The sequence below is a fragment of the Onychostruthus taczanowskii genome, unplaced genomic scaffold (genome assembly GCF_017590055.1).
Source record: "Onychostruthus taczanowskii isolate IOZ18803 unplaced genomic scaffold, ASM1759005v1 scaffold3, whole genome shotgun sequence".
Lineage (NCBI taxonomy): Eukaryota > Metazoa > Chordata > Aves > Passeriformes > Passeridae > Onychostruthus > Onychostruthus taczanowskii.
Window position 1 is genome coordinate 322,580 of NW_024500349.1, and position 121,896 is coordinate 444,475.

Sequence of the window (121,896 nt, forward strand, 5' to 3'; positions counted from 1 at the left end):
TCTGAAACTGCCACAGAGACAGAAAAAAGATACATTTGAAAAGCAAGGTTAAGAAAGCAGTAAAGGCAGAAAGGTTAATTCTTGGAACTCTTTGGAATAGCTGAAATCTATGCAAGAAGGAAAAAAAAACAAAATTAGAACCAACTCACTGATTAATAGAAACAAAGAGAAGTTTTAAATTTTATTTTTAAATAAATAAAAGTCAAGGAAAGCCAACACCTATAAAAAGGTATACACTCTTTCCCACTCAGTAGTGTTATACCTCTATTTCTATCCAAGCAAATGGCATATGCCTTCACCAAGTCCATACCTCTGCCAAGGCTCTGGGGCTTATCCCTTTGTGTGGTATCTGAATTCCATGCTGTTGGAAGGGAGGCTCTCTCCCCTCTGTTCCTCAGAGGACTCATAAATTCTCATTAGAAAGGCTTATATGCACGACAGCACCTGGAAATAGAGCTGCCTCACCACCATGATGAAAATCCAAGGTGATTCAAACACCCAGAGCACATGTCATTTCCCAGTCCTTTTACAGGCAGCAGATACCCCTGTTCATGACATGAGACCCAGCTCCAGAGCTGACAGCTGAGAACAAACACTGTCTGGTTTCCTGAGAAAGTACCTTGAGATGGGCTGGACACTGGAGAATTCAAAGCTTTGGGATGCTCTTGACAAACACAGCCTGAAAGCACCGTGCTCTCAAGGACTAAGAGAGAGTCTGCTCTTTGTTCACAGCCATAGCCAGGGAAATGAAAAACAAGGATTCCTTCTTAGCAAGGAGTCACAGGGAAATGTTTGGCATTAGATAACAGCTTCCTCCTTCTTGGACTAAATACCCCGGGGAAAGACTTCTGCTTTTGAATCTTTGTTTACTTCAGATATTCCCTCCTTCTGATGCAAGATACTGGTGGATAAATCAAGCAGGGCCCTTTCATCACAGCAGCAGGGTGGGATCATATAACATTGTGTGACAGAGCAGGTCAGTGAGCTATTAACAGTCTGAAGAAACCTTCCTAGAGGTTCGAGTCCCAGGAACTGCTGTTGTGCAGAAGGGTGTCAGAGGAACCTGCTGTGTGCTCTTGTCAGGGCTGAGGACTGGAGCCACTGTGCTGCCATATTTTCTGAAAAATCCTTTTGCCAGGATTTTCTCCTGAGAAGCTGAGGAGCCTCAGGAAAGAAATGTAAACAATTACTATCTGCTGCTGTGGAATGCAACAGGTGCATCTTCCATTGGTCCATGTGGATTGTTTTCACTTGATGACCAATCACAGCCACCTGTGTCAAGGCTGTGAGCAGTCACAAGATTTTATTATTCATTCCTTGTTTTTTCTTTTCCAGCCTTCTGATGGATCCTTTTCTCTGTATTCTTTTTTGTATAGTTTTAGTATAGTATTTTAATATAATATATATAAATGAGCCTTCTGAAACAGGGAGTCAAGATTCTCATCTCTTCCCTCATCCTGGGACCCTCAAACACAACCATACCATTGCCCACTTATGATTGCATGACATAACAGCTTGGACAGTCCCCACCAGAAAAAGCTGCAATTGACTCAGGCCCAAGCAGTGGTCTACTTCAAACTGGCTGCAAAGGAGACATAATATAACCTTCTACTACAGGCACAGTGACTATGCCAATAGGAGGAGAAGCGTTGGAAGAATTAATGTGAAAGGTATTTGACTTTAAAAAAAAGTGAACTCCCTAAAAAAGAGAAAGCTGAGAAAGAGACAAAAGGGCAAAGATTTTTGCATGGTGTGGAAATTGTTTTAAGATGTCCTGTTAGATGTTGATTCTAAGTAAGCCATCCACTACTATCACAAAAGTTTAAAAGGAACAAAATCACAAGTCACTTAGAGTTAACAAAAGGGTGAAGAAAGATTTCAAAAGTAAAAAAGAAAAAAAAAAAAGCAGTTTCATCCAAGTGAGGAAAAGAGATCATAAAAGTGGAAATTTTACAGAAAACCACAAGGAAGCCCAAAATATTTTTAGGAGCAATTTGCTGAAGGCATAAAAATGTTTCATTAAAAAAAAAAAACCCTCATTTTAAACACATCAGAAGTAGGACAGCTGCCAGCTAGTTAGTCAGGCAGATGTATGATCAAGATGTAAAAGGAATGCTCATGGAAGATAAGGTTGAAAATGTTTAATGAATTTTTCCACTACTGTTCATGGTGGAGGATCTGAGGGAGGCTCAGGCAACAGAGCACTTTATATGGGCTAAGAATATTATGATCTGTCTCAAACTGAAATGTAGGAGAAAATAGTACAGAAAAAAAAATACAAAAAAAGTTGTAACAAATCATGTTGCAGAATTAAAAAATGTTCACTTGGGACACCTAGAAGAATTCATGTATGAAATTGCTGAAGAACCAACTCCATTTCATATCTTCAGACACACACCAATATTGGTACCAGAGATGTTAAGTTGGGTGCCAACTTTTTTTAATAGTTGTTGACATGAACTAGTAAATCTGTTTTTCATCTTGCGTAAATTTGTAGAAACTATATTAAAGAACAGAAGACATAGACCCAGAAATAAATATGATATGTTGGAGAAGAGTCAGTATGACTTTCATGTGAAAAGTCATGCTTCATAAATCTATTGCATTTCTTTGAAGTGTCAATTAATATGTAAACAAGGATACTGCAGTGTAGTAGGAATATGAGAGTTTAGTTAAAAGTTTGGTTATATTCTCTCCATAAGGGCTTTAAAAACACTCTGCTTGCCTGAAGGAAGATGGAGGTCTTGTTATGAATTAAAATTTTTCACAACAAGGAGACCGAGCCAGGGGGCTCAGAGGGATCCATGTAGGCATTTCTGGTGCTCAACAGATTGAAAGTCTGAAAGGAACATTGTACTGATTGTGCCAAAATTATTCAGAAGTGGAAAAAAATTAGGATGGTAGTGAAAAGTTGCAAAGGGACCTAATTTACTAGTGGCTTCCATGTAGAGTGGCAACAAAATGTAAAGTGAAGCTCAATGTCAGTAAATGAAAATTTTAACATGTGCTCTAAATAATTTTCTTCCTCTCAGGAAAGAGGTGTGTGGAAAGTAGAAAGTTTAGCTTAACAGTCTGTGGGAATCATTAAAAAAAACCAGATCTTAATTATTTAATTAAAAAAAAAAAAAACCAAAGTCAAAAAACAGTAGTACAAGAAGTATGTTGCTCACAAATGGTTACTACATCCCCATCGCTGACTGTGCATAGGTCTACTCCTCTATCAGCAAATGGCTTTAACAGAAGTAGAAAAGCTGCAGAGAAAGATAAGATCACCACTGTGTTATACCTTCCACATAAGGAAAGCCTCTACAAACCACTTTTCTGCTAATAAAACCAATGGCAAAGGAATAAAATTATGTGAAGAAGGAAAAAATCCCCTTCAAATGCATCAACTTGTTTGTTCTTGTACTCCAAGAAATACCCCAAGATGCCTGAGAGCCACTGTTAAAATTCTGATGCTACTTTTTCCTTTCTCTGTTGCAATTTTTGTTTAGGTGCATCTGAGTGACTAGGGCAAGAAAGATGCCAATTTTTGTAAAAGGAAATGGAAGTGCTGTTATTCAACTCTGTTATAAGATCACTAAATCTTAAAGCTTGTCTCACAGTGCAGGAGCAGTGAAGCAGGAAATTGCTAATGCAAAGTGTATAAGAGAAGATCCACTACAGCAGGATTCAAACTTCACCCCAAAAGTCACTCTTGCAAAGAGGAAAAAGAAGAAATATGTGAGCAGAGGAGAGCACTATGAAAATTAAACAGCTTTCCAAAACAAACAAAAAAAAAAGAACCCAAACTAATCCTTTTACTACTACACTCAAAGTTTAATTGTGTTATTAATTTGTGTGTAGTATTTAGTCTTCAGTAATGCAGACAGCTGAAAAATAACTCAGCTTCACAGAACTTAAACTGTATCAGTCCATTTAATGGAGAGCTGAAAAAGTTATATGATTTATTTTAAATTTAGTGATAATTTATCTGGGGAGACAGTTTGATAGTAGCACTTTGGTTTTAATGATTTCTAGCTAAAAGTAGCTCACTGTCCCTGTGGTGTTTTTGTGACCCTGCATGCAATGGTAGTGGGCACTCCTGGTTTGCAGACTCACTCAGGACATGCAATTCTCTAGAGCAATTCTGTGTGAAGAGGTATTTTAGATCCTGTGTAATCTATGACCTTTAGGCACCTTCTTTAATTCTGCATTAATTAAGCAATAACACGCATCAATGGTACTACTAGCACTATTTACATCTAAACGTTTGCAGAGCTATTGCTTGTATACCTGCAGACATGTGACCAGCTGTGTCTGGCAGGTAGGGTCGTGTACAAGTATGTAATGATGCCATTTGGGTTTTGCCTTTTCTTTTTATGTTTTCTATATTCTTCTCACACATATTTGTAACTCTGTCACCTGTTGTTTTCCCAGTACTTTTCCATGGCCTTTCCCTAAGCAGAAAGACAAAACAAATTCCAGAACTCCAAGCCCCAGTGGGTACAAGGCCCTGTCCTATCTTGGCTGTTCCTGTGTTAGCACTGAAGGGGAGGCTCCAGAGAAGGACCTTGCATCACTAATTGTCTTCCTAAATGGTACTTTTAATCAATTATGCTGATTTCCTAAAACCTATAAAAATGTACCCCCTGGAGTGGGTGGGCTTCTGTGGACATCTTTCCATAACTGCTCCTGAAGGCCTTCAAATAAAGAACCTCTTTTATATTACCTCCTTACTAAAATTATCTCAACTTTCATTTCCAGGCTGGAAAAAAGGCAAGAGTTAGAGGACTGGCAAATGAAATCATGTGTTTGCAGAAGTCTTCAGTACAAAAAGTCCATCTGCAGATAAATTACATCTTCTTTTCCTGCGGTGGTATAAAACATAAGATTCCAAATCAAAATTGATTTCCCACTGTTTTCTCTACCTAGCTGATGTAGTGTCTGTGGTAAATGTCTTTATCTCTTCATGACATTGCACAGACCATTCTGTAAGCCCAAGGGAATCTCTCACATCTCAGACTGTTTCTGGTGTCTTCTCACCAAAGGAGGCTGGGCATCCTAGAGCCCCACTGACTGGAGAAATGTGCTATGAACAAAATCCTATCAACATTTTGGATTAAATACAGCATTATCTGGGGTTTTCTTATGTTTTTTTAAATTTATTTACCTATTTATGGAAACAATTAAATCCTCTGCAGAAATAATGTGTAAAAAAACATAGCCATCAGCATGTAGCTGCAGACACAACAGAGAGTTTTCAGTGTATTTGTATCTATTATAAGACAGTACCTTAAAAAACCTGAAATAGACACCCATATAATGCTTCATTCTGACTGTGTGATGTGTTCATATGTTTCAATACTTATCATGCATAGAGGTTAAAAATATTAAACAATTCATTCTCACAACAATAACTGAAGCAGTTTGGCTATGTAAGAGAACTGCAAGTTGGAAAATTTAAGGGCTTAAACATATTCTAATCTCAATAGAAAAAAAACTCTGTAGTTTATTCAAACTAAAGCTATACTTGGTTCCAGTCTTAAGGTTAAACTCTGGTTTGTACTTGTTTTAATCTGGTGCATCATTATGCCAAGAGATGCTGCTATGGGCGAAATTTCCAATTTGTTGAGCTCGTGATACAAAGCAAAATGCTTCATATTCTTTTCATCCTTCTGAGCAGAAACCAGGAGCATCTACTCCCAGAAGGACTGTTCAGTTGATCCCTCACTCTTACACAGTGTTAGCAGGACAGAGGGCCAAACACACTATACACATGTAGTTTGGGCAGTATTTTCATAGTCACCATTTCTGATAGGGATTCAACACCTTAAGCACAACCACCTGCACACTTAGATAGCTAAGTTTCACTGTCAAAAGACCAAGGCAGGAAACTCCAGAGGGCAATTCATCTCACACAACTCAGTCATGAAGCTTTAGAGCACTTAGACATTTGATTCATCATTTTGAAACTAATTAGACACCTGCTTTAGTTAGAGTACATTTTGTTTTCAAGAGGCCATATTTCTTCATTGGCTGAGGAAGGGGGCATAAAACAGACTAGACCCTGGCTTTCAGACAAGTAAAGCTAGAGAGAATGAAGCCCACTTCCTGCGTCTTCTAACTTGCTGTAATCATTAGTTGTGAATTTTAATCTACGGTATGTAGGCAACCCCTTGCCTGACTGCTTCCAGACCCATCATCCAGACACTAAAATCCTAACCCTAAAGTCCAAGTTACTTAATGGTCAAAATCAGAAGCTGTCATGTAAAAAAAAATCGTGATACCAATTTGAAATTACTTCAAAGGTCACGCTACAAAGCCTTTATTTTTCTCCAATACAAATGTTGAGCAGTCATCAGTTAAGGAAAAATGTAAAGCTCTTGTTCAGACCCAGGGATCAACGCAGGCATCACCACATATAGATACAAACTAGCCAGGAACACTGACTGTCAGGGACAAGCAGCTATTTTCAAACACAGCCAAGGTGTTTTCAGCAGGGAAATTACTCCCATGCTGCTTTATGCAAACAAAGAGCTTTTTTATAAACTCCCTAGTTATCTATTCTGCTGAGAAGTCCACCTCCACAGCCCAGTCAAAAATAAATGAATAATATAATGCACAAAGGCTTCTGGGGTACCTTTGCCATCCTAATTACAGGCAAAACAATTTCCCATTCAGTGTGTAACACAATAGACTTAAGTGGATGAAGAGTCTAGTTCTATATCTACTCTAGATGCCACCTTGGACTGTGCCACAAACCAGCACCTGGAAGCCCCCAAATTTGGGATTTCTGTCTTGGGTCTTTCATCTCTCTCTTAGACTGAGATGCCCTAATAGACATGAAAATAGATAGATGTTGTGACAAGCAATCTGAATATGGGCAAAAATCAGCGTGGTGGAGCAGCAACTCAAATTTATGTAGCATTTGGCCTCTTCCAGAAGATAAATAGATCAAAACACTAATAGATTAATATTCTCTATGTAGATCTCCCGTCAATCTTTCTTACAAATCAACATCCTTACCTGAGGAAGAGAAGGGACAGGTACTGATTTCTTCACTCTCATAAATCATGACAGGACTTGAGGATACAGCATGAGGCTGAGTCAGGGGAGGTTTAGGCTGGATAGCAGAAAAAGGTTTTTCATCCAGATAGACGCTGGGCACTGGAACAGGCTCCCCAGGGAGGGAGCACTGACAGAGCTCAAGTGTTTGGACAACACTCACAGGCACATGGTGTGACTCTTGGGGATGGTCCTGTGCAGGGCTAAGAATTGGACTCAGTGATCCTTTTGGGTCCTTTCTGACTCAGGATATTCTTTGATTTTATTATTTTACTGCTGCCAATGAGCAAGCTGTGTGACCTGTGGCCTGTGTACCATTTGGCTGAGTTATATGCTGCCTGCTTCACTCATCCATTGTACTCATTAGCAAAGGCCTGAAGAAAAATGACTTCATTTGTATCTATTTCTTATCCAGAATTCCCGCTGGATGCTCAGCTGTCAGAACATCTCTGTGTTTGAAGGTATTCGAGCATTTCTGAACTAAGATTTGAGTTTTCTCCTGTATTAATTACAGGAACATGCTGAGCTGCTCTTCAATCAGAAATCTCATTTTTGCCACACAAGAATGTATGACATACAGCTTACAACAAAGGAAAAGAAGTGACAGCTGTATTTAACACTTAAATTAAATTGAACTTGATGTTTCAGAAACCATTGCAAAATAATTTGGAAGAATCTCACAGGATCAAACAACATAATTATAATCTGTAGCAGTAGCATGATGTTGGCTGAGGTTCTCTTGTCCTAACTTTGTGCTTTCTTCCACACGGAGAAATGTCAAAATTCTGAATTTCCCGGTTAGTAAATCTGCCAACGACACAAAGCATTTTGCTGTGTATCAGAAGCTCAACAAATTGGTTGACATGTTGGAGGGAAGGGATGACAGGCTTGGGAGGTGGGTCTGTGAAAACCTCATGAAGTTCAACAAAGTCAAGTGCAAGGTCCTGCAGCTGGGTTGGGGCAATCCCCAACATGAATACAAACTGAGCAGAGAATGGAGTGAGAGCTGCTCTGCTGAGAAGGACGTGGGGGTGCTGGTGGATGACCCAGCAATGTGCACTTACAGCCCAGAAAGCCAAACGTGTCCTGGGCTGCATCTACAGCAGCGTGGCCAGCAGGGCCAGGGAGGGGATTCTGCCCTCTGCTCTGTTCTGCTCTGCTCAAACCCCATCCACAGTGCTGCATCCAGCTCTGGGGTCCCTAACACGAGAAGTACCTGGATTTGTTGTAGTCCAGGGAAGGCTACAAAGATGATCACAGTGCTGGAGTACCTATCTAGGGTTAGAAAGCTGGTGTTGTTCAGCCTGGAAATGAGAAAGATCTGAGAAGACACTAGAGCACCTTCCAGAACCTAGAGGGGACTACAAAAGACAGAGAGGGACTTTTAACAAGGACACATTGTGACAGGACAAGGGGTCATGGCTGCAAACTAAAAGAAAGGAGGTTTAGATATAAGGATCTATATATTAGATATAAGGAAGAAATTCTTCTATTGTGAGGATGGTGAGGCACTGGAACAGGTTGCCCAGAGATGCTGTGGCTGCCCCATCCATGGAATTGTTCAAGGCCAGGCTGGATCAAGCTCTGAGCAACCTGATGTAGAGGAAAGCATCCTTGCTCATGCCAGGGGAGTTGGAACTGAATGAACTTTAAGGTTCCTTGTAACTCAAACCATTCTATGATTCTGTATTTCTATAATCCTACCCTAGGTACCTCTGTGAAGGAGTGAAAGGAAAAGAAAAAAGAGACATAAGCTCAGGTCTAAATAAAGAGATAACACAGCAGTGAGATGTGATGTGACACTGTCCTTGCAAGGGAAGAGAACAGAGATGGACAAGGCAAGTGAGATGAAAGCAAGAAGTGGTTTATGTTTGTAAACAGGCTCATTGTAAAGGGAAGTGAAAAGGTCACTGGACTGGAATCAGTGACTGACAAAGATGAAAGAGAATATTGTGTGATGAAAGGATTCCTATTATTTACAGAAACAGGTTCTTGAAAATGGAAATAGTGTGTGACTGTGTATCTGCTGATGCTAGATGAGCTGCTAGTGACTGCATTAAAGTAACACTACTCAAGGAGGAAAAAGGAAAAAAGAGTGAATTAAAATATTAGAAAACTTATGGCATTTCTGCTAAACTGCTTAAAGAGCTAGTGAATGGTAGGAAAATGTTTTGACTGTATGTCCTTATAAAATTGTTACATTTGTTCATCAGAGGCCACTGCAAAAGCAGCCATCAAGAAAGTGCTGCAGGAAATCAAGAACTGCCAAAAACAAATGGCAAATATTTGTACAATGTTCCTACCACTACTAATAGGCCAGCCTGTGAGGTGTTTGTGACTTAACAAAAGATGTGGCTGAGTGTGCAGTATGTCCCCAGAGATGGAGGTAGTGAGAAGAGAGGTTGGTTTGGGGTCAGTCATTCTGCAAAACCACAGCAAGAAGGTAATCCAGGCTACTGAAGAAAGACTAATGGAACTTACAGGTAATTTCACGGGTGTAGATGTAATCCAAAATATTTTTACAGGGGTTTCTACTCAAGTGTCTACCCGAATTTCTCTTCAATTCTAAACAAAGAGAAGAGAAAGAGTAGTGAGCAACAGGAGTGTAAGAGTAAGACAGTAAGAAATAATAGAAAAGAGTAGTGCCTAGTAAGAGAAAAAAGATAGTAAATATCTTCAGAATAAGCAGAGCTGTGCAAATGGCACAGTACTGTGTATTGTCTCCTAAATAGCTCAGTGGTAAAAACATGAAGCACTGGTAGCAAAACTCTACAAGCAGAAGTATGAGTAGGTGAGTGAGAAAGGAACACAGGAGAGAAACTGCCAGCCAGCAAAATGCTGACTGTGAGAGAGAACACCCAGAGTGTCTAGGGAAGTCTGCAGATTGCCTTTTGCCTCCCCTTACTTATACAACAAACCTGTACTGTCTGAATGCAACAGCCCCCTCTCCTTTTTCCACAGGAGGGGCTGCTAGAACAGCAAGAGTTTCAACATGCACAGGTCCTGTTGGTCCCCTCACTTAGTCTGGTAGTTCTTCCTGAGTATGAGTTTGCCTGCTCACTTAAAACAGGGGAGTCAGACTTCAGTGACAGTCTTCTGTCTTTGCTAAGCTACAGGAAGAAGAGATGTGTGCTAAAATAATGCCTGAAGGTACAGTGAGATTAGTTCATAATGCTGAGCCTCAGCTGGACTCTCTGGAAGCTGCAGCTGCTGGGTAGTGTGGCTCTGAATAATAAATAATAGGAAGAAAACACAGAAGTGTCACTAGTGTTTTCACCTTATAAAAAATGTATTAATTGTGTCATCCAGCTACTTCTGTGCTGTACTGAAAGGGTGGTGAGATGGGCTCTTAGCTTACCATGGTGTTTCTCATCCAGATATTATCTGAAATACCCTTGGTTATCTTTGCACAAAGGTAATATGTTCTGTCCTGAAAACACTGACTGTGCCTCTGCTGAGTGATTTCCCTTTGGGCACAAGCTACCACATCACAGCATCTCCCCATGGTATGCCTTCTGATAATGGCATCTGTTTGGCTTCCCTGAGTAGCTGTGTGATTGCCTAGAAGAACTAAGTTGTGACCCATAAAACTCCTAAATAAGCTAATATTTGGTCAATATTCTTCCAAAGACCTGTTTTAGAAGAAAGTCCTAGTTATCTCAAGTAGATGACACCCATTTGAAATGACATCTCAGGTCATCTATAGTCCTATTTTAACTTTATTAATTTTTTATTGATCCTAAACAGAAATTTATTTTGTATTTGCAGTACTCTTTTTTTCATTCTTCACTGAGCACATAACAAAATATGCATGGCTATAAACTCTTCATTGTTAAGTACCATAATGATTTCAGGATGATTGGTTGTGACAAATTCAATATTCTCTTTGCTAAAACTACCTTGAGAGGGCTGTGAGCATTAGCTGGCATTCCCTGAGTGTATTTCTCATTACATCCCATCATTTTACTGTCTTTCAACAATGATGTCCCCTGTCTTCATTCCAATGCTGCCTTGGGATATAGTAATGAGTCCTCCGACCATTTTAGTCTCTCTCTAAAGGGAAAGCAAACAAAGTGCCAGACAGAGAAGATAAAAAAGCTCACATAGTAGGAAAGCAGGGAAGGAGATGGGACCATACATCAAAGAAATCATCAGTAGATTTGATTCACACTGGGTCCAGGCATCACTTGACTGATCTGTAAGAGACACCAGCTTGGTCTCTTCTGCAAAACTCCATTGAAATAATTTTAGCTTTCTAATGCTATCTGATCCCTTTGTCTCAGCTGCTCGATTTTAAGTGTTCCCCCTGAGTATTTGAACATGGATGCAAAACAAGTATTAGAGAGTTGTGTGATAGAGCTTGACATTTATGAAATAAAAGGAAAGACAGTCAAGTTTTGTTGTTTGGGTTTTTTTACTCTGCCAATTGCTGGAGACCTTTCCATGGCTATGGTATCATCATTAGTTTTCAGTATATAACACTGAAATTCAATTATGGATAACACATAATCTTCCACATCTTTAGCTTTCAGCTATTTGCAGTCCTGAGAAAACTGTATGTCTTGACAGTCCACAATTTTAAACACGGTAATATCTCTGCTTCAAGGACACATCTCTGTTCCTTCCCTTCAGAGAATCATAGAATATGCTGAGTAGGAAGGGACTCATCAGAGTCATCAAGTCCAACTCCTGGTCCTGCACAGGACATCCCTAAGAGTCACACCACGTGCCTGAAAGTGTTGTTGAAATGCTTCTTGAACTGTCAGGCTTGGTGCTGTGAACACTTCCCTGGGGAATTGTTCCAGTGCCCCACCACCCTCTGCATGAAGAACCTTTGCTTGATATTTACCCTAAACACACACCCCCTCTACACCCCCACCGCCACCCTAGTTCAGCCTCATGCCATTTCCTGGAGTCTTGTCGCTGTCACCACAGAGAAAAGATCACTGCCTGCTCCTCCTCTTCCCCTCATGAGGAAGTTGTAACTGCAATGAGGTCTTCCCTCAGTCTCCTCTTCTCCAGGCTGAACAGACCAAGTGGCTTCAGCCCCTCCTGATATGGCTTCTCTCAAGGCCCTTTACCATCTTTGTTGCTCTTCTTTGGACACCCTTTAATAGTTTAATATCTTTTTTTTTTTTTATTTTGGGCCCTAAAACTGCCCCCCAGGACTCAGGATGAGGCTACCCCAGCTCAGAGCAGAACGGGACAATCCCCTCCCTTGCCTGGTTGGTGATGCTGTGCCTGATGCCCCCCAGGACACAGGTGGTCCTCTTGGCTGCCAGGGCACTGCTGACTCATGTCCAACCTGGCATCAACCCGGACCCCCAGGTTCTTTCTGCAGCTCCAGCCTCTCATTCCCCAGTTTATATTCACAAACAGGCCTGGCCTGCCCCAGGTGCAGAATCTTTGCAGAAATTACCGGAACCATTATTTTTCTTCCCCTCCTGGCACATCTCCTTGTGCTTCTCCCTTTGTAGGTAAGGAGAAGGCCTTCACTGTTGACCACTGAAAGGCAAGTTGGCCATTGCTTCTCCCAGTTCCACTGCTTTGCTGCAATGAGGTTGGATCTAGCCCTCCCCAGTTTCTGCTGCTGCAGGACTGACCGTGGGTTAGGGCAATGCACAGCTCAGCTGTGGCTGCTGCTGCTGTAGCTTCCAGCTGAATGAACGTTTCTCCACAGCACAGAGACTGACTTGGTCAACACCTTTGTGCCTGGATCCCAGTGGTTTTCACCAGCCAATGGATATCTCAGTTCCCACTCTTTTTGACCAAGAAATTAATAATACTGGCTCTTTACATAACTGAGAAACCAGCACCTATTTGAAATCCCTGCAGTTGTCAGTGCTGTTGTCCTCTTTAAACTAAAGAACATTTGACAGCTTTATGCCCTAGCAACACAAAACAAGGCGGATACTATGCTGTTCAAAATAATTTATTCTTGCTGGGAATGTGTAGAAACCACTTGATGTAACACATGCTTTCTCATCATAGTTCTCTGCAGCCCCACAGACTTCCTAACCTATGACAAACATCCTAGGGAGGTTTGTATATGGCTTGGGAGCTATAACCTGGTATGGGAAGCATGAAAATCACCTGTAAAAGGCACAGCACATTGCTCAGATTTACCAGGGAAGTCAGAAATAAATGCATGATTTATGGAAGAAGTGTGCAGAAGAGGTTGTTCAAGCTCTAAACATGGCTGTTGTGGTTCCTGATGAATCTTTTACAGAAAAAGACACTTGATTTCCTTTCAAATGTAAAGAAAAGGTACAAAAGAGACTTTCCACAATTGGTTTTCCTCCTTCATTTTATGCATTCAAAACATTGCTATAACCACTTACTGAAGGACTATACTATCCAAAGCTATAGAAGGCACTCACAAATCCAGTGGAAGAAAAGGACACAGATATACAAATCAGAATAAAATACACTAGCTCCTCCTTTCCCCTTCACAAAAATACATCCAAAACACAAACCTGATTTTCTTGCAATCAAACACATATGGCAGTTAGAGGGGCAGGGTTACTTTGGGTCACTCCCCATTGCCACCAGTCTGACCCTCCTCATCAAAAAGACTGCTTATGGCTGCAGCTATTTCTCCCTTTGACCACACCAAGTATGGTGGCTCAGTGGCCACAGCCTCACAGGGGCTCTCAAAAAGACAAGCACAGCACAAATACAGCAAATGTTTTGTCCCTTCCTTCCTTCCTTCCTTCCTTCCTTCCTTCCTTCCATGTCAGTCACATCTATGCATTTTTGTCCCCACTGATGGTGCTTTTCCTCAAGGCACTTCAGAGCTGTAAAGTGCAATTCCCTTCCTTCCTTCCTTCCTTCCTTCCTTCCTTCCATGTCAGTCACATCTATGCATTTTTGTCCCCACTGATGGTGCTTTTCCTCAAGGCACTTCAGAGCTGTAAAGTGCAATTCTCATTTCTTCATTCTCAGCTGGGACCTCAATTACAAAAGCTCATTCCCAGAGAGAGAAAATTATCCAAATGATCCTAAGACATCTAAACATTTCCAGTCACTACAGAACTATGGATAAGCAAGCAGATACAGGTTGAGGTACTCTAGGGAACAGGAATAAACATTTTTGGAAGATAACCTTTCCTCTGGTGTTTTGTCTGCACTGGCACTTTCAAACATCTGCTGCTTCCTTCCACCCTTTACTGCAATTCTGTCATAACTTATCAGTGATGGCCAGGCGGTATTTGCATGGCAAAAGTCAAAGGAATATCTAGATTCCTCGGGAAGGTAAAATCTTATTTTACCCTCTAACATGAATTTTCAGATTGTTATTGCAGGACAATGTAAAGAGCACTGACCTGCAGAGGATTTTGTCTTCTACATAAGACATAAAGTGAGAGTCTGCTATGGCAGTCACTAAAGACACTGTGACACTTTTGTTTAAGGTGTATTATTTCCTCTACTCTGGTGAAATCCCAGCTGTGAACTTTACATTCCTTCTATCTCCTTTCTCCTTAAAATTAAATTGGATAGGATGGTTTTCATTTCCTGTCCCCTCACTTCTTGTGTTGTGAGGCTACAGGCAGTTAAAAAACCACAGTGTTTCACCCTGGAGGTGCCTGTATCTCAGTAAAAGCTGAAATAATCCTTTGTGAAAAGATTTACCTGTCTCACAGGAATGTTTTGAAGTTTAAGCCTTTTCTTTTCTCTTCTTTTCTTTTTTTTAACAGGATTGAGATAAAAAACACCACGACTATACAGATGACCTGCATATTTACAAGGAATTGACAAATTTTGAATGCAATTAGGAATCATAATTTTCTGAGATTTCAGTATCCTTCATCATTTTTTGAGAAGGGAAATCAAAATAAAAGCAATTGAAAGGTAATCCAGACAGGAAAGGAAAACCAACCACAGTGCTTTTCTTTAAAGGAAGTAGCTCTCTCTGCCAAGCATGATCTCTACAGGATGTATAAAAACTATTGTGAAGGATGGCTGTCATATTAATGCATTTTTGGGTCTTTTCCTGCAGCCACTTTGAAGACATGTGACTCAGCTCTATTTTCTTTCTATTCAGCAAAGCTAGTGCTTGCTTTGAATACCAAAGGGTTAGGGAAAAAGGGACACAGAGAAATCTCTGTCAGCAGTCACACAGTCAGTACAATTTCTGATTAAAATGATGGCAGATGCCTAGGTTACATTGGTACCTTGCACTTTCATCCCTATTTCACTGAGTTTTACAGATCTGGAGGCTTGACATCCAAGAAACATAACCTCTTGAAGTAAAACAAGGAAATGTGATTAAAATCGTTGTTAAAATTGTTTTCAACAAATTTGGCAAAGATGGGGCATGGTTGGATGTTATTCCATCCAGTCCTGGCAGAGGGAGACATCAGAAACATCTCTAGTTATTACACTGGAGGATCATCTGCCTTGGAGGTGTAACAGCTACTATTAATCCTGGTTTTCAGCAGCATCCAGCATGACTGAGAGACTTTCAGGTACCAACAAAGATCAGTCCTTAACCTTATAGTCTGAAACTAAATTCAGTGTCAGAGGTAAAGGGGAAATAGTAAAATGTACAGAGTGCTCCTTTGGATGGTCTGAACTAGACACTGTAAATCAACCAGGCATTCTTATAAGTAGGGATGACCTTGAGAATCCTCCAGTCTATTTTAGTCATACAGTGCTTGTAGAAACTGACTGCTTCATTCTTGATGAGTTTTGTCAAGTACCTTCTGTGAAAGTAGGCACACACACCGTAGGAAGAAAATTAAGTGCAGTCTATTCTCATTTATTTTCAGGAGAATTTCCCAACTTGCAGTTCAGTGAGACTTCACAGAACAACCCCAAATTCTTCCTGTTAAAACCCTCCTTTTAAAGTCTTAACTTCTTTCCTTTTTTATTTTTTTCCTACAGCAAATACACTAACTACATGTTGGCTTCAAACTCTACAAATGTTTTATCTTAACCAGGTGTTTATTTTGTTTGCATTATCTCACCCGCTTCTTCCATGGATATTTGAGGATTAGCATATGTTGTGGACAAGATCAAAGCAATCAACTTACAGTTTGTGAGCTTTATAAGGGAATTATTTGATTTTTGCAAACACAACACAGCTGTTGTGCATGAAAAAATCTACTTAATGTTATGTAAAGAAAAGATTTCCATGAACACTTTTGTTTGACAGAATTCACTTCTCCATCTCATACAAAAATCAATTAAGATGAAAATGCAACTGGACTGTGTTTGTGTAATTTTTTTTTTTTAATCAGGAGAGCTCCATGTCACCAGATTCTATTGAAGTAGGTTTTCAAAGCCCTTTTGTTCTCACCTGCCTATGAAAAATCATTTGCAGCATCCTGGATCTCAGCTCACAGTGACTGCCTGAATCCAAAAGGTAAAGCAGCCCATCCCCATGGAGGATGCCAGCTGTCTCATTGATTCCGCATGGCTCTTGGCTGGCGCTGAAGCAGCACTGGCATAATTTCCAGAGAGAGGTGTATAATGAGGTAGCACCATGTTAACTATTAGCAGGGAGAAGTCAAACATCTGGTCTGGAGGAAAAGAGGAGTCCAGAGCTGAACTATCAACATCAAAGCATGCATTTGTCGGGAGGTGTATGCCAGGATTCAACACCTAGAAGAAAAAGCTTTGGGGATGAAAAGGAATGCAAAAACAATAGTAAAAATAATAGGAAGAAAACTCCTTGTTCAATATATTTATTTTCTAGGAACTATATTCTTGATTATTTAAAACCAGCACTACTACAATTCTTCTACTGTGGTGAAAGACAGGATATTCAGAATAATCTTCATTTTGTACACATGCACAGTTATTTCCTCAACATGATTTTTTAAATCTGTTTGTCTCTGTCTTTCACAGACCAAGCTGCCAGTTTGATGCAATTCCACTAAAACCCCAGCCCAGTGCAGCATCTTCTATCCTTTCTGGGTTGCAATTCTACAGTAGGAGTTTACAAATGCCAAGAAGCCCCGTCTGTGAGTTGGGAGCAATTGTCTCATGGACTTCTCCTACAGTCTGCAGGGATGAGGACATAAATAGTGAAAACTATTTAGCAACACTTGGTGGAGATGAAGGGGAGTGTTTTAAAAACCGAGGCAAAGGGTGAGAAAAGGACAGAAGTCATCCTAGGCAGCCCTTGCTGGCAGGTGCATTCACACCAGGTGCTGGCTCTGCGCTCCACTGATTGTGGCAGCAGGACACTGGCAGTTTTTGCAGTGCTATAGAAATATTTGGGTATATTTCAGCTTTATTTTTGTTGGGTTGACACTTTTAAAAAATTTTGGTTTCTACCAATACAACAAAAGGAGAGAAGAAGTGACTTCCTGTGATGTGTAAGGGATAAAGCAATCTCTGCATCAGTTTCCAGAGTGCAGCATTCTCTTTGGCTGCAGTGTCACATACCCAAGTGAGAGCATGGCACATTCACAGTTCTCTCATCATCATTCTGGACATGCTTCTTGCTGAGCAAAGTTGCCTCCTATAGAACTGATCCTAAGGACTCTGGTCAAATACTTGTGATGCCAAGTCCTGGTGGCAGGCATTTCACAATGAAATTCACCGTTCTTTCTTACAGTCATGGGGGAAGGTGACTCTGACCTGCAATCTGCTGTTTGCTTTGGCAGGGTTAGGATTCCCAGTACTGCCAGGTCTCATGACTGATTTAGAATTTACTGTCTGATTAACACATATTGTTAGCTGTGTACCAAGATTTTGATCTTTTTTTCTGTTCAGCCAAGCAACTGAGCTGTGATCTTTGCAAAGTGTTATGAAATTGATTGCTATTTTCTTACAATGCTAAATATGGAATAGTTAAATCTGCCAAGGACTTTTTAAACAGTGCCTCTACCCACTTTCCTGCATTCCCATCTGGATGTTCATAGTATGGATTTGCTATGACATGCTATTTGCTATGCTTTAGCTGATACAGCAAAGAAAAGCATTTTTGGAACATAAGACTCCCACAACCTCTCTCAGTCCCAATTAGGACTCCCCAAAGTCCCTTATTTCACACTGCAAGGAGTCAGATGCACAACAGTAAGCTATCAGCTCCTAAACCAGAACACTAATCTGTCATCCTCACCCATTTCCTCCTCTTCTACTCACAAACTGCTCCAGGTGGTTTTTTACCCTGAGCTGCCCATTGCTCTCTCTCTACTCCCCCACATGCCTGCTCAGAGCAATACATCATCTCCTTTCCTAATCATCTTTCCTTACCCTAGTTTTTAATGTCAAAATATTCTGTGCCTTTGGGGATTTACTAGTACATCTTTTTTTTTTCCTGCTCACTGACTCTTTCTGGTCCTCCCTTTTTTGTAAATACCAGAAACACTGAGGGTCATAGCATATATACTATACATGTATTAGTGCTACGAGTCTATATTTGCATTTTTGGGGATGTGAAGCCTGTGAAACATCTTCTCATTCCCTGGCTGTTCAGACTGGCAGACCTCTTGGTGTAAACTGTGTTTCTTCTTTCAGTCAGCACATGTGAATATACTTTTTGGCATAAAGGAAGGGAGGTCATGCTCCTCAGTTTTATCTCAGGAAGAAGGTGGAACATTGCTGGTGTGTGCCTCCATAGCAAGAAGCTGTAAAATCCCAAATCCCAAGGTACAGATGAAGCCAGGGGAAAAAAAAAAATTAAAAAAAATAATAAAAAAAAAAGCCCCACTGCATTTAGAACAGGCCATATAAAAACGTTCTTTACAGATCCATCTGTATAAATGTAAGTGGTTGATGCATTTATCTATAACAATTCTGGTGTCAGTCACGTGACAAGTTACTGGGGGGTCAGAAATAACATGCCATCAAAATAAGCTCCTTGAGTATTTCCATTTTGGTGTGCAGAACATCTGATAAAAAGAGGCACTTGTCATCACTTCCTTAAACATAGTCTTCTGCCTCTTTTGTTCAAACCACTAAAAGCTAGATAGCATATGCACAGGGACTAAATTCTTCACAGGCAGGCATCTGGATCAGTATATTGAAATTGAGTCTATTTTTAGGCCACTGATGCTAGCTTCCCCATGAAACTGCATATTCGTAGTTTTCAGGCTTTCTGAAGTGGATTCTTGCCATAAATTGATTGTAAATCATTTTGAGTGCATGGGAGGAAGGGCCTGCTCCAAAGTCTATTGAAAATACATTAGAGTCTTTCTATTGATTTGAAAAGCTAAAGATCCAGCCAGCAAGAATTCATTCTGTCCATGTAAAATATGTGCAATTTGCATTAGAAATGCAACATAAATGTATTTCTTATGCAAAACTCAACTGAACAACACACTTCACTGCATATCTAGCAAATTCCACAGCTGGAAATACTGTTCTCTCTTTTATACCCTTATTCTTCTTATCCAAGTAGCTAAACAGGTATTTGGGGTTTTCTCAATTGTTTTGTTAGGGGGATAAATTAATGAGAGAGCCTGTGTTTGCTCTGGTACAACCCATTTTCTTTATGAGGAACACGCATAAATCCCAGATACAGCAGGAAGAACAATAGAAAGTCATTTTTTTGTCTTTAAGCATTTTAAATCTGTCTTTTTAACAACCATTCTGCCCCAAAAGCTATTTTTATCCCCTTTGGCTTTCTTTCCATCATGCCACACATAATTCTCTGTTACCTGTTTTTCTGGTCCTTTCTGTGGTTTTTTCATGGCTGCTGATTCTCTGCTCTACGTATTAGATCCTTAGGCTCTGAGACTGTTTGGCAGAAATTTGCAGCTCCTGGGATCTGCTGTCAGTGCTCATAGTAGCAATTCCACCGTGTCAGCTGCTGCTTAACACCTACTATAACTTCACTGTCCTCATTTATCTTAAAAGAGAGTGATTGTCATGCCCAGGAACTTCAGTGATATCCCTGATTGTTTCCAAATCAAAAAGCTGAGATCTACAACCAAGTTACAACATATAAGCAGTTACCTCACTCTAGATGATCCACAATAAGTGCTCAAATATCCATCCTTTCAGACCATATCAAATACATAGGAGATTCATTTCGCTAAGTCCCCAAAGAGAGTCATCCAAATCAAAATACGTTTCGTATTAGCTCCCGTGATGTTCTCAGACCACGGAGGCTCAGAGAAGGCTTTATATAAATCAATAGGTTCATATGGGGTCAAATGAGAGGAGCATGTGGCTTTCAATCTCTTCAGGAAAAATTTGAGGTACCAATCAAGTATTCTGTGAACTTGTATTACCTTGACTGATCACAAACTATGAAGCAGTGGATATTTATTAAGTTATTACCTTTTGGGGACAGTGTAGCTTGTCTAAGCAACACACTGCTAGGATAAGAGAAATTCAGTTGCAATAAATGCAATTCTGTTACATTATTTTTCCTCTCAAGATCAAATATTTTTATTTAAAGTTTAATCTTGAAGTTTTGAAAAATAAAATTTTAAAGTTTTGAAACACATGCAAAGTCAAGATGTATCCACAGAACATATGTTCTATGGATACAAGTGTATGTGGTATTTGGCCAGGAAGGGAATAGCACTTCCTAGTGTTTATTCAGTCTCCAAATTACACAGAGTTTTGAAACATCTTCATATTTTAATTTTTGAACTCATGATGGCCTGGACAATATTTTTAAGTAGACTTATGAATTCTCATTAATTTATGGACCCTGTTTTTGACTTATTTTCAACATAGAATAAATATGCAGAAAAGGAGACCCTGCCTGTGAGACAGAAATCAGTCTCAGGGCCATGTATAGCTTCTCCTCAGGAAAACAGTGCAAGTCACGGCCTCAGACATTAACTCTTAACTATTTTTAGCCTCAAATAAAAGAAAGTATGGAGAATAGAAACAACACAGAGGAAAGGTAGAAGGGCGAGATATTTAAAGTGGACTTTACAAGCAATATTCTAATAAACGTGGCAAAAAAAAAAAAAATCCAAATCCTAAAACAGGAAAGAAGGTATGGCAGAAAAAAAACCCAAAAGTCCTAAGAAACCTTAACCACGATATTAATGATCCTTTAGAAAATCCTAAAGGGTGGTTTTTATTGTTTTTACATCTACAGTTCTTTGTTTTCCATTTCTTCCATTATTGGTATGCTCAAAGTCTTTTACAAAGGCTGAATGTGTTTAGCTTCAGCTGTCACAGAGCTCTGCAGAGTTAAATAGCCTGTCAGAGTTACCTCAGGAGGGCCTTGATGAAACCAAAACTATTTCAGCTGAGTGTATGTGAGCACAGCAACATTCTAATGTTTCTGGAGTCATATTAGTATAAAAAGTATTGCTTTTGTGTCTAGGTTTTGTATGCCTCCCTCTTACTGCTGAATAAAACAACCTATTTACACCACAAGTAATAAATTGTGACATTGCATTCATTGAAAAAACTACTGAAATTAATGACAAAAAAGCTACAGCAGGTTCAGTCTTCCATATGAATTTCACTTTCTGAGTTACTTTGTGTCTTTGCTCTTCTTTACCAAGACAAAAATGTATAAATACCTCTATAATCTGTTTACCCAGGTCTTCTGCTCTCTAATGGAACACTTTCGTCTCCTAGCCACTATGTAAGAGATAGGCACCATTGTTTTCCCTACCCTTTCTCTGTACCTTCAAAGAAGAAAAGGATGAAATTTTCTGTTCTCATGAGTTGACATGGAGGCATAAAGAAAAAGGAATCCCTTTCTCAGGGTCTTAAATTTTCCCATACATTAGGCATCTAAGTCAGATTTGTCAACTCCATTCCCAGAGCCAATTGAGCTTTAGAACTGAACCCAGCCACTCGTGCAAAGCTAGGTATATTTCACCAAGGTCACGTTGAAATTTGGGATGGAGTGAGGGATTGAAATTCTTTCCTTCAAACAGCTTGTTCCCTTCTAATGCACCTGGAACAGCACTGAAGACAAAAGCACTAGCTATTCATGTAATGAATAACCCTTCCATTAAAAACTGCTCCAGGCACACTTGGCAGCCCCAACAAGGGTAAGTGGGAGGACCAAGGTAGATGATAACACTTGGTAAACTATTAACCAGCCCACACATGGGCTTGAAAGGTTTGTACATGTATATATTAATCTTTTGTGTAAACACACAGAGGACAATTATGGACACAGTGGCTTAAACTGCAAGTGTTAAAGAGACTGCTGACCCAGCACAATTACTGCTGCACAACTCCCTCAGATACCTGTCCTTTATGCTGAGAAGGACATCCTAGTTGGGAGTGCTTCTGTGTATACATATGTATAAAATGGCACTTGGTTCGCATGGGGAGACATAAAAAAAGCCACAGAAAAGCTCTTCATGACACCTAATAGAGATCATCTTGACGAGTGTGTGACTTGTCCTTACTTGAATCCAGTAACTCCAGCAAGGAGAATGCAGAGAGGCTGCAGTTTGTTGGCAATGGCTGCAACAGGAGATTTACAGCCCTGCTCAATGGCCCTAGGTTAAAAAGCAGGTTTGTCCTCCACAAACCATTCATATTCCCTCCTCCTAAAGCCCAAATACTGAGATTATAAAAGAAGAGCAGCTCTCAGTGAGGGTGTATAAGTATGAAAACCCCCTGAATACAGACAAGTATTGATGTCTCTGTATTTGAGTACATGTCCTGTCTGTTCTGGAAGCCCCAGGATAGCAGGAAAACTACTACACCCTGCTCCAGTTTCTCTGGGTATTCTGTTGTAATGGTTGTGCGATATCGCTGGTTGCTTTGAGAAAGGTCTCTGTTTCACCTCAGAAATACATACGTACAAACTCTGAAAAAAATAATTCCACTTCACATCATAACATCTGGCTTCCCTTTGCAATAAAAGGTGCCATATAAGGCAAGATATGACAATCTGAGCAATAAAATTAGAAATTCTAATCTCTCCATGCTGGGCACAGAAAGAAGTTCATTGAGGCGTTGGTTTACTGTAGTATGTTATCGAATTGTGATAATGCAGATAAAAAGGGAATGGAAATGGCAAAGTTATTAAACTAACTGTATCTGCAAGGATATTAATTTGATTTATCTCACTTATTATTATTGCCATCAAGCTCAAATGCAAATCCTAAAGTTTGAGTTAAATCGATGACTGAATTTAGTTAAGGGGAAGGAAAAGAAAGGATTAACAGTTATAAATGCTACTCCCTTACATGAATTAGGGAAAAAAATATTTCTGGTAAGTTATTTTTTATCTCCTTGTTTTCTAATCTTCTTGTTAGTAATTTTTAAAGCTCTCATTTTAAAGCAATGGATAAAGACATCTAGTGTGTACAATTTTGCTTTTCTGGACATTAATATGTTTGCCTGATACTAAACTAATTCTCTGTTGTTTCAGTAGATGCTTAGAGGCTGATCAGAAGCATATGGAAATCAGAAGACCTAGTGCCCTCAGAAACAGAACTGGTATTCTCTGCCTACAAATAAACAATATGCTCTAATAAGTTTTAAAGTCTGTATTATGTCATTGCAGTGCTAGCACATGCAGAAAATTATTTAAATGTGAAATATATGGTTTCTAGTTTATGCTTCCACTTCAGTGTATGGTATTCTTTACTTACATATCACCTTTCCTTAAGGAAGGAGTTAGGGTTCTGTTAGGCTTCTTATCCACATCCAGGGCCTGGCACAATAAACCAGTGTATTCTGATACACTAAAAGTAAAATTTGGTCTTATTTGGAAGAAATGTCAAAAGTCCAAAGTGACACCTAAGGTATATATTAAGGTATATACCTAAGGTATAAATACTGGAGTCAGACAGATAATCCTCATCCAGACTGAGAATATATCTATAATGTTTACAACAATTTAAACTCACTTGCTGAAGGTAATTTAATATTAGAAAGACCATTTTATTAGAATGATCGTGATGCTTTTGGTACCCAAGTAGGCCTCCTCAAAGCCTCCTCTTTGTTCTTCAAAGACATTGAGGTTTTATAACAATACACAATGCTTTGATATAGGATACACACCCAATAATTGTGTCAGGATTAAATCATTCATTCTTAAGGTAACATATTTGAGATGGAATACATGCTTAAAAGACTTGTTAAATTGCAGTCATACTCTGTGATGAAAGTTAGGATTCAGATCTTATGAATTTAAAATAGAAGTTAAGCCAAGGGTAGCAAAGGTTCATTATTATACCTGCGTGCAGTATGGTAATCAAACCTGTGGAAGTGTCTGCAGCTGCACCCACAACATCCCTTCTGAAATGGTTCTGTCACTAAGCTGAGATCTTGAACTAAGTGGATTGTTGCCTACCATTCAGTGTACACAGGAAAAAAAAAAAAAAAAAAAAAAAAACATGGATAGAAAGAAAATATAATTTTGGTCACCATCTCCCTAAGTTAATAATCTTCGTAGAAGCACGTGTTGAGTTTTGGTATAAAAACAAAGAGCTTCATATTACAGATTATGGGGAGACTCATGTGAAAAAAGTGACAGATAGAGACAATCAAAGTGTCTATTGAGGCATGGAGCTGCAATACAAAAGCAATCAGTGCAGAAAGCAAGGCAGAGACTATACAATGTTAAATCCATTTGACAGGCAAACTGTATCAGTTGAAGCTTCTTAGGCTGAATGAATATAAAACTCATTATCAGTATTGCAGCATGCCCCATGACACCACTTTATTTATTTGGATGAAGATTGGAGTGTGAGTAAATACAGCAACCCTGCTCTCTACAATTTCTTTGCAGGTAAATCCTTTGCCTATATTTGCTCTTTGTGCACTTTCCACGAGTCTGTTATCCAAGCTCCCTGCTCACCACAGGAAAACAACCCTTATAGAAAGTACAGAGCATGAGAAGGAAGTGTATTTACCATTTAAAATGGTCAGTGAACACACCCACAAGTCTTAATGATACTGAAAGTACTGAATCCTTAATCTTGACTTTTATCATTTAATGATCTTTCTTGACTATCTCAGATGTCTGTGAAGCATTACAGACTGCTCAGTCATGTCTTTAAATGGTGAGAGTTGTTTGACTGGCAGAGTCCATTCAGTCAAACTGTGTGGTAAGTTCTGGAAACAAATATTTGGGGTTTTATAAATACTTTCCACATAGCAATTTTCCCACACAAACTGTAGATCCCAAGCAGTGTGCAGCCCATTTCACTCCATATCACCAGCCAGCACCTTGAATCCTAGCGTGGGGGATCTATTATTCTCCTCTCGTTTGAATACAAAGAAGTCTTTTAAATAAACATTCCCAAAATATTTCAAATGCACATGATCAACCACATTTGTACATTTTTCAAGATGACAAAACTTTTAAGGAGCCCATTGTCAGTGTTTACCAATGGTTTAGACAGGTATTTTTTAACCGAAATCCAGCACTAACCCTGATTTGACAGTGTTTGAACCTGAATAGTCTCATATGTAGGGATCCATGCTTTTCAGTGAATTTTGAATCAGACTCACATAAAATAATTATTATTTTCCCTGCTTTGTGGTGGAAAACTAGTTCAGTTTCAGACTTCCTTTTCTTTTATTTCTCAATCTTTTTATAATATCTTTAATTGTTACAATAACTATCTACCTTGCCCTTTTCTTTGGCGAGTAATTTGATTTGAAAGCAACTCCTAGTCTCAATTTCAGCAACCTTAGGGAAGAGGTGAAAGAGAGGTCGTTCAAAACACAGAAATTATCAAAAAGGTTTAAATAACAAAATCATTAAGATTCCATAATGCCTTTGCATGAAAAAGATGATAATGAAAAGGGGAAATAGCATACTATGCAATGTATTCATTGGGAAAATAACTCTAATGAAACTTAAGCCTGGAAAATAATGCAAATGTAGCCTGTTTTCATTATATTCTAAAGATAGACAACAGTGTATCCCTTTCTTCCCATCATTGTTACTCTTTTAAAAATCAGATCATACTTTCATCTTAAAAGTCACATTTTTCTCAACATACAATACAAACATATCACAGAAAATTGTAAGACCAGCCAAGTGGTCAGAGTATTTCTTTGCAGTTCATACAAATTGGGAAAAAAATGTTATGCTTGAATCTACAGGCAATATTTTTCAGTCATTACAAATATATTAAGATTTATGGGATAGAAGAGCCCTTGGAAATATCAAAAGGAGATCTCTAAGTGCAATCCTGGACCAGTCATCACCTGGTGAGATACGAAGTGAAATCACAAGTTTTCCTTAGGAGACTTTGTGCAGATTATTACTCCAGGAATTCACAATATTCATGGACTTACTTGACAGCTGCAATGCAAAATGAGTAAGATGTTGTGAGTACTTCCACTCTCCTTGGTGGCTTTGATCTCAACTCTTTCAATCTACTATGGCCACAAATACAGAAGGGAGACTGGTGTAGTGGGGTCCAGTACTCCTTACCTCATAAAATCTGGTATTAACTCAATGCAGTGAGGCACACTGTGTAAATTTTACATAATCTTCATTTAAAAATCTATTAAATGAACAACCGGCATGTGTTATCAAAGGATTTCTTGTGCAGAGGCACTAGTATACTGGAAGAAGATGCTACTTTTATTCTTTAGACTCACCTGTGGTGATGATGTGACACTTGACAGGTGTGGATTTTTTTTCTCTTCCCATCTGTCTTGCTTTCTTTGAGCAGAATTCCAGCACTCAGTGCCTGGTGCCCCCTGCATCAATAAACACCCCTAGGTTTCTAGTGTTACATTTTCACCTGACATAAAAACAAATGAAAACTGTTCTTCTCTATATCCAGTTCTGTTTCACATAGCTTTGGCAACTGCCAGCTGGAATAGGAAGAGACACTCTGATTTCAATAGTTGACAGAAATGATACGCAGAGCAAGCCAGCCAGTGACAACTGAAAAGGAACAGGACATTACAGAAAACCTGTATGTTAATACCAGAGTCCAAGGCCAAAGAGAGCAGATTCAAACCTCACCCCTTCCTTGCCCCAGCTGTCACTAGGCATCAGACCTAAACAATTCTCAAGCTCATGGTTTTCATAGTGACTCAGTCTAAGTGCCTCTATACATAGGTAGTGCAGCTGCTGTCAAGCACAGATCACATTGAATACATTGTAGAAAGAGAGGGGCAGAATGACTACAACTCTGCACCCATGTACTTTCTGGAGACCAAACTATATGCAAACTTGGGAACAACTCCACAGCAGTCTGGGGTACCTAATGTACCACGCAATGGGGACTTGGAATCCTGCATATAGCCAAAGCTCCCAGCCAGCCCACACACATCAGCTTTGTCAAGCACTGCTCTACTCCAAACAAGAACCTGTTAGAAGAAGACAGGAGTGTGAACCAAGTGAAAAGACCAGATATTCTTCATGGCTTCAGCTGTTCTTTCCATCTATCCCAGTGATGACATCTGCTCCCAGTGAAGAAGGGTGAGAAAAGAGAGGGGCATAAAACAAAAAAAGTTTGAGAGCTGCTAATAGAAAATATAGTGAGCATACTATATATTATTTTTCTAATGTAAAGCCTCTTCTTATATTAGAATAGTGCTTTTTTCTCAAGACCACCACTGCATGTGTGCATCTGTCCTTAAAATGTGCAGACATCCCCTTGTGGGTACATCTAAAGAGTTGGAGAGCCAAGGAAAGAGCAGAGAATTTGTCAGGAACATTTTTCCTACCACAGTCAAACATTTTGATCTGAGTAACAAAAAAAGGCTCTGTGACTATGGTAAAATAGAGATTTTGCTGTAGATCTCACTTCTATTAATTCCTCATTCCCTAAAATTTCAATATAGCAAACTCCAAGGCAAGCTTGTCCAGAGACTTCTAATATGTTCAGAAACTTCTTTCCAACACTTCATATGATATTTCCAGGCACGTGATAAACTCTGGATGGAGCATTTATGACACCTGACATCTAGAGCATTCACATGCCTTTTCAATGACAGCTGCTGAGAAGAAATAGAATCCTCCAGCTGCACAACTTTTTTTCCTTCCTTGACTTGTGAATTGAGATGTTTGGCTTTAAAGTGGCTCTCTGTACTGTACTCTTAAAACTGCAATTGTCACTTGATGAAAGGAAGCCAAATGTACCATCAACATCATCTCACAGCAAATAAAAATCTCTTTCCTAAGGGCATAATGGGCAGGATGCAGCCATATCATCCGTTCTTCTTATTAAATCACACTACTTGGGATTAGCTATCAGGCATTAGACACATGGGCTCCACAAAAATATACAAAGCAGAAGCAGGGTACAAAAGGCAAGCACATGCTCCTCCTCAAAACTCAGCACTATGACATTCCATGAATAAATTAATGTGATTACTCCTCCAAAGAATTACCAAGGAAAATGTCTGGCACTAATGCAAGGCCAAGTACTCTATCACCTTAAGCCTGGCCTTCACAGTGGGATAACACCATGGGGCAAGAAAGAAACATCAGTTTCTCACTATCTGCAGTTTCTCACTTGCAGGATAAATTTTAAACAACACAAGCATATGCACAATAATTGCCAGATAGTTAAACAAGGCTGAAAAACATGATCAGATGAAACAAAACTTTGAGTTTGCTCATTCTTTCCTCTCACATCTGCTGTCCAGCCGCAGTCTCCTTCTCAAGTCTAATTAGCAGCCCAAATTAAGCCTTCATTTTACTCTGCTCAATAGATTTTGTAACTGTCATACATTTGCACTGATGTGCTGGGGTAGAGATTTTCTTAAGTGATTCTCTGCCAATATTTAGATGTCGAGGAATGTGATTTCAGCAAGGGCTGAGTGTCTTGACACACAGACAAATTCTCTGTATAAGGACCAAAATGTCAAAGACAATCCAGAGTGAATCAACTAGCCGTAGTTCTAGAGGCAGTAGATCCACTGTGGTTCCCATATGAGACCCAGCAAGAACAGACACCCGACAGCATCTTCAGTGATACATCAGTAGTAAAGAACCTTAAATGTGCCTCACAAGCCAAACAAGGAGATTCTTGGCTTTTATGTGTGCTGTATCCAGACACAATGACCCTAAAGTATTTGTCACACTTCTTCAGCCTAATATACAAAAAATAACACTGCTAATAAAAATCACATTAAATATTGGTAATAGTTTTTTAGTATTTTCTTTATTTAGATGAATGATTTTATTTGCAGGTTACAGTTCAGTTCCAAAGGGACCACATAGGACTAGCAAAAAGATGCCCTCTTGACCACAAACAACTAACTGCGAGGCCAAGGACAGACCTCCCTTCTGCTACCACTGGGCAGAAGAGAAGCAGCTTAATAGGGAGATCCCCACTGTACAAAGAATCTTAATCACATACTCTCCACGTCCCTGTTACATCCACCCCAGAGAAAAGCTTACCATATCTCCTCTTCACCACAAGCAAGAAATCACAGGGGTCAGAAGAATCCTTTTGCTTTTGTCTATCCTCGTTTAGAAGCATAGGAGGAAAGGGTTCTCACTGTGAAACCTCCCTCCTTTTATTTCATGATACGGCTTGAATCACTGACACACAACATTTCTGTTTCTCTCTTGCACAAGGGAAAGCCAAATTCTGTCTTGCATGGGATACACGAAGAGTTGGTTTGGGCTTTCCAAAGCTAGATATCTGGTGCAGACCTCAGCTGAGAAGTGTCTTGCATAAGAAGGACTTACATGCAGAGCGAGAAAGGAGAGGGTGCACATCAAGGCACTCTGACTGCACAGCAAGCCCAGACCCTGGTGCTCCAGTCAAAAGCACCATGCAAATTACCTTAACTGACCCCAGTTTATTCACAGAGCATTTCATTCTAAAACATGCATCCTGTGAATCCCCTTGGCAACTAGCTAACAGCCAGCAAAATATTCCCTGCCAAATGCCCATTAAACTTCACATAACGTTCCTACACCAAAGAGGCTTTATCTCTAGTTTGTGGTCTCATTTTTTTAAACATCCTGCATTACCAGATAAGCTTTTAAAAAAGGTATTCATTATTTGATGTTTCTTTTGTTCAGATAAAAATGACAACAAATAAATTCAGAAAAAAAAACCCCAAAAACAGCCACCACTTTCATATTTTCGGTGGCGCTATTCACATGACAAAGATATATTTTAAGACTCCTGCCTAGAATATTAAAGTATTGCATTTTGCCTGAGAGAGAATTTGGGTATAGAGAGCTTCATTATCAAAGGTCTCAGCACTTCTTCTTGTCTGTATCTTCCCCAACAGCATCTTGGATGTTGCAATCATTTTCTGGGAAAGCAATTTTGATCTTCCACAGAAAGCTATTAAAAGTAACCTGGATCTTAGAGATACAGCGCTTTAACCTGAGAACTTTAAATAAGCAATAGGCCTTCTAAATTATTTAATAGAGATTTAGCATCAGGTATTAGCTCCTGGACAGAGCTGTATGTCAAGTATATGTTGTATAATTTGTTACTGAAGGATGAACATTAATGTCTGTTGCCACCTTAGAAGACAGGCTCGACCTGGGCAATACTTTACTAATAGTTTGGAGGGTGGGAGGATTTTGAATTTCCATCATTTTTAATGATTCATTTGTGTTTTAATGGGGAGCCGGGTTCACTTCACATCCTTGGGCCATTAAAGACATTTTAGCCCCCTTAGTTAATTCGGTGTTCATTCCCCAAAATGAATATTCATACCATTCAAATGCAATTTTTAATTAACAGCACCAGCAGCATTATCATTATTACACCTGAAAGATTCAAGCCAGATCAGAGAAATGTTGCCACAATAGAATTCACTAAATTCTGCTCACATTCCCTTCTAAGGCTGATCACCTTAAAAGTAACAAGAATAAACTGGGATAATGTAAGACAGATCTAATTAAGATAATGAACTGGAGATTATGAACATTGCTACTCCATGTCTGAAGAATTTTAATATATTAGTCTAACAGAAGGTTAAGGATTTACAAAAGAAATGATAGTGAAATATACAATGTGGGCTTTTAGGACAAAGCTTGAGATTCAGCACCTAAAATGTATAAATAAGTGGGATAAAAGAAATCAAGGAGGATATTTCAGGAAACACACATCATAATTTCTTTTAATTAATTTACCTAATACTTCCATAGAAGATACAATGAGAGAATTCTCCCTACAAAGCAAAACCAGGCAGGGAAACATTATGAGAAGCTGAGAGGCACTTATAAGGCTATACTGTGGAGAGTTTTATCCTAGCTTCCATCTGATATGGCTATTATGGCCTTGGATGAATTTTTCTTGAGGGAGCAGCCTAATTATCTTGCCAGCAGCAGCATGGAAAGGAAAGGGAGGGAGGCAGGCAGAGGGGAAAGAGGTAAATGAGCTGTTAGGTAAAATAGAGTTGATATCAATAAGACCTACTGTTCAGTTTCTGAGAAGCTTCATCTTCCAAAACAAGGCAGCAGAGAGACAAAGGTTTGAGAATGAAACTAGAACAAAACAATTTTCTGTAATCAATAGCAGATTGTCAGAAATCTTCCTTCTCACATTTGCAGAGGTACATTCTTCAAAGCAAGTGCCTGGGAACCGCTGCCTTGGAATCTTACCCCCAGATAATTCACTGTAATTATTCTGCTACAGATAAAGTTTCACTCCAGAAAGAATCATTATTATCCTTCTAGAATAGAAACATCAGGTTACAAGAATATTTGTTGAGGAATAAGTAAAATTAGGTCAGGCTGTGTTGATTCAGTGCTGCACAACAGGCCTTCTCTGGAAAGGGGGGGACACTGGAAAAACACAAGTCTTAGGGGTAAGTCAACACAGAGTCACGACTGCAGCTCAGGTAGGCATAACCTGCCCATCACTGTAACAACAGGAGCATGTCTGCAGCAGCACAGCTTCCACCAGACTGCACTGTCTTGCCTAAAACTGTAGGTAAGTGCTGAGCTGTGACGCCTCAGCTGTGGCAGGGGGATTGCTGCTCCTGCCCACACTGCAACACCCGGCCCCTGGGAGCCAGGACCCTCCATGTGTGAGGGTGACACCGCTCCTGGACATGATTTGCTCTGTGTTGCACTCTGCTGCTGTAGGCTAACAGATCCTTGATGTGCCCCAGTAGCTGTGGAAGTATAAACATGTCAAAATGTCCACAGTGCTATTCTGACTCATCACAGACTCCTGCACAGAAGTGAGCTAGCTTTGCTGGAGGGAACAGGAGGCACCAGACCTGCACTCAGGGCAGTGCACAGCCCTTAACGGGGGCTGGTCACTGGACACAATGGGGGAAGCAGTGTTATGATAGCCAGCTCAGAATCAGCCATTTCAGGTTGTGTTGCCATAGCAATACAATATAAGGAAAATAGAATAAAATTTTCCCTTATTAAAGGTTTAGCTTCGAAAATATCCTTTGACAGAAAGAAGTATCTGAGAATAAAATGAAAGTAATGTCATTCTGGTTCACTTCTATTGCTCCAAACAGGATGCCACAGACAATTCACAATGGCTCCAACATTCATTTCCAAAAGGATAATTCTCACTGGTGCCACCTGTCAAATTTTCATCTTGTTCCAGACACAGAGGTTGTACTATAGATAAGCCTAATTGTCATTGTCTTCACTGTGATAGCAGTGCTATTTCGCTGTATTTAGGAGCACCCACTTTCCTCAGAAAAACAGACATCTATGAATCTGGAGACAGAGAAATTAAATTTTTTTGAGCTTTCCTTCATATTATTCTAGTAAAAAAAAAAAAAAAAAAAAAACACCCACACAACAGCTTTTTCTCCTTAAAGCAACAGAAAGAGAATATCCATAACACAATCTCTACAGAGTAAAGCTTGTCTGTGAAGCAGACAGGTTCTGGAAGCTTGCTCAGTGCTTGGGCTAAGCAAGGAAATAAGGATATAAGAAGACTCACTATTTATACACTGAATAACAAGCACATTTCTTTTACCCTCGATTCTCTCTTATTAGCACAGTATTTAAAGTAACTCCAAAGGAAAATATTCAGCTGGGCACACTCATCCCCCTGAGGAGAGGGTGAGAGCATAAACATACACCAGCTGTTCCTCATGCTGCTCCGTGCTCTTTTGCATGTCACTCTGGTGCTTTGGTCACGAGCTCAATACAAAACCCCAAAAGAATAAACTGGAAATGAAGACTGTCCTAGTATCTCTGAAAAAAGCCTGAAAAAATCAGAATGAGAGCACTGAAGCAATTCCTTACAGGTCTGCCAGCTGTCTGCTATACACCAGCTCACTGGGAGAGGACAAATTAAATGAGGAGTCATCTTCATTCCTTGAATTTTAAAACAGATTCTTAGGGTATGACTAAAAAAGAAAAAAAAAAATCAGTAGACTGTAGAGACTGTAGAGGCAAAGCCTCTTTAGATCTAAAATATCTAAAAATCTTTTAGAAAAACCTGGTTTATCTGAATGACTTGTGTTGATCAAATTGACAATGTACTGCAATAAACTGTTAAAACTGCCCTGGTTTGTACACATTTAATTTGGCTTTTGACACAAGACACTTCCACTGTGATGGGAAGGAGTATTGCAACAATATGCAACCATGAGCAAGGCAGACAGTCAGTGAGAGGACAAGGCACCTCTTTGTAAACACTTGGGTGACAGGAGGAGGCTCTCTAGCCATAGGCAGACTCCCTCAGACTGCCAGTCAGCCCACACACTTTCCTCCATGAGAAAGGAGATAAAGCAAGGAAAGGACAAGGCAGCTAGAAATATGTAGGGATGTTTAGGCAGATATTGGCTGGTGGGGTTGAAGGCTGGCCTGCCTGCTTTTAGGAAAACAAAGCATTACTTTGGGGATACTAAGTGACTTGTTTTAAAACCTTTTTCTCTAACTGCTAGATTAGCTTGGATTAGAAGTGATCTAGCTACTAAATTCAGGCTAGTCACTGTCCAGTGGATACAAGGACTTTGTCAAAGTGCAGAAGGGTCACTTGATTTCCCACCAAAAGTTACAGCTACAAAAGCCAAAACAGGAGATTTGATAAAGGAGAAATAACATGAATAAAGCTTACCTTCCAAATCATTACAGTCTAGTGAAAATTTTTTGTGGGGAAAGATGCAAAATAATTTTATTCTCCTGTATGATAATTATAATAATTTTTCAGACACATAACTGCAGCTTGATAATAAGTGTACCTTATAATCATCATGGAGAAATGAGACAGCACTGGTCATCTCTGATTTGCAGAGCTGAAATATTTCTCCTGTATTTACCGATTCTCTCCTTCTGACCAGGATTTTTCAGGCTTAAAAAGAAAAATTAAAACCAAAATTGTCATAGTACTAAAGAACTCTTGATTTTTCTCTTTTCTTATGGAAAAACAGATAATTCATTCAAAGATGGAGAACCAACACCTAACTGCAACGTCACTTAAGTTATTGCTTCTGATTTTACTGGAAATTAATTAATTTTTTTCTTGCAAGATCACAAGCTGAACTCTCAAACTGATGTACTACCTATTATTTCTCTTTTGCCATCAATGTTTATTGGTTTTTTTGACAACATTTGATTTCCCTAATACTTTCATTTATAAATATTTTCCTTCCATAATATTCAAATCACTGGTTTCAAAAATTATTTTGCTTTCCATTATCTTTCCCATTTTTGTTGGCCTCAAGACCATATATTCATCCCATGCATATGCACAGAGATTAAAAGCTCAAGAGACACAAGCTCACTTAAATCTCATCATCTGTCTTATATCCAATGTACTGTACATTAATGGAGCATAAAAGTTTTTGAATTAAATAAAGGCACAAAATTCAGTTATGACAATAAAGGCAGCTATCATCCAGCAATCACCATCTTAACTTCTGCATGAATACATAAGTAGGACATACCATTTGAATAACAATGAGAATATTGACAAATATTGAGTAGCTGTGTGAAAGTGTAACATTTAGTGTGGCAGATGTATCACTGTCAAAAAGTGAAGGGGAACAGACATGTCCCCAGGTCAAGGACAAAGCTCAATTTTCACACTACCTGTATACTGAACTTTAATTAGTTCTCTTACAAGCAAACTCTGGTACTATAGTATATCACTTTATAAAAGTCTCAAAGACCTTTGATACTGGGCTGTTCTGTTTAAAATAAGTCAACTTAAGGACTAGTCAGTTGGTAAAAAGACCAAAAAGTCTCCCGAGAGGAAGATACCTCTTACCACTCTAACTCAGCAGCTGCCAAGATGACCTGCATCAAAATTACCAGGTCAATGAGATGCATCTCTAGCTTGATATGAGGAGTATGAGGAAGGAAGCATTACCACCCTGTCAAGATTCCTAAAGAGAACGTTCCAAAAGTCTGGACTTGCATTGCCATTGTGGCAACCTTCTGGAAGGTGTCCTCACAAGAAGGTGTCCTCATCCTAGTAAACAGGAGTCATCTGCTGGCCCACTGACCTTTCCATTCCCAAGAAGTAAAATGACCAATTGCAGAGTCATGTACTGTGGTTTTGACTTGTCCTAAACTAATTACTCTCCAGCACTGCAGGAAACCAGAGGGAAAAAATGGCACCCTTTCTGCTAGGCCAAAAGCATGGAATAAAGTCCAAACCCAACCCAAAATCCAACCCCGACACAAAGAGATTACGATTTAGGGACAAGTATCAGGCATCTTATACCCAAGACCTAGAGAGATTAAACAGAAAATCCTCATCATCACTGTTTTCCATGCAAAAACAATGTGGAGGTCTAAAGGGGCCCTAAAAGCCCTTCACACTGAGTAAGGTTTCTTTAGATGAGGCACTATGAAAAAATGCAATAAGATTTGTTCCTAACATCCTTTCTCAAGGTCTGGTGAAAGGAGCTTGGAGTGGGGACAAAAGAAACAGTATTATGGATATTCCAGCCATGACATTTCTATTTCATGCAATCCTATTTCACATTCCCATAGGACACTGAAGAAGAACCACAGTTTGAACTGAACAGATCACTCTAGAGCATTCACCAGACCCCAGGAAAATTCAAGGTTAAAGGAGTTCAGAAGTATCTTGAAGCTACTTTCCCCTCTCCTCCTACTGGGTCATGATTTCTTTGTTTCTAGTCTAGGGACATGACACAGAATTTCATTGTGATTTGCTCAAAGTTGTCAGTTCCAGAACTATTTCAGATGTCATGAGTTCTCAGTCTGCCTTCTTTACGCTGTTCTTTAGCATGGGGGCTGCCTAGCCTAGAGAAGAGACAGCTCACTGGGACGTTATCACTGTGCATAAACACCTGATAAGAATGAGTAAAGAACACTCTTCTCTGTAGTATCCAGTGACAGGGTAAGAGCAAAAATTCACAAACTGAAATACAAGAGATTGCACTTTTAACACAAGAAAAGCATTTTTTTAATGGTAAGAACTGTTGAACATTGGAATAGAGAGGCTGTGAAGTGTCCATCTTTGGAGATACTCAAAACCCAACTGAACACAGCCTTAGCAACCTGCTCCAGCTGACCATGCTGTCAGCAGTGACTTGGACAAAACAGAGTTCAGACTCAGACACTCTGAGGTCAGAAACCTTTCTAGACAATAACTTGATGGCTATTTCCCTGTGAGTAACTGAAAGTTATCAGCATCTGTGATGCCTGCCTCAAAATATTTTCCTTCTCTGAAGGAAGGCAGAATGTGTGAACATGGATGTACAAATGCAGAATACAGTGCTGGATGAATTTCTTGCAAGTTAGTATTACTGCATGTTCTATGCATGGTTTGCAAGGGTCCCTGAGTGAAAGAAATGCGCAGAAACTTGGAACTAGAGAACTTCCATATGCTCCTCTGTCCTTAGTGATGCCCCAGTTTTATGCTTAGTTACGCACAGAATTTCTCAGGAAATTGGCCTCAAGAGACACTTTTCACTGAGGCGTGGGTGGGGTGGGAATGACTTGGGAGTGAGGCTTTTAAAGGCATCTGAGGGATTTAGGAAAGTTACACTAGAAAGTGAGAACTGGGACATCCTTTTCTTTGGCTGGTGATGGACATGCTTCCCCCCATATTTATTCCTTGCTGTGTACTATTACTTGCAATGAGAAATCCAACACCAGTGATGTGACACCACATTAGCCTCACAGGCTGCACAGTTCTGTAAAAACAATAACCTGCTGTGGTTCTTGCCACTCCAGATGCTTTAGAGATGTTCTCCATTTCAGGAGACAGACATAGAGGATCACAGCATGTATCAGGTAGCAAAGAGAAATTCTTTGCCAGGAAATAATAATAAGGTTTTCAGGTTTCCTAAAATGATATGGTTCTGCAATGTCAGATGGTTAACCTATTGGGATTTTACAAGCACTAAAAGAGCTGACTTTCTCCTTACCTTTTTTCACAGTACCTATAGCATCAATCACTACCACTACCATTCCCTCAACTTTGCAAGCTGTCACAGAAAAGTACACAAATTAGGAACTATATGAAGTGTCACATATTTTGCATCTAGAAATATATTCAAATATTCAAACTGGTTTGCCTGAATCCTAACCAAAAAAAGAAAAAAAAACCACAACAAAAACCAAAAACCACCAAAAAAAAAAAAAATCACCTTTCACTTTCATCTCAGAATCCCTGACAGAAAAATAGGAATTACCTGTAGTAGCCACATCATGGACTTCTGAGCCCTAGAAGAGCAAGACTTATGAGACCACTTACTAAGTACCACACTATCCTGACACTGGGATCTAAAAACCTCAAATAGAAGATGAAGCAGGAATAAAAACAGAAAAAAACAATGTCTGTCAGGTCTGCCTGTCACAGATAGGAGCTTCTTTGACTCTGCTGTAGAGCTAACAAACAGAAGAGACATTCATGGCATGCACGCCCTTAGCCTCCCCCCTCCCTCTTTGCCTCTCTTTGAAAAGCCAGAGCTCTTTGCATCTCTACTGCATCTCTAGTTTCAATGATGCTCAGTTTCTTTGCTTCCACATTGATATTTCACAGGTTCTTAATGGCTCCTTATTAAACCAAGAAGTACGTTTTCATACATGCTAATGAGAAGAGCATAATGTCAGCTCAGGGAGTGGGAAGTACAGCTCCACAATGAAGCACTTTGCCAAAATACCTCAGTATTCACATGGGCAGGTGAAAAATACACTTGAGGACAGAGTAATAACAAAGTCATATTCACACGCAAGGACATCAGAGCACACATGGCATATAATGAATTTGTGTTTAAACATCTGAATGTAGTGCCTCTGCATAAAATGCTGTGAAGGGATTAAGCCAAAAGAGTCATGTGGCAGTGACTCAATAAGAAAGATAAAGCACAGTCATTTAGGCCCCAGTTTCCCCCAAACCTTAGCGTCAGCTGCTCAGGCTTCATTAACATTACCACATCTTGTGCTTCAGCTATTAACAGCATACTACATTGTGACTGGCCTTTTGTGGGGACACAAAAAGAATGAGTGGTCACAAGGAAACCTTTGTGCCTCTTCCACAGTTGCATAGGAGAGCCAGTCCTCGCAGCCCACAGCTGTATAGGGAGTTTCAGAGTTAATAATGCCAGCAGCAGAACACTTTTCAAAGGAAAGTGGAGCAGAAGGGAGGGCAGTTAAAGCTCTGCTCTCTTTCTCTCACATTAGCTACCAAACTAAACAGAGGGAGTTTATGCTATACCCCCACAAAGGAGACGTACAAACTGCTTGTCATTGAAGAAATCCTTCCCATGACACTGAGACTTTCTGCCTGCCCTTGAGAGCTGACAGGCGCAACACTTTCAGGAATTACCAGTGCTGCAGTGCACCTGCAGTTCCCCCATGATTTTGCTGTGCCCTTGGTAGTGTCAGGAGAATAGACATCATACAGTATTTATGCATGTCCTATTGCTGGATTTATTCATGGATTTTTAAGCACTGGCCATATGCACGGTGCTTAGTAAGACACTAGCTCTGTCTGGAGGAGAATATTTGTTACATATTTTTTCATTCTCTGCCTCAAAAAATCACAAAGAGTATTTTAGAAGTTATATAAAATGCCTTATTCACTCTTAAAACACCAATTCCATCAGCATGCCTAACTAGCCAATTAGCACCACTGAATTTGTCTTAAATGTCAAACTTTATGAATAAGCAATCTGGGTAGTAGGAATTGAAAGCTTGTTTTTACTAAGGACATGCTTAAAGTCTGTAATATGAGCTGCAAGCTCTATATAAAAATTGTTCACAACCTTCAGAAAGAAAAGGATAAGATAAAAAATAGGTGATGACACCAGAAAAACAAAATTCTCCTAATGCAGAAGGAATTAGGCTATTTTAAGGCTATTTTAAATAACCCTGGACGTGTCTCGAATGCAGAAAATCCATTTGTGTCTGAGCAAAAGAAGCCAGCAGGTGTCAGCCTTGCTTTATCCAACCAGCCTCTTCCTGGCTCGGTAGCAAATTCTTGCAAATTTATTTGGTCTGATTTTTGACCATAATTTTCTTCTCAGGAGTAATAGTTATACATGTTAACTGTGTTATCATATAATTCTATATTGAGCAATATTTATATAGGTTAAAATGTTGAAACAGCTACTACCATAGCAACTGCTGCATCAGATGGATTATCGCCAGGTGAACAAGGAGACTGGAACAACTTCCTGATGAGAAATTCAATTAATATGTCCGTGTTTGTACGTAGAAGCCAAACAGCAATTTGTCTGAGTTGGCAAGCACATTTCACATGTGATTTTTTTTTTCCAAGGCAAAAAGGGAAATAATGACCATAATACCGTTATGCTTCCCTCACATTTCTATGTATGCCTGTTTTCAAGGACTGAAACACACTTATTTCCTTTATACAACATTCTAACTCCTGAAATGATGTGCGGGCTCTCGCTCAATACACACATCACACAGGGAGTGTTTTGTAATGCCAGTGATCACTCTGCTGTGTAACAACAGGCAAACAAAATAGTGTTTCCTTTATTAAAAATGCATATCATATCACTTTTAATCTAAAATTTTATAAAGACAAAGTGCTGTAGGCTAAGAGAAAAAAAAGCCCAGTCCTTGTGCAATTCAGATTTTGAAAGGCTTCTTATCTCTTACTACACTGCAATTTCCAGCAATCTGAAATCCCAGGGATGCTGTCAGTCACATTGATGGGTGCAGCACCCAACACTGTTTATTTCTGATGATCTTTTAAACTCACTCCCCCAACTCCAGTACAGTGTAACCCGCAGGAAGCATCTCTAACGAACAGTGCAAAAATGTGTCTGTGGAAGATTCCTGACCCTTCATTTTCCTATCTGCTTAAAGTTGTGCCATAATTTGATGTAGGGACTTGTAGTCATTTCTTCTGAGATCCCTAAATCATTTCTTTGGTGTATAGGAAAGTGCCCTCTGATTCTCATATTTTAAAACACTTTAATCTGTTTCAATCACAAAAACTTTCAAATGTTAGCAGATACCAAAGCCAACTTATTTCCATTTAAAAAAGAAATGTAAAACATTACTTTGATTATTTCCAAATTTTCATACTTTTAAATTTAAAAACTTATACACAGAACATGCACAAATTTCTCAGAAGCCAACACAACGGTTTTCCCATTCATAAATTTCAAGTCTGGATTTCCACCTGATCATATGCTCAAAATAAGATTCCCTCTCTCTCACAGGACTTCCACACAGGACTACATTTACAGTTCCCCTTGTTCTCTAGTTATTTTTACTTTCCAATTCCTATTTATCTTTAGGCAGACACCAAACTGATGCATCAGTCCCTGAATTTGTGGTCAATTTTGAGGCAAGTCCTTTCAGCTGCCCAGAAAAAAATCTACTTGGGTCTTGTCCAGCCCAACATTAGCTTTTACTGCTATGTTTATTATTAGAATGAGGGAAATTCCACAGCTTCCTCATTTAGAAGCAGAGATAATGTAGTAATACATACCAAACAATACGTCTGAGGTCAGCCAAACAGCATCACCATCAAGCAAAGCAAAACCCTGTGCCACACAGGATATGGTCAAAGTGGAAGTTCATTGTAAGCTTATACTCAACATGAAGTTTGATACTTTAATGAGTAAATCAGTGTCAGCATATGACTTCTGAAAAATGTGGTTTTCTTTGAGGCTTCATATCAGTGCCTCCTCATTACCTCAGTTCTGTGAATATGGAAGGCCTTCTGTGCAACCAATAGTATGGCAAATAGCCTTTAAAACTGATCTGAGAAATTTCACTTGGTGGCTACTGCAGTTAGGTGAGATCCAAAGGTATGTGAGAGACAGATCAGACTAACAAGCAAGTCACTGGATGGAGACTTAGATACCTAAGGCTCAGAAGAGTTGCCTTCGGTTTACACCCTTTTTACTTACATATGATGGAACCACAGATAAGGCACTTCCTCTCACTAACTTTTTTTCTGCTGTCCTTTTTCTGTATTCTCTGCAAGGATTATTTAGAGACAAAGATTTATTTCCATTTTATTTACAAAGCAGAGATTACAGTGATTACAGTGATTACATAGCAGAGACCACATATTGTCAGGATGCCAGAGTGCTCAAGGAATGCAGTTATCCTGCATTAAACAACATTATTAATAAATCATAGATGCCATGGCAAATGTCAACTCATTGAAAATAGCTTTACAATTCTGGTCACATAAGCAAGGCCACCCATCATATGCTTTATTGATATTTTAATTTTTTTCTTACAATGTTACATTAAACATTTCCTGAAATCAGACTTTTGTCCAAATGTCCTTTTCAGTTCCATTTGTGTACTGAAAGAATCTGGTATAGAATGCATTTAATTTGTAAAGAAATATTTTAAAATCTAATCCTAAGGGGATTTCATGCAGGTAATTCCTATTTGTATATTAGAATGCAATAAAGGAGTTAATTAATTGTCTTATTTAAACATCAGTGCAGTTTCACCACGTCTAAATTTCTGGACACTAGAAGGGAAAGATTTTGATTACAATGACAATAAAACATTTATGCATTTTTTATTATGTCAGTTATTACAGACATATTTAACTTGATTTGGATTTGTACATAAGATCAGAATTAAAGGAAGTTAAATCAAATAAGCAATTTTGGTGAAGATAAAGCATTTTTTTGTCACGTTGGCATCCATACTAACAAATAAGATAAATGCACAAATTCTAATTGCTCTTTGGGCATATTTTCACCTATAGTCTGAAGACACTAAACACAAAGGCAGCAGCATAGCTAAATTCAAGGGAAACAGTATCAAGATGCTGCCTCTGTCTTGTCTTCTGTTATTAGCTTGGAAGCAAGGCCATGCCTACAGCATGACAGCACAGTCAGACAGCAACAAATATCTCTCAGCTTGGTGCATTATACAGACATTGCACAGAAGTACAGGCCAGCACAAAACTGGCCATTTGTAGTAAGCTACATTCTCTTTGCTAGACACATTCAAAGAAAATGGTTTTGCTGAGATGATGCCATTATCAGCTTAACCAATACAAACTGACAATTACTAGCACTTCCTACTGTTAATCAAAAGCAAAATCAAAGCTGCCACCTAGTACTTGTTGGTTCTTATCAGCTGAAAATGTTCAACATAAGTGAACACAGAAGGTTTGGTGAAATTCAGGCACTTGCTGATAGGCCTCTTTAAGCAGCTCCTCACAGATTTCTGCTACATCATTTCAGGCCAAAGATCTTTTATAATCTGCTGCCATTTCCTATCTGTAATTGTGAATCATATATCTCAACACAATCTAGTGTTCCAGATCTCTTATCACTCTTTTTTTTTAATTATTAATTTGAGTTTTTCTGAGATTTAGTTTGCAGAAATATGCCAGTATCTATGGACCATGTTTTTCAGCTTGTGTAAGATTACATAGGTATACAGCTTTTTTAGTGGCTTAGTTGGAGAAAGCCTTAGATCTGTCCTGTGAGCTGGTTACCTAACTGTCCTTTGTGCCTCTGAAAATATCCTGTGGGGCCCCATATTTACTTTTCTAATTATTTAAAACAGTTTGGATCTGAGCCAATAAGGTTCATTAAGAGGCACTCAACCAGGTTCTTCATGTAAATTTCTAACATCTTTACAAACACGTGGCCAGCAAAGCAAAGAGTGTTAAGAAACCATGTTTCCTCTGTATCAGTCACAATCTCCTCTGAATCAAAAAAAAAATCCAACCAGAAATGGAAAAAGGATAATTAATTTTATAACCTTAATGTGCATCTCTTCTCTGAAAAACCAGAAAAATCAGCAGGTGGTGTGAGGAAAGGGCTAGGGGAAATCAGCAAACATCAGGAGGCTGTTATACAAGCCACTGAAACAGCCCTCCCTGCACTGGGTGTGCATCTGCTCACACCCAGCCTCTCAAGGAGTCCACTCTAGAATTACAGGGGATTCAGAGAAGAATGGAAGCAAAAAAAAAGGAGAAGGAGTTTTATCCCCTTTTTTTAAAGGGAGACTTAAAATATTGATGTTGCTTTTTTTAGAAAAGAAATGAGATATAGCAAAGGCACTTCTTATCTTTTAGTAATCCTTACCATGTCTATATACTAGTGATATCAGGGTTGTAATGGTCAATATGAGTGACAAACAGGAAGAAGTAAGAAAACTTTATGGTTATTATCTTAAATTCAGGGATTATATGAGATTTATATGTGACCTGCAACTAGCTCCTGTACAGGTCTTTACACTGTCCCCTAGGGCTGCCTGTGGTTCAACACAGGACAGCACACAGGTCTCACAGCAGTGGAATTTATTTGCTCCTTTAGCCAATGAACGCAGTCCATGAAAACATGAAAATGGGCATAGTCCTGAGGCTATTAACTGGAGTCATTAAAATAAAGAAATTGCAGTTGCAACACTTCTCAACTAACTTTCTAACCTCCATTCATGAAAAAACCAGAACTTAAAAATCATTCATAATGCATCCTGCTTCCCTGTTCAGTGCAGTCATTCCTTCCAGCTCTTTATCTCCAAAATGCCTTGGATAAAACCTGCAGGAACTAAAAATAACAGCATTAGCTCATCATCACACTCTGGTCAATGAGTTGAGTAATGCAGACCTTATGAAAATGTACGTTTAGAGCCCTTGCAGATGAGCTGTATAACACAAGCCATTAAACACAATACTATTGATCTAATTTCATTATTTTCAGCAGACTGGAGTTTAGAAATTATGAGTTGCACTAATGAATACCAATCCCAGGGAAAAAATTGCTCTAATTGATTAAATTTTAGTTGAAAACACCTAAGATGAGATGTTTGTCATTATAGATAAAGATTTACTACAATGTAAGCCTACATTCTTGCAAAATACTTAAAGCTTAGTTTTGTTCAAAAAGACAATATGCAGAAAATTGAATCATTCTTTCACACTGATATATTTCTGCTTTCTAGGGATAGGGCTAGAGAATGGTATCTTTATGGAAAAATACACAAGATAAGTTAAAAATGTGATAACAGTAAGCTCATACTTCTATGCTGAAATGGAAAAGAGCACTTTTATAAGTTGCAATGTAAGCCATTTCTTTTTTTTCAGAGAGGTGAAGAAAACTACACATACAAAATTATTTCCTCACCACAAAAAGTTCTTCTTGGTAACAAGGCCCTTCCTCAGTCACAGAATCTAATTTCAAAAAAATTAAAATTTAAGTTACAAGGGTATGCTGGTTGTAACTGCCACAACAGAGTGCCTAATCTTGCCTCCCATCCATGCCAAATATCAGGACTTCTTTCAATCAATTCCTACTGAACTTGAGTATAAGCTTTATAAAAGAAAGACCCACTGCTCTTACTGTGATTCTCCATAAAACAGTCACACTTGCTTGATAAAGATCAATGAATGTTTTTCAATTATTTTGGTGTTTGATTTTTCTAGCTTCATAAGTCAAATTCTGACTTCAGTTAGAAACAGATACCTGAAACAATTAAGTCCATTCATTTCACATTTGTAGCAATGTAACAGAAGAATTTCACACTGATGTGATGAAAGAGGGAGCAAGTAGCAGTGTTTACACACTTGTACAACACTGAAATATACACAATTATATGCTAAAGCTTGTTCTGTGCTTTTCCATTTTAGAACACATTATGTGGTAGGTGTTCTGCTTCGTATCTGAGTGCCAAACAGGGCATACTGTTGTTCAGATATTTGAACAATGACAATCATTTTTCATGTCACTGATTAATAGTTTTATTAAACAGGAATAATGTTCCAATACTTAAAGTACTTCATCATACAGAAGAGATAATAAACCTTTCCTGTAAAATATCTGTCCTGTGGCAAGCCTAGGTGTGTCTTAAGACACACATATAAAGCAGCATATCAACCTCCCTGTCCACTTTTTCAAGATACCCCTATGCAGCAGCTTTGCCCTCAAATGTATCAGCTGTTTTCTCCAATTTAGTGGCAGCCATGAACTTTCTGAGAGTGTTCTATCCCATCATCCAGGTTATAAATGAAGACATTAAGCAAGTTAGCCCATGATCAACTGCAGAAGCGCTACATAGTGCCTACCTGAACTTCAAACCAGTGACTCTTTGAGCCTAGCAATTAAGCCAGTTTTCCAGTCACCTTGTAATCCATCCATATCTAATTTGGCTTATAAGGATGCTATGGCAGAATTTAACATAAGCCTATTAAAGTAAAAGCATACAACATCCCTTGTTCTATCTCAGTTACTAACAGCTATTTAATCATAGAGAACTATCAAGTTGCTCAGGGATGACTTATCCCTGGCAAATCCATACTGGTTGTTCCTAATTGTGTTATTTGCCTTTCAGAGCATGGAAATGGCCTCCAGAAAGATTTTCTTCACAATGATCCTAGAGACTGAGGCCAGGCAGAGCAGACTGCACCTCCATGGTCACCTTTATGGATGGCCCTTCATAAACACAGGCTTAATGTTTGCCTTTTCCCAGAGATCAGAAATATCCCCTAGTCATCACAGCCTCTCCAGGACAACAGATAGCACCCTCTCCATGACACCAGCCAGCATCCCAGCCTGTCCAGTGAACTGGGGAATGTTCAGCATGCCCAAAAATGGTCCTTAACCAAGCTCCTCTCTAGCATGGATTGCACATCCTTCACTGGGATCCTGCCACAAAGAACTTGGGAGGCCTGCAAACAGATCTTGCCAACAATTACCAAGAGATAATTTTACACATTCTTCTGTAGCTCACAAAAAAAGCTTTATAAAGGTAAATATAAAATCAATAGGAAAGAAAAGGATTTTCAATTGCTTCTTTGTTTTTTGGTGCTTTTTTTTTCAATTGGCCATGTTTTGTAGTGCATGTTTGCTATGGCTGAATAGTTTGTTTTGTGGTGCATGTTTGCTATGGCTGAATAGTTCAATGTCTTCAGCTTTACTCAGATTAAATATTTGATTATGCATTGTTTTTACTGGCTTGAAAGAGACACGTAAATCTGGGAGATGATGCTACAGACATCATAAATGCATCTTGATTTGGTCAAAGTTAGAATATTACCATTAATTTTAGACAGTTTGTATTGCATTTATTTCAGTTTTAAGAAGCTCATGAAAAAAAAACGTTGCTCAAGAACAGAATAGAGCTCAATGGACCTGAAATTCTAAGACACATAAACAGAAGGAGTACAAGAGCTTGAACCAGCAGTCATTGAAGTCATCAAGATTTTAGATTGAACTTGTAGTTTAAGAGACTCAAATGCTAATTTTTTTCTTAGCCACAATGAATACATACAGTGAAATTTTGCACTGTTATTACTTGTTCATCCCTATAACACATATCATCAAATATAAAAAGATAGCTAGCTAGGAAAAAAAATTAAATTGCATTTTCTAAAAGGAAAGATAACATTGTGTGCCTCTAATAGAGCAGCTAGGTGTGTAAAGGTCTGCCTTTGTACTAAGGAACAAGTTACTTAAATCTTGTATTCTAGTACACAGAAGTAGCAAACACAATACTTTTCATTGCACAGGTTCATTGGGAAGAGGAATACATTGAGTTTTTTCTTCTTTACACTGCTTAGGAACCAACTCTTATAAAGGAAGTTAAAATGAGCTGGTGTAGACCAGCAGGAAGACTGTACTACATCAGAGGAGAGCACAAAGGCACAATGTCTTCAAGCTGCACAGATTGCACACCATTCATGGATCAAGGCGGTGCTGAAAGGAACAGTCTAGCCCTGAATATTTTATTTTCCAGAATTCAGTCTAATGAATTCTTGTGCTGTAGAGGCAACAGATAAGAAGTAGAGCTGCGAGAAAACAACATATTTTGCATTTCCAAATGCTAACACAATGAAAACTACCAATAATACATATTATAAGCCAAATTTTATCCTGGTGAGAATTGAAATGAATGAATTAGGATCCTCTCAAAAAAAAAAAGATGTGATAATGGAAATGCTGACAGATCTTTCACTAAAGCAGCTCAGGACAGAAATCTACTGTGGTACAAATCACTGCCTTTAACAGCAAATTTTAAAAACCAGCAAATTTTAAAACTTGCTTTAACAGCAAATTTCAGCAAGCTTTATCTCTAAAAGTATTAAGATGATCCATGTTGTCAGTTACTCAAAATGACAAATAATCTATATACTGTGCTTTCACGATAAACAAAATATGATTTCTCAAAAATCACAGAACATTTTAAGTACTCACACTAACTGTATGTGGACTTTGAGAGCCTTTTTCAAACTCTGCCTTAGAAAGAAGCTGAACCTCAAGACTTTAATTTTAGTGTATATTCCAAGTAAATATTTATCTCTCTCCAGCAGGAATGAGCTGAGCACATCAACCTAGTGAGCAAACTGGTTTATTGCCCACAACATTTTCATCTTTGTTAAATGTTCAGTAGATATCAGAACACCTTGTAGAACCAGAATGAAAACAATCTCATGGCAACATGCAGGAAGTATACACATCTTTTTAGTTCTGTGGAATATACATATATAGGATGGGGAAAAAACAATAGCAGAAACAGAAAACATTGAATCTCAGTGAGGGTATAGCTTATCTCCTGGGACAAATGATATATGCTGTTCACAAAAGCGGAAGGGAAAAAGTCATTGCTGAATGAGAGATGCAACAATACTTTGATGAATACTTTTTCTATTTAAAACAATACTTCTATATTTTTTTTCTCTGTTCAGATCAGTAATTTAATTTATGATGAGGTGAAGTGTTTTTTCAACAGCATAGTATGGAAAGGGTTGGAAAAATCAAGTTTTCAGTAATAATTTATATTTTCCATCTCTTAAAAAAGTGCACCTTAGAAGATTAAGTGGCTTGTTTTTCAAATGCAAATATGTACTGAAGTTGGACTAAGCCATATTTTCAGAATACTAGCCTTCATAATTCCTGTTGGCACAACTGAAAAAAAAATAGATTGGTAAAGGTATTTTTTTGTCAGATAAGAAATCTCTGCATATTAGAAGATGAAACTCCACCAACGCTCTGTTTCTCAAGCAATGCCACAATTTTTTCTATAAAATGGCAAAAATAACATAAAGTCATAAGGAACTGAAAAGTATCTTCTATCTCAAAACAGTTATCTTGGGACAGCCAGTTCATACTGCCTTGAAGGGCAAAGAGATTATACAGCACTGGAACATCTGATTCAAGCTGTTGAAATCTCAGAGATTATTTAAATCACAATGCTCAATTTTAGGACCATCTTATCACTAAGAACTCTGGCATATGTTACAAAGTTTTATTGAGCACAATGGCTTCTTTATAGTTTCTTCTCAAACAAATATCAAAAAATTTTACAAACCCAAATATTAACATGTTTTGAGGAAAAAAACCTAAAGTATTTAAAATTATCTGCAGATGGATTGTTCAGAATTTCAGTATCTCAAAATCAATATTCAAATTTGTACCAAGCCATAGTATTGCTTGCTAAGTATTAAAAGTCATATCTTCAGAAAATTCCATAACTACACATTTTATGATAAAAGTGTTTACATGATACATGAGGGGTTGAAAGTAAATCAAACTCTGTAGTTGCTTGCAATAGTTATTGTGCTGTAAATTTATTTTCTGATGAAGTGGAATTCTTCTCAGACATTTGAGAATTAGCAACATCTACAGTACACAGGACAACACCTGGCAGATTCTTTTTTAGTAGACTTACACTCCTAAGATATGAAACATCTCCAGGAGAGCTTTAAAAATTAGGTGACATATTCTTAATGGGCCAGAATATTTTAATGACTGTTTCAAAATATTAGTCTTTATATGGAACAGCTCTCATGAATGCATCAAAGAGAACATGGTAACATCTGGGAGCCTCAACCTGTATTTACTATATTATTGTCTTCTAAAGAAATTAACTTAATAGAAAATGCATTCATATTGCCACTATGAAAATCTAGTCAATGAAGAATTATTTTACTGATATACCATCCTTCAGAGAAGCTGTATTTATTAAACATGGCTTCTGTCAGTACCCTGCTCCTTTCTCATTCCCAACCCTGTGGAAAAAGCAAGCCCATCTTATGAATCTCTAGCATTTGAAACCACTGGAAAATGGGATAGCTAAAGGCAGTGGTAAATCAGTGTAAGAACCCTTGGGCAGTTCTGCCATCAGTTTTTGCTGACAAATCATTTAATCTGTGTCTCAATTTCTCATTTACAAAGCAAAAACAGTGATTTTTGCTGTCTCTCTCCCATTTTGCACTTTTTTTCAGCCTGTAAGTCTCTTTGGGAAAAAAGTTTGGGGATTATTCAATAATACTGTTGGAGACTATAATAAAATAAATTCATCGCTTACTGCAGGGATCAGATTGCTTATCCAAGTCTACAGTAGATAATCTCAGTTCAAGTACATATGCATTTCAGAATACAACCCATGACTGTAGTTTGTGTGTGTCCAAATTAATATTTCCAAGTAAATATTTAAGAAGAAGATTTTTTTAAATTATTATTGTTCTCAGATGAAAAATCTGTTCAAATTGCCACTGTGCCCATTCTCCTCTCCCTACTGTCTACTTGTCTTATTAAGGATAAACCTGGCTCTTGAATGCCTTGCTAATTCTCTGGTGAATTCTGCAAATACCAGCTCCATCTAAACAACAGATTAACTAACACAGTTCTTTTGATTCAAAATGTCAGGTATGAAAAACAGATAGTCACTCCACATGCTCCATCCCTGTCATTCAAATGAAAAGTATTTGACAGGAAAGAATATCCTGTGTGCTGTTTCCAAGAGCATCCAGGGAGCTGGATAATGACAATAAAGGAGACAAATAATGGAGGATAGTGGAAGAATGAACAAAAATGTTCCGTGCAAACAAGACAAGAGGAAAGAAGAGTACTGCACAGCTCACTGATCAGGAATTGCCAAAAAAGAGTATATGAACCAGCACTTGGACAGCAATATTAAACTTGGACTTCAGACAGTATCTAAAAGTGAACACAAACCTTCATGAAGAAAAATCCAGGCAAGCCCTTCCACTCAGGACTATTTTAATTTTAAGTCTTAAGAACCACAGGAAAGTAATGATGACTGGACATCATGAAAGCCACAATTACAGGCTGAGTCCTATTTGGCAGTTTTGGTCCTACCTTGATGGTCAGAGATGTTGGCACTTCAACCTGTAGCCCTCTAATTCTACACTTGGCTGTCATTTCAGGGCCTCCACTATCACAGAAGATCTCAGGGGCAATAGGCACAAACTGAAACACAGGAAGTTCCATAAGAATATGAGGAGAAACGTCACTTTGAGAGTGACTGAACATCAGAACAGGCTGCATGGAGAGGTTCTGGAGTCTCCTTCTCTGGACATACTGAAAATCCATCTGCACACAATCCTGTGCAACATGCTCTAGGAGAGTCTGCTTTAGCAGGGTGGGGCTGGACCAGATTATCCCAGAGATCTCTTCCAATCCTAACCCAAATTATCCTGAGATTCTGTATTTTTCAGCTCATGAAAGGAGAAATAAATGACTAATTAAGTAAATCTCTGAAGCTGACAATAGGCTAAAGGTTTTCAGCAGATCACTAAGCTGGAATAGTCACACAAACAATACAAGCTACATGCCTTACAGAGGTAAATTATAGGAACTATAAAAATAAATGCAAAACAGCAGAACACAAACATCTTTAAACTTGACAGATTTTTGCTAAGAAATTTAAAAACAAACAGCAGTGTGGCAGGAAAATTAAAAGAACAGCAGTTAGACAAGAGAGGACCAAAAAAGACCGAAAATATTTGTATGAGGGACTTGAGGAAGTTTAAGGGAAGCATCACTTCCCTCATCTTGATTTCTAAATTTTGAGCAGAAACTCAAGCAGACAGTGACTGTGTCCATAGAACAAAACGTTAAATGATTGTACTTCCTTATGTGGAAAAGAAACAGAGGTCAAAGGACATGAGAGGATTAAAAACTATCATAATATGTGAAAGTTTAAATAATAACAATAACAACAATAACAATAATAATAACAATAAACAATAATGATGTTACTGTCCAGGGAAGATGAGAAACCTTCAGTGCTGTTTCTAGGACACCTAATGGTATTCAAGTTTCTGAAGTTACTAATTCCCAGATACATATAAATGGGGAGGGGACAGAATAACAGCATATTAAGAAACCTTAAGAAAATAATATATACAAATGGGGAAATGTAATTTCTATTGCTTTAACTGAAAACCAGGGTACTACTACTGGGCTTCTAAAATCCTTGAATTTCTAGTTCTCTCTCTCTTGCCTGTGATGGTTTCCATTTTCTTATTTGAAATTCAATCTTATTACTTAAGGAATATAATAAGCTGAAAACCACCACACACATTTTTAGGATCATTTTATATAGACAGCACAGAACACCTGAGAATGTATCAATTTAAGTGACAAGGAGAGCATATCCCATAGTATGCTATAGTAGCCATGTGGTACAGTAAACACAACTGGATGGTGAGTCTCACTGAGTCAACATGGGATTCCAATCTTTATTTATCTTTTAAAAATTAAATGCAGCTGGAGCAAAGTGCAACACAAAGCTCAGATGCAAAAAGGAGCCTACAAGATGAGTGCTAAGACTAATTGCTGGCTCAGTATTTCAAAAGCTCTAGGTTTGTGTGGCTGGGGGCTTGGAAAGTCATTTCTCTACCATAAAAAGTCGTGTTTTCAACTGTACATGATCAGTAGTTCCACCTCAGAGGGCTGTACTTGATCTTTACTTGCATCTTATGGCAATTTTAATGATGTCATCCAAAGAGTCTCAGTTTGCAAGAGGATGGGCTGTTCTATGGAACAGCAGAAATGAAGTTTTTTAAGGTCAGGGAACCAACTGCTTAGTTAATTTAAGTAATTTAAGAGTACTTTGATGCTCAAATGGGGAAAAATTGTTAGTAGCAGAAAGCATTAAGCACCATGCTTCAAGGTGCTTCATGCATCCAGTCAGCTTTATCAAAGAACTAAGCTTGTGAAAAGTAGAAAGTACACCTTATTTCAAATATCACTTACAATAACTGTTTTAGTTACATTTCTGTATTTCTGCTGCCCTAAAAATATCTTCATGGGAGATAAGAGAGGTGCTAGAACAACCAGATGGCACTTGCTTATAATTATAACATTTACATCTGGTGATAAACTACATGAAACATGAGAAAAGATTAAGAAATTCCTTCACTTCAGCGAGGAATAAAGCTTTAAAACTAATTTTTTGAGATTATATAGTAATCTCAGCTAATGGTTTGAGACATTAAGATGGACAATGCAAAAAGTTGTCTGTAATTGGTAGGATGCAGTCCTAAAGTACACGAGAAATGAGCTAGTCTAAGTCCTGATTGTTGGTATATTCACATACACACATAAATATTGGCATAAAAATAGTTCCATGATGACAAAAGTACAGTGTTTTGCAGAATCAAGGTTTATTCAGGATTATTTTCCCTCTTCCTTACTGTGGAACAACTAAGAAAAATAATACTTGCAAATTTACCCCAAAAAAATCTTTTTGTCTTGGTTCTGCTCCTGCTATAGCTAAAGTAATTCCTTACATCCTGTGAGATTTTCTTTTTACACCTTCCTCTAGAAGATTTGCATACGTACATACTACTAAAAGACAAAACAGATTTTTCATGTTCACAGAGAAACTAAAAGCTACCAAAAATCCAATGCCAGAAGTGGCTGAAGAGATCCCAGATCCTCATCCACTGCAGAGAAACCTTTTGTCACTTATTAGCACCACTTCCCTTTGGCAAGGTAAGAACTCCACAAAGATTTTTTTTCTCTCAAAACCAGTAACACCTGGAATTTATTTGACTAATGGAGCAATATGTCTAATGCAAGTATTTACATTTCAGCCTGGTACTCTTTCAGTCATGAGAACCTCTGTCCAGAGAATGATTAATCTCACTGGAAACTAAAATAACCCAGATAACCATACCCTAAAATGCATCTTTTTATATTTGCTCTAAAGAGAGCTCTAGAATAACAAGGCAGCTGAAGGGTGTATAACATCCAAAAGTAAATGAGATATTTTACACCAGCTTTCCTGTATTCCAAGCTTTTGGCCGTGTCATGCCTTTTTTTTGCAAGATGGAGGACCTTATTAAGAGATTTGTCTCACATAAAAATATTTTCTTGCTGTTACTTTGCTTTAACACAAAACCTATCCTATTAGGGTTTCTGTAGTTCTGGGAAACAATCCTGTATTTCTTGCCATAAAACTATTCTTGTTAGTCAACACACTGTCTGTGCTATGCACACCACGCTTGAGGCTATGACCTGCTGTTAGCGGTCACACTAATGCCAAACAGGGAAACTAAACAAGCTCCCAAATGATACCTGAAATTCCTCACATTATATAGTGTTAAATTAACCCAGCTGATTTCTTCAGAGCTCAGGAGTGCATGCCTAGCTCTTTATCCATTAGGATAAAGTCTTTTTCACAGTCACTGTCTCACAGCACAGTTCCTGTTGCTGAAAACATCTTGCACTTTCACTCTTAGATCTGTGACTTCCAGCGAAGTAGCACAGCTCTGCCTCACAGAAACATGGAGACGCTGACATGAATGCTTGGGACCTCTGTAAGGAGCAGAAAATGATGCCTCACTACTACTCTTCTCTATTCATTTTCCACAGCTTCCTCCTGTCCACTCTTCTTCAACCCTTTTCTGGGGCCCCATCAACCCAGCCTCTTCTCCATCCCTGCTTTCATGCCCTGCGTTGTGCTTACATCTCTGCTCTCCCACACCGGGAAGTTAACACTGCCCCATTTAAGTGGGATCATTTTTCACACGATCTTGCTTGCTCTCCGTTTCTCCTTTCACTTCATTTTCAAATACCACCTGTGAACTCTTCTCCTCATTTCAAGCTCTGAAATCAGCTTCAAATACACCTCCTTTACTCAAAAAGCTCTCACACAACCCCAATGACCCAATTCCAACATTATCTCAAAACCAACGCACTCCTGACCTCCTCCCCCCGACACTGCCACCTGCCTGCGACGTTAAAGGGCCTTTTCCTCCAAGTTTCCACTACCTCGATGGCAACTATTTATAACAACCAAAACATTTTCGTATTTCCTTGCTGCTCCTCGCGGGACACCTGCGGTCCCCAGCAGGCTAGGGGCGGAGGCTCGGGGCTTAGGGCTTTGTCGGGGCGGTGATCAGGGCCTCAGTCCGGGTGACTCTCCTGCCGCTTCCCGCACAGCGCTGCAGGGAAAGCAGGTGGAAACGCGTCTGTACCCCTGCCACGACCTGGCAGTGACCGGCCCGAGCTCCACGGACCTGGCGGCCGCGCCCTCCCGGCTCAGGGGCCGGGCTGGGCCGGGCCGGGCGGCGGCTACGCCCCGCTGCGGGGGCGCCCGCGCCGGCACAGGCGGCTCCGCTCGCCGCGCTGACGCCGGCGGCGCTGGAACACCTGGAGGGGCGGCGGTGCCTGCGGTTCGGCCCTTCCCTCCGCAAGGTGAGAGAGGGAAGGGGGGGCTTGCTGGTCTCCGTGCTGGGGCCGGGCGGGGAGAGCCGGTGCCGCGGGTACCAGCCCCGGGTGGGCGCTGCCTCCCCCGCGGGCAGCCCGCTCGGGGCGAGGGAGGCGGCGCGGCCGCCGGGCCTGCGGAGCTGGTGCCCGTCAGCGCTGTATCCACGGCCGGACCTGTTCAGAGCGAAATTTCCGAGGCACAAGATGGCATCTGTTCCTCCTTTTGCCTTGTGTTCCCCCTCCCGCCGTGCGGTTGTCTCGCCATGATTATTGCATTTATCCGTTTGTGCCTCCCGTACATCCTCCCTGGCGCTCTGCCCGCTGGAAGCGGCGAGGGAAACGGCCGGTTCTCCTCGGCGGTTTCCGGCTTGGCTGCCGGGCTGAGGCGCAGGTTGCCCGGCTGCGCTCCGAACCCTCCTGGGATCAGCCGGGTGGAGAGGGGTGGCAGGGCATCCTCTGGTCAGGTAATGTCAGACCTCGAACCAGCACCGAGGCAGTAAGAGCTGGTGAAATGGCAATTCAAGAACCCCACATTTACGGTTTGAAGCTTATAATTTGTGAAATGTTCGTCTTGGTAATCAGGTTTATTTTACATCCACCCACGTTACCCATGGAAGCTGCTATAGTCTTTTAGAAGAAAATAGAAAAATCGGATATTACTTGAAACATCAGGTCAGTTTTTAGTAGCAGAAAGGGGTGAAGGGCACTGTGTTATTTGTCAATATCATTATGTATTTGTTCAGTGCCATGTGTAAATAAGTCTTCTGTTTCACACTGTTTTGCGTAAAGCTGATAGCCTCAAGGATCTGCGTGACCCCTCTTAAAGCAGTCATTCAGGCTTGCCTTAGTTCAGAGGTGTAAACGTGAAATTGACTCTGGTAATCTCACGGTTACATCCTTTAACCCCCTACCACCAAGTTTCATTGTAGTAGTATTTTGGAAGCTCGGCATTGGAGTTGTTCTTCTGTTTGGTTGTTTGTGATGTTTTCTCCCTGCCTACAAGCCTTGCTTTAAACCAAGATGACCTTTTATTTCCATTAAACACCTGTTTGTTTGCTTTTGTTCTCCCTATGTTTAATTGTGTTATCCTTTTTCTTTCATTTTCTGGATAGATTTTATTTAGTTTGGGTCTCAGAAAGCAGCTGTGGTCCTTGTTTCAGGGTAGAATTCTTGTAAATAAATTGTTCTTGTGTTCTGCTCTAGCAAGACTCTTGTAAGGACAAAACTGTTTGATCACTTTTCCAAACTGTTGGACGGAGAAAACGGTGGGCTAGATTTTGGCATCTGCAGTGCAGGTGGCATTTCGTTATGGTCTTTTATCTGATTTTTTGATAATCCACTCTTTCCACTTTGTCTATCCAGCATTCTGAAAGAGGAAGAACGCCTTGACAGTGCTGTCCAGCACAGATCTAGAAGTTGCAGTTCTTGGTGATACTTAGCATGATGACCAGCAATACCTCATTTAAACATTAGCAAGTTTTTTGCTTTTTTTTTTAACTGCTGTTTTAACAGCCTATTGGTTTAAACGTAGTAATTTAATAATTTAATATTAATAATACCACTGAAGGAGGAATTTAGTGTCAAGCCACAGAGATCTTTTGAGTAGTGAACTGCCATAACTGGTATAACCAGTCACATTTTGCACATGACACACTCTACTGGAAGATAATGTGGTGGTTAAATAGTGCCAAACCTCAGTCTAAAGGAGTTTTTAAAGTTTCTTCACTGCCAGAATGTCATGCGTGAAACATTGTTGTTTCCAGAAAGGTTCCAGCTCTTTACTCAAGAATCTAGATGCTGGTCAGTGGAATTTGCTTCCTTTTCACTTGAGGAAAAAAAAAAAAAAAAAGTATTTTAGATTATGGTGCTTTCTTCTGTTGTGTTTGTTGGAGTTGAGATTCAAATATAAACTGCAGATCTACAGATTCAGGAAGACCAGTTATGGAAGGGGGAGGTTTCTTTAACATTTTTCTTTCAGAAATTTATATTAGTGGGAAGTATAGGGGATCACATAGTGCAAAGTAAAATTCCTGTTGAACCCTACTACAGAGTTAGGGGGTTTTGTCCTGGCTTATAGAGTTTCAAGCCCAACCATCTTGCCAATTCATCTCTGTTATCCATATATCCTCACAGTTATTAAATTGTTCAGATGATTTCTCACATCATCTTTTCTTGAAGAAATTAATAATAACAGCTCTTTTCAGTCTTCAAGTAGTGTTGAAAGCTGTTGGTACAAGTTGGCAGAAAAAAAATGTGCTAAAATAAACAAGAAGACAAAAAATGTTCTTGAAGACTTTATAATACTTCTCTTTTCAAAATCACCTCCAAGAGTATTGCTCTGTAGTTTATTCTTCAAGATGTTTTGCTGCTTCTCAACCATAAAATCATTCTGGAGACAAAATTACGCCACATGATGGAGAAACATTAAAAATACAAAAGCCCAGAGAGTGAAGTTTGTTAGAGAAAGAACCAAACAGTCAAGAACAGTAGAAATATTTGACCTTTTAAGTGTTGCTAGTAATAGCAGTCTCACAGTACTTTTTCCTGTGCTTATTGTTAGCCACAGCAAACTGAGGGGCATTTTGACCCGTTATGCAATTGCCTGCGTCAACCTTGAGAACTGTCTGTACCAAGTCACTGAAACAGTGCTTGGGTCCACCTTGCAAGTGGCTTCATAGGGATCACCACTGCTCTGGGAGCAGTCAGCTGGTGTGCCAGGATATTACTGAGAGCAGTAATACACGAGCTGAGGGGACTATGTGTCTGCTGAGAATATTTAGCCTGCACTGATGGTGTTTACTCAAAGGGCGGTGCAAGGAGATCTCCTGTATTGTTGTTGCTGTGCATGCTGAGGCTGTTTTGTTAATCGAATCTCTTATCTGCAGATGTGAAACAATCTCTAAGGGAATCTGGAGAAAATTATTTTCTCGTGTTCCCTCCTCCAGCATTGTTTCCCCTTGGGTATAAATGGCATTGCCTTCTGGCTTCTGAATGGATGAAAAGGCAGGAGGGAGGCAGAAATGTGAGAAGGTTGACTGTGCCAGCAAATAAGGTGCCTAAATAAGAGAGCCATTAGTTTGGAGTTCTAAAGCCTTATATGTTTGTATGTAATGTACTGTACATGCAAGAGTTTCTTTTTTTTTTTTTGTCCATTCACTACTTTTCCCATAGTTTCGCAAGAGGAAAGTTTCCCAATATTAAGACTCTACACTGACTACAAGTAGAGTGCATCAGAAAAACAATCTTGTCTCTTATAATCTATGTACAGTGTATGTTCCATATGATATTTTGTTTAATAGTATTCAGCTATTAAGTTTACAAATAGTGGCTCTTAAGAGAACAAATGTGCGTTACAAAACAATTTGATAGTCATTTTGAAGAAACAAAGCAAGTCTGCATTTAGAAAAAGATTAAATACTGCATAGTAAATATCCCCAGTTTTGCTCATTTGCAGTGAGCTTAGACCTACCATTCAATGACTTATACTCAAATTATTCTTCCATAAAATGCATGTAGTACTTGCAATGCTTACCTGGTTGTCTCACTGTTCTCCACAAATATAAGTGGAACACTTTACTAGTGAAGTAAAAGATGTTATCTGAGGGGAAAGTGATACTATGTACTGTCCCTACATTATTCCACAGTAAGCAGATGAAAAATCAGTATAATCTGAAAAAGGAATTTAAATTTTTGTATTATTAAATATCTCTGTGCAAATGATAAAGTTCTGTGTGCAAATGAGCTTATCTAGAAAGTGCGGTTGTTTGCTTGTCAATCTTGCAGTCTACCAGCATTTATTTGAAATAATTTGTTCTGAGACTACATGTACTGTACGTGTTGTGACTTCATGTGCCATTCTTATCGGTGTTTTTGAGAATCCACTGGGTTTAGGAATTTTTTGTTCTCAACTGTAAAAAACAACCAAGAAAACCCCCAACCCAGTTCCAAGTATCATTTCAATGCATTTATGCTCTAGAAAAAAGATCACTTATGCCTGTAAATTTGCCCTGATATTTTTTGAAATAATATGACAGATATAGAGTACCAAATAGACACAAATTTTTTTTTTTTTTTTGAGAGGAATGCTAACTGTTGAGTTGGTCCTTGCATTTTGTGGGTGCAAAAATAAGTTTTAAAACACATGTTGACAGTGCCAAATTTCTGCTTTTTGAGGTTGGCTAAAAATTACTTGTAACCATACAAGTATTGAAAACCAGAGTGAGTGGTTCAGGTGGATTGATACTCTTTAGTTCTTGGAATAAGGGAGCAATTAACAAACTGTAAATTTGTAGTTTGTCGGCCAAGTGTATACACCAGAGTTGAGAATAGAAAAGTAAAGACTAAATCACAGCATAAGAAACATGGCCCCAGATATAATCCTTTCTGTAGACTACACCAGGAACTTAAGTAGAATAATTTCCCACATTGTGTGTTCTGAAATTAGAAGTACGACAATTGTGTTTTGGAAGAAAGTAACGCTTGAAGTACTCTCTGCAATAGATGTGACCCATACATGCCCTACACAGAGTAATAAATAGAGTCAGTGTAAAATTGAGTGAAAGTCAGGTGTCAATAATACTGCTGCTCATTTAGATGTACTGTGTGCAGACAGGTGCCTAGGTAGTGCTACAAAATGACAGAAAGAAGACCCAAACCATTCAGATTTCTTCATGCCTTGTACATGGTTTTTTACAGTGCAAGTCTCTAATCACACAATCTTTAGTCCTTTGAGATACCTGCTGGTATTACTGTGGTTTGTTCTCCACACAGTTTAGTAGCTTGAAAAACAAAGGTGTGTTGTATTGGGTCAAACTACCTCCTTGGAGAACAGTCTCCAACTTCTCTGATACTTCTGTTGTTTTGAGCATGTGCTTGGGATTTTTCTGCACGTCAGATTTGGCAGGGGTAGTGGTCATGGTAGAATAGGTTAATTCTTTGGGGTTTTTTTAATTCTTTGCAGGATCAAGACAAATGAATAAATGAAATTGAATAAATGAGTAATTTCCTGGGATGTCTCATAGGCCTTGGTAGAGAGGAGAAGGAAATGGCAGTAACTGTGGCAGAAGTGTTAGTTCCAGAAGTGTTGGTAGTGAAAGAGAGAATTGATTCCAAGGAACTTAACAGGATGTGGCCATGTCCCAAGGATGGTGTTACTCAGTATGCTTCTGACTTTTTTTTTTTTTTTAACACTAATTCAGCAGACCACCGTGAAATGCTAGATCTAAAAGAAGGGGAATAGAGCAATGCTCTCACAGCAGGATTTATCTTTGTAGTTAGGTGCCTAATGCAAAAGCATAATTTCTGTGTGCACAGAGCACGGTGGTGGGGCTTTGATTGAGGTGCTCAGCATTGCCCTTTGGAGGTTGTATTCAGTATCTGTACAGGGACTTAGTCTTGAGAGGCTTGTATGGTAATTTAGGCACTAAAGTTAGATAATTGCAGCCAAACAGGATGATTTTTTTTCCCCTTTCAGTACCTCCCAGGTGTATGAATCTAGCAGGAGCCTTCGCTATGTAACAGATGCCATTTATCCTGTGCTTCTTTTAAGGATGTTTGAAATTCTTTCTAGGTGTCACTGTCTGAAATAGATTGAAAGAGTAATTCTGTTGATACTGCAATCTTGTATTTCTTCTCCTGAGAATTTGTGTGTAATCTCCAAGATAGACACTTTCCAGGATAAGTAAAGCTGTGGATCAGTCTGACACAAAGGATTAAACAAAAAGTTGTAATGGGTGGAAAGAACTACTAATGCAGCACTTACAGACCAATTTGCAAACTTTTTGAATAAATAAACAAGTGCATCAGTGAGTAGTCTAACAGAACAAAAAGAATCCTGGATTTAAAGCTGAGCATGGATGATTCTGCAGGATTAGAACATCAATATTGAGAATTAAGAGCTTTAGAGGAAAAATTAAATCTTGTAGTTTGTTATAGCTTGAACTCTATATTCATTTTAGCTGAATTAGAGTGGTAGCTATTCTTGTATTTAAGAGTAGGAATGTTTCTAAGTCTGTGTGTAATCTTGATGCTGAAAGACCCAGACTTCAGCTTTCACTCTTTTCTTGCATTGACAACATGGATAATTTGGATCTACAGGCTGTTATAGTCTCTTTTGCTTGGGAAAGGCAAAGTGAAACACCATTTGAAGCTCCTGGTCTGTGTTTGAGAAGATAAAACTGTACCCTGTCTAGTCTTCATCTTGCAGGGAGACTGCATCTTGTTTTGCAGATCCATTTACTTGGTTCAGTTTGATCACAGCTTCCAGGGAGCAGAGTGGAGGAGATAGGTTGTCAGCCAAGAGCTGTTGGAGGCACAGATGGCGTTGATTCCCTCACCTAGGCACATTTTCTTCCCTTCAAAGTATTTTACATAAACGAAACTATCAGTCTTACCTTTTATATATAGAATTCCTTAATTTTTAAATTTTTTTCTTGTTACTTAGCAGCGCTGTACTATTACTGTATTAAAAGTTTCTTGGAAGATTATTCATTTTAATAAAACTGTTGATGTAAGTAAGTCAACTACAATGCATGATTCTGCCATATTTGAAAGTCATAAGTTGCAAGGATTTTAGGACGCGGAGAATCTGTTGGGATTTGAGGAGCCCTTAGAACATACTCTCCGCTTTGAAAGAGCGGTAGACTCAGAGGATAGTTTTGTCTGTGAAAGTGCAGACTCTTCTGTATGTTTTGATGAACATATTGCCTTCATGTAAGAGTTGCTGAATTTTGCTATGCTGTTAGTTCAGTTCCCTTTCCTTGTTTCTGGATGTATCTCAAAAGAATGTGTTGTTCAATCTACTGCCTTCCTACATAACTGCTAGCTCATCTTTGGATGTTAGATTTGCTCTGTACATCAGCATTTATAACGTTTTTTGCAAGGATTTCAGCTCATCTCTTTGTTCTGAGAAGCTGTTACTAGATCAACAATTTGTTTTACATACAGTCTTCAGAGTTGGAGAGATTCCTGTTTGATGCCTCTGCATGCTGATATTTTTCTATGTGATCTTTTGTCTGTGCTAACACAGTAACAGCTAGGTAACAGTGCTCAGAGAAGAAGAGATACTTGACTTAGGGATATAGCTTTTCTTTGTTGGGTTGGGTTTTAAACTGATTTCCTCATAACCTAGGCAAGTATTAAGATCTGAACTTTACCATGCCATGTGACGCTTCTTATATTTAGGCTCACTGAAAAACAGTAGTAATGTGAGTGACACAGACTTGTTTATTATCAATGCAGCTGTTGGAGAGAAGGACCTTGTACCATCTTTTTCTTATACTACTAGGATCTGAAGATAATTCATAAAGCTGTTTAGCTCTTGGGAAACCAGACAACTTATGCTGCAGCAAAATGTACTAAAGCTAAAAAAGAGAAAGCAAGCTTGTACAAATGTGGTACAGAGCATGAGCTGGAGGGTAATCCTAGTGCCTGTCTTTTCTGGCATCAGTCTGCAATGAGGAAGTTTTGTGGAAAGTGCTGCTGAGGCTTCTTGGTGCCTCAAAAACATGTGCTAAGGATTTTCAAGGTTTTGGCAGGGCTTGTGACCCCAGCTAACAGTTCTGTAGGGGAATGAGTCCTTCAGCACTCTGGTTCCTTGTGTTCCAAGCGGACTTGTCATGAATAGAGCCAGCTCAGGTTTAATGCTTAAACTGAGGTAGCATTAATCTCTCTCAAAACACTGAGAAGCACTTGCAAAATTACTGGAGCCATGAGTGGACTTCTTCAGGAAGCCTCAGATCCATCACTGTGCAGTGTTAAACATGGGTTTGTGTACAGTTGCCTGTAATGTGGCACTGCCTTTTCTGGTGTGAATAAATAAGGCATGCTTGCTTCTGGCACCCACCTCCTCATCTAGAGTACCCCTCCCTTTTGTTTGTCAAGGTAAAGTCTGTTGTGGAGATCACAAGTGTTGTATAAGTCTTTATTGTCAAATACCATGGAAACTTCCCAATGCAAATGCTTTCCTGTAAAGAGGTGACTTTTTTTTTCTTCTGTTAATCATTGTCAGTATAATACTATTTATTGTAACTTTTATCTTTTTTTGTCTGTTTGTTTTAATACACTGAGGAGAAAAACAAGCAAAAAAAAAAGTCCCTTACATTAACTCCTTTTAGCAAGTAAAGCTTACTTTTGTATCTAAAACTGTACTATAACATGGGTTAATTTTAAATTTGGCTGCAATTTTTGGAGAGAGTATTGGTAGTTTCAAGTTAGGGTCACGTGCTTCTGTTGTAGTCAATTTTGGCAAAGACCAATGGGCTTGTTACTTCTTTTCAGGATATTTGTCTTGTTCTTCGAAAGCATAAGAGATTCAAAACTTGAAGTAATGAGAGGTTATGTGCTCATTCTTGGTCTCTCTCTGCAGCCTCAGGGCCAGCATTTTGTGACTGTAAGGATTCTTCTTTACATGGCTGTTAAATGTTCCTTTTAATTCTTGGATACTTCCCTGGGCTGTTTCCAGTCCTCTCTTATTAGTATCTCTTACTTTTTGAGACTAGACTTAGATTTTGGTATTTCTTTTTAAAAAATCTCACTGCTTTCAGCTCTGCTTTTAATAGTGTCCTTTGTTAGAGCTGAACCAGTATCTTAACCTTTTTTAGTTTCTGGACTTGGAACAGACAGTAACAAGACATGAAGTAAGAGATTATATAAATAAATTAGGCCCCTGTTAAATTACTGAAGGTACAGTTTATGCACTTTTTTTTTAGCAACTACATTTCTGTTTTTTCATTGCTAGTACTTACTAAGCTGTCTTTGCAAACTGAATTCTCATTTAGGACCAAAAGTCAGCTCCATATTGGAAGTAAAATGGGCACAGGGATTGAGTTTGTGTCCTGGGCTGCTGCTTGTTGCTACTGCTTAATTACAGTAATCTCCCTGGCATGCTTTTTATCTATACTGTCTAGAACTCTCTGGGCCCTTTTTCCCTCCTGGCCTGTTCTGGATGATATCACATGCCAGGAGCCTTTTCCAGCAGGCAGTGTAGGTAAGGCTCCATTTCTGTTTCCTTCCACCCTGATTGGCCAAAGGACATCATCCCAGCAGGTCTTGTAGCCTCAAACACCTCAAATGCCTTCTCATCACACAGCAGAACAGAGAATACATGCCCTTATTTTCATACCATGAAAATATTGTCCACTTTGAATGTAAAAACTCCCAAAAAGAGTATCTTCAGGGTGTAAGGGTGCTATGTAGGACCTGGAAGAGTATACTTAGGAAGATTTCAGAGTCAAAAGGTGAGGTCAGATGTTTAGGAAGAAAGAACATGAGCTGTACTTGCAAATGACAGCTGTTTCACCATGACCCTCTTTATTTTTTGTAGGGACAGTGGTTTCCAGAAGGAGCAAGTGGACATGTACAGTGAATAAGGTCAGTGCCTTACACCTTTTCCATATACTGGTTGCTTATACTTTGTTCCAAGTAATGCACATGTTAGTCCACCTAGATGGGCTGTTCTTTGCTTCCTGTCAAACCAAGTATGCTGCTGAATAACTGAGTCATGGACAGCTTGTGTATACAAGCTAAATCCTCTGGTCTTATCTCACTTACACACCCCCACAGTTGACTTAAGGAGGACCAGTGTGAAAACAGTGAAGTCAAGAATATAAAGGTATTAGAAAATAAGTTAGTAGTGTCTGTGCCTATGGCTCTAGAAAGAGCAGCAAAGCAGTTCGTTCGTATCTTGTCTGACTCAATGGTTCTGTAACAAGAACAACAATCTGAAAAGATTCTTTCTTCCTCTTTTTTATTTATCCTTTACATTTGAACTCTGGTCTGAAGACAATTACTAATTTTCTTGTGGTCTCTCCTGCAGTGCTTTAGAACATTTCACCAAAATTCCAATTCAGGCAAAATTCCTGCTCTGACATAATCTTGCATTATCTCCTGGATCTTTGCCAGCAAGTTTCACAGGTACTGACTGACAGCAGAGAGGTTAGACTCAGAAATCTGAGATTTGGCTCCATTCAGCTCCAAATGGAAGTGCATGTGCTTTGTGCTTGCAGGAAGCATCCAGGTTGTTTGCATTGCCTTGTTTGGGTTCCAGCAGTCTCTTCCAGTCCCTTTGCCTCTCCAGTGCTAACCATGCTGTCTGTATGCATTACTGTGCTAGATAAGTTTCCAACATGATGACTCCCCTTTGTAGCCCCTTTTCTTTCTTACTTGGATTAGTGCCAAAGTTCAGTTTCAGCACTGTTACTGCCCTAGCTCACTTTTCCATTACTGTTTTCTCAGTCAGTCAGCTTCATACCTTAGTGGAACTTGTTGGTGTGTTCATTCTGTGCCTCTACTTGCTGAAGTCTCTTCCCTATCAGCACCACCCATCTCACTAGCTTCATTTTGGTCTCATCCAGATCCTGCTGCAGTGCCTCTATTCCCATGTTAACCATGTGCCAGTCCTCTCTGAAAGCAGCAGAGGAAAAGCCGGGTGCTTGTTGTTTATGAGTATCTGGCTTGGCTATTAAATTTGGCCTGGAAGGAGCGTGCTCAGGTACTGGTGGGAAATTATGTGCATGCCACCTGGCCAGCTCAAAGTATAGTGGGAAACTTGAGTATCCAAGCTGGAGATAGTAACTTAAAAATTCGAAAGTTCTAATGTCTACAAATCATATTCCATCCTCAGGAACTGCGGTGTTCCTCATAGAAAAACCATCTGGTCATTAAATTTCACATCTCTGACTCAAGACATGATGTAACTAGTGTTTTAGAAAAATAGGTCAGTGGGATATAGGCAAAAAAAAAAAAAAGAGGTAAAAAGTAATTGAATTTTGTTGTGGCTAAAACTTGTAGGAAAAAAGCTTGACTGAGGGTAATGCCTAACATGGACAATTTTCGCATGTCTCATCAAAAGTCACTGAATTTATGCCTGGTAAATTTGCTTTTGCTTGAAAAACTTGCTAACGTAGAAGGATTGGCAGCACTTAAATCCATTTGTAATGGGTTTTCGCGAGAATTGTGGTACACAAGGAAGGCATTTAGCTCACAGAGTGAGAATTTTCTTTTTTAATATGGTAAACAAGATGCTGCAGTATAGTAATTTTCTGAGGGAAAAGATACAGGATTTCTAGTGTTTTATCTAAACATTACAGATACTTTATTAACTGATCATTTCTTATTTAGGTGCCTGAAGAAAACAGGAATCATGGAAGGTCATAAATAGTAAGCATCTTGATAATTTTTTTTATTCTAAAAAGCTAATTGTGTTTGTATGTTGATTTGTTCACTTTGTTTATCAGTCTGATAATCCAGGAATCTGTATTAATCCCAGCAGTTTTTCTAATCTTTTTGTGACCTTATATTAGTACCTGGTTAACATCAGATGAGTTATGGTGTTTTCTTCACTTGACTACTGAAATGAGATTTCAGTTATTTTCACTGCTGTAGCAGAAGTCAAAGCACACAATTAGCTAGGCAGCTACGGCCTTTATAATAGCTTGTGAGAAGTTTGAAGGGTATTTTTAATTATTATTAAAGGTAATGCTGTTTTTATTCAACTCTCATATTATGTTTTCTTGTAATACAGGAGGATTTTTTTATTCGTTAAAGGCAGTAAATTTTGTATTTTAAGGATGCAGCATATATCAGGTCAATATAATCTTCACCCAACTTGATAGGCTGTCTCTTGTCAGTATGTGTAATGGCTTGTTTGTACAGAGTTCCAAATAAAATGTGGAATGTTTTGTACATGTTTTTTATTTTTTGCTGTAGCACCAAAAGACCTTTATTTTCATTTTAATTAATAAATTAAACTCTTAGAACTAATATTTGTATAGAATTAAATGGGTAAATATCTTTGCTTTTCAAGTTTGGTGAAGAAGCCTTGAAGTGCTCTGTATAAGTACTTTTTAAAATTATGTCTCTGCTCACTTCCAGTTTAATTTCTTACCATCTCTTTGGTACTTAAGGCGCTGTCACCTAACTCGCTGATTAAAAGTAACTAAAGCAAGTATTATAACCCTGTGAAAAAAATTTCCTTTTCAGGTTAAACTCTGTCACTAGTGACCATGTAGGGTGCACTCCCCTTTTGGGGAGTGTGTACCAATGGCTTGATTTTTCAGAATGGCTGTATTGCTTCACAGCAAATATATAGATATAGATACATATAATCAGAGGGTCATAGGATGATTGAATGACCTGGCTTGGCAGGGACCTCACAGATGATCTGGTTCTAACCCCTCTGCCATTGGCAAGGACACGTGACTGGATGTGTGTGTTGGGTCTGAAGACCTCTTGGGGTAGCATCTCTGAGAATCTGTGTGTTGTGAACAGAACTAGACGTCAGTATCTCACTAATGAGCCCCAGTTTGTCACTCCAGGTGTAAGGTGTCTTCTCAAAATAAACTCAACCTATTTAAGTTCTGTGAAGTATCCAATATAGCAGTTTAGCAACCATGTACTTCTAAAAGCTGAAAGAGTACCACAGCTTTTTATATATGCGCATAGGGGAAAATGCGTGTACTTTTGCACAAATTAATAATGGAATAACACTTCCTGAAAGACATCAAGATTTCATGGTAAGGCTATATTTTCTATTAAGCTATCTGAATATGGCTTAAATATGGAATATGTGGAATATGGAATATATATATTGCACTTTTTATTAGGTCTGCTACAGGAATGCAGAATTATTTGTCAGTGAAAACTAATCCTTGAAAGAAAAGGTTACCTGTTATACACCCACAATTGTCATGTAGTCAGTTGTATAGGGACATGAGATATCAGTCTTCCACATAGCATGCTCAAAAGAGATGAGTGTTCTTCTAATTCTTTTTTTTTATTCAATTACAAAAAAGGAGGGTAAGAAGTAGTCTAATGCCATTCATAAAATGAGCTGTGTCAAATCCCAACAGTGCTGAAACAGCATGAAAATTGCTACCTGCTTAAGCAACTCTGATAGTTCACTTGAAACTCTCCTATTAATGATACAAAATAAAAAGTTAATTCCATGGGCTATAAATAATTTCCTAATTCATTGGGAAGAATTCTTTGAAGCTGTTTACTAGGCAGTACTGCATGGTTAAGATATTTAAGTTGAAACTAGTGTATTATTTTTCAGAGTAGGATGGGAAATACAGTAATTTAGTTGCTTTGTTATTAATGCATAATGAAGAACTGCATGTTACAATATACGTGTTGGCATGCAAATGCAATATTCTTAATGGAAATGTATTAATTGAGTGCATTAGACTTATTTTTAAAGCATCCAATTGAAGTTTTAAATTTTGTTGTTAATATTCTAGCAACTATCCACGAGAATTTTATGATCAATATGCTCAAAGCCAAGAAAAATCTGTGGTCAATAAAATGCAACAGAAATACTGGAAAACAAAACAAACCCTAATAAAAGTTACAGGAAAAAAGGAAGATGAGCATGTTGTTGCTTCAGATGCAGATCTGGATGCAAAACTAGAGGTTTGTAATGTTTACATAATGTCTGTTCTCTGTTTGTTAATTTTTAAGTGTTTTCATTTCCACCAAGCCTTTAATATGTGTGCACATAGGATATAATAACACATATATATTTGTATAATTTTCATGTAATATCTCTTCCAAATTCTGACAAAACTATCCATGTAAATTCAGAGAATATAGGGGAATTCTGTAACACGAAACTCTACATCCCTCTAACTTTTTTTGAAACTTAACATATCTCAGATTTATTTTCATGTTTTAGGGACAGATATTCTCCTTTTGTTAGCAGGAGAGTCAGAAGATTTTCCTTATCCTTTGCCTATGTCAATTTAAGGTGATTTGTTTGGATTTTTTTCCTAAAAGTATTTAATTGAGCGTACAAATAACATTTTTTTATACAAATATAAAATACCACATATTCCAGAAAAACATGCAATATGCCCGGGAGCAAGGTGCACAGTGCATTCTACTCCAAAGGTTTTGAGCAGATTAGTGGGTTGTGACATGTCAAAAGAAGCTTCTGAAAGTCTTTAAAATAAAACCAAGAGAAGGAATCCTGCTGTGTGACAAATACAGTCCTACTGTCAGTATCCTCAACCCCACTGAAGAAAAAAAAATAGGTTAAAGTTCTACAAAAATTGAGAGTGTACTATGGAAGTGTAATAACCCAGTTAATGTCCATGTAAGTTTTGGTTGTGTTGTTTTCTTACGTGATGGTAAATGTTTTGCTTTACTGGCTTTCTTGTAGTTTCTTAAAAAAATATTTACTTAGGATTCTCAGTTTATTTAGGTTTTAGCTGAAATACAGGAGGCTGTAGTACAACAAACACAAGAAAAGCAATAACTTATTGCCCAGTGGTTCTACTTACAGAGTTTTCACAATGGGTTATAAATCGGGAGTTTGATGTAAAACAAGCTTGAAGTATAGTACAATATTTTTTAAATACATACCTGAGTTTTTACCATGTCTACTGTGTGGGGTTGGAAATAGGGAAACTTGTGTTCACACAAGTGGAATAATCATGTTTTAAACAAATTCTCACTTGCAAGTCATGCTCCCAATTTAACAGACCAGACCTGTGTAAATTTGTAGTCAAGCAGCCTTCAAGGAAAGCATTAACTGTGCCAGTTGTCTGTTTTACTTCTAGCTGTGTAATGCTTCGTATGCTAGAGTTTAGATTTAAGTTGCAGGCTGGAGGTTTTAGATGGACAGACAGAAAGAGTAGTAATTTTTCTATTTCCTAGGAATAATCTCCAAATATAGTCATGGCTGATTTTTTTTTTTTTTTTTTTTTTTTTTTTTTTTAACACCTCTACTTCCTTTGGAAGCCGCTCCTTTAGAAATTTGTCTATGCCAATAAAACTTTCCATTTAAATAAACAGCTTTCTGTGTTGGCCATACCTATGCAGGTTTGTTCCACTAACTGCACAGTGTCTGTGAAAAATTCAGTATGCATATTCCCACATGTGAGAATGATTGATTGATAAATATTTTGATAACTCTGTTCTACCATGAGGTTTTTAGAAACAGATTTGTACATCTTCATGTCTGTACAAAGATATCACCTAAAAAAACCCATCCAGCACAAGTCGTTTGGTTAACTACCAACTGTTTGTTGTAGACCTGTTTCCAAAGTTATTTTTTCTTTATTTTCCTTCTGTAAAGTTATGATTGGTCAGTCTTTTGGTTCAGTAAAAAACTTAATTGAAAGAAGAGCACAATTGGGAAGGGAAATACCAGAAATACTGCTCATTGTTGAAGAAGAAAAGAATGTTCCCTAATAATTTCTACAAAAAATTAAAATTAAGGTCTTTCTTGTATTTTATACCTCAGTGTTTCTTGCCTACACTTGACAAATTTTTGTGTATTTTGTTTCAATATCAGCTGTTCCATTCTATTCAGAGAACATGTATGGAGTTGCTGAAAGCAATTGAACTGTATCAAAAAAGGATTTGTTGTAAGTATGATCAAACACAGTAGTTAAAATGATAAGAAGGTCTGCATTATGGAATGATTGAACAAGTGAGAAGGTAGAAATGAAAGCGGGGAAGTACTAGTTTCATCCTATTCAAAAGTAAAGCTAATGTTCCTTGCGGACACCTGAATGCAGAATTGGTTATTTGTTTGAAGATTTCCCAGTTCTGAAGTTTTATATATTGATATAATGCAGTGATAGCAATAATGACTGGAGAAAGCTTTCTTGATTTTCTTTTTCCCTATGACTTGCTTGACTTGCTTAAATTCAGAAGTATCTTGTCTAGGAATCATATCTCCTTTCTAAACAGTTTTAGTAGTTTGTTTTGCTTTTTTAAATCAGGATTGCTGATGAAGAATTTTTGTCTTAGTACTAGTTTTATAATTAAGAATCTATGCTATTATAATGAATTTGATAATGCTGGCTTGGTTGTAAAAACCATGCAGTAATTAGTAACAGTCATTAGTGAGAGATAGGGGATTTGGGAAGTTTCAAACAGCAAGTTGTATTAAATGTCCTCTAAAGGTTCTCTGCAGTCCATATTGTTTGATTTCTCGCCTGAAGAAGAGACTTCAGCTATGAAATCATTTTCCATTTTACTGTCTTTTGTTGAATGTTGTGCATTTTTTTCAGCCTTTAATTTTTCTTTATCCTAAGAAAGTCAGAGATAATGTTTCAGAATCAGGAGGTAAAATTGAAATACAGAATAGTAGTGTATTGAGTTAAAGAATTGGCAGGTGACATGTGATGGAAAGATTTGCATCAGATGCAGATGTGCATCTTCTACCAAAGAGTGCTGAGTCTGCACTGGAGTTGACTGTTGCCATTTTGGAAAATGGCAAGAGGACTTAAGGAGATCTTTTCTTGTTTTAGGCCATTCCCTTGATAGTTGACTGACATTGGTGCTATAGGAGATAGCCACTTTAAAAGACAAGGAGATGAGCACATCATTAACTGTTTTTGTAAGGTTCTCTGAGGTCCATGGTGCCAGTTTAGAAGCAGTCAACAATTCAGTGTAAAACCACTTCATCTTCCTGTTTAAAAAATGATCATTACTTTACATACTAGATATGTTTCAGGTAGTTGAAATACAGTGTTTGAATTATAGAATGTTCGAGTTGTCAAGTAATTTTGCCAAGTAATTTGAAAGTAAATGTTCTGTAAAATGAGGTACTAGATTTGTTGTGTGAAATTTTATGTAGTCAAGCATGAAAAACGGTGAGTAAGAGAAAAGCAAGTGAATGAGTTTTGGTTAGTACAACTTGGAATTAATTAGCTTCAATTAAAGTATGCTATCAGCTGAGGCAGTCCAAGTGGTAAAAAAGAACTAAAAACCAACCTAGCAAACCAGACCGAACCCAAAAAACCCAACACTAAAGTTAACTTCAATCAAGATATAATAAAACCCTTTTGTAATATAAGCAACCCAACTTTTTAAGAAAGAAATAGCACATTTTTCCTGTTGTCTTTTGGTGCTCATGGAATTTTGTGATTCTTGTTAAGTATATCAGCAAATGTCTCAAATGAATCAAGTCTTCTGTTTACTAAATGCAGGAATTCTGTGAAATTATTTATTTTTGCTTTGCTGCTTGAACCTAAAGTGACTTAAAGTGTTTGATGTTAGGCTGGTTTTAAAGCTGTTAGGAACCAATTAAATAACATATTTGACAACTCATTTATTTTTTGTTAGTTCTGTCTCAGGAAGAAAATGAATTGGGGAAATTTCTTCGATCACAGGGTTCTCAGGATAAAACAAGAGCAGGAAAAATGATGCAAGCAACAGGAAAGGCCCTCTGCTTTTCTTCTCAGCAAAGGTATATGGGTCAACATTTCTGTCTGATTTGCATAACACTTGTGATAATGGTGGTTGATTCACCGATGTCATAATTCATTTAGCCGTTTGAAATGTTTGAGGAACCAATTGATAGGAAAATTATTGACAAAATCTGCTGTCGTATTGGCAATATTAGTGCCTTCTTGAATTTTGCCTGATGCTGCTTTTTGTCCGTAGACCTGCTATGTCTGTCTTCAGATCCCCTGCCTGTGCCTGTTCAGCTCAGTAGTTCTAAGGCTGTACTGGAGCATCTCCAGCAGTAGGGTTGTAAAGGAGCTGATGTCAGATCCCTCGCCTGTTGGTGGCAGTTCTCACTCTGCAGAGAAATGCTGCAGCAAGCTCACTGTGGAGGTGTCTGGTTCCTGCAAGAGAGGGAATGAGTAAGGGAATACTTTTTTCTGGGCCATCAAGTCTCATACCTCAGCTAGATAGAGGAGAAAGGAGGAGTCTGAATGCCATCTTCTGCTTGAACTTTAGTGTAAAGTTCCCCTGAGAGAAGATCCTAGATCCCTACAGAGCTCATGTAGGTTGTGCAGGGGCGAGTAAAAGGTAAGGAGTCCAGATGGACATACATGCACACTAACACCTGCTGTTAACCAGAATCCTTAATGTGTCACTGACCCAGTGTTTGCTCTAGAAGTTTAAAAGTAACATTACCTGGTGGCATTTTAAGTATTGCAATGCTCTTTTCACAGCATTGGGACTATGAAAGTATGAAATTCACCATCACTCACAAAGGAAAATTCTATTATGTTTTACAGGATTTTGGAGGGCTTTTAACTTTCTGGCTTTATCTTAACAGTGCAGTTGTTTGGCTTAAAATAAAGCATAGCATACAGAGTACTGAGAGTTTCTTACGTTTATTATCTTGGGTAGAGTTTGGTCATTAGCACCTCCAGTAACAGTCATGACTGGGATCTTTAAGGCACATTTGAGCAAAAGTGCTGATGACTTGCTTCTTTATGAAGCTTAACTGTTAATAGAAATCTGAATGCATATCTGCATAAACTAAACTTTCTTTTGGATATCTTGGTAGGAATTTGTGGAATGAGAAAAAACATAGTGGAAATAAACAAGTCACATTAAATTCACATATTATTATAGCTCTTGCTCAGTACATTTTTAAGACATCTTTTCAAATAAATTCACATAAAAATAAAAATATTTGTATTTCTTCTTTTCATCTATCCTCAAACTCTTGTTTAAGTTTGGACTGCTTTTATTTATGTTTCGTGCTTGTAGCTAGCTCAGTAGCTGGAGATCAAGATAACATATCTTGGGGTACTGGAGCCTAAATTAGAAATTCTCTTATGCCAAGGGACTTCCTAGCACATTAAACTGTCTCTCTGCTGGTGTGGAGCTGATTGAACCCATTCCAGTGAGGTGCTGCTGGAAACTTAAGAGGGAAGCAGAAGCAGCAGGAGGAAGCAAAGCAAAAGGAGTAATCCTGTCTAGTGCCGAGATCCCATGAAGCAATGGCATAGGGAGGACAACAGTGTCCCCTACTGCCTTTCCAAAGTGTGGTTGTCAGAAGAAACATTTAGATAAATGTCTAAATCTTCCAAAAGGTAATGTCCTTCAAAGAAATTATCTGCCTGACAGATTACTTATTTATTTACATTTACATTTGAAAACTAAAAGGCTAATGGAAGTGCTTTTTGTGATGTTAAGCATGACATTCCTGATACATGTGTGATACTTTTCCAGTAATAAATTACCTTGGGTATATTTTTATAGTTGCTAAATGTAACTTGTGAAGAGGAATGGTAATAACATACAAGTGGTCAAACTAAAATACATAGGCACAGTAGAAGAGGTTTCTTTTCCACTCACGTGTGTAATTGAAATGTTGCTATTTGAACAGAAGAGTTGCAAACACAATGTTCATTCAAAATTATTCTCTTTCATGTGTACCTCCAACCACATGGTAGAATCATCTGAACGTACACTGACACTTAAGTGAACTGTGTTGGCTGTGTATGGTTTTTTTGAGTGCTAGTAAATTGTCAGGAGTTGTATTAATCCTTTGTGGAACAACATGTTTAACGTGTTCCTCTCCTTCCTCTCTTTCCTTCATGCCTTCCCCCAGGTTAGCACTCCGTGCTCCTCTCAGTAGATTGTATCAAGAAGTGGAGACTTTCAGGTACAGGGCCATCTCAGACACGTGGCTGACAGTGAACAGAATGGAGCAGTATCGGACTGAATACAGAGGAGCTCTGCTCTGGATGAAAGATGTGTCTCAGGAGCTGGATCCAGATCTTTATAAGCAGATGGAAAAGTTCAGGAAGGTATGAAGTGTCCTAGAAGGGATTGCCTAATGAATGACAATGAAGCATGGTTTTGATTCTTCTAAGGAGGACGTAATTAAGAAGCAGTAAGGATGCAATTTATCCTAACCTCTTCTTTGTGGGTTGTAAGGAAAGGCATTTCTTTAGTATAGTATATTCAGCTTCAGCATACATCTTTATAATGTAAATAACATATCTTTTTGAAGAAGGTTGTCTAATTTTGATTACTTAGTGGTGATGCCTGAATGACTAATAGAGGAAGACACATCTGCTGTCAGAGGGGGAAGGGAATACTAATTTTTGCAACTAAAAAACAATAAGAGAAGTGTTCTACCTAATTTATCTGCTGCTGAATTTTGAGGGCAGTTAAAGACCAACATTTTCAAAATTCACTATTGTTGGATTTTGGGGATGAATTGCAAATCTGGAATTTATTTTTAGGTTCCTGATGCAGTTCAGCATGATCTTTGGCAACTGCTAAATACTAAAACTGCTAAGGAGGCATTCTCCATAAATAGCCTTCATTCAGTGTCAGTCAAGTTTGCTAAACTCCTCCCCTCCAAAAAGACTTGCAAAATCACACGTCCTAGGTGGTAGGCTGCAATTTTGCTACCAGGTCAGAGTATAGAATTTATTTCGGCCGATCCTGTCACAGTTCAGGAATGCACATGAGACTTCACGTTTTCTAGTGAGGCCCTAGAGCCAAGTTTGTTAAAAGTCTGTAATGTTCACAGTTGGCTGTTTATAGATGCTGCCTATCAGGAAGACTTAGAATCTTAGGTGTAGGCAAATGGCTCATGTTTGAATAAAGGCAGTAAAATAATTTACAGAAATTGTGTCATAATGGAAAGCAGAGGGCGAATAACAGAAACTGTATTAAAGTTAGTACATGTATATATGTATGTGGCTTAGAGACAGGTAATGTATAAAAGAGAAAACCCTGTTAATTGATAGCTTAAGCAGTCTGTAACTGAAAGTGTTTGAAGATGAAATGTATATAATTGTGGTTTTTAAAAGCTTGACTAAACAATCCTAACAGGAAAGGACTGGGATGCATCTAACTATGCCATTTTTTGTAAACTAAAGTGGGTGACAATAGCAATTAAGAAAGGGATGGAACAAATAGTACCCCAGTTAGTCATCTAATCTTTATTTAATGCTTCAGTACAGGGTATTCCTGTAAGTCTTGTGGCACCAGACGTATATTTTATTATGCCCTATGGGAAATGTTTGTAATGGCAAGTTCTTGCAGGTAAAATAATTGGTATGGCCTTGGCCTCAGCTGATTGCTTATGTACATTGTTTGATTTATTAGGAAAACACTTAAAAATGGAATGTTAGAATGAATAAAGCAATACTGGTAATAGTCATAGAAAACTGATTTATAGCTTTCTTGCTAAACAAGTGCTGTGGAAAGCATAAATTATATAAATGGCAAAGTAGTTAAAATAGCATATGGCTTGTGCAGTGAGCTGCTGTAGATAAAAACCTAGATGTGAAATTTTGGACATCTTGAGTTGCTGTGCTTCAAGGTCAGCCAAAAAAAAATTTTTTTTTAAAGTTCTTACAAAATTTAGTAGCAAAAATGTCAAAATACTAAGTATTTTTCAATATTTGTAGATCTGAAATAAATTGCATTCTGAGATAAAAAAATAAGAGTAGATTCTAAAATTCTGTATCATGACCTCAAATAGTTGAAAAAAATACCAAACTTGAAAGTCTTCTGAACATTTCTCTTGTCCAGCTGGTTGTTGACTGAAAACCTTTCAGTTCACATTGTAATGCAAGGAACAAAAAGCTCTACATTTTGTAACCAACAAAGTAAAGAAATGCCTCTGGTATCCACTTTCCCACATATCCCATCTGTGCAACAAGCATATCAACTAGTCTTTGAAGATTTAATGCTTGCAGAAAGTAAACTTTTTGGCTTTTAATCGGGGGGAAAAAAACTGAAATAAAATCCACAAGCATAATGTTCCTAGGTAGCTGCTGCTGAGCAAGAACTAAGTTTCTTTCTAGTGCTTTACAAAAATTAGTCATGGATTCTGTAGTTCTAAATAATTAGAAGAGTTTTTATTGTCTTTTTTTCTATTTTTACTTGCAGAACTTAATTATGCCATAGTGTGGCAGTGTAATGCTGAGGTTTTAGGGCTTATTTTGGATGTATAGCAATTTAAGAAGCCACACTAGTTTTGTGTTGAGAAAGATGTTATATTATATATATAATTACTCACGTAAGATTTTTGGTTCTTAAATATACCATTGCCAGAGAGAAGCATTTTGAGCTGGAGCTGCATATTGAGTGATACACCACCAAGTAGTTAGTGAAGCTGCTCCTGTCAGAGCACTTGAAAGAAAGTTTTCTTCAGACTTCTGATTGTAACAATCCAAAGTATTACTTAAGTAAACGTTTTTTGGTTTTTTGTTTTTGTTTTTTTTTTATTTCTAGTAAACAGTGCTGGTTTAATGATCTTTAATGCACCTAGTACATCAGCAGTATTTATATCATTTAGTTAAAGGACTTCTTTTTCAAGTATGTAGCCTTTTATAATGTAATCCTTAATGCATCATTATGTATACAGATATGGTACTTGTTCTTGGAGACCAAAGCTAAATCAATCCAGATGGGGTTTTCATACCTTCCCTCAGAATAGCTCAGGCTAAAAGATCAATAGTTGAGTATAGTTGAGTCAGTATTTTCAGAGCTGATAAAATCTGAGTTAAAACACTGACATTTTTGTAGCTCTCTTTCAAAACAATGAGGTACTTGAAAGAATTTTCTAATGCTGTTCTTAAGGCGTCAGTCTAAGTATGCAAGACCCAGCAACACTACCCCTTTTAGTCTCAGAGCACTGCAGAGCAGCCTTTTTACATTGTTGTTTGAAGATAACTATGTAATCGTAGCTACTTGAGTCAAACTAAGGAAATAGGTATTTACTTTTCCCTGCAGAGTTCTATAAATGCTGTGTAACTTCTTTTTTTTTTTCCTATTAGCAGTTTTTATGAACAGTCCAGTGCTGTTCTGGCTCTAGAGGTCTTCCATCCCAAGTTCAGAGTTTCAAGTGTACCTTGAGAGCATCTAAACAGTGCTGTGATATATAGAAGAATGTTAATGAGCTAATATCCTTTTACCAACTTCTCCACACTGATCAGGTTTTTAAAGTTCTTAAATCTGATCTCTTTTATCTGTCTGGAGACTGTATACTATAACATGAACTGTGATGTGATATTGTAAAAATATGGACCAAATGGCCCAAGCGCTGGTGTCCTTCTTCCAGCTCTGAAAAGGTTAAGCTTTTTCATGCATTTTCAGAGCAGGAATGCAACAGTGTGTAGGGATAAACTGAGACCAGGCAACAGTCTTCCATGTGCAGCCTACAGGACACAGGATGATGTGCTGTTCAGTTTTACTTGGCTGTGCTATCTCATGTACAGTTCAATATGGACTTTCTCCTCAAATCTGTACATTTCAGTGCCATCCCTAACAAATAAAAAGTGAGAGCTGAAAAAAATTGTCATGCTGGCCTTAAAGCTAGGTATGAGAAAATTACATCTGTGGCAATATAGGTTATTTATCATGCATTGATAAAGCAGATTAATCCTTTCTATATTTGTTTTTTGCTTCCATTGTTCTCGTACTCCTCTGCTTCCCCTTCATTCTGAGGCTTGAAGCAAAGCTGGAGCATCTTTGTAAATACCCAGTGGCTATGCTGGGCTCCCTGAGACAGGCTGCACTGCACCTTACCACACAGCTCTTGGCTTGCATGCAGATGTTGAGAACTTGCAAGCTAGAAGCTGAATTGTTTTAATACATTTTTATCTCCAGTTCTTTATAGTTATAGTCCTTTTTGTACTTGAAACAAAATGAATGCACTTAAATGGAATTTCAAAGATAAATCTGTCAAGAGAAAAGGAAAGTGGGAAGAAGGAAAGTTCAACAAGAACAGCTCAAAATGACATAACAATAACTTAAACTGTTGTTGTTATAAATGTACCACTATAGGGAGTGGCTGACCCTGTGCAAGCTTTCCTTGAATATCTTTTATTTCTTGAAAGTTAAAACTTCTGTGGATAGATGGGAAATAATGAAGGTATAAATAAATCCATTGATTAAAGGTCATAAGGGAAACACTGACTTTATGTATTCATTGTAAAGATCTCAGCAAGTATGGCTCAGATAGATCTGCTGCAGCCTGTCAGGAAGGCTCAGGACCTACAGCTGTATTCCCTTGCTGTCCCCCTGCCTGTTATCACTGCTGGGCGTGAGGGCATTCTGGCTTGTGTGATGATAAAGGTGCTGTACCACATTACAGCCTCATCTGCTGCTCCCCTGTCCATTAACATCAGCTGCTAACAGCCCAGCAAACCTAAAGGCACTGTGGAAATGTGCTGGAGTATTGTTTTAATTTTCTTTAATTCTCTGTTACTTTTGAAAACTCTTGGAAAGTTCAGAAAATGCAAAAAGCCTAGGGAAGGAGAAAAACCAAATATGAAGCTGATCTTTGAAATAAGAACAGACTTGGCAGTTGCCATCTTGAGGAACTAAATTTCAGTTTCTGGTAAAAATAAAGTGAAAAGGAAATCTGTAAGCAATTAGAAGCTAGCAAACCGAAGAACAAGTAAAAACACAGGTTTATAAATAACATTACATGTTGGTGTTTTTTATATTTTTGCATTTTTAGTAAAATTGTTCTTTTAATGGAAAACAAATTGCAAATCTGTATTGTTGCAGTTCCTTTTGAGTGATTACTGGAAAAGTGAATTTAACTTTACTAAAAAAATAAGAGCTCTCAGGAGCTGAGAGCTGAGAATATTGACCAAGGAACACTAAATAAAGTTTCAGAGGATCATAGAATTTAAAGATGGAAAACAACTTAAAGATCAACCAAACTGTCTTCCTGCCAGGACAAAATCTGTACATCTGTAATATATTTTCCAAGTATTTTTCTATATCTAATGAAACATTTCATTTGAGGGTGACCCTCTTAGAAATTTTGTGGTGCTGTTTGTTGGTCATGTTCTAGTTCAATTATTAAAAGCCAACCAAGAGGAAATATGCTAATGCTATTTGCATCTGCAGATGATATTAAGCTGGAAAGTCTTTCAGTTTTCCAACAGCAAAGTACACCAGCATCTTAAAGAAAAATATTTTTGGCCATGGCAGTCACAATGGTGTAAATAAAAGACTCTAAGTTGTCATAGTTACTAATAGGAGTATAACTGCTGGATGTTTGGAGCCAGCCATGGTAGTCACTGTTGACCAACCCTGGGTTTTAGAAATTAACAAAAACAATTCTAAAAAAAAAGTTTTAAACAGTAGTTGTCTCTTTAATTTTAGGTGATACTTTCCCATTAAATTCCAACTTCATCTGAAAGACTTTAAGCACTTTTATCTTGAGGTGACAATAATACAGGCCCCTGCATGTGAGAGAGTACATGTTGGTGTTTGTGCTCTGGAGGTGTCAGAAAGATCTGAGTTGCTTCAATAGACTGTATACTGGATATATGTGGCACTGCAATGTGAAAAAAGAATGGTGGCTTTCTTAATACCTGCTAGGAATCTGGGATAGTAAAGCCTCTCGCATTAATAGATGTGATTTTTATCAGCCTTAGTTCAAAATCTTCCTTAAAACCAAAACAACCCCCCACCCCCTATTCTCTTCAGTGATTTGGATTGCTGCTGCTGCTTACTAGAAGAATAGGTGGACTTCCAGCAGATGCAATAATACTCTCTGCAAGGTAGCTGTGTCTCCGCTAAAATTAGTAAGATGGTGTCAAAGTGCACTCTGAGATCCACATCTTAGTGTAGCAATGTGATAGCAGAGATGGAGATAACAGCCCACGATTACGATATGATGATAAGCAACACCTACACATATCTCTTCTTGGGACGTGCCTGTGCCATCAAGAGTAGGTTTGGTTTCGTTCTGGTAGGGAATGGCAGGCAGAGTAGGGGTTTTCAAGTCAGGTTTTTAAATATGAAAATATATGGCGTTGGAAATGCAAAATTTAGGGATTTACCGAGAAATCAGGGTAGTGAAAAACAAAGCACATAAAAAAGGGCTCTTCAATCACAATTGTAGTTGTTGCTTTGTGATTATTGCATCTCCTTGTAAAAGCAGATGGCGTTCCAGTGCTGAGCATGTTTTCTTTGAGGAGTTTCTGCTATAATGCTCTTTCTGGCTTCTCCAATATCATATTTAGTAACATTCAAGGAGAGAAACCAAAACATTACAAGATATCTCACATACGAAATGCCCAAGCATTTTAAGGCAAAGATGTACCTCTTTTGAAAATGTAACCTTTAGGAGAAATGTTCTTCACAGTAAAAGCATTTCATAGTCTTACAACTTTAAATTACCATTTCAAGTACAATTTGTAAGACTCAGAGTACATAATGATACAAAATCAATTTTTTTCTGAAGCCATTTCATGTATATTAAATATCACTGATGATTGTTACTGAGTTAAAAGCAAAGTAACAGTGTGTGATGGAGATGCCCTTTTAAAAGCGTAATAAGAGTATGCCACTTAAAAATAGAAACTGACTTCTTGGAACAGATTACATCATCTTTAGAGGTATTGCTTGTAGAATATGGTTGCTTCCAGAGACTGATGCTTACCCTTGAGAAATGGTTCATCATCTGTTCAGTTATTTTTACAAAAGAAGAGTTTGAGGTGAGACTCTGAAAAATGGCATTAAAGTAAAATAAAAGTCTGGTAATTGGTCTTCTAGACTACAGCTACAATATAGTTTTTTAACAACTTTGTTTCATATAACCCTGCTGAAATAAAAAAAGGTAGATTTGGGTTACTTGTACATTTTCAGACTTGTATTTATGTTGAGAAAAGGTAGGCAGACACATCAGTCACATCCTAAAAATTTCTGTTCACCTAAATAACAGAATAAAACATTGTTTCAACAGAGTACAACAAATCTTCTAAAAAATTCATTTAAATCAATGGTTTTAACTTATATGTAATAATTTGTTTTGGTACCAGTATTAAAAAGACACTCTCAAACATGATGTGATAAAAATTAAACTCCAGGAATTTTCTCATGTCTAATAATTATAGGAATGTGTAAATATTAAATATAATATTGGATTTTTTTAAAAATACAGGAACTAAACACTATTTTCTGATATACTATTCTCAAAATGAGAAAGAAAAAATGATTGCCTAGACAGTCTCTATTGCTCACATCAAAACTCAAACCCTGCAAGCTGGTCTATGTGGGCAAAGCTTGTTACCCATGTGGATCATTTTGTGAATTCAGAACCTAAATGAAGTGTAAAAAATATGACCAGGGTAGGCTGTAAAAAGAGAAATGAGATTTGGAAAACTCCCTCAGCCTTAATAATCTGAAAAGGCTAGGAGGATAGCTAAAGAAATATTTTTTAAAAATAAATGAAATACAGATGTGACTGAACGGAGAGAATTCTGCAGAAGTGAAGAATAAACAGGAAGGGGAATACAGCTGTTGGGGAAAACATTGTTTACACAAGAGAACCATGTTTTTCTATAGTCACCACTGCCCAGGAATTCTTCTTATACTTTCCTAAAATGGTTGGGCACATGCATAATGTAGTCCATCTGCTTTGACTTCATAAGGCCTTAGCCATTCAGCTGTAAGTTGCATAGGCTCTGAATGATTAAAAAGATGCTGTGTTTGATTTTTCTCCTTCACATAATGAAACCAGATTAGATAGGATTAAAAAAATCCCAACAAACAAAAAGGTACTGTTCTAACAAAAAAAATGGCAAATATACCACCATCTCTGATTCAGAGTTCTGCCTGAACCCTGCTTAGATTTCAAATGTTGTTTCATCTGTAATAGCACGCTGTGAAGTCTGAAGAGCACCAGAAAAAGATTTGTGTCTTTTTTATAAATTTGTACTCTTTCAGAGTTTGTGTCTTGACAAAATATAATTAAATTGTTTTGATGGATACAAGCCATGCTTATTGATATATTAAATGCCAACCAGGAATAGCAATGACGATGCATGGGATTATTTACAACAGACTTTGTGTTACTAATGAATTGTGATTATTTGTGGGTGCCATTTTATTTTCTGTGCTGAAAGGTTAAATAGAAAATGAAGCACAAAACCTTGACTTACAGGACTTCTGCATTAGCACTGTAAACAGAGTGGCTTTGCACTCGGGACAGTGAGAACATCTGGGGACTGAATATTAAAGGAACTTGGTAATCATGTTGATTTTGTTAAAGGTATTTTTCTTAAAATGTTGGTGGCACATCTAGCTAGGATTTGCAACATGTGTCAGTGCCATTCCCTGGCAGTTTGTACATCTGTTCATCCCACTGCCCTTTGCAGTGGCTAAGGAGATCATACAGGCCAGCTCACTGTTTTACAGTGAGCTTTCAATGGGGATATTGTTCCTGCACCTGAATTGGAGCTTTTCAAGTCCCTTTACCTAATTCCAGCGTATTCACTCCTCCCATCTGCCTGCTCAGAGGAGACCCAGATTCAAGTAACAGTCTTGCTCAAGCCTTGAAGAATTTAATTTGGATTCAAAGAAATTAAAAATATGAATTATATTTTTTCCCCTATGAGGACACTGTACATGAAGGAGTCAAGAAAACCTCCAAATTATCTGCATTATTTGAGACAAACTGAACTGTATAATTGCTAGATGAATGCAGTCGTGGGCATAGTGGACATGTTAGTTTTATGCTATATTACGATATTCTTTACATGACCTCTGGTCTTCAGTGTTCAAAAGCAGTCATTTTCTGTCTCAGTTTCCTGCAGGGCCTGACTCTTTAATTGCTCTCCACTTGCCAGCATTCCCCCCTGTACCATGTGTGGCAACCATCCTTTGCTCTCAGGTTGTCTAATGTGATTAACACAAGTGAGTTATGGTAAGCACAGCAATTCTCAGTCCTTTTAACACTCAGTCCAGGTTATGCTGCTTTAGAGCTGTATGTGATCTTTCAAACCTGAAAGACCATATTATTTCTTCATTTTTGCAATTTATCTTGGTTGGCCTGCTTCTTGCTACAAATCTATGCAATAATTTTTTAGCAACTCATAGACTTGGATCGTACCAATAAAACATGAGTCTTTGTTTTCAGACTATACATGGCTATTTGCATCTATGCAAAGAACTGTTGGCTTTTTATCAAGTCCCTTAGAGTCATTTCAGAAGAGGAGAGTTCAGTAGTTTCAGGACCATATTCTTCCCTAAAGAGGATATGTGTCCATGCATGAAAATATGCACCTGTTTGTAAATTAGGGGGGTGTGTCCGAGCACACTGTGGTGGTAATGACTCATGTCTGCAGACTGACAGATGTATGTTCCCTACTGGAACTGCATTTGGGGCTCATAATGTAAAGTCTACCCCCAACTCTGAAATAATGCTGTTTAGATGAAAGTCATTCTGTATTCAATTTAAGAGTCTGCTGATTATGAGTATTTTCTTTGTATGTCCTTACTTCAAGGTCCCTGTCAGTGTCAACAAGTAGTTTTTGGTCTTTTTTTCCTTTCAGCCTAGTAAACTACACATTCTGGGTTTGACCAGTACTGAAACTTGTTACCAACAGAAAGCTGAAGCATGTATTTAAGAGGCTTTTTAAAGTAGAAGAAAAGCAGATGTTTTAACACTGCTAGAAGTTCATATTTATTGCCTTCCTTTCATTTAAGTTGTCATTTCATGTTTGTTCCCTTTTTAAAATAATTTGCACATTGATTTAGGCTGTAAAAATGAATACAATGGCTGTGAAGAAGCCATCCATATTAAAAGTTTCAGGAGCATGACATGTTCTCTGCTCACTGATAATCTGAGCGTAGCCAGGAGGTACAAGCTCTGAGAGGTGGGGCTGCTTTCATACAGTTTATGCCTGTAATAACCCTGTGTGAATGAGTTGGGTGCACTCCAGCTCTCAGCTGTCACATATCTCACTGCATTAAAATTCCCTCATTTGATACAGTTTGAAGTTAAACATATTGACCATAAGTAGTTTGTCTTTATACTGGATAAAATAGGAGGAGAGGCCTCATGCAGCCAGCAGTAATGTCAGCTGGGATGCTGCTGCTAGCTGTATCCTTTATTTCCCCATGAACCTTTTGTGGGAACACAAGCTACAGCCTTTTGGAACAAAGCTGCTGAGGCCAGGTTCTATCCTGCATGGAGTGTGGACACATTCATTTGCAGTTGATCTATTTCTGCACAGGCAGAAGATAGAGAAGTTGCTTGGCAACATGTAAGGAGTATGGGACTATATATTTGAATAGTAGGGGAAGATTTTTTGAAAGGCAAAGACAGCAGTATGTATGACCTGTTTTCTGGGGAAAATGTATGGCTGTGCAGAGATGCTGTTTTTCTGAAAGGTGATGCCTAGATGAGGCTGACCTGGTGCAGAACTGTGTAAACACACACTGCATTTGTTTTGAACATAGCATCTATCTATCTATTTAGCTTAAAAATACATTTTCCCAAACTTAAATTCAAGTCAACTACTCCTAATTTGAAATAAATCTTGTGTAAACACACTTAGCATCTGTTCAATTCAAAATTTTTGTTAAAATAGCTTAGCTAACCTGCAGAAAAGTAGTATGTCTCCATTTCTTGGGCTGTGAGCTCAAAAGCTCTTGAATGTTTTAAAATAGGGTAACTCAGGAATGGGTTTTTGCTTTGCCTGAATTTTTATGTTGTGATGTGATCATAATTTCTATAATGACTCTGAGTGTGATTCTGGAAAACTGATGACTGTTGTTACTTTCATCTTCTTAACTTTAACAGACTTTCCTTCATTTTACAGTAAGTAGTGGTTGGAATTACAGAAGCAGTCCACGTCATGTATTTGAGAGTCAGCTGCATGCTGTATTTGATAGAATTTTTTTTAAGCTGATGTATTTTTAGTGAATATTTCTTTATATATTTTGTTGTAATTGTTTTATTTTAAGCAATTGGATTCACATTCTGGGTCTGCACTGTGTGTTCTGTTTGTGAAAACTGTTGTGAGTCTTTAAGCTAAAGACTCTGGTTTTTGGCTGGATGAACTTGCTGGACTGTGGACGTAATTTTGATCAGGGCTGTGTCCAGCTGCTGGATAAGTGGAAAGGATTCTGTAGAGGCATTGCTCTCCCCAAATGACACACTGTGTCTGCCTCTACTCTGCCATGCTAGAGGGGCGAAAATCAAGAGGAAGGAGGAGTTTTCCTTAGAGGAAAACTTCAGAGGTTTTCTGTTGCTGCTGTGCTGTTCAACCTGTGGTGTTGGTTTGTTTTTTTTTTTTCCTATGAACAGACTATATTACTTTTTAATAATGAAGGAGGAAGTATATGTCTGTTGCTTTAGGGCAGCTGTTCAGAATGTTATTATTTAGTACAGAGCACTATATTGCTTACCACAAATAGTTTTCATGTCTCAGAGAAATTTAATTTGGGCATAACAAAACTTTGCTGCTGCTAAGAAGTGTTTGGATCCATGTCTTTGCAGTACTATAATAGTGAGAGTAGGGAATAAAATATGCCAATTTTGCATCAAAAAAGGTTAAAACAGGCAAGGAAAAAACATATTTTCTTGAGACATCTAAAATTAGAATATCTTGTTGGTTGAATAGCAGAGCAACTTTTTTCATATAAATTTAGAGAATATGTAGTTGATGGGCCTGTTCTGTTGAAATGCCTAATCCAAAAGCAGGGCTGTTTCAACAAGATTTATTTTTAGCAATCTACCCTCTAAAAATAGAGGGAAAAAATTAGTTAGATATGCATTTCCCACAGGTTTCATGTAGACAGTAGCACTGTTTAGTATTTCAGCCCCCACCTAAATACCATGAGTAACCATTTCACTTGGAAGGTAACCTGCTGGAAAGAAGAGTGGAGGTTTGTGGTGGATGCTGAAAGATGAGCTAGGCCTGTCCAGGTAAATCCTGTAGGTTTTGGCAATTGATTTCCAAACTTCAAACCTCAAGTCTTAATGTATGTGTAGAGTGTTTGCAAGGGAGTACAAAATTTTTTTAAAGTTCTGATCTCCTCTCCATACTGCAGTTGTAATTGTAGAAATGTTGGAGCACCTCAAAATTGTCCCCACCCCTTCTCCTGGTGAATCTGTGTGAATGTAAAGCTTACATTCTGTTATACAGTTATAATATGTGAAGCATTTCCGTGTGATTTCTGTTTGGGAATAGGGAGTGCTGGAATGCACTCTGGCACCTCTAACAGTTACAAAATTCTGTAACTCATGATTTTGAATTTTTGTAGTACAAAAATCTGAAGTTACACAGGTGTTATGTTGGAAAAGCTAATTTGAAGTATCTGTGCTACCTTAGACCACAGAACAGAGAGTTCTTCTGGTAAAAGAAGGTGCTGTGCTGGTCTGAATCCAGCAGAGCAAACTCTCAAACTCCCCTTAACCAGCAAATGTGCCTCAGGGTTACTTTATTCTTCAGACAAAAATCTGCTGTCTGTGCATCATCTTTCTTCACTGGTGTCCAATGGTAGCAGCTAGGGAGCTGCATAGAGCAAATACACAACGGTGCTTTCTTTTAGTACTGTGACCAGTGGAGACATCACAGGACAGAGGGTTTGTTCTCCCGTAGAATTGTCCAGTTGCCTTTGGAACCAAGATGAATTCTGGCCATCCCCAATGCCTGGCTGTGATCAAAGACCTGCCCTGCGGACACAGATGTTGTGTAAAGATCACCTCACCTCATTTTGTGTTCAGATGGCTTGTTCAGTATAATGCCCTCTGGTTCCTGTGTTGGCTGAAGTCTCGTCTTCTACAAGTTTTGTATCTGTGGTATGATGGCCTTCCATCATACTCTTCCTTACTCATTTTTTTTTCCTGGCCTGACCAACCTCATCTATTGTTCTTTTTACATAAACTAATTTACATATTTGGTCAGATATTTTGTTGTTGCCTGCGTTTTTTTCCCCACTGCTAAGCCTGAACTGATCTGTGTTTGCAGATCCAGCTTGACTTTCAGTTGAAGAAAAATGCAGTGTGAAAAGTCATGTCTCTGTATAATATTATGGAATCACATGCATAAAGTGTGAGGAGGTTCTCATTTTTCTCCATCCTTAAAGAGACACAAGAGACTTGAAAAAGGTACATTATAAAACAGCAGGAATAAACACAAGGTTGGGGAGGAAGTGAGGCAGTAGGAAAGAAAGAGAGAAAGGAGTAAGATAAATGTCTATGTTTTGCATAAAGGAGAGAGGGAGAGCTATTCAATTTCTGTGATAGCCATCACTGAATATATCAGAAGATGGTACAACCAACCTTTGTTTTTTGGAGAGGAAAAAAAGAAAGAATATTCAAGCCAGCCATAACCTTATATCCTCACAGGGTTCAGAGAATTGCTCACATCTGCTTGCAGTGGTTGTGAAGTAAGCAGTTCTGGCCATGGTTTACTCATTACTGCCAGGCTGGAGTTGCATGGTGTGTGAGCCAACAGGCTGAAGGCAGTAAAATTTTTACAGGCCAAATACTAAAAAACTGAAGAGGGAAATGTGGCATAAATGTGACACAAAGACCAAATTTCATATACTCCTGGGAAAAAAAAAATCCACAGAGATCCTGTTGTATATCCATGGTCTGGTGCCATGGTAGATACATGTATGTCTTTTAGAAAAAATTCTTTCTTGGGATTTAAAAATAATAGTAGTTAATTCAGTGTACCTAACAACATATTTTCCTACCTTAGGTTTTTCTATTGCTGTTAAAGTAGAAATTGCAGCAAAGCTCATTAAGCACATTGCTCCTTAATATGGCATTCTCCTTGACCGGGACCATAGACATGAATTTCAAACAGGAAGAAAAACACATGCTTCTGACCCAAAGTAATGAGAGGATAATAACAGAGCTAAAAATTAGGGCAGAGTTACATCGGCAGGAGAAAATAAAAGCATGACGCTCTATGGTCAAAGAAGAGAACAGAGAATGGTAGTTGTACTTCCTCTGTGATATATTTGTATCCCGACTACAATGGCCTCATCTTCAGTAATTGGAGATACAAACAACAAAACATTGTATGTTTGAAGTGCTAGATTAAAGAGTTCTTTTGTGCATTTAATCACAATTTCATCTCTTTTGTATATTTAATTCTTTTCTCCCAGCAGCAAACTGCTAATTGCAGCTCTACAACTACAGTTGAAAGCTTTTTGCAAGAGGTTTTTGTGAAGATCTTATGTAAAGATGTAGCTTAGCTGTAAGCCAGTGGTGTCTCTTGTTGCAGTTTGAGCAAGCACAGATCACAGTCCACATCTCTGGATTGAAAACCTGGAGAGCAGATTATCAAAAGTATAAGATGTAATACAGAGGCTAGGGGAAGCTGCTTAAGGTGAGGTGTCTCTAAGTCAATCTGTCTCATTTAACAAAGACAAGATGAAAATTGGTTAGACCACGATACATAAGCTGTTGAGACTCCTCAGTCTTTTCATTTGGAGTTTTTCAAGAATCATGGCTTGGAAGCTTATACTGGATGAATTAAAAGGGTAAATAAGGCACGCATTCATTTGAATGGTGCCTTATTATTTCCTTTATTGCTAATAATAACAACCATGGTTGTTATTATTAGCAATAAAGGAAATTAAATAAGGCACGCATTCAAATACTTACGGTTGTTATTATTAGCAATAAAGGAAATAATTTTCTGGACGTCATTTAGATTAGGATTTATCAAACATGACTTCAGACACATGCTCTGTAGATGTCTACACCTAAATTGATCAATGAGAGTTCCCTTTATACTCCAGTAGAGAGAAACTGGGTAATATGAAGTGAATTCTAGTGTCAGTTGTTTGTGTTTTCAAGATCTCCATCCACTGGCACAGGCACAAGGTAATAAGGTGGATGTCAAGGCCTGAGCTGGGCACACCTAGCATACTTTTGTGGGTGGAAGGCGTGCCTGAAGGTAAGTGCAAGAGTAGTATTCTTGTGATGTTCATCTGCTGATTTGTACTGCCTTTAACCTCTCTGGTGAAATACACAGCAACTCTCCAGCAAGGCTTTTCTAGAAGACCCGTGGAGCTTCCCAAAACTGGCTTGGGTATGAGTGACCAAGGTGATAGGTGTGTGCACAGGGACAAATTCTGGTAAAAACTGAGCCAGAATAGTGATGACAATTTAGATGAGTTGTAATGGCTCTCCACAAGAACTGCCATGTCCTAATAGGACATTTGAAAATCACAAAATTGGAGAAAATATGTAACCTTTAGGCATGAGTTGTAATGGCTCTCCACAAGAGCTGCCATAGACCAGGTCCTAATAGGACATTTGAAAATCACAAAATTGGAGAAAATATGTAACCTTTAGGTGCTTGTTGGAGTTTAAAAATTTGCCAACCACAGATATGAAATTTTTCTAATAAAATGTTTTTAACATACCGGAAAAAAGTAAATTAAATAAATTGTAGCAGCTTTGAATTACAGAGTTTGCATGAAAGCTGCTGGATTTGGAGGAATAACATTTTGGTTATAATGTGATTTTTTTACTATTTTTTTTTTCTCTAGGCTTCTTCATTGTAGCATAAGGAGAGCAGAATACATGTTTAAGTCGTGGAGATTTTATGGTTCTGACTAGAATCAAAAATGTCAGCATTAAATGAAAAACTTTTAATCAGCTTATACTGACTTTATGGTCATTCTGTTTGTAGGCAGTTGATGTTTCATATTGAGTTTTCTGGCAGAGAAACATGATCTGGTCCCAGTTAATACAGGGAAATGCTGCTACTGTAGTACTAATCCATGTTAAGATGTGTTTGTCTATATTCTCTTATGCAGCAATATAGCATTGCTTCTGCCTTTTTTATTTTTTGTCTTCATTTTCTTTTGTCTACTTTAACACTCTTCTTCTGTTCCTTACACTGAGTTCCAGGACTGTCATGAACAATTAAACCTAAAAGCTCTGAGTAATTATGGCAGGTAATATTCTAGTAGGTATTTGCAGTTATTTCAGTTGGCATTGATTTAATTGGATTATGTTGGCTATTACTGTGTTTTAGTGCAAGCTTTTAATTTTTTCTCATCATGAATGTTTCAGCCATTAGAAGAATGGTCTTTGTTGGCTTAAAAAATTTTGTGTTGACTTTTTTCTTGGGATAGACTTGCCTTGTTCAAGTCTGTACATAATGGGAGATTTCTACCCCTTCAGGACATCAGAAAGTTGTGTCAACTTCTTTTCCAGAATCTTTCTCTTGCAGTGCAACTGACCTAATAAATCTTTAATTCAGCTTTCACTTGCTGGCTGTCTCTCCACATGAATTTGCCAATATATTTAAGGTACCTCAAAACACAAACATAAGTGCTTTTTCAAAGCTGACATGCCACTTGTTCTTTTGTGGAAGAAAGGCAGACAATACTTTTTGTAGAATCATAGAGTGGTTTGGTTGGGAGGGCCCTTAAAGATCATCTAGTTCCAACTCCTCTGTCGTTGGCAGGGACCCCTTCCATAGAAGATCTTTGGTTGGTTTCCAGAGTGAGATGGGTAATTGCAGTGGTAATCAGGTCCTTTATGTGAGTTGCAACTGCAAATTTGCTTAGTCAGGCTTAATAGAGTGAGGTGCATCGGGCTTTTGCACAAGGACAGACAATCATCATTAAGTCCAAAATGGCAAATTTAAGAAATGTATTATTGGAACTTGGTCTGCACTAAAATTATCTTAATTCAAATGTCAACAATAGTTTTGTTTTTTGAACAAATGTGATGTACATCTGCTCAGCTTCAGACTTAAAGATATCAAGTAGTTTTTCCTTTTAGCTAGACGTGGCTCACTTTAAAAATTTCATCTCCTAAAATTAATTTCTACCAGTGTTTCTCATCAGACCATCAATGAAGATTTTAATAACGAGGGTTGAAGCAGATGAACAGAAGTATGCCCACTCTTCTTTAACCAGTGTTTTTAAGTGTTATTCTTTAAAAATGATGGAGCAGAGATTAATAAATGCAATAAATACTTTTCCCACTCAAGGGAACTGTTGAATGAAAGTGTAGCCTGCAAAATGTAGAATATACCAAAGTACATGGAAATCAGATTTCATACTGTGCAAGGCATTGGAAGTCTGTACCTTGCCTGTGGAAAAGTTTAGTTACAGGCATTATTTTGTATAAAACGTTACGTTTTCTGCTCTCTGACTGCACATCATCAATCTTGAATTAAAAAGGAGGGGAAAAATAAACCAGTAAGTACTTAGTGAAAAAGTGTGGTGGGTGTTCCTTATCAAAACACCACTCAAACTATGAAATTACTAGAGTTTGTGGGAACTGAGAATCTAGTTCCTTGTGTTTTCTGTGCCACATGCAGAAGCGCTGTAAGTTGTGCTTTATGGTAAATACTTGGTCCTCACACTACAGTTTGATTTCATTTTCATGTAGTCTTTACAACAATCAGGTATGGCAGAAGGTGCTATACTTACTTAATGCAAAGATTTGCACTGATTCTGTCTGCTGGTAGAGTTTACCCAGAGCCCCAGACAGGAAGTTTTGCTATATTCCAGGCAGTTTTCCCCCTCAATTTACTTATCCCCTCCTTCCAGCCTATACACACACTGTGCGTGCTTTTCAGATCGAGTAAGTGAGAGGTTGGGTGACAAATTAGACTAAAAGCATCTGTTTCTCCTTCTATGCTGGAAATGCTGAGACAAAAATATACTGTATGTAAAGTGAGTTAGTACATTTATCCAACATAATTTTGGAGATGATGCTCCACTAGCTGAATTGTCCCTGAAATTAGGCTACTACTGAAAATACATTTTGCATTTTATAGGAGACTGAAAGAAAGTAGTAACACAGAGGTACTGTAGACAACATAAGGACTCCTTGAAAGTATGTACCCAATCTGTATTTTAATAATTGAACATATTGAATAGAGTTTTTTAACTGGGTCTGAGGATTTTTTTTTTTTTTTGTTAGCATGCTTAAAGATTAAAATTTTTCTGTTTGAATAAGGATTTTCAGCATAGTTGCTGGAAAGCATCTCTCTGGAGAAGCACCTGGAGGTGCTGGGTGGATAACAAGCTGTCCATAAGCCAGCAATGCCCTTGTGACCAAGAAGGCCAATGGTATCTTGGTGTTCACTAGGAAAAGCATTGACAGCAGCTTGAGAGGGATGGTCGTGCCCTTTTACTGTGCCCTAGTGAGGCCACACCTGGAGTGCTGTGTCCAGTTCTGGGCTCCTCAGTGAAAAAGAGACATGGAGCTCCTGAACTGGGTCCAGTGGTAGGTGACAAAGATGATTTAGGGACTGAAGCATCTCTTATGAGGAAAGGCTGAGGGAACTGGGCCTGTTCATATGCTGGAAGAGATGTAAAGGACCTAGTCAATGTCTCTAAGTGTCTGAAGGGAGGGTGCCAAAAGGATGGACCAGGTTCTTAGTGGTCCCAAGCAAAAGGACAAAAGGGACTGGGCAGAAACTGATGCACAGGAAATTCCACCTGAATATGAGAAAGAACAACTTGACTGTGCAGGTGGCCATGCAGTGGAACAGGTTGCCCAGAGAGGCAGTGGAGTCTCTGTCGCAGGAGACACTCAAGAACTGTCTGGACACAATCCTGTGCTGTGTGCTCTGGGATGGCCCTGCTTGAGCAGGGAGGTTGAGCCAGAGGATCTATTGTGGTCCCTTCCAACCTGATCCATTTTGGGATATTGTTTAGGAAACTGTGTTAGCAAATATTTGCCCTTACAATAAAGCGTTCTAGAATCTGATTTTTGAGCCCCCAGAATTTAGGATTTTAGCATTTCTGTCCTTTGAAATTATTTCAGGTTTGTCTGGCATCTTCTAGTTTATCAAGCTGTTGATTGAATAAGATACTGCTTTCCAAATTTATGTTTTCTTGTGTGCTCTTTATGAATATTGTACTTAGGTGTTTGCATTGGGAAATTAAAGGCAGGTTGCGCCAGGTTGCTGCTTAGAAAAAGAGAAAGAGTAATAATCTTTTATGTGGCAAGAGTACTGTAAGATTTTCTTGTATGATATTTATATCACATCTAGCACCTATAGTTTCAGATGCTTGGAAGCTCATTTATCATAAAATGTTCAGGTTGTGTTTGGATCAAGGCAGTTCTTCTAGGGTCAGTAAAATCCTGACAGTTTTCAGACCAGGATTTTCAAGAAACTTTTTTTGTTCAGCATTAATAAATTTAAATATATGAATAAAAATTTGCAGTACTGAGACAACAATGAAGTTCTGTTTCTCATGTCTTAGAGAGTAATTGCAGAGAAAGGAGAAGAAGATTAGTATGTATTATATCAGCTTTCCTCTGAGTAGAGAACCAAACGTTCATTCTGATAACTTGTGTGGTATTAAGTAGATTATGCTTTGTAAGCACTAAGGTTTAATACCTAATTCCTGAAGCCAACAAGTAATCTTAAAAGATGTCTAATAATAATAATTTCAATTGAAAATGCATTTATTGGCACAGATAAAAAGCAACAGGTCATGCTGATGCAGTGTGTGGTGTTCTTTCTTAGTTGTCCTGCGCTGCTGCTGAAAAAAGGAGAATACTTCTGCTCAATAAACTTTCAATATATCAAAAAACCTAAAAGCTTGCTTAATTAATAGTTTTCGTAATATCACATCTTTCCTGGTTGGCAAGAGAGATGTGTAGCATTTGGTAAGGCAGCATTAAGTATCTTGAATCATCTGTATGAGCATAATAAGCATAAGGGTTTGTATTCCACACTGTGTTGTGGATCACCTCTTTCTCTTTATGAATGCTTTAGTTTTTAAAAGAGACACTAATTACATGTTCAGTTAAGATAAATGCCAGCCTTGTTCTTTGCTAAATGTCCCTGAAGAATGGATGCAGGAAGACTGCAACTCAAACTATACAGGTGCCTTTTTTTTTTTTTTAATGGATTTTTTTTTCCTTTCTTAAGGAACTTGGAGTAGTAATTCATAATTACAATTAGTAGTGCTTCTTTTTTTCTTAAATTGTGGCTCACCATCTCTGGCAGAGTATTTATAGTCCCCAGAATTCACATTCTTTGCTTACTTGGACTTTGAGTCTACAAAGCCACAGCTGTTCTTACTGTGCTTTTACCAGTGCTTGATATACCGAGTAGGAAAGGGATTCTGTTCTCAGCTGCACCACTGTGAAATATGGTTATATATGTGACACATTTCCATTTACATCAGTTGAATTTCTCTGGATTTTCATGGCTGTAACTGAGATTAGTTTTTTCAAAGCCCTGGAACATCTCTTACTTAAATTCCTACCCATTGCAGCAATTCTTTGTGGTAAAAGATGCACGTAATCCCATATTTGGATTTCAGTTAGAAGTTCCTTTTTGCACAGGCGCGTGACTTTCTTCACAACTCTCCTTTTCACACTGAAGTTGTAACTGTGCTCTCAGGCACTTGCAGCTAAAGCAAATAAAGGATTTGAGGACCTAACACAGGATAAATGTCTTTATCCAGCCCTGGCTAAAGCTTCTACACTTCTCCTGCAGCTGCACCTGTCTTCCTCCATTGCTGCTCAGTTTTGGAGGTCCATAAGCTCTTTAACCATGTGCTGTTTGGACCTGACAGATGTGCCTGGGATGGCATTCCTGGCATGCATAGCATGGTACCTTGCTTGGGCTTCCATCCAGCACAAGCTGAAAGTGTAGCAATCCTTGGGGATCCCAAACTAAGAAGCAGCCTCAGCTCATGCCAGTGTAACTCTGACCGAGTGGGGCTTTCCATGAAATTCCATACCTTATGGTAGATGTCTTGGCAGTAGCTGCTCCTTTTTATATCATAGCTTAGCATTTGTCATGCTTGCCTGAGAAGTGGAAGCCATTGGAGCCATTTCCTCCTTCCTGAGGAAAACCAAATCTTTCTTTACCTCACTAAAACATCTCCTGACTACCCATCTTCTGGAGACGCCTCTGGTATTTTTGAGTTCTCCAACATGTGTAGACAACAAACAAGTTTTCAGTAAGATGTTTTACTCACGCTGAGAGCACTAGATCCAGTCAGACGTTTCAGTTGTCTTTGTTATTACTAGAACTCAAGATTTGTTCACTGGTGGTTTGGTGGAGTTACCCTGTGTTCTGGTTTGAAAGCAAAACCACTGAGAGATTCCAAGTTAGAAATACAATTTATTAGGAAAAGGGGGAAAAAACCCAAATACATACAATAATACAAAAGAAAAACCACTGACAGAGTCGGAATACAGCCTGATACCCTGCTAGTTAGGGTGGTGGTAGCAGTCCAGATGGAATGGTCTTGTTGAAGTGGTGATCCTGTAGAAACAATCTGGTAGCTCCTGTCCTCTGGCAACCAGTGGGTAAGGGTGGCCATTCCTCTGGGAATCCAGTGGAAAGACTGACTGCTCTGTCCCAAAACCCAGATTATATCCAGGTGGGTATGCTTAGCTCCTCCCCCCTGGGCAGAGCATCTCACAATGGGCTGATACCGTTCTGAGTCATGTGGTGAGTCCTTGACTACCCATTAAACAGAAATGGCTCCTGGAGGGAATTATCTCTGAGTCATGGGGGAAGGCATTGATGGGCCCGTTAACAGGAGATAAGGAAGAAAACAATGCCCCTCCTGGTTTCAGCAGCTCTTGAGGATGGGAATAGAATACATTTTTATATTGTAACCTAGGACACCCTGGAAGACTTCTTCTTTTGGATGAATGCAGTAAACACAGAGCTATAAAGGTAGAGTAGCACTGCTCTTTACTGAAAAAAGTGTTTGCTTTTTTTCATTTTGCAGCATCTTTTTCTAAATCTCACCTGTAAGATTCTGCATTTATGACAGATTTTGAATTGTGGTAGTTTCTTCCTTATGAACAGATTAGGCTGATATGCAGTATTGCTTAAGCAGAACTGATCTGATCAGTGAAACAAAGATGCCACGTGTCCAGCAATCCAGGAGTCCCACGATTTGTATGAGTAGGTCATCTGATGAATTTGTGATACAGATCTTTGGCTGGTTTTCTGCCTGGTTGGAGGTCTTGTATACTCTGAGTTTGGGAAAAGAAGAGCAGAAGTACAGTAAACATAACATTTCAGATTACATTATTAAATATCTGTATTTGTTGTACTTGCTGCAAAGTTCCAGATTCACTTCTGAAGATAGGAGCATACAAGTTCAACAAATCTTTGACTGAGTTTGGGTCTTCTGGACAAAATGGCTTTACTTTCCAAGTTAGGCCAGAAAAGGAAAGAAATGTATGATTTACTTCAGTAGTTTGTTTTCATTGTGAAGCATTTTATTTTTTTGGTAAATATTTTATTTTGTCTATGAAGGAGTTACAGGAGATTCATTCTATTTTGTGGTTTGATTGTTTTCCCATTCCATTGGAAGAAAATTATAACAAAACTTGTTTACAGAATTTAAACAAATACCTTTCATTAATATAATATTTTGGTAGTGAGCAAAGCTGTCACAAAAATGGAAAATCCTGGATACTAAATGAGCACATCTATCTTCTACCCTGATACCAAATCACGTCAGTGTTGCTGTCAAGCACGTGCAGTTGGTGGAACAGGGTTTTGTATATGTACTTAACGTACAGGTATATGTACTTAATAGGCGGTAGAAAAATAATTTGAAAAAGTAAAACCCCTTGAAGATGAAATTGTTAGTTCCTAGGAAAAGGGGGCTTTATATTTTTCTGATAGCAGTAAACAGAAAAGGCACTCCCATTTTAGAAGGATAACTTTAATGAGTGAAATTTTTGTAGTGATCCAAAGATAGTGATGTGCTGTATCATTGCAGACAGAATTTAAACTTTTTACTTTTAAACTTTATCAGTGTAATTTGTTTCTTGCTGTAGGTACATGGAAATGTCTCTGACTGTGCACCTGTATATTATGTTGTAAACTTTTAGCTCCAAATTTGTTGGTTGGGCTTTGAATTTGTCTTTGTTGAAAGAGATACCAATATAAGTATCTTTTCCAATTGTTGTCTTTTCCAATTGTTTATACTAATATCCCTCTTACAAAAGAGGTGTTAGAAAACAAAAATTCTTCCCTGGATATATTACAAAAAGCAATAACAGAGAAGATAGTAAGAGTATAATTTATCAGCCAGTTTATCTTAATTTCAGTGGGATTGGTGAAAATAAAACTGTTATTGAGTCTGTTCAGTTGTCTGATTTCCCTAGAAGTTGTATTAGTTTGATCTTTCCTTAAAAATAGAGAAAAAAAATCACTACATAAACAATTGTCCCTTTTTGTGAAGGTTCAAGCACAAGTGCGACATGCAAAACTCAACTTTGACAAACTGAAGACTGATGTCTGTCAAAAAGTGGATCTTCTGGGAGCCAGCAGATGCAACCTCCTTTCTCATGTGTTAACAACCTATCAGGTATCCAAGGAAAATGTTGACCTCTGAAAGAATGTTTTCCTGCTAATGTGGCTTTTTAAGAGGTTACCATGGCAATATTCAACCGTAAGAATATGTAGCTAGTGTTGGAGGGAAGATGTGAAATCTGCACTGAAAACAGATTTGTGTTAACATTGGCACTGAAATTTTACCCTGTCTTACAGACAACGCTGCTTCATTTTTGGGAAAAAACTTCACACACAATGGCAGCCATCCATGAAAGTTTCAAAGGTTATCAGCCATATGAATTCACTATGTTAAAGGTAAGGAATATATAGATGTATGTGTTTGCCCAGTGATAACCAGTAAGAGATCATACAAGGGTGTAGAAAGCATGTTGATATTTTCTCCATATATTTTCTGACACTTTTATCCCTGTTTTGTCTTTTCATTTAAATACAGGTTTTCTGTTTAATGTCCTTGTGACCAGCTGTGCTGGTGGGCTCCTTTCTTACCTTCCTGATGTTAAAAGGTTTCTGAAGATGTTTTTATGTTTGCTTTGATCCAAAACAATTTCAGCCTAATTTGTGTAGGTAGCCTCTATTGTTGCTGGGTATTTATTCTTTATGTTCTTTTGTATCTAAAAGTTTGATTATTTGAACAACACATAGGATGTTTCAAGATGTATAATAACATTTGGACACCTTGGAAAAGAAACTTGGAAAGAAAATGCACCTACTTTGCTGTACCCTTGTGATGGAGGAGGAGGGACATTTGGGGATGCTTTGTGCCTTTTGAACTTCCTCCTGTGAAACATTTCACTATGATTTAAATTTGAAATTAGATTGGGAATCTATGATAAAGGAATACCAGCTATATTGAACCCACACATGTAGCGAGCAACCCCATGAAGCAAAAAATAACTGTAAAAATGGTTGTGAATATTGTAATATGTTTAGGGTGCAGCTTCTGTTAGGAAAATCTTAACCAATTATATTGCTCACCTTCTGCGCTGAAAAGATGTGATTTCCTGTTTTTCCACTGATATGTATGCTGATAAATGATGCTAATCAGGAGATAGTTTAAAACTATAGGATTTTATGTAATTCTGTACTTTCAGAAAACAGCTGCTTGGGGGTAAGACTGTGTTACTGGCTTTTTAGTATCAGGGTTTTTTTTTTTTCTTTCAGTCTCTGGAGTGTGGGGTTATTTTCTATACCAAAGTCTTCTCCATGATCTCTTGTCCCCAGCAATTAGTTTCTGATTGTTTACATTAAATGATTGCTAAGGTGATTAAATTAAAATCTGGTGATTGCATCAGGTGAGATTGTGTTGCCTAAGAGAATAGATGCTACTATTAGATCTAGATAGATCATAGATGCTGCTACTTCAGTTGCATTACTAGGGTAAGTGAGCTCTGCTTGTCACTTCTGGAGGGTGTGGTGAGTCCCATCTCACCTCTGCTACACCTGGGTGTGGAATAACAATAGGTGATTATGGTTAGGGAACTGATCCCTACCAGTCATATCATATGTTCATGCCAGAGTAACTATATATTAAAAAGGAGCTGCAAACTAATTTTACATTGAGATTATGAGGTATTATTTTTTAACGAAGTATGGTAGATACTAGTATGATAGCTGATCTAAGGACATGTAGTTTCTGGTAGAGAAACTTTGGTCTAAAAATGTATCCAATGGAGATGCTGTGTCTGTTGTTGACTTTATGCATTAAAATATAAAGCCAGAATATATACTGGATTAAAATATACATAGAATATTTCAATGTGCCCATCTCTACATTTAATTGGAAATTACTTCTTTTAGACTATTTTACCCCACCTGATACCACAAAAATGAGTCTTTCTTAAATGGAAATTTTGAATTTGATGCTTGCAAATAATTTTTGTCTTTTATGATCCCATAAAAGACAAAATACTGCTCATACAAATTAAACTAAGCAGACGTGAATGTAGGACTAGTGTTCTACTTGAAAACAAGAAACTAATGCAAGTTACTATTTGATTTAGACATAGATTGTTTTACTGAAAAATTAAGAGGTGCTATGTACTGGAAAACTGCTATTTGTATATTTTAGTATAAATATATATTTGTGTACCAGGTTTACCTCAGGAAAGAGACTCTGAAATGCCTCTTGGGATTGTTTCTGGAAAGAAAGCATTGTCTTTAGAGATGTTTGCCAAACTCTCTTAATGAAAAGCAGCCCATTTGTTTTCTTTGCTTCAGGGTATGTGCAGAGAGCAGTATAATTGTGCTATTGCAGCTGTATTTTGTAACTCTTGAGTGTTGTGCTTGATGAAAGATCATTATTAATGTGCTAACAGCTCTATGTATAGTGATGTAAAAGTATCTGTTACTGTATCCAGCGCTTTACTATTACAGATGATGGGCTGCTGTTTTGGTAAAGCCATTAAGGTTTCATTGTCTTGAGATTAACATATATCAAATGAATTCAAGTTTATTTATGGGGCTACTTTTCATGAATAATACCTTCTTCTAATTTCTGTTACCATTTATTTACCCCAGTTACTTAAATAATATTTAGTTGCATTCTTTAAATTTAAATGCTAGAATATCAAACTTTATGAAGAGTTTGTATTAACTTAGAAATAATAGTTGCACTGGTGAGAGAGTCAAAAGGCAGAAATCTCAGTGCATCTGTTTATTTCTGTGTGAATTGGAATACTGCTGCCTGAGCTCCTTACATGGAGTACTCCCTTGGAGTACTCTGTCTGAACAGGTACTAAAACAGTGTTGCCTTCTGCTGACCTCTGCTGTAGTCTGGTATCCTCTCTTGTTTTTTAACTCATAGACAAGATTGCCTATGATTTTGCATCTCGAAAGGTTTTGGTATTTCTTTTCTTGATGGGAGGAAATTCTGAGACAACCTGCTTTCCCTCTTCCTCTTCAGTTCTCCCTCCAAATGAAATATGTTCAAGTTTTTGTCTCCTCAGTGCTGTTGCACTTTTTCATAAATGTTGTTACATCTTGGAATGTATGCCTGGCTCCTGAAACTTAGCTGTGTTGCTTTGATTCTTTCTCTGTCAAGAAGTGTGTTACTTGTCCAAGGCACTTGGGAGGAGCTGTGGGTGAGCTGAGTGTCGTGTCAACACTGCTGAGTTAACTGCGGAGGGCAGATTTTATGTGCAATCCAGATGATCTTGGCTTGACTTGAAAGCGCCCAGATGCAGGTGAAGGAATTTAGTGAGTGAGTAGCAGTCACAAATGGAGCCTGAGCTGGAACCAGAGTTAACTCTGCAGTGGAGGAATCCCTTGTCAGCTTGGATACTTAGTCTGAGTCCTGGGAGAGGGTGAAATATCACTGGGTGACTTTTGCTGTTAGAGACGGACACACCAGGCAGATTGAATGATTGTGAACTTGCTCTGCTAGTGTGTAAGGCCTTACTCTGATTTTTGTAGTAAAAGAGAGATCTAAGAAGCTGGGAAGATGGGTTTATAAAGAATCCTACTTCAAGCTACAAACGTGATGGAGCTCACAACAAAATCCATTGTAGCCCACATGAGCAGCCAGAAGAGTGCTGTGAAGTTACACATCTGTGTGCTCTGAGCAGCCAAGACAGGGCTACATCCAGATGAAGTGTGCTCGCTTTGGTCTGAACTCAGTCTGTGTTGTCATAACTGTTTAATCACTGTACTTTCTAGATGGTGAGGCTTCTTCCCTTTCTTATAATGTAACCTAAAACAATTAAGAGAAGATCATTGTTTTATTTCTATGCCTGCTGACAGTAGTGATCACATTACTGTGGGTTCCTGTTTAGAAAATGGTTGACTGTGGCTTTTTCAACATTCAGTTTTATTTCATACTCATTCTCTAGCTTTTTTTAATCTTTTTGAAAAAAAAAAAAAAAACTTCAGTTTGTAGTGAATCTCAGAATGCAGAGTAGAGGAAAATAATTTCACTATTTGGTATCCAATTTTGAGTCCAAATAAAGTTGTTATGTGGAATTATTGCATCAAAATACAGCTTCTCATTATTGACAATTTTTATAATAATCACCATTGAAACCAAAGCTGTATTTCAGAGCTATGTTTATTTTTCTGATACAGGAAATAGTAACTGCCATTATTATCATGCTGTTTCCTTCCCAAGGTACTTGTGAACTCCATTTCTATATGCTGTTTCCGTGGTTTGATCACTGTCCTTTAAATACGGATTTCCTGAAACATTGATGAAGGAAGGTTCTTAAAATATAGGTCCTTAAAGAAGGCTGCTTATTTCCCTGGAGGTTTTTTTGTGAATATGCAGACTTTACTTCTAATAATTTTCTTTAACTTGGTCAAAGAAATTCTGGTTTTTGTCCAAAACCTTTATAACCCTTTTGGAGCAAGCTCTGAGGTGCTATACTTGGTGGCAGGCAGAGAACCACAACTGTTTGACCATCATCTCCTGATTCAGTGGGCTGTGTGTCCTGTTGTGAAGATGTCCAGGTGGTTCAAGTGCCCAAGGCAGCACAGTCCCCATAATGCAGAGCTGCTTTATTTCTCTACACTGCACTTTTGTGCAAGTATAGTCGACATTTATTTTTGAACTCTAGTCCAGAACTTCTTGGAGTCAATGGAATAATTCCCATAAATTTTAATAACGCAAGAAGCGCAGTCTAATCGATACCCAGTACATATGCAGGTGAAGGGTGGCATCCATACATAGGTTATCTAGCTGAGCTGGCTGGTGTCCTTATTCAGCATCCGAGAAGAAGTACACTTACATGTGACTCTGGGTAGCAACAGTGTCAAATAAAAGAGTGGCAACCTCAGAATAAGGTTCATTTCTTTAAGGCTTTTTTTTTATTATTGCTGTTTTTGTGACCTTCTTTTGTGACCTTCTTTTGACCATGTCTGCGGTGCTGAGGCTGCTTATGACAAATTAATCAGCAGTTCTATGCAGAATTAGCTTATTGAGAGGGGGGGAAAAAGCAGCACATGACAAATGTAGAAGTTTAGTTTCTAAAATACTGAAGTGTAGATTCCTTATACAGACAAATACTGAACCAAGCAGAAACTGGAATGCTCCTTCTGGGAACTCCTCTGTCCTGGTTAACAGAGCAGTGGAAACAAGACCTGCAGCATGTCTGGGAATGCTTTTGTTGTGACAGATGGGCTGGGCACCCTAACTTTTATTCAGTCAATTAGGCTGTGGTTTTTCATTTTACTTTTCTCATGAAACACATTCATGTTTTGTTCAAATTCCAGATGTAAAACCACTACATTTTTGTGGGTTTTAAGTTTGTGTAGAAGGTGACTTCTCTGTTTTACCCTTGGGCAGGGGGGGCATGAGAATAAGTTGGGATGCGATGCACTCTTGTTACTATCAAGGCAACATTAATAAACTTAATTACAAATGGCCAAGACAATTCACATATAACATGGTTTAATTTTTCAGAAACTGAGTCGAACTTTAGAAAGAGGCAATTCTTTCACCTTCACAGCAAAACCGTTTGATAGAGATAGAAATATTTACATTGCTAACATCTGCTTTACCTAATTACTGTGTTCCTTTATTTAATTTTTTTAGACAGAATTTCTAATTGATACATAAGAGTGACAGCTAGTAGTATATTCATCACTTCAGAGTCAGTCTATAATGCTTGTGTTGGCTTGTTGTGATCTCCAACTTTTGGTTTCAAAAATGCTCACCATGAAACTGCATGTTGTTACCTTGTAGTACAACCTTTCAGACTGCAAAGGGACAGTAGGGTCTGATCTCCAAATTTTGGTTTAAAAAATGCTGCACGTCGTTACCTTGTAGTACAACCTTTCAGACTGCAAAGGGACAGTAGGGTTTCATAATACCACACCTGGCCTTCATCAAACTATCATCCCAGATTTTAACCCTTGTTTCCAGATTCAGGATACAATCAGTATCTTCCCACTAGCACTGCAGTTGCCAAGTTTGTGTAAACAATTGTGCAGGGGAAAAAGAGAATAAATAAGAAAATAAGCAGTATATGAGGAACAAACAGATGTAAAGAATTTATTTTTCTCATCTTAAAAAAAGGAAGAGAAGGAAAAAATAAGCAAATCCCCAAAATAGCAAAGAAAAATGCCATCTGGCCTGCTTTGTACATGGTGTAGATAGATTTACTTAGAAATATTGAAAAGAAGTAATCATTTAAAAATATTAGAAACAGATCATGAGTTTAGAAGTTGCCACATGCCACCTTCTTATACAAAGTGTGTTCACAGACTCAATTTGAATGAGTATCTTCTAACACTTTTAATTCTGCTTGAGTCAGATACTGTTTTGATATGGTATAAAACCATTTTTGCTTGATTTCTCCTGGTTCTAGAATCAGGTTTGGTCTCAAATGACACACTTTAGCTTCCCTGATTCTAATTGGTTTTCTTCTTTACATTTATATTATGGTTATGATCTAGAGCTTGCAAGATCCTGTGAATAAACTAACAGAAAAAGCAGAAAAGGAGGACCAGCAGATTGAGAGCACCAATTCAGTGGAAGATCAGCAGAGTCAGTAAGTCACATGTCCTGTATATCAAAATAATAAGTATTTTTGTCTGTAATCTGCTTCCTGGTTGCTAAAGTCACCAAACATAAGTAGAGATACAGGCACAGCTAGTCTAATTTTACTGGTTACCTCAATATAAAAAATCCTGAAATGTTGGAATGTGTACATCAAAACTAATAAACTTAATGATGACGAAATTAAGAGGTTTTAAAAGGCCCAAAAAAGCCTTATGTGTTTTTCATCTTTTCTGGTCTTCTTTTTATTTTTTTCTGCTTTTGCTTCATTTTTTTCTTTATTGAAAGGAATGGTAAACAACTATACATGGGAGAAGATATATGAGCATTGTATTTCTCCTTTCAGCAGCATCTCCTTTCACCTGGAAATAGGATATAGATTACTGATTGCTCCAAGCAGCGATTAGTTTTTGTAATGTATACAGCATCAGTTAGTAATCCAATGAAGCAGTAGGTACTTAGTATAAAGTACATCTAAGTGAGCTGATGCTGTCAAGTTTTGAGTTACCTGTAGCTCTGAGCTGAGAGAGACTTATGAATGGGCTGCTGTGGGGAGAGGAGAACAGGAGAAAGCGATGCGATCCCTCCCCTACCTGACCATCAGGATTCGGTTGCCAGGAGATGCAGTGTTGATACAATCCTGCTGCCACCTGTTGTTTTGACTATCCCTGCTTAAATGAAGCACCCAGCAAAGGATCAATTGTCAAAAAGCAGAGAACAGCTTGACTGATTAGTGGGTTTTGCTTGGCTATTTATAATAATGGATTTTTAAGGAGTTCAGATTTTTAGTCATTTTTCTGGTTCAGATTCAGAACCACTGACCAATACCACTTTATACATTGCTCAGATTTGGTGCTGTTGATATTAGAAATGACGTGACTAAGTACTATTTGGTAGGTGGTTGTCTCCACAGCACTTATGTCCATCTGTGTTATCTCATGCAACATTTATAGAGTTTAATAAATAGCTCTCTCCTCAGTGTTGAATGTAAATTTCTAGAATGAATGTGTGATTTATGCAAGATGTGTGCATTGGTACCTACCAGGAAATGCATCAGATGCCATGTCATGGTTGTACTTGTGTTTGTTTATGGATTATCTTTGTCCTTGTCTGGTATAAAAGTGAGGGACAAAATATGTCACCCTTTTGCTGTCTAAAACCGTAAACAAACATCTAAGATTTGAGAAGAATTACACAAGACAAAGCTTTTTAAATCCTCACGAATTTTCCATTCACAGTAAACATTCATTATACTAGAATTTGGCCTGAATCTAATTTTCCTCTACCACAGTCCTACCCCCAAGAGCCGAGGAGGTGTCTTTTTCTGTCCTGTCACTAGAGGGTAGGAGGAATGTGCCTACACAGTCCTTTTCACCAGCTCTGTGGCTGCTTCAGTCTCTACTCCCTGAATGGCTTTACACAAAGTAATAGCAGTTGGAAACTCCGTATTCTTCACTGAAGAGATCACCTCTGTATAAGAATTGTGCATAAACTGTGCCTTTATTTTTCCCTGTTGAGGGCTTTTTTCATCAACGCTGCTGATCTGTTGTTTTAGAAATCTGCTGGCATGGGGCAAAACTGTCCTGACTGTTGATTTTTAATTAGTTGCTGTTAAAAAGAGAAGCACAAAGTGGTTGGTTGCCACTTTGAGGAGAAGGAGGGGGAGGGGGCTGGGGAACAGTTGTAGCTCCTTCGTAATAGCTATGCAAGATCAAATGTGCAAACACAGAATACACAATACTTTTCAGCAGAGGTTGAGTCAGACTAAAAATGGAAGCTGATAGAATTTGCTAGTTCAATCTAATTTTCATTTTCAACAGACCTGCCAATGAAACAATAAAAGGTAACAACAGACCAGCAAATGCAAGAGTCCATCTGTTATTACAGTTTATTTGTTAATGATATGAATCTGTAATGATTTGACCAAAAAGAGGAAAATGTATTGTTATTTTAGAGCCCTGGAATTATTTTTCCAATTTTTTTCTTATTCTTTCAAATTAAGGTTGATTTCATTAGATGACGAGAGCCATACCAAGGAATCGAACTATTCAGGTATTATGTTTCATGTTATCATAGCTCCATAAGTGCTGTAATACTTGGGGTTTTTTGTTTGCTTTGGTTTATTTCCTGTATCAGCCTCACCCAGCAAATCCCTACAAATGCATAAAACCAAAGGCCAGGAGAATCTGTTAATCCCTTGCATGTTACATCCCACTGCATTTCATTCAGTCATTCTCAGACAGGTCAAATAGCTTGTGTTCCAAAGCCTAATTCTTACGCGGGGCATGTACCCTCCAAGAAAGGGATCTGCATGTTAGCAGGTGAGACAAGGGAGGTGTGCCACATAGCTGACTAGTTTCTTCCAGTCATTAAACTGTAATCTGTGAAAAACTTGATGAATTCAGTGGAACTTCAGCCCAAAAGCCAGGCAAGGTCATACTCAGCTGCTGCCAATGACCTTATGTGTTGTTATTACCCAGTGACACAGCCAGGCTCCAATTGGAAGTGCACTGAGAAAGAAAGGAGGGAATAGATACTAGTGATAAAAAGGGAACTTCTGAGTACATACTAAGAAGCAAGTGCTTGCAGTGAGGGTGGTGAAATACTGTAAAAAGTGGAATCTTCATCCATGGAATTCTTCAGGATGATCTAACTTTTTCTACTAAATTAATGGTGGATAATTTTAATGTGTTATATTTTATCCTTCATTAAGATACTTACAAGGTACTACATGAAAGTCAAGACTACTCTCAAATCTTTATTTGAGTGGGTTAATTGTATTGATGTCTTGAACTCATAATCTCATCTTTATTTTGGAGGTTTTTGTTTCCACTCCACTTTACAATATCCCTTTTCAAATATGAAATACATAGCTGGACAAGAGATTTTTGATCTTGTTCTCACCTGTTATGTTTCTAGAAGGTAAAATCACATTACTCTTTCTATATCCAAGAAGAACATCCCGTTTTGCTGCAACATCAAGTTTGAAGGTCATATCTGAATGCATTATTAACCAAGACTCAGTTACTTTTAGTCACAGCTTTCCAGGATTCATTTGTCCTTTCTACAGCATGGCTTTTATTCCTTAGTCCTGGAGATGTAACTTACAACTTGGTGTTATTGAATTTTCCCAGCTCTGACTACAGCAACAGAATGAGTGGACTGACTGACCACCTCTAATAGTCTGTTAGTTGTTTGCACATTTTTTTCTAGAGTGATTTTGTGTTTACTTCCAGATGACTGCTAAAGCCATTGACTAGCAATGGGTAAAACAGTAAAGCTTTGCAGATCTAAGCTAGAAACACTTCTGCTCTGCAATTATTCCTCCTAACAACGTGTTTTTGACATCTGTTAGTTGTCACATTCCTAATCTATTCAATATGTTCAATGTAGATGTTACGCAGTGCTAACTTTTCAGCTGGAAGGCAGTGCAAAGTCAAGTTGTTTCTAAACAAATATCTTTACTGAAAAAAGCTCTTTGTTTTATCGAAGAATTAAATTAGCTGGTTTTTTTTTCAACTAGGTCTGCTTTCTATGAAATCAACAGTAAATTATTAGAGGAGCATTTATTACGCTCATGTTCTTTTGCTGGATGCCATACTGAATGGTATTCCATTAATCTTTTGACTGGGATTAATGGTGATCTACCAGGCAGTAGTAGCTTCCAGTTATTTGAGTCACTGTTTAATTATGGTTCTTTGGGTGTTTTTTTGTAACAAAGACACAATATTAGGACTTTCCTAGTGTTTTGAAGCTTCACCCATTTTGCAATTAATTAGATCAGATCTATCTTTGGCAAAATATTTTAATATATATGGGTACAAAATCTGACTTACATTTTCTTAGCAGATTTTCTAGAATCTCAGTTACTTACGGATTCTAAAATATTTCACTATAATACCTTGTTCTGTCTCTTTCTTCATCACCCCTAAAAGGAACTGAAGTGTTTTGAAATAGTTCTTACTGATCTTCTAAATTTTTCCATCTTCATACGCCAGCAGGTCTGTGCCACCGCTGAGATTTTTTTTCTTTAATTACTCTCTATATTCTAAAGTCATACAGATACAGTGCTTCTAGTGAGGGAGCTATGTTGCTTCTTAGTTTTCCTCACCAACTACTTCTACTTCTACTTCATAACTTCATGAAATTATCGTTTGCTCTGCATTTTCCCTTACTATGCTAAAGATGCCTTTAAGATTTGCTCCATGATGTTTACCACTCAACTAAGGCAGGCTTTGGGCAACAGTTGTACCTTTTTCATTACAGAATTGTGGCCATCCATATCCCACCTGTCATGAACTTCTCTTTCTGATTTTCTTTTCCCCTCTGCCAGACAGTTTAATGTTGGGATTTTCCCCTTTAGTTTTGTGCATTGTGCTTTTATGAAAGCATCATGTATATTAGTTCATATGTTTTTATCCCTCTGCTGTCTATATCTATATAGAGTGTAATCAGATGTGCTTATGGGCTCTTAAATGACCAGCTGATTCTTGTGCTTGGAGCACATTTCTGTCCTAGCAAAGCCGTATGAAGATAGTGCTACAAACAACAAGCTGTTCTGTTTCCTTTGGTTCTGAACACACCTTGAAGTTTCTCTTGGAAGGGATTGGCAATTCTCTTGAAAGAGTTTGGGATTCAGTTTTTATTTCACAATAGAGAATTCTATTTCACCTTTCCAGCCTCTTGTGTGAGGCTTCCAGCAGATGGGCCTTCCAGTTCTGGCAATACTGTGAGCAAACCCTTCCTTTGCTCTTAGAGCTACAGACTTACTTGTCTAGGAGCTAGATTTCCTCAACAGTTAATAAGGGGGGAAAAAAGCATGTTCAGCAGTAACTCATCCCTCATGTTTTGCTACCTGTCTTAAATGGGGTTAATCACCAGAGGGAGGTATCTTTCTCTTCACTGATAAACAGAATCTAGATAATTGTTTTGATTTCATGTGTCATCTAAGAAACTTGCTGAGAATTTAAGCCATGTTTTGTCACCTCTAATAGCCTATAAATCCTCAGCTGTACATTTTACTCCCTATTGGTCTTAGTCCATTTATTTCCCTGCAAAGGAGATGCTGTTACTTATATCCTGACTTGGGATACCTTGGGTGAAGACTCCTTCTTCCTGTTCCCAGAGTTTGTGTCATGAGGAAGAACACATTGTAAGGAAAGCAGTTTAGAGAGTGATAAGGTCCCAGCACTTTTTTGCACTCTCCTGGCCTAAGTACAAGCCTCTAAAATGAATGTCCCTGCTTCTGGAGGACTGATTGTTGCAGTTGCCTTAGTTGGGTGCACTCAGCCTGGAGAGGGTAGTGTAGAAGGCAGTGACTCAAAGGAAGATCTCCCTCAGGTTATTATCCAGAAATTTGCCTCATTTTGAAATGCTTGTACCTTGGATCTTTCATTCATTGTGACCAGGCTCATTTTAACATGCCTCATTTAAAACATGAATCCCAACAACAATTGCATGCTGATCCTATAGTGGTGCTGTTTATAAGCATGGTCTCCTGCCAAGTGCAATTTGACATATTTGTGGATCTCAATTACAGCTGATGATGGCAAGGATGTCATCTCCACGTTACAAGAACATTGTAACCACGAGCAGAACTCAGGTGAAGACACTTCAGAAAGCTATCTTTACATGTTTACATACTGATTGTCAGTGTACTGCAGATCTTCCTTTGTGGCTTCTAATTTTTCTGTATTTGTTCTTTTTTTTTTTTAGGTGCTATAGATGAGTTATTAGACCTGCAACCTGAAGAAAATGGTATGATGTGATTGTGCATGTCTGTTTCATCTGTTTCAATCTTAGTAGCCAAGTATACTTTTAATCTTAGATCTTAATTTATTTCACAGTCTGAAAAGTACAATGAAATTATTCAGCTGCAGTATTTAAATAGTGTTAAAGGAAACTCAGCAGAGACGCAATTCCTGATGTTACAATATGAAGTAAACCTTATTGGGGATAAAATGTTTATACCAAGATTAGGTAGACTGGACTATATCCTTTTTGCCGAACTGAAGTAGGTTCTATTGTAAACCTTACCCCTCCTATAACATTTCACAAATTTTTCATTTTGGTTTTTTAGTTGTTGTGCTGCAGCTCTTGGCAATACACTAGTAACCACAAGATTTTGTTAAAAGTGTACATGTCAGAAAAAAATAATGTAGTCTTCTTAAAACCATGTAAGGACTGGTGACTTCTTTCAGAGAGAGAGCTAATTAAATCCTCTGCGCTGTCCTTATACTTCTGTGAGATCTCTGGCAGATCAGGGGGATGTGCTGTTTTACCAGATAACATATGAAATATCTGGGTTAAAATTTTATAAGTTTTCATAAGAAGTTAGAATGTTGTCTGTAACTTTTCAGTTACTTTTCACTCATATACCTCAGAAGAATGAGTAAAAAAATCTTCAACAACCAAAACAATTGTGGCAACTCAAAAAGCAAATGAATCAAAGAAAAAAATCCCTTTGTGTGGTTTAGTCAGTCAGACTGAGAGCGTTTGGGGTATTTAAAGCACTGCCTTCATGGCAGATAGGACATTTGCAAACACCGTGTCTTTGGATTTGCCATGGGCAGTGTCTTGCACTGGGGGGGAAGTTATCCATGTGGAGAATCACCCATGAAGGCAGGCACCAGGAAAGTTCCTCAGCTATTTGCAGAAGCAGCCCTAATCTGTGAATAGATAAGGTAACAATGACTTCTTTTCTGTGGTTAATAAAAAGATCGGTGCATGTCTGATGGTGGCATTTTTTTTCTTCTGGTTTTCTTGTTACTCAGTTCCATTCCTTGTTGGGCCTTTCTAGTGGAGATACAGATAATATATACAATTATTGCTCATACATGCTTAGCTGTGTCACTTAGAACACTTTTTTCTTTACTTAAACAGTTGAATTAATGCAAAAACTGCTGTGGGGTGTCTGCATTGGCTAAGGTTGGCTATGGCACTGTTGCAATATCAGCCATTTGCCCTAATTCTACACATTAGCTAGCTTTAGACTAATGAATATTGTACTATTTTAAGTGGAGCAGTAGAGGTAGAGGTACACTTTCATGTGTGTTTCAGAAGGAAGTCTTTATCATGTGTTGCCAATCATGTACTGTTGTAAATATTTTTAGTTTCTCTTCCCTTTTTTGTTTAACAGCAACAAAAAGAGGTAAGTTTACAAAGGGATTGTGAGCATTGCTAGAGGCTTGTTCAAACAGAACAGAAAGAGTATAGTCACATTGTTCTTTCATTGTTTTAATGGAAGGTTTGGATTTTTTTCATGGGCACTTATAAGGTTGGGGCTGCATGTGCAGATTGAAAAAAGAATTTTGACTGAAAATGGGCAGTGAAAACAGAAACAGGAAAAGAAGTAATAGAAGATTCATGGGTAAAGTGAGAAAGTCCCTATCATTCTAGTAATCTAGCAGAGATACCACATGAGTAATATCTCGGTAAGCAAGGCTGGTTTCTAGATAACCTTTATTGCAAACAAGAGCAAAGCCTGCTGCTGCTGCTTAGTCGGAGCAGCCTGAGCCTGAACACACCCTATCCTGCCCTGCCAGGGCTGCACAGTCCCCACAGGAAGATCAGGAAGATTGCTGGGCCACAAAATGTGTCACTCCTCAGATTTCTGGTGGCCATACACCCTGCAGCGAGACCTGGCTGCTTTCACTTGTAAAGCTTTATGTTGTGCTTGCTGCTGAAGTCAAGATGGGGCTCCTGCAATGGTTCCCCAAATGGAGCAGAGCTTGGCTCTGAGCTGTGCTGCTGCATTTGTTCCCTTCAGGGCACTTGTGGTTACGTGTGGTGTTGGTGCTGTGCCGTTGCACATCTGCTGCAAATGCTGCTCCCTTTGCATCTCCCCCTGCAAGTTCATGGAGGGGCTTCCTGAGAGAAGCTTTGAGGTGGTGATGCCCCATAGAGCAGAGTTCTTAAGGACATTTGAAAGAGCAGGTGTGTTTCCCCCATGGGGGGATTTACCCCTCTGTCTTACCTGCTGAATAATTTGGGGGAATTGGAGGTACTTGGACAATGTTAATATTCTTCGCTCTTTATCTGAAGATGGGAAAACAGCCTGAAAATTCTTAAGAACAAATTGTTTTCTGTGGTATTTTAGTTACAGTCTAGGAAGAGCATTAGGAGAATTGATGTGTTTCTAAATGTTTCTATTTCTAACGTTTAGGCCCTGTCAGGGAGTACAGAGGTATATCAAAATGTGAGTTAGACAGCAGTTGAATCTCACAGCTGACATCAGTAATGAACAAAATAATTTTAACTTGTGTTGGTTTATTTGTTTCGTAGTACGTAGGTGTGTGTGCTGACGCATGAGTCTATTTTAAAACAGTTTTGTGCTTTTTTTCCTCCTCTGACTCAACTTCAACCATTTAATTATAAATTATTACAGCTGTTGCCAGGAAACTTTTCTGAGAAGGCTGTTGAGTTTCAGTAAAATGGCCTGTTGCAAACACTTGCTACTGTCAATCTTTTATCCCAACCCAAAAGGGTTAAAAGCATTTTGTAAGTTGAATGCAAATTGGAGAGTTCAGCTGATCTGCCAAAACTTTGGAAAGCTGAAGTTTCTTCTGTGCCTTACCACAAGTTTGAAACAAGCATAAGTAAGATGAACTGATCTGGTTTTCAGGAATGTAACATTATCAGCCTTGTTAACCACCATTTTTGTCATCTGCAGACTTCCACAGTGGAGCTCCAAATGCTTCCAAGTAAAATAACAGTTGGGGGTCCTTGATAGTTCTTTAACTCTCAGATTGTTTTGGGAAAGGATAATGATCCTGGTTACCAGTTTCATGTATTTTGTATAACTGTTTAACATTTCTAAATTAGGAAAAATTGTTTTTAAACAGCAGTGGCTCAAGTGATCCAAGAGATTCTTCTGCTGCAGTTCTTGTGCTGGAAAAACTAGCACAGGGAATCAGAAGGAAAGTGAGCCCCAATTATTTCTCAGCAGCTTATGAGAAGAAAGAAAAATACTGTAGCATGGGTCAGCATAGAAATCTACCTCTGTGTGATAGACTAAATTTTTTTATGGGGAAATACCCCAATCATTCAAGTATTGATCATAAGGGATCACTGGTCATAAGGGAGATCTTAAATCCCCAAGTCGTACTTTTTTTTTTAGTTTATACCAATTTGGGGTTTTTTTTGAGTCTCTCATATAAAGAAGGAACATAAAAGTAGTATTTTCCAATTATTTAATTAGACTGTGTAATGATTTTGGTGTGTTTAATAGATTTTTGAGCACACTTGTATGTAGTATTATTTTTAATGAGAAGCGAGAGTTAACAGCAGTGAGGTTATCTAAGATAATGAAGGGATTATTTGTTGTATAAGGTATAAACACAGATGTCCAAGAGAATTGAGTCTAAAAAGGAAAATAAATATTCATGCAAAAATATTCCATCTCACTTAACATACCTAGCCTAGATTGGCTATGTTTTAAAAAATTCCTTAATTTACTTTGTCTAAAAAAAATTATTTCTCTTGACTCTCTTGTTCCGAGACAGCTTCAAAGGAAAAGTTTGTGAGATCCTTGGAGCCAGAACTTGGTGATAAGGATGACATGGTGTTACTAAACGAGATCCTCAACGCCTCCTCCCTGGATGAGGGGGAATTCAGCAAAGAGTGGACAGCTGTTTTTGGACAGGCTGCTGATGTCACCATGAACTCTTCAGCTAGAGATGGGGAGAACACTTCATCGTCTGCAGTACCAGCACCATCAGGCTACTTACCCTCACAGCTGCTAGACCAAAACATGAATGACTTGCAGTCATCCTTACATGGTGAGAGCTCGTCTTGTTCTGTCAGTGTGTTGGGTTAGGGTTTAGAGCATGATTTTCTGGTACGTAGAACTGTGGTGAGAGTTTGTATTGTGCCATGGCTGCAGAAATTGTGCCTGAAATTAAAGCAGAGTATGGCCTAGAGAGAAAACACATGAGTAACTTACTTGTTTTTCTAAGCCCTTCTCATTCAGTATTTGAATGAAGTACCCAAAACCTAAAGTCAAGATTACTGTCTTGAACGTTTCCGTTTAATTTTTTGAAATGTTCTGTAGAACTTTGAGATCTTTTTTTCCTGAAACAGAAAGTATGACTGGGTTTTTCTGATTTAATAACAACTGCTGTCTATGTTAAGGAGCCAAGGGACTAAAAATGATGACTGTATTTTTCTGGGGTTACTATTTTTAAACCATGTAGTGAAAATCAGTTGCTTTTTTTTTTTGTGTAGGGATATGGGTCAGGTAGAATGGGTTGTCATCCTATCAACCACATAGGTGGATATCTCTTGCAGGCTGGTTACTGATGCAACTCTCTCCTCTTTCTTCTGTGCTGTTAATTCTCTTGGCTTTTCCAAGATACTGCTGGGGAAAAGAGGGGAACTAGGGTAGACTTTTCCTGCTGCTGCTTTGGCCTTGAGGAAGAAAGAGAGGGAGGAAGGCAGGCTGGTGATAGGCAGCCAACAGCACCTACCTTTGCGCTCCTTGCAGTCTGGCTGGATCTTCTGTAGGGCTTTGCAAGCTGGAGGGGACTGTGCCTTTTTGGGCTCTGTCCCAAGTCATTTAAATCTAATTGGGGAAGAGCAATATAGGAAACAGTAGCAGGCTGACCCCATCCTGGAGACTGTTTATTGGAACCCATGCAACTGTAAGAGTCACACATGAGGTAAAATGACCTGTGACATTTTGGCAGGAATAAGAAAGTCAGATTTACTTTATAATTAATACAGTTACTACCAGCAGCCCTAAAGCAAAATATGTCGGTTCATTGGCTTCAGCACTTAGATGAAAAATGGGAGAATGACATTTGTAATGAGGCACAGGTTTAGATGTCGTTTTATAAGGTACATTGTTTTTAAGCAAATTTCTAAAAATAGCACAGAAATATTATGAGATTGGGTTTTTTTTCCACAGCTTTACATGGTTTAAAATATGTACATTTAAAATTTTGTGGGTTTAATTTGCACATTTCAGTGCAATTCCCATTTTTAAATGTAAATGTGTTTTTAAAGGAAAAGTATTTTTTAGATATAAACAGCAAGCAGAGTTGTGCATCCTTTCTGATGTGGGTATTAGCTTTCATTTGCACTGGCATTGGGTGCAGCGTTAGAGACTTCAAAATCAGAATTCAGTAATGTTGCATTCAAGGAATAGTATAAATGGAAAATCCATTCCAGTCAACATGGTATTCCAAAATATTTTTTAGTAAAAAAATAATAAAGCATAAATTATGTGAATGTTTTCAAATGGGTTTCCAAAGTTTGGCAGAAGATTGTGGTAATTGATGTACCCTGAAAAGTCAGGGTTAATCAGCTGAGTGATTGTATCTGAAAATAATCTTTCTTAATGTTTTGTTTCTTGTTTTAGCTTTCTAAATATTTCCAAGATTTTGTTTCCTATTTTTTAACAGAAGATGAAATTTGGTCCATTTTATATCTTGTAAAAACTCAGCTTTAATCCTAAACTACATTTCATTTCACTTCACAACTTTTCTTTCAGAATTTGACCTTATCATTAAACATGGGAAGAGAGACTTTTTTTTTTTAAACACTAACTGGAGTATAAGCATATCCAGACATACAAGTTGGAAATATTAGAATATATTAATTATATTTTTACTGAGGACTTGTGATACATCTCCTGAGTTTATTTCCCTAACTGGTAGGATTGCTTAATAATTATTCATTGTGAGGTGCTACACTGTAGCCTCAATGTTGCATACTTCCTGTGTGAATTTGGCCTTAAGACCATAAAGATTCTTAAAACTCACATGCTTAACTTTAAGCACCTTAACTTTTCTATTAACTTCAGTGGGATTACTTACTTATTTTACGTTAAGCACACTCATAAATCTTTGGGGCTTTGTTTTCTCTCTGCCTCAGATCTTAATCTGTAAAACAGGCACAATGCTATGCAGGTTATAAACTGTTACGGTCAGGAATTCCCAGCTCAAGAGTTTTCTCTGGCTGTATTTATAGGCAGCATCCAGCACAATGGGACTCTGAATTGCTATGGGGCTACCAGGTGCTGGTTTAAAATACATATAAATGTGTGTATATATATATAATAGAAGTAAAGCATGCTCCCAATATATCTTTTCAGCTCTGTAATTCAGTTGCCCTTCTACTTTTTCAGAGGAAGTGTTGGCTTTCTCTTTTCGTGATGTTTATGGCCTCATTCACTTACTCATTATTACCATTAAGGGCTCCTCTTTATCTTCCCTACATGTGCATATATTCTAGTTCATAAGAAAATGCACAGCTCACCATTTCCTTTTCTAAATTTAATCATTGCAATGTTGGTGAAGATGCTTGCTGAACAGCAAGCTGTTTGGTTTCCTTGCTGTCTTGGCAATAACCTTTTGTCTGGTCACGTAACAAAGCCATTCTGTGAACAGGCAAACCAAAACAGGCTTTGGGCCAACAACTGCTTTCAAACTGATAGGCTGCGGTTTGGTTTTGAAAGGCAAAGTTGTTCTCGGTAGCTCACTAAAAATTTAGTTCATGAAAGTATTTCATACAAATTCTGTGTCAGTCTTTCCCAGTATCTTCATAGATCAGTAATTTCATTATGAAAGTGTCACATATTTCATGGAGTGTATTTGGTTGGATTTTTTGTTGCTGTTGTTAGGTGGTTCTTCTTTTCTAAGTGAGCTACCTGCATTTCATTAAAGGACAGCCAGGCCACAGCATGTCTTATGGATGTGCTGCCTGCCGGGTCTTAGTCCAGGGACTCAAAAAGAGGGAGGGCTCCAAAGGAGTTCACTGGTGTGAAGTGCTTTGCTCCCTGACCTGCCAAGCACTCCAGTGTAAAGGAACAGCAGTGAGGTCGCCAGGAGCCAGTTCCTGATTTTTCTGAAGTCACTGGGACTTGCACAGAAAGTTTCTGGCAGAGCTCCCATTCATTTCTGTCAGATTAGGATTTGGCCCTCTTTGTTTAAGCAGCTGAATTTACCTGTTGTCATTCATTGCCATATCAAACGCTTTCTCACAATGCATCTCCAAGCACGCAAAAGCATTGCAGTCTACTGTAGTTGTGTATAATGTCCTCTTGTTTGTAACACAAGCAGAGAAAATGCCTGGAAAAGTATGTCATTCTGCAGGGGTAATGCCATGCTTTCCATTATTATCATTCAGATTTGCCTGTTTGAAACCTATAAAACTTGAACTAAGGCTCTAAAACTTGAACTGTAAGATCTAGCTCACAAGAAGCTGGCTCACAAGCTTTTATCACCTTGCTCTAGAGCAAATACATGTGAGCACTCTGCATCCAGATTTTGAAGAAGTTTTTGGTTAGTTTCCTTAGAGATAGATACAGAGGATGTTTGTGGCTTTAAATTTTCTTCCTAATTCATGTGATGTTTACAGAAAAAGGCTTCTTGCCTCTTTTTATAACATAGCTTGGGTTATAGACCTTTCATAGGCAAGGTAAGATCAGAGAGTGATGAGAATAATCTACTGAGAGAGAAAGGGTTGATGTGACTGATGTGGTTGTTGCATTACCTGTCAGGATGCTGGGTGCCAATATCTGACAGGGCTCCCAAAAGAGCAGAAAGTAAGGGGAGTAAAAAAAAAAAGAGTAAAAAAGGATGTGAAAGCATGCACTTGTAGAAAAAAAAGAGACTGAATAAGGAAATGGTAGCTGGGTACATAGATGAGCATCCTGTTTGTGATACTGACAATTTAGATGGATAATCGTCCAGGCCAAACTTAAAGGATATATTAATTAAATTAGAAATACTCTCTCCAGTCCTCTAAATGTAATAAAGCACATGAATTTAAATATCTTAAGCAAAGGACAAAAATATTGGTTTTTTTCCTAATATGTTTCTGCAGTATACTACCCCTACTTCATTTTGCCAGCCTGTTCATCTGGCCTTATTAACTGTATTTATCATTACTCTTTTGTGGATATAGAATATGCATGTAAGAAGAAAAAAATTATTTCACTTTTTCCTGCATAGCTGCTCTCCTCTTGCTGAGAATCTCCTTTCAAAAAGGGAGGAAAAATAAATAGTCCATTAAAATGTACTTTTAAATTAACTTGAAGTAATTAATCTTGAATTTAATTCTTCATTGTTTTGCAATGAATTTTTTTTTTCCAGAATTGCTTCAAAATTAACTAAAAAATTTAGGGTCTCTAAATAAGATTTTGTCTGGAACAATGGATGAAATAAAACTCTTTGGACTTGGAAAAAATGTTTATTATGTGTGGTATTTCTACCCAAATGTAAGTGATTCTTTTCCCTACACCTGTGTTCAACTTGATTAGTGAACTGGCTTTTCTGTGAATGATTATTAACTGTGATTCAATAAGAGAAACAAAAATATTTTCTAGCCAGGTGAAAGGTTTGAAAACAGTATAGTTGCCTGAAGCTGGAGATGATGAAAGTGATCTAGGGATACTCTCTTGTATAGGGTGTTGCTCCTAGGCAGGTCTGACTGCTGACTTTGTGTGTACAAGGACAGATACAAATGGCCATAAACAATACTCTGCTCCTCTGTCTGATGCTGCTGGGTGTTGGAGTTAACAAAGTAACTCCTCATGCTAATGCTGCTGTGTTACTGAATTTCAGGATGGGCAGCCAGCAGTGTGAGCCCACCGTCAATACCACAGCCAGCACAGAAACCACACAGCCCGAATGTGAGTGATGACAAGACGCCTGTGAAAGGTGACAATCATGTATTTTTTCCAGTTACTTGGCTTTTCCTTTTTAGCTCTTGTATCTTGTATAGTGTCTCATGTCTTCCCAGTTACTGTGGTAACAAAACTTATTTTTGTAGTAGCTACAGCTCAATCTTGTGCTCCCTGATTACTCTGTTTCACCTTGATTAGGTGTATGATATGTGTGTGTATGTATGTTTTTGGTAGGCTTAGTGCAAATAGCATGTCAAAAGAATAGTTTACTATATAACAAAGGAATTGAAGCTACGGTTTCTTTTACCTACTTTAATTTAGACTCACACAGAATAGCATCTGTGTGCATCTTGAGCTATACAATGTTTTCAAGCTCTAAGATTTAGTATTGTGGCTAAAATATAGCCTGCTGATAAGGCAGAATAGCCCTAATTGCAATTTTTTAAAAATAAACATACATTATATCAGTAGTCATCTGTTTAAAACTTAATTCTGTTGTTGCAACTTAGCCAAGAGTGCATAGTCCTGCCATCTACTGAGACAGTGGCCTGCTGATTTTTGACTAGGATTTCCTGGATAAGTAAACCAGAATTATGTTGAATTCTGTTGCCAGTTTGTAGCCATTTCTGTGCATTCACATTTGATGATACAGAAGAAAGGGGTGATACATATTTCTTCCTCTGAGATTTTTTTAGCTCAGCAGAAAAAACAAAAAAGAAAGTTAAGGTGTTTTGGAAATCAGCATGATTATGCAGCCACAGGACTGGCACCAGCAAAAGGAATGGCCTTCAGCTATTTGGAAATCTGTGGTTCTGAAAGTGGCAGGTACCAAGAGGAGTGTCATGCCAGGCAGAGCCTATTTTGTCTGTAAATTCTTTGTGTTGCAAAGAAAGCTTTCATGTGCCATTATCTCTCTGAGAGAAGAGCATATCTTATTTCACTATCAGTATAATACATGTTGGGGATAGGGCCACAGAAAAAAAAAAAAGCAAGTGGAGATTTACCTTCTTCATAGCAGCCAAAGTTGTTACTGCTTTATCCTGAACATCTGCCCAGTTGGAATAAAAGCAGGCAGATGACCTCTGTGAAATACATATATCAATGTGGACACAGAGGTGCAGTAGTCCAGCTGCTATTGGATAAATTCCCTATTCACAGTTTGTCTATATCCATCAGAATTAAACTAGAAGCTGTACTGGGGACTGCCTATCAAATATAACCCCTCTCTTTCTCTCTCCAGCCAGTGCCTTCCCATTAAAACTTCATTCCATATGAGTAATGACCTTGTTGGTTGCAAAGTCACATGAATTGGATTTAGGGAAAGGAATTTAGTCCTCTAAGAGAGCTTGAAAGTAAAATCTGCCTTCACTTTCCTTTTGCTTGTTTGCAGGCATGCAGGGGCACACTCAAATACTTTTCATGAAACAAAGCTAGACAGAGTGAGATTGTTTCTATTTCTGGTTAAAGTGTTCCTGTACTTATCATGGCAGGAGCCATATAAAATACATAGCAGACATGTAAAACACTCATTCTTACTGAAGTCCTATATTCTGACAAAGATAGTGTTTTAAAATGCAATCACTCATTCTGATTTTCTTGTCAGAATGCCCTTGGTAATAAATTAAACAATAGCATGGCATTTGTTTGACCTCAGTCAAACATTCAGTCAGTTTTGTTTTAAAATAGCTGACAAGTCTGTGCATTTCTTTTTTCTTTCTTTTTTTCTTTCCAGAATCTACAAAGAATCCTAAAGACTTGACTGCTTGGTTCAGTCTCTTTGCTGACCTTGACCCATTATCCAATCCTGATGCTGTTGGGAAAACTGATAAAGAACATGAATTGCTTAATGCATGAGTCAGCTGCCTCTGGTAACTCAACATTCTTCCCTTCATCAACACTATTTTGGAGTTTAAAAAAATAACTGAAAATTAGTATGCTGTTGTGAAATTATAAAGTATGTGCCATGATAATAAAACTAAAGGGAATTAATCCCCTTTTCTATAGGTACAGTTATTTGCTCTTGTTTTGTATAAAGAGTTCGCATTTATTTTCTATGTGGACTTACAAAAATGAGGTTAAGAATTAGGGCAGATTTCTTGCCAAATTAGATTGTCTGCTGAAACACTGTCTTTGCCTGGGGTGATGTGGAGTTAACACCGGAGCGAAATACAAATTGGAAACCTATTTTTTTATAATGTTTCTTGAGTAAATTTAAAAAAAAAATCACGTAACTGAAGAGGCTGCATGAGTCAAACATCTATCATGTATATAATATATCTATTACTGCTATGTTCAGATGTCAACTAAATTTGTTTTGTTAGTACTCACAGTTGAAAAACCTGTGCTGGAGCTAAATATTGAAGAGGTAAATTTGGGTCTGTGCAGCCATTGAAATTGTGCCCTTTCCAATCTAACTTATTTGACAAACTGCACTACATAAACATAAAGAGAAGTCATGCCCAAGAGGCTTTTTCTGAGTTTTTTCTCCATTGCACCAACAGAATTCGCACTTGTTTGCAGAAGTTTCTTGGAACGGATGCTTTGCCATGCCTTCAATCCATTCCTGTTTCTGTTCTGAGAATTTTTCATCCAGTTTATTTCTGAAGCATGTGTTACTTTAAGCTTGTTGTGACATTAACTCTTTAATAAAATGATTTTGACAAAAACGACAACTTTATTCCCACTAGAATGCTGGTGTGCTGTGGAATTGATACATAACAAGCATCTGAAGATAAAAGATGACCAGTTTTTAACAAGTACTGAACCCTTTGTTTCTGAATAGCAATCCAGAAGGAAGGACAGTGAGAAAATTTGAACTCAATGTGGTGTCCCTTTGCTTCCCCACAAAAGAAGGGGAAAAGGCTCATAGAATCATCAAGGTTGGAAATGGCCTCCAAGACTCCCGAGTCCAACCTTGGAACAAACAGTTCCCCTGCCAGCTAAACCACAGCACTCAGTGCTATATCTGGTTGTCTTTTGAACACTTCCAGACACTCCACCACCTTCCTGGGCAGCCCATTCCAATGCCTGACCACCCCTTCAGTGGAGGAATTCTTCCATATGTCCAACCTGGACATCCCCTGTTGCACCCTGAGGATGTGTCACCAGGCAGTTAAGATCACAAGCTCTGTGTACTGTACAGGACCTGCTTTACAATTTATTGTATTCAGCCTTTTTTAATTTGCTTGATTTTCCTTTTGCATTGGTGAGCTGTTTCACAGCTAGTTATCTGTACACTCAGTTAATCCCTGTTTCATGGTCTAATAGGTAGCTAAGTACCTGAAAATAACTATATAAATGTACAAGTTCACTGCATTGGCCAACTTCTT

The 121,896-nt window shown here is 38.2% G+C and overlaps 1 protein-coding gene across 5 annotated transcripts; it reads left to right on the forward strand.

Annotated features, from left to right (window-relative positions):
• Positions 1-54,546: 54,546 nt before the first annotated feature.
• On the forward strand, positions 54,547-121,234 carry ICA1 (islet cell autoantigen 1). 5 transcript variants are annotated; one of them, XM_041408818.1, is made up of 18 exons: positions 54,547-54,666; positions 64,001-64,047; positions 64,493-64,590; positions 65,797-65,835; positions 67,917-68,088; positions 69,974-70,046; positions 71,755-71,878; positions 73,988-74,186; positions 97,336-97,461; positions 97,644-97,742; positions 103,836-103,930; positions 105,941-105,990; positions 109,478-109,540; positions 109,654-109,695; positions 113,442-113,717; positions 118,506-118,601; positions 120,300-120,435; positions 121,069-121,234. In XM_041408818.1, exons 4-17 carry the CDS (start codon positions 65,819-65,821, stop codon positions 120,419-120,421), a joined length of 1,554 nt encoding a protein of 517 aa, XP_041264752.1. In that variant the 5' UTR covers positions 54,547-54,666; positions 64,001-64,047; positions 64,493-64,590; positions 65,797-65,818; the 3' UTR covers positions 120,422-120,435; positions 121,069-121,234. The 5 variants fall into 5 exon arrangements, with proteins under 5 accessions (XP_041264752.1, XP_041264751.1, XP_041264755.1 ...); XM_041408817.1 differs by having other exon boundaries at positions 120,300-121,234; XM_041408821.1 differs by lacking the exon at positions 109,478-109,540 and having other exon boundaries at positions 120,300-121,234.
• The last annotated feature ends 662 nt before the right edge of the window (positions 121,235-121,896 follow it).

Excerpts from the sequence above, each read along its gene's own strand:
- ICA1 (XM_041408817.1), top strand. Across the intron at positions 74,187-97,335 it reads AGATGGAAAAGTTCAGGAAG|GTTCAAGCACAAGTGCGACA; the intron begins GTATGAAGTGTC and ends CTTTTTGTGAAG. Across the intron at positions 97,743-103,835 it reads ATGAATTCACTATGTTAAAG|AGCTTGCAAGATCCTGTGAA; the intron begins GTAAGGAATATA and ends GTTATGATCTAG.